The sequence below is a fragment of the Periplaneta americana genome, chromosome 13 (assembly GCF_040183065.1).
Source record: "Periplaneta americana isolate PAMFEO1 chromosome 13, P.americana_PAMFEO1_priV1, whole genome shotgun sequence".
Classification (NCBI taxonomy): Eukaryota; Metazoa; Arthropoda; class Insecta; order Blattodea; family Blattidae; genus Periplaneta; species Periplaneta americana.
This window is the reverse complement of record NC_091129.1, coordinates 54,435,387-54,576,322: the sequence shown is the minus strand read 5'-3', so window position 1 is coordinate 54,576,322 and position 140,936 is coordinate 54,435,387. Positions and strand designations below refer to the sequence as shown.

Sequence of the window (140,936 nt, the reverse complement as noted above, 5' to 3'; positions counted from 1 at the left end):
TTGGGAACCGCTGGTATAGAGTAACTGAAAAAGTTTCTATTTCTACTAGTATACTTCAACATGAGCACCATTTACAGCTTGACAGGTACCAAAACGATACTCAACCTCTCGCCAGGTGTTCACCAACATATCAGGTGTTATAAGCTCAACTGTTTGAATGATACGCTGTCTCAAATCAGTCAAAGTACGAACGTTTCTGCTGTACACAAAATTTTTAATAAATCCCCATGAAAATAAATCCAAAGGAGTTAAATCCGAGGATCTAGGAAGCCAGGAAGTTGGCCTACCCCTACCAATCCAATTTCTTGGTAAGGTTACATCCAAAAACGTTATACAATTTTGATGGAAGTGTGGTGGAGCACCATCCTACTGAAATGTTCAACCTGGCGGAAATTGCGGAATAGCAACGTTCTCCAGCATATCAAGGTACCTGACTCCCGTCACTGCAGGCTCCATAAAAAGAATGGGCAAATTACTCCATTTTTGTGCATTCCCAACCATACATTGCCTTTTGGCGAGTCCCTTTCATGTTCAATCACTTTGTATGGATTCTGAGAACCCCTTATGCGGCAATTATTACGATTACCCTTTCCGCTTCATCACTGAATAGCAACAAATCAACATATCTGTGATTTTCATCGATACGCTGAATCACCTCATCACAGAAATTAGCTCTCTTGCGACAATCATCTGGTTTGAGTTGATGAAGGAGCTGAAGTTTGTAACCACGCATACGGAGACGTTTTAGTAGAATCTTGTGAACTGTTGAACGAGGAATCTGCAGTTCCCTACTTGCCTGCCTAATTGATTTACGTGAGCTTCTAGCAAATGATTCACGCACCTGATCCACAGTCATTTTGGCCACATTCTTTTTAGAATGTTTCCGAGTTTGAAATCAAGCTTCCATTATCTATCCCACTCGTAAATGGATTTGCGTGTAGGAGGATCCACATTCCATTCCCTCCGTATGCGCCGCTGAACACGCGTAACTGAATTCAATTCTGCAAATCAGAGCACGCATTGAACTTTTTGCTGTACCGTTCACATCTCTATTGACAAGGAACTAGACTCATAAATGCAAATTTTCATTCATGCAACAATAAGCTTGAAACGAAATATTTCACACGACAATGGCCATGCAACAATAAGCTTGAAACAAAACATTGCACACAACAATGACCATAGAAAAGGTATGAAACGAAATCTTGGAGAGTTTTTCTCTTGATTAAGCTTTATCTTAAGGAATTATAATAATATATGGTTGTGAAATTATAAGCTATTATTTTTATATACACTTAGTGTGGACACAATGTATAATAGTATTAATTCTTGTAAATTAATCATTGTAGTCTTTGTTCTCCATTTTGTTGTTATTATCTCAATTATTTACTGTGTACAATAGTTGTTTCTTTTATTGTATTAATTGTATCACTGTGCTGTACTTATATTGGTCAATAACTGTTGTCCAGGACATAAATATCGATAAATCGATAAACAAATAAATAATATTAATTATTGTTATTACTACTATTATTATTATTATTATTATTATTATTATTATTATTATTATTATTATTATTATTATTGGCAATATCAATGTTGTTGGCATGGCATTTGCTTTGCGTGTCAGCCGACATGATTAAGCATATTTTGAATGTCAGTTTACCATTGAAGGAAAATAGAATTACGTCAATGTTATTGACTGTGCGGCTGTCACTGAGTAGACACGTGCTACAGAAAACAGCTTCTTACTGTTATTTGTTTTCCTAAGAAGAATATCAGCTAATCAGAAAGATAACGCTTTAAATTTATTACCGGGACTCTGTTATCAGTGCGAATCTCTAAACATGACTGTCAGAAAATATGCTGTGTGTGTATACATACATACATACATACATACAGTCCACACCTGTGGAGTAACGGTCAGGGCGTATGGCCGCGAAACCAGGTGACCCGGGTTCGAATCCCGGTCGGGACAAGTTACCTGGTTCAGGTTTTTTCCAGGGTTTTCCCTCAACCCAATACGAGCAAATTCTGGGTAACTTTCGGTGCTGGACCTCGGACTCATTTCACCGGCATTATCACCTTCATATCATTTAGACGCTAAATAACCTGAGATGTTGATACAGCGTCGTAAAATAACCCAATAAAATAAAAAAATAAATACATACATACACAGGGTGAATCTTCTCATCCTGCGGATTGGTAACTAGGCAAGCCTGCATTTTAGAGACGATGGGAAATGCAGGTGCTCACATCGCATTCACCAGAGCAGTGGCATTCACCAGCCCGTCCGATAAGGCTACGATGTTGACCTGTGTTAATGTGCTGTGATAGCGCAACGGTTAACACGCTGGATGGTCCGGTGCAGTTCCGGGTTCAAATCACGGCTCTAGATACATATTGTTTTTTTCATAATCTACCTGTGTTTCGAGAACGTTCTAGAAAAGCATGTTTTCTGTCCGAATACGTAGAACATTCTAGACATTAAATTTGCCTATAAATAAGTGGTTCCAGCCGCTCATGCTCAGTGCGGTACGTAGCAGTCAATTCCACCGAAAGTTATACAACGCAGGGGACTGTGTTTACGTTATAGTCTGTAAAACGCCGGCACTGCATAACTTCTCAATCCTCAGGAAGTGAAGATTCATTGGGTATATATATATATATATATATATATATATATATATATATATATATATATATATATATATATATAAACTCAGCAGTGTGTACTAATTTTCCTTTCTGTATTATGTCGTCGTCCAGTTTCGTTTGTCAGTGCAATTTAAGTTCGTAGTGAAATTTAATTTCTTATATAAGAATAGTGAATTGTTAGGAAATAATTTGAGGAGCATCGTTTGAAATCGCATTATGTCCACTGGTGGACAAAATTGAGTTTGATACATTTTCGTATAATTTCGGATATGGTCTTTCACGCTGTGACCCCTGTATCAAATCGTATTCGCTAACAGTGTAAATGACTGCTTAAAAGTAGCGCTTGTTTCAAATCGTATTCAGTCGTATTCATATTCAGTCTGTTTCATATCGTAATATGTCCAATATTCATGTTATAGATTTGGTATAAATGAAATTAATTAATTACTCTTTTATGTTAGTTATACTGACAATCTGGCGCACTTTTCTCGACAATGCTTCATATTCAAAACAGACAAGACAATCTTTTTCTTGCGAGCTGTGTGTGATGGAAGTTGTTTCCAGTATGGAACAAGAAACTATCATAGGTGACAGTTCAGGAGGACCCCGAAAGTAGCAAAACATGCACATAAACCAAAATCTGAGGCAACGTAAAAATAGATTTCAATGAAGAATGTAGGGATTGTGAGACTCTCTACAAACATTTATCACATCCCGCCAATATTTTAATTAATGTAGAAATTCTATAACTTTAATTTAATTTAATAAAATACTAAGTCAACATTAAAATATTCAGGTCTTTACCTCTTTCTTACGCATCAGGGTATTTAACAATTCGTGGGAGAGGGGGAAGTTGATGTCGGAGAATGGAAATGAACTGAAAATACCCTCGAATTTTTAAAATGTAAAATTACAGTTTCATTTTTTCTATGACCTATAGTAATTTATGGAAGAAAGAAATAGAAAAAACAGCTGCTTATTTCAATTGTGTGAAGCTTTATATTTCTATGCTAACATCATCGATGCAGTTACTGTGGTAACTGGCATTGAGGATGGTTGTAGAATGGCAAATTGTGTCTGTTTAGAAGAAGGAAGAGGATTCGAAAAAATGTGAAAAATATTCAAACACCATGAATCCAGCCGGATGGGTGTTATGAATACCCTGTAGGCCTACATCAAAATTTGTTTAATGTGAATATTTTTTATATTAACAAAATAATGTTTTATTTAATAATAACAATAATAATGATTTTTATGCAGTCATTTATCTCATTAAAGGCATTATGACAGCAGGAAGAACTTATGAACACTCTGTATATCAAAATGTTAAATGTGGAAATTGTAATTTTATATTGACAGATAATGTTTCTCTTTAATAAGAACAATAAATTATTGGTTATTTTATGTATTTGCCTCATTAAGAATTTTTATTAAAAACATCTGTACAATTATTGGATCAAAACGTATTATGTCCAACACATTTTCCTTCAATTTGAAGAACAGAATTGAGAATTAATTTCATTTTTTCAAGTTCCTTGAAGTACTCCTCAAGCATGATAACTTCACATTTTTCACTTGGTGAAGAATTATCCAGATAAGAGGCCTAATCAGTTTTTCGTTCTTCCTGTAAAATTTTGTTTTTTGGACATTATATGATTTGAAACGATGCTCCTCATTTTTAGTAAGGACCTTGACAAATTCCTGAGTTTCTTTTCCCGCAGTTTTCTATCAACTGCGTCCACACCTGTGGAGTAATTGTCAGCGCGTCTGGCCGCAAAACCAGGTGGCCCGGGTTCGAATCCCGGTCGCGGCAAGTTACCTGGTTGAGGTTTTTTCCGGGGTTTTCCCTCAACCCAATACGAGCAAATGCTGGGTAACTTTCGGTGCTGGACCCCGGACTCATTTCACTGGCATTATCACTTTCATTTCATTCAGACGCTAAATAGCCTAGATGTTGATACAGCGTCGTAAAATAACCCAATAAAATAAAAATGTATCAACTGCATCTTTGTCTTTCATGTGTTACTTCGTCGGCCTTCACTGGCCTTTCAATTATTCATTTTTATTCTGCTTGCCATCTGTTTTTTCGGGGAAGAAATTCTTTGTCTTGGCATTCTCTTTTGTTTCAAGAACAGTCTTCTTTCCAATTAAGGTTTTTATTGTAATGTCATATCAGACTTGGTCGTTTCTTTATTTCCTAACTTTTTCCCAAAAATTAATTTCTTTTGCTAAAACTTGTTTGAATGTTGGGTAAGTCTTCTACTTTATAATACAAAATACGAGTACTTTTCAAATACAATAAGCGATTGAAAGAATCTGAGTTTTGTTCTTGAAATATTGTGGCGTTTATATGTCACGTAACTTTTCCTGGTTTCTTATTTTTTCTTATCTTTTCATTTTCTACCTTTCTTTATTTTGTATTTAGGTCATATTCCATTATCAATTATTTCTTTTGTTAGTTTTACTTCCATTTATATATATATATATATATATATATATATATATATATATTAGTTAACCCAAATTCCGCACTTTTCCTCGTTGTTCGCTTAATTATAGATGGGATATATGTTTGCCCACATAGTAGTTTGTAATAGCTCCGTCGGGTATCACCTTATATACTTCTCCTTGAATGTCATTCATTATTTTCGTACCCTGGTTCGAGGCTAGGCCGTTTAATTGGTCAAATTCAAATGTATTGATTCTTCTTTTCAAATTCCTTCCGGGGAGTTGAAGCAGTTAGATAGTTCCGGGAGATCCCAATTGCGCGCAAACCCAAAATTTTACCTGCTCTGAAGTGGTCAACTGCGCGCGCTGTCACTATTCGAAATAGGTCAACTGCGCGCGGTGGTCAATTTCTGAGTCAAGTCAACTGCGCGTGGAGGAAAACACAAGTTAATTTGGAACTACAACATTTTTCTTCCCATTTTCAGAGACTTAGGACTCTCTATGACTGCTAAGCTACACCAGTTAAAAATGTTTTGTCATATTCTCATGCCCATAATAGGGCACTCGTCAAGGTATTCAGAAAGACACGGAAACTATTTTCATTCCTTATGATAATAATAAGAAACACTTTTTAAAAATTTCAAACGCGTCATAGTTCCATTTCTGTACTTTAAAATCAATTGCTGTATATAGCTATACTGCATATGTTTTCCACGTTTATTGTTAGATCGATGAGGCCTTTCTGTATCATTCATTTTAATGTAGGTGGTTGTCTGAGTCAACAAAATGATATTATATGTCGATGTCCACTGTGAAATTAAGGCCGAAAGCCCTGTGGAATGCCTCATAAGAAGTTATAGTATTGGAAGCCCAAATTTGGGGCATAAACTCATATTCTGAATCTATGAAGTTTGTTGTCAAATAATCAGCAAAACTTGTAACATTTTCACTGCCGAGTTTAATGCTCATTAAATCTTCAAACAAAAGCATCCCCAACTTCGTCGGGAGAGAGAAAAGCCAAACTAAACACAGTGTAACCATTTACCTGTACCAGTGTTATTTTCTTTATAATCGGAACGCCTGAATTTTCCTCCACCAGGCCTGCGTCAAATGAAATCTACAACCTACTATTGATGAAAATAGCCACACTTGACTAACTGCTTTGTGTGTAGCTACTTCGAAATCAGACACAATGATTGACTGTTGAAACTTAATATTCATATTAGCATCTCAAGGATTTACGATTTGAGTTACTACTTTTTCGTACGTAACTGCTGTTTTGTTTGGCAACAAAAACTTTGTTACACTTTCTAATGTTAGTAACATCTTGGCTGGAAATATCGAGTCCATTGGAGGCAACTTCTTTACGAATCAATTTTAAAGATCCCTCACATAATTCAGTAATAGCCTTCCGTTTTACACTATTGGAAGTTACTTGTCTGTTTAAGTTATCAATGGCTTCATGGTTATGACTGACTTCGTTAGTAAACAGAATGTGGGTTGAAGAATCGTTTAAGTAAATATGTGACTTACATGTTTTCACTGTACACCTCTACGCTACTCCCCGTTTTCTTTCTCTCTATCTTTCCGAAATTTATTTCTTCCTGCAAAGATCAACTTATGGCCTCTTTGACTTGTCATATGCACCACAGGAACGTTGCAATCCATTTCTAACTTACTAGTCACATACGAGGAGTAGGAACTGGCGCACACAGCACGCCATTTTATACACTCGAAAAAACTGACTAATGATAACATTGCTACCAACACGTTTGTGCAAACATTATCAAATCGCAAATAAAACACTCGCGCGCAGTCGACCTATTTACAGCATACCTCATCTCGCGTAGTCTACCTGTTTGCTGAGGTAATGCTGAACCTGCTCTCGCGCAGTTGGACAAACAGTAAACCTCTTCGCGCGCAGTCGGTACATACCCGAGAGTTCGAGTCTGGCCGCAGTGGATGATGGACAGTTTGGCTGAATAGCAGAATGGAGTTCGACACTGGCCGTCGTAGATGAGTGACAGTTTGGCTGAGCAGCATTGTGGAGTTCAAGTCTGGCCGCCGAAGAGGTAGATGAGTGACAGTTTGGCTCAGCAGCAGATAACACGGACTCGAGGGTGGAACCCTGGTCAGCAAGGACGCGAGTGCATTTCCGTCTATGGAGATTCACCAAGACAAATAGGAGCTTTGTCTCGGTTATGGAATTATTACTGCACGAGAAGGCTGAGAATTATTCCATGTCACGAGCCTCGAGGGAGTCGTCCTGATATACGCACGCTTGGTGCGTGGCAACATGTCGACGCTTACTACGTGCTATCGTCCGGTAGTACGAGTTTGAATTGCCCAACTTGATATATTTATATCATGTTACTAGTGTATAGAGAACCAAAGCAGAACTCTATTAGGAAGTATAAAGGACGATTGGAAACTGTATTGATCGTCGTCGTCTTCCTAATAAGTATTAGGCCGAGTGGCCTGTTACGGCCTGAAACTAGAATTTTCAGTCCATCTCTTCTTCGGACGACCTATAGATCTTTTGCCGTGCGGATGGTAATGAAACAGTGCTTTTGGAATTCTGCATCTATCCATTCTTTTGAGAGAAAACCCTTCCACTGAAGTTGATATTTGCTGATGAAATGCATAATGGGTTCTATTTGAAGTTCTTGCATTATGTCTTCATTTTTTTTATGATCCCAGCGAGTATATCCAGCTGTTGCTCTCATAAACCTCATCTCACTTGCTGTTATTCTACTGACATCTTTATTCTTCACAGTCCACGCTTCACTACCATAGCTTAATACTGGTTGTGCTAAGGTTTTATACAAGCCTATTCTTGTGTGTCTTTGTACTAGTGAAGGTTTCATGATTTTATTAATGATCCCCATTGTTTTATTATATTTACGTATTTTTTTCAGCAATATCTACTTCATCATAAGGTGATAGTACATAGCCAAGGCAGTGAAAGTATTTACTCTTTCTATTATTTTATTATTCAAGCAGATTTGCTTGGTACAGGGAATTTCCCACAAAAACTGTATTAATTTAGACGGAATTTGTAGTTAACATAAGTTCTCTGTTAACATGATGTGTGAGGCTTGGGATAGGGTACCATGTTACGAGGCAGAGTCAAAAAGTAACCTTAATAATTACTGTTTTATTAATTGAATATGTACAATAAGACTACAAACACTTATCACTTTTCAACATAGTCCTAAGTACGTTCAATGCAAGTGTTCCTGTTATACTATGTTCAAAGTGATGAAGTGTTTGTAGTCTTATTGTACAGTAGTGGAAAAAAAAACCGGACCGACCCTTGTAACTGATTTCAGAGCCTTGTTCACTTCAGAGCGTCCGTGCATATTCCTTGGACCCGAAACCACCTGCGCAGTTGAACAACAGCCACGCAGCTGGTTACTGTTTTCGTCTTCATTGAATGGCTCAGGTACTTAATTAACTTATTATTTCCAGAACATGAATTTTACCAGCTTATTTTCTAATGACTTTCGAAATGGGCTACGTCAGCAGTCGAAACTACAATAATTTCAATAGATTACTCGCTATCTTGTGAATGCGGGCGTGGCTGCGCAGTGGCTCATTTCGGGGACTTTGATTATTCCGTCGGTCCGGTTTTTTTTGCCACTACTGTACATATTCAATTAATAAAACAATTATTAAGGTTAATTTTGACTCTCCCTCGTATTACCACACCTTTTTATGTTAGAGAGTCTCATTTATGTGTATAACCAATTAGATTTTAATTGAGAAGTTATGTTTTTATTGATCATTCTCGTGCTTAAATTGTTTCCTTTTTTGTTGCTTAGTATTATTTTTAGGCTATTATTATTTTTTTTACATAAGTGAATAGTGAGTAATTTCCATTATATTATTTTGACGAGACAACCCACTCTTCCATTATCCAAGTTCCTCGGACCTAAGAATTACGGAACGGGACAGTGCGCCCGTCATAATATGCAGAAATTTGAACCGAACAAATGTAACTTTTTGTTCCGCAAAGAAACTTTACAATGTTACATTGGCTCAGATAAAAATTCTGTAAATTTAAATAACAAAACTGAAATTCTTTCAACCAGTTATTGTCATAATACACTGCTACCTTAAATTGACTGAGCATATTGGAAATTAAATCAATGGCTTTCACAAAACACATTATAAAATATTTCATATAAAACAGTTTTTATCTTGAAAAGGAAGCAAAAACGAGTAAAATTGTGTATAACTTTTTTGTTTGAAATATCTCAAAGAATAATAACCTCTTGAAATTAATGAAATTAATGACATTACTTCCGGTTCATCCTGTATATATATATATATATATATATATATATATATATATATATCAAAACTCTATTTTGATCCTCATTTGTAAGATTTTGTGTTGCTGAGAAAAATATGTAGACTATTTTGAGATTTTTCACAGAAATATAAGTAAGCGTTTTCATTATTATTGCTAGTAGAAAATTTTATTCGTATCATGCCTCTGTATACAGAAATTTGTACTGAACTATTGGACGAATTCTGTTATTGTTCGGTGGTTAATTCGATCGGGAACGATCTGCGCGAAGTATATCAGTATTAATAACTAGTGGGCTACATTTTAATTTCAGAAGAAATAAAATATCACGGTTTACGGTTTATGTATGTTTGTCTTACGGAAATTATTTTCTTAATTACGAAAAGGTGGAATAGAAATATTTATGACACAAGATATTAGAGGTTAAAGGTATCTACAAGAATTACGAATTTGATTTGAAAAAATAGTATAGAAATGTAACATAAAAAGCGACTCCATTTTTATTTATTGCCAGAAAAATATAATAAAGAAGAATTGTAAAAAAAATGCTAACACTCCCTTGAAAAAGAGTGACCTCAAGCTTCTAAAACTGTACTTTCCTGTACAAGTCGCAAAATTTATATTCCTCGCCAATTATTACTCAAATACTGACCAACAGAGATTACTTGAATGAGAGGTCTTCACGATCAGCTATATATAACCTACAATTTTCCTATTAGCAGGGATTCGTTCTTAAAATATTTTTTTCCTCCTGGTTTATTTGATTTGAGTGTCATTGCTTGCTTGAAAAGTAAGTAATATAGAATCTCATCATGGACCACGAATACTTTTTAATATTCATATTAAGTTCTGAATACAGAATTTCATAAATAGCAAATTTGGTATTAAGAGACATTATAAATGTTGAATAGTTGTGTTATGGGATTTTGTACAAAATTCATTCATAGGCCTATATATACCAACATTGTACAGTTCGTAATGGAAGCCAGATCTCTTATTTTTGAGGTCTTTTTAAAATAGTGTTTAGTGTGGAATGCAGGAAAACTAAATTTTGTCTACTTACGTACGTATACGCGGCCGGGTAGCTCGGTAGGTTGAGCAGCTGATTACAAACTGGAAGGTCCGGGGTTCGTTCCTGGGTGATGCTGTTTTCTCGTGACCAAACTTTCAGAACGACCCCGAGATTCACTCAGTCTCCTGTCAAATTGAGTACCGGCTCTTTGCAGGGGGTAAAAAGCGGTCGCAGCGTGGTGCTAACCACACCACCTTATTCTAATGTCGAGGTCAAAGAATGCATGGAGCTCTACCTCCATGTTACCATGTGACTCATGGCATATATGGGAGTACCTTTACTCTTTACTTTATTTTATTTTCCGTGTTGTTTTCATATTTATAAGTCAGGAATATAAACTTTAGATGGGATTTTTTTTTTTTTTTTTGCAACAAGGAATTGAATTTTTGTGAAATACGTGAGCATATGAAAACTACCTCTCCTAGTTCTGGTAAAGATATATTGTATTATTCCATATCATGTGGTAAGTATATCTGTATCCTCTGTAATTATCAGGAAACGTAAGTTCTGTAGATTTTGACTTTCGTTTATTTGAAGTCCCATATTATGTCATTTTGGAGATCAGTTATATTATACGCATGCAATATAAATTAAGGAGTTAACTAAACATGCAGATGTTATGTGACTTCATTGAAGATTATAAAGAAAACCATTACAGAAAATAACAAGTGGATTACAGGTTTTCAGAACAAAACCGACGGAATGACGATATGATGATTACAGAGCAATATTGGTTGAGAAAGGCAGAAGAAATTGAAGTATCCCGAGAAGAGGAGCCCTGTTTCTGATTTGACTGTCGAAAACTCACACTATCTACTATAGACTGAATTCTGGGTTTCTCTGCCAACAGAACTCTTTTGGTCTTCTCTTCTAGTGTGAGTTCTGCAGTTGATCACAGTCTAGTGAGAGGATGTGCTGAAAAGTAATGCCTCCTATTTTTTTGTCGCTGTGAATATAATTAGTTAAAAATATTAATGATAATACATTATATTCAGTGAACTTTCTGCTTTCAGTAATGCAAGATTCGTATCTCTGCGAGTTGAGAGCTCTGAGTTATAGTCTGAAACATGGCTGCGTGTAAAAGCAGTATGTCGGTGCTTCTGAAGTAGCGTGCTGTGATCGAGTTTTAATAGTGCTGTTGATCGATCAAAATATTTAATCGATTAACTATTTGAATTTAATCAATTAATCGATAGATTAATCGAGTTTTGATCGAATGAAAAAAATGATTTAATATACTGTAATACACAATTATTGTTAAATAACTTGTGTTCGGTGATAAGCATAAGTATTAAAATATGTTGTTTATCTGTATATATTGTATCGTTATATTACAAAACAACTATTTTAATTACTTACTAACATATTTATTATGAGGCTTATAATTTATTGTGTCAATTTCTCCGGGAATTTTTTGAGACAAACATAAATAACAAAAAGTATGAAGACTCACCTAGTTAATACTGCTTCATCCATGATTTTAAACATATGAGTGCATTCACATGCTCCGTATTAAGTGCCGCTCTACGTTTAGTAGGCCTAACAATGTTGTCTGCATCACTAAACACGAAAAAAGTTTTTTTTTTCTGTCAAGCACTACTCCACGATCGTTCAATTTAAATCCAAACGTTTCACCGAGTTTACCTCTCAAATTCTTATATGACATAATGGAGTTTACACGTTACACAAACCACAGAAAACTGATTTTTTTCTTTATTAAACTAAAAACACAACTTTCATATAGAAACTCAGTACAGAAACTGCAACTCCTGCAAAGTACAGCGGTCGAAACAGAAGACTGGCCCATATTGTAATCGGATTACCAGGTTTTAGGAAGAGAAGAAGGTAGTTACGCTCACACTTGCACACAGTGTATACATGGCTTTTTATAAGAGATGAGGGGAATGAATCTCTGAAAAGTATGTATTTCATATGCTAAGAAGATGAGCTGACAACAAGGTGAAGTTTTCTTGGAAAACCATAAAACTTAATAAGGTTTTCGCATTGTGTTTCAACTTTCAATAGAGGTAGACCAGGTCACTGTCCTCATATTTCCATCTCTTTCTGAACAATTTGTACAAAGATTTTCCCTACACTACATGCTTTGCAGTTGGAAAATAACAGTAGGCTACCATTGTACTTTTAAGTAAGTAATTTCGGAGAGAGGAATATTGTCGGAATTTTTAGTATGAGTTTGTATTAACAAAATAATAATTAATATCAACTACAACGGATTAATTTTAATCGACTCGATTATTCGATTAAATATTTTTGATCGATTATTCTTACAACAGAAATTGATCGATTAATCGATTAAATCCCACAACACTAGTTTTTAACTGCAGAAAAGTGCCCCCGATAGACATTCATCGCAGATTGAAGGACGTTTATCGTGATCAATGTGTCGACATCAGTACTGCGCGACGTTGGTCTGCTCGTGGTCGCAGTGAACCTGGTGCAACTCTCAACTTATGTGACAAAGGACGCAGTGGAAGACCACGTACTGCAACTGATGACGCTCATCGGAACCGTGTCAATGAACTCATTACAGCAAATCGTCGCTGATACTGATGCCGACACACATTGATCACTATAAACAGCTTTCAATCTCCGATGAATGTCTATGGGTCACATTTTCTGCTTTTAAAAACTCGATCATAGCACGCTGCTTCAGACGTATCGACATACCGCTGTTACACGCCGCCATGTTTCAGGCTATAACTCAGAGTTCTCTACTGGCAGAGATAAGAAACTTGCGTCACTGAAAGCGGAAAGTTCATTGAATACAATGTACTATCATTAATATTTTTAACTACTGTATGTTCACAGAGACAAAAAATAGGAGGCATTACTTTTCAGCATCCCATCATAGTTCGAACAATTTTATTTCTCTTGACTTTCTTTTTTGTCTTCCAGAAGAAGAACAGAATAATGTGTAAAAAAAACGGAGGTTTTGAAATAAGTGTGCAGGGTTCGTATAGATTATCTGTTCCATGAGATTAAAACATTTTCCACTTATTAACAATATTCACTGAACCCTGAACCTTAAGTTGTCTGCACTTCAAGAGTATGATGTTGAAAGTGTTTGAACCATAAAGAAGTTTGATAACGTAGAGATAAATCCATACTAGTAGGGCCTATCAACAAAACTTCAAGTTTACAGTTGAACATGTAAATATTTAATGATTTTTCATATCCGTGCCTACATAATAAGGTGTTTTTTTATTATTTCTCATATTCATTGTATACGTATCAAGAAATTGTTTTCAAACGTAAATAGGTTCCGTAGAATTATTTCAATACTGCGAAATTTGTTGGTATGCGCTTTTGGCATCATGCCCTCATATACATTGCTGTGTAAATATTTTCTTTATGAAAGTTCTGACAAAATAGTAAGTTTTATAAGAAAATTGTTTAATTGCCCACTGTGGCTCAAGCAGAACACCGTTCGAAAGTCCGAGTTTGATTCCTGGCAAAGAGTTGGGGTGTATCTCTCAGATCTTGGATGTGTATTGAACAAAAATGAAATATTGAATATCATTAAATCCTAATGATATTACCTTTTTTATTATTCTTTATTACTATTAATTCACTGTCGAACTTCTTTTATTTTCTTCGTTCTCTGTAGTGTTATGTATTAGTTCACAATTCTCGTAGAAGTGATGGTAGAGATGATGATGACGATTAAAGGTAAGAAGTTCGTACCGAAACATAGATTTGAGGTTTTGTGCAGCAACGCATATATCCTCTCGGCTCTATTGCACTAATTGTCTGCTATGTATACTATACTCTGTTCACATGAACAACTTACAGTAACTTATATCCGCAGCTGAGGATGGATGACTTTCATAACCACATTACAGAAATATGACAGTAGATAAGCAGTCATTCTGCAGCAGTGCAAAAATATCGAAATGATTGATGCCGCGAGATGTGGGAAAATAATAACATTTTATTATTATGAAAAGCACTATTAGATTCACAAAACTGTTGTTGACTTCGTGGTACAGTAAGGAATACAGTATCATATTTCAGATTTGCTGCAGTTACGTCTTGTGACGTAGAACGAACGAACGAACGAACAAACGAACGAATATTATTTTCTGAACACAGAAAAGTTTATTTTTGATAATCGGAAAATGTATATTATTAATATTGTAACATGGCTAGATACATGTTACATTCTATAATTACACAATATTAATTATTCATTTTGTTTACGATTCTAAGGTCATGGTTCATTGGCACAAAGATACGTTTGGTTACCACCCGACTGTACATGTTTGTTTTGCTGGTTTGTTGACGTTGAAAGCTGTGTCACTACAGTTCATTCGGTAAATTTATAGTTCAAGCTAGCACAACTTTACAGTTTTGGTACGAACTTCTTACTTCTGGTTGTGATGTATTCTTGACGGTATTATATGAACGGTAAAGATCACTTTATATGTTAAGTTCATGTGCCTTACGTTCTTTATAGACGTCTAAATCTAAAACTTATTTACGATTTCTCAGATTATTCATATCCAACTCATTCATTTAATAAAAATACTGATTGTAGGTCTTAATAGCGATACATTTTACTGGAGTTGAAGGTGCTATTTTACATTTGGTATCAGTAGTAAAGTACACATTACAATAATTATTTTTCATGCATATTTATACTTTGAAAAGTTAAAGTAATTTTATACAAGAGCTAATGACTCTCACTGGGTTCGACAGTTTTGAAGAACTATTTATGAGTTTTGCAGTTATCCTGAAGAGTAAGTACACTCAGTGATGATATTCTTGATGGTAAGTAAGGCTGGTTTTCAGGTAGTACCTTCTGGAAGATGATGTTGAGTAGAACATATTGATGAGTTAGTTTCGTATGACCATTTATGATTCTAGTGATAAGCACTTGCGCCCACCGACTTAGAAGACTACAGACTATAGCGCATCAGTTATTTTGGTATCCAGGACCGTTCCTTTATATTGATGCATTGTAGCTAATTCCGTTTATAATTACGAAGGTATTCAGTTATGGATGTTACTTAAATTTCTTTAAATATGTCATTTCGTTTATTTTGTAAAGGATTACATTCAGCATATACAGTATTCTCATAGATTTAATTTCAATTAATGTTATGCGCGTTTCATCTTGAACTCGGATGGTGCATGCTTAGTTGTCATAATAGTGGATTGACCAAAAATTTATACGTCTTTAGTCTTGTGTATTTTTGTACCTTGGTTGGTTGGGAAACTTGACTTATGATTCTAAACGCTGCGCTGTGTTGTAATAATTTTAAATTTTCACTACTAAATCCCAATCTTGTAGACATGTCAAAGTCTAGCCTAAATACTAATACTAGAATGAATTAACTTGTCCCAGTCTCAAATTATTAACATAAATTTTTTTCACTTTTTAACTTTTCAACTTATTTACTGTGTCAATTTTTAGGGAATTACTTGGCTGAGTCTAGTTTGTTGTTCTTCATTCTCCAAAGTCTAGTGAAGATCCCGCGCTATCTTCTGGTTTCTTGTCGTGGTGGAGTATGTTCATGATTGTATCGAAAAGGGTGTGTGTGTTTCGAAATTGAGTTGGGTGTTCAGGATGTGCTGGAGGTGTGTTTTTGTATGTTTGTAAATTTCATATTGCTCTAGAGTGTCAAGTGTTGGTTTTTGGCTGGATATGTAGTATATTCATATCTATGTCTATATTGCTATAGTCGTGATTGGAGTTTGTGATGTGTTCCGAGTAGGTTGAATTTTATTGTTTGTAGTTTGATTATGGCTGTGATATGTTTCTTGTAACGTGTTTGAAATGTTATTCCAGTCTGTCCAATGTAGAAGTCATTACAACTGTTTCATGATAGCGTGTATACTCCTGTTAAGTTGTATTTATTTGTGTGTTTTGTCTTTGTGTTAAAGATGTTTTTGTAGTAGGCCTATTTTTTGTGTTCTGTATGCAGTTTTGTATTTTAGTTTCTTGAATGGTATGCAATCTTGTATGTGTTCTTGTTCTCTTATATTAGTGTGATGTATTTGTTTTGTTCTTGTGTTCGTGTTGCGTTTTCTTGTTTGCGTTTAGTCTTTCTTATGATGTCTATTATGTTGGTGTTGTATCCATTTTCCTGTGTTATGTATTTGATGGTGTATATTTCTTCCTTGTAGTCTTGTTGGCTCTTAGGAATGTTGATGAGTCTGAGTATCCATGGATCGGAATGCTGAGTCTTTGTGTTGTGTGGGCTGCTTGGAGGTGTTGTGCATGTGTGTTATCATGAGTGGGATTCCTGTATATTTTGGACACAGCTTATGTTTGTTGTCTCTTTTTGTTATTGTAATCTGAACAATGAAGAACAACATTTCGAAACTAGTCAGAAAGGTAATTTTCTAAACATTAATACAGTAAAGAAGTTGAAAAGTTTTTCAGTGACATATAAGTGTTAAAAGTATATATAGAACAATGAACAAATTTTTTGCTTTTGATGCGTAGTTTTACTTGGAAGGCAATAATTTTAGTTTTTGCAGTGGAGATTTCTTTGTTAAACCATTCAGTAATAGTGTTGAGATGGTGAATTAAGCACAGTAAGTCTTCTTCTGTATTAGCAAAACGAACTAGGTCATCTGCACTGAAGAGCGTACTGGAAACGATTAATGTTACCATGAAAAGTTAGTCGCCAGTGTCTGATGAGGCATTAATATAAATCTTAAATGAAAGGAATAATGAAGGACATTCTGTCGCACACCTCAGTTTACTAACTTGAAACCAGAAATTCTTCTCTTTTTTTACTGATATTATATCAGATGTAATTTAAAAACGTATGTATTAACTGATTTAGTTTTTAATGTATTATCATTAAATTATGTGATAAAATAATCATATAACCTGAAATAAAGTATATATCAAGTTCATGTAGTGCAGTGGTCGTCAGCACTCACTAAAATGTGCAATGGGTACGCGGTGCCGTCCAGTGTGCACGGTCGTGAAACAGGGAGCGATAGAGAGCATACCCGCTAGCAGCAACGAGAGCACTATAGTGCACTACGTTTTCAGCGGGTAAGAGAGGCTAGCACCAGCGTGCTCTGTGCTGACGACCCCTGATGTAGTGTATTAACAACAAATACAGTACTAACGTAAGAGAGAAATCGAGGGTTCAGAATGACAAGGTTCTATCTAGTGTTAATAAATTTTACAGGAGAGCATTTTAAAAGTTTGGTTATTAGTAAAATCAATGTAGCTAACAACCTTTCCAAACTAACTTTATCACGCAAAATAATTGAGATATCAACATATAATTCATATGGTAGATAGCTGTGAAGTAGCAGAATTCAATGCAACAAAAATCTCAATTTTGCTAAAAATGTCAGATAGAACCTTGTCATTCTGAGCCCGCGAAATAGCTTTGCATTTTTACAGCGCGGGACGAAATTAGTTGCTACTGGAACGGGTATTAATAATGCGTCATCCTTATGAGAGTGTCGTGTATGACCACCTCTTACTTTTTTTTCTCATTTTATATATTTTATATAATAATATACTTCATAAAGAGGCACTCTTAAAGTTAGACACTACCATTACGGATCAAAGGGTATTTACGTTAACTTAGAAAGTAATTTCTATAGGTAGGTATTTTTAATGATTAAAATTCTTGCCTCAGTATGGAAGCATGGGATAGTGATTTTATCTAAAAATATGAAATTAATTTTAGCCCTATTCCCAAAACGACAGAAGATTCATGAGCTTCTTTGGTGGCCCAATTGTCAGAGCACTACGATGACTGCGGACTGGGATTAGAAGTCTTTCGATGGCGAAGTCGTATTTCTTGTCGACAAAGGCAAAGTTTCTGAGGGTTTTTCTGGATGTTCTTTCGTTTCCCTTCGACATTTCATTATTTCTCTCCATTTTAATATTTATTATCAAAATTTTGATGGCATCAGTCTGTTGAGTGTAGAGTCGTACAATTTCGGTATAAGGGTGAAAGAGAAATAGTGGGATTCCATCGGAATCATAAGGAATTCATCTACCCTTCATTTTTAATTTTCCTTCAAATATTTTATTTTTATCATCTGAAAGCCAGAACTTCCTAGTTTCTTAATATATCAGTTTTGTCTCTATGATGTTTGGTTAATTAACTAGCTGACTTTTTATTGACCGGAAGCATATTCTTTAAACCGGAAGTGCAGTTCTGCAAGTGTCAGTCCGTTACATTCTGTCAGTTTTATATATGTTTCGTGTAATAAGAATTCGAATTTGACGGTAGTTTTCATTGAATTATTTTTCATACAGTTAAGGAAGCTGTGTGTTTGATTACAATTTTTCATATCCTCAGGATGTAGATAATTTTTCTCCATGTTCAGTTTTACAGCATTTTACAACACTATAACACAAATTGAATTGAGATATTTTCATCATTCTTGTACCAAAATGAAACTGATTAGCGCAGCTAAGTGTCAAACTACAAACAGTGTCCTACTGCTTAAGAAAATTAATTAAAACTCCAAGATCTTAAATTTTTATTTTTATGTGTGAAATTTTCAAAAAGGAAAATTACATTTTTCGTTAATGAGATAAGATAGAGGAAAATTGTCTTCACAGCTTATCCTGCGTTCTTTTAGGAGTAAGACAGTGAAAGAAATTTCGTTTTGACATAAAACTGTAGGTCAAGGACTACAACAAATTTCAGTTTTCGCTTTAAAAAATTGCCCTCCTGCCTTCCCAAAAGTATGTCAGAGGTTTATTTTGTGTGGAAATCCTTAATTATGTGTCAAATAATCAGGAAAAAAAAAGAGTTTTTAAAATCTGGATAAAAACTGAAAATTTAAGTGCCTTAAGGTGTGGAGACTGAAATGAAAAGTGGCACTACATAAACTCAGTTATGATATCTACAAAAGCGCCATTGTTCATTACATAAAAATTATTCCTAGTATAGGAAAGGTAAGGCATAAAAGCTCACTAGAGGCTGCAGTGCAGGTTGGACCTATCTTCGGTATAAAAATGGATACCTTAGTCGTCATTTTGTGTTATTTTTTGGAATTCAGACCGATTAAATTGTTCTTAAAGTATTTTATTTCATGTGCATCATTCTGGTTGAGGTCTTGCACACTTGGGCGCCTGTCCGGTATAGGGAGGTACTGAGCAATAATAGTAGGCACCATCGTATTTGGGGCACGATGGCTCAAGCTCTGAAGGGTCATGACTACACTGTCTATGAGGAGGTTTCTGGTCCGGCCACAAAAAGCAGTACTCGGCGCATAGATATACTTGCGTTTAAACCAAACTCCAAATTCGAAGTAATCCTGGATCCTACAGTCCGGTTTGAGTCTCATAGTGTCCAGCCAGATGAGGGTCAATTTTGAGAAAAATACTAGGAAGACTTCACAATCGATTATTATAAACTCAAGTAGGCCTACAATTTAGACCAGACGTCTCCAAAAGCGTATTCGCGAGTAAGCCCCTGAACGGAACCGAAGCCAGTACGTAATGAGCGCGCTCCCCCTCATCCATCCCCACCTGTACTGTACTCAATGTTTATGCGCAAACGAAGAGCAGTGGTGGACTGCCATTATCATTGTGTTGATCGTCGTGTTCCACCGTTTCACATTGTCTTCTAATCATGGACGTAGTACATTCAAGAATGAAGAGGAAGAGAATTTTTTTGTGTTAGTGGGGAGAATAATAATAATAATAATAATAATAATAATAATGTTTTATTTTCACTGGCAATGTGAATGTGAAATGCTTAATTTGTTCGAAAATTCTTAAGGGTGTGTTAAAATTCAAAATGCGACGACAATACACGACTCTTCACAAATAATATCATAGTACAATTACAGGCATGTTGGACATGTGAAAATAATTTATTTTGGAGCTATCTGTGTAACTGTTGGTTATACATAATAATCAGTATATTACAATACATTTACACTCGGTTCCGCATGACATACTATAGTTTTTTGTTTAATTTTAGGTGAAATGCTTAGGCCTACAAATATTTTGATAAATATAAAACAAGAAAATACAAACACAAATCATACACGTGTTCTCAGTCTTAAACAAAAACAGCTTCTTGGTAGCTATGTTCTAGCTTGGAATATTGGAAAATCAATGAAGCCCTTTACATAAGTATCATTTGTAAAATCGTGCATACAGAACGCTACTAAAGTACCGTATCCAGAACAAAGTCAAAGTTTAAGAAAATTAAATTGTTTCCAGTTACAGTTCAGAGAAGGAATTTCAAGATTGTAAATGTAATTGAATCTGAAGTCGAAACCACAATTAACCAGTTTGTAGCTTACTCACTTGCATTGGACGAAAGCACAGATAGAAATGACGAAACTCACCTAGCCATTTTCATCCGAGGAGCTAATAAACATTTTACTGTGTCTGAATGTCTTCTAGATGTAATTACAAAATATAACTGGAGAAGTTCTTTTCCAGGCACTGAAAGGCACCATAGAACAGAAGAGGTTGAATTTGCAACGACTTGTGTCAATAGCAACAGAAGGGGCTCCAGCTTCATAGTATGTCAAAATAATATACAAAAGTATGATATTTCTTATTTTCTTGATGTTATTATTTGTAAACATAAGCAGACCGTTGCCGCGATCCCCCACTGACCGCTCTCATCTGCTGAGGTACGAGTCTCTTCCCCTTTTCTAACCTTGCAGCACACTGTGTTCGGCGGGCAGCATCGAGAGCACGAATGACGATACGCTTTTTGGATACCGCTGATTTAGACAATTTGACAGTAACGGAGTTGATGGTTCGAGCACGGGGAACCATTCCAATTTTTTTATGATTTATGGACATCAATAGGAATTTCCTGTCATGGACTATGTTCTGTAAGAGCCCCTTCTGTATTAATTTCTTTTTTAAGGAAAGCTCCCAAATGGTTTTTAATAATCATCTTTATGGATTTAATTATATCACTGGTCAACAATGATTTTGTTAAATGTACAATTTCTGCTGTTTCTTATGTAATATCATCTGCTTATTCCAAAAATGAAGTCAAAATGTTTCTACCACACACCATTTTTTTTATAATTTTAGAAAAATTCATTTATTTTTATTGCTATATACAGTCCTTAACATGCTAATGGAAAGAAAATATTTCAAATATTTCATTTTATTGCTTCAACTATTAACTTATAACTTCAGATCAGTGTTGCCTATGAAGTCAGAGTTCATAAAAATAAATTTTATTCCTCACAAGACTGGGAGAGATAGTATTAATTCTCAGTTGAGTTGGAACTTACAATCATGAAACAAATTTCATAACCCATGTTTTCTTTGCCCTAATTTTAAGTGTAGTAAAAATATCTTATAAAGTGAAAACATACCTCGAAATACTGTGTAAATCACAAACAATTTTTGTTACGTTTGTGGTTAATTAACTTTGAAAACACAGAGGTGAATTTTACTACACTATTAAAAGAGTTTACGAGTGTTATTTTGATTGAAAAATAGATGAGGACAGAAACTGGGCCCCTTAAATCGGTTATGCTCCATGTAATTGTATTAGCCTATCTGATTGGCTAAAAGGATCCCTTCATACATATTTTTCATTTCCAATGATATTCCTAGAACCTAAGGATCATTCAACAAACAGTTACTTTCTAGGAACCACAGATCAGAAGATTACAGAGAACTTGTCAGCGAGCTGATTCAAAATTATAACTTGATGGGGTGTCACGTATCTCTCAAAATAACTTCTCGGACACTCATCTATTTTTTCTTTCCTCAAAACCTTCGGGTAGTGAGCGACAAACATGGGGAGCGTTTTCATCAGGATTTTTCTGACGTGAAAAGATGCTACCAGGAAAAATGGAGCTCAAATATTCTGTGAGACTACTGTTGGACACTCAAAAGAAATGTTTTTCAAGCGAAGTGTAGCCTAAAATCTATTTCACACACATTTTAGGTAAGTAAATATGATTTTAAGTAAAATGTTACGAGGTATCAATACTAGAAAAGCCTGAAGTACATCTCAAAGACCCAGGGAGAATGAACAATTTTGAAAAAAGATTTGAAATCAGCATGAAAAATACTATAAGAATCGCCCATTCTTTAACTTTTAACAAAAAAAAAGTTTCATTTTGTTGACCAATGAATTATTAATGTGTTTTATTTAAGATTCTCTCGGCCCAATTTAATATCATTAATCAAGGTGAAAGTGTTGCATAAGATAATTTATTTTTATTCTCAAATCCGATATTTTAAAACCGTGATGTAATCATGGTTAATTTTAGAGAGGTATTCAAACAACGATATCGCTACGTTGCTCTAATAGTATTCTGTACCTGTTGAAGTATATGTAAAAGAAAATGAGGATTTAGGTATCAACGGAGACATGAATTGTGAATGGACTTTTTATTTGAAAGTCTCGACATTCTCCTTCAGACGACCAGCTTGTAGTCTTAACTTTAAAATGTTGGCCAAACAAAGGGCAACACAGTTCTTCTTTCCTGCACTATGTTGTGATGCGTTTGAATGTTAGGCATATTTCCTGTTTCGATTGAAGTAAGATATTGGCTTGATCAAATTCAATGGGAACGGGCGTGTCCTTGCAGGGCGAAACCTGGTAGCGAGACACGATGTGAATCAATCCTGTCTTCAGATTCATCAGCCCAAACCGCATCCCTGTTGAACAGACAAGATTTCCATTTAAAACATGTACTCCTGCTCTTTCAATTCCAGAACCTGACAACATAACAGTCTTCTAATTAGCGGACGATGTTGCTGTTCTAAACTGTGGTTCTTGCCAAACTTCTGCGGAGGAATTACAAAACTATGTGGACTTCATAAATGAATGGACCGAGAATGAAGGTTAATTCCATAAAATGGTAATTTTCACCTACAATACAGGGTGATTCAGACCACCCGTAACAGTCATTTATTTCGGAAACTAGTGCATGAATATTTTCGAGACAAAAATATTTATAACTAAACCACATGTGCACGTTCACTTGAACTTGATTTCATCAATCAGCCTTAACAGAAAGTAGGGTCAGTGGCGTATCACTTTAAAATTTCAAATGAGAGTTGGGGTCTAATAAGGTACTATTTGATAGAGCTCTTCAAAACAAACAACTTTCATAGGAAACGTTTTTATCAATTCCTACTCTTTGAATGAGAAAACGTACAAAAAAAGACAATGTCATCAATATTGAGAAATGTTACGAGACGAAAATGTAAACAAGACAATTAATGTTGACATGTTACTGAAAGGCTGGACAATTCCATTAATTTTTTTAAAATGTTTAAACTATCTGCCGTTCTGAGCAGCACACACCTGTACTCTTCTTCTAACACTGTCAGTGACTCCTAATACTTCGGCGTGGTCAAGTGACTGGCAGAGTAGGAATTAATAAAAACGTTTTTTTAAAAGCTCTATCAAATGGTATCCTATTTGACTAGACTCTCATTTGAAATTTTAAAGTGATACGCCACTGACCCTACTTCCTGTTAGAGCTGATTGATAAAATCAAATTCTAGTGAAAGTTCACATGTGGTTTAGTTACAAATATTTTTGTCTCGAAAATTTTCATACACTAGTTTCCGAAATAAATGACTTACGGTTGGTCCGAATCACCCATTGCCTTTTCGTACATTTTCTCACTGAAAGAATAGGAATTAATAAAAACGTTTCCTATGAAAGTTGTTTGTTTTGAAGAGCTCTATTAAATGGTACCGTATTTGACCCCGACTCTCATTTGAAATGTTAAAATGATACGCCACTGACCCTACTTCCTGTTAGAGCTGATTGATGAAATCAAACTCAAGTGAAAGTTCACGTGTGGTTTCGTTATAAATATTTTTGTCTCGAAAATTTTCTTGCTCTAGTTTCCGAAATAAATGACTGTTACGGGTGGTCTGAATCACCCTGTATAGCTATGTAATGACTATACTTAGTTCCATAATGTTTGACAGGCGACGTAAACATTGCCCGCAGAGAGAGAGAAGGGTAATTACCATTGTACCAATGGCAGAGGTCTCTTTCCACTCTTATCTTGAAGTTGGGCGGTGTGAAGCGTTCTAGGACATTAATGTTGTAGCTGAACAAGACCTATGTATGTATATATAAATGGTGGAAATTACAATAATATAATAAATCACAGGACCAATGTTTAATATTTATTTCATCTCGGACCACTGTGAGAGAGGAAAAAAGAAGAAAAAAAACGAAGTCAGTGACGGATCTTAAGAGAAACTTTACGTTAAAGAATTAATTTGTAGACCTGTGTTGGTTGAGACAGTTTGTTTATATTAGTGTGTAATAAAATGCTTAATCATTGTTTACCATCACTTCTGAAATACTCTGTTTACTGTCCTGTTGCACTTCATCATTCATTACGCCACGTCGCAGATTTCGACTCGTCCCTTTCCTTCTGCACTCACCAATGCAGATCCGAGGTCCTTCACCGAACGGGAAGAACGTGAAGTTCGGTTGACTTCTCTTGTTCTCTTCAGTGAAGCGCTCTGGATCGAATCTATCGGGCTCCGGATAATACTTCGGGTCGTGGTGCACACCCATCAGAGGCACATAGACGGCAGTTCCTTTCCGTAGTACCACGTTCTGGACTTCATTAACCGAGAGAATGTAGTCGCTGGTGGCAACTCTGTCCAGAAAGGGCACGATCGGGTACTTACGCAATGTTTCTGAAAAAAAAAAAAAAAAAAAAAAGAAAGCATCTTATGAGTAAAACGTAAATTTTTATGACGAGTAAAATTATTGCCAGTATGGTAACTTGCTGACAGACCTTGTTCGTTTCTCGTCTCAAAATCAAATAATGAAGTAAAATCATAGCAAATGACCAAAACAGCCCAATCCTAGAATGAGGAAGATTAAATCCTGCGGACAGGAGAGTGTGGAACGTAAAAACGAGCGGATTTTAGAACTGAACGAGGACTAAACACTCAGCTGGAGACATGAGATCGAGTACATTTTTTTTTTTTTTTGGAGAAATTCGTATGCAAGCCAGTGCATCTGGGTGCTTCTCTTAATGTAATCCGTTTTCAAAACCTTGTAGAGTGTCTCACTTAATTCAGGGATAAACTAGGGAAAAAAATTGTTTTGTCCACAATCTGAAATACAGAATTTCTCCTTTTTGTCTGTGAAACAATTTTCTAAATAACTGTATTAGTTTCCGAGTTATGAACAAAAATGTGCACCAGGAGCGCACTAGACAGCACCGCCTGTTGCTACGTTTGTCGCTCGTTTTCCGAAAGTTAAAATCTTGAAACCATTTCCCTCAAAACTCAAAAACTATTGAAGATAATTATAATTGCATGACATGTTGTATGGTTATTGTGTATGCTCATGATTAACAGACTGAATTGATATATTTGTCCTATTGTTAACAGAAAGCATAAACAAATATTTTTGAGTGGACATTTTTAGGAAAATAAAAAAATAATAATAAAAATTACTAGTTACACTAAAAAAATAATGATACTGATTCATTTTGTTGCCACAACCTTCTGGATCTGGCCGGACAAAGGACATTTAAAATTTGGTTATTGGTTGTAAAAAATTACCAAAATTTCGAAAATTTAAAATATGGCAATTTTTTTAATCCAAGTAGGTAGTTTCGTAAATGAATGTGTGAATAATATCATAAATTTTCAACTTAATTCAGATACTTGAGAAAATGACAAAATAAATTTATGTAGTTTTCATGTATTTCAGCTGGGTACACCCCCTTAAGATGGTGAAGAAGTTCAATGTGGAAAAAGAGGAAAAATCGAAGGAGAAATTAATGTGTATAATTGACAAATCAAATTTCGAAAATTTTTATTAAAATTATAGGAAAAAGAGATGCTGGATTATAATACCTGAGACTACCATATCAAGGTACGTCATCTCCTGTATCACGTCATATGTCACTTCATTGTTGTGGTTGGCTAGCACCTGGCTCATCTCTTCCCTGAGTCGTTCCTGAATCTCTGGGTGCAGCGCTACCTCGTGCAGGAAGAACGACATGGTCAACGACGACGTCTCGATGCCGGCCGTAAGGAAGGCGAAACACTGAGCAACGAAGTCGTCTCCGTCAATTTCTGAAAGAAGATACAATTAGTCCCATCACATTCACAGCACTGTGATTTTTCTTATATTTATGGATATTTCCAAAGCGCAAAATATTTTGCAGAGACTAATGATTCTTAAATAAGACAAAGGAGTGAAAGACTTTAAATTGTAGGGCACAATTGGGATAAACTGAGTATTGTAGGTCTAGATTTATCTTCTATTCTAATAGTAAGTGTTCAGACATACAATTGAAGAGTGTGATCCCAAATCTCTCTACTACTGCTAATACTTACTGGCTTTTAAGGAACCCGGAGGTTCATTGCCGCCCTCACATAAGCCCGCCGTAGGTCCCTGTTCTGAGCAAGACCAATCCAGTCTCTATCATCACATCCCACCTCCCTCAAATCCATTTTAATATTATCTTCTCATCTACGTCTCGGCCTCCCCAAAGGTCTTTTTCCCTCCGGCCTCCCAACTAACACTCTATATGCATTTATGGATTCGCCCATACGTGCTACATGCCCTGCCCATCTCAAACGTCACATATGTATACAATAAAAATTGTCAAATGGTCTGAGCGAGATTTGGGATCATACATATATATTATGTGTATTGTGAATGGGATGGGTGTGGGATAAAAGAGATAATAATAGAAGAAATGTATGGCGTAATGTGAAGATGCGATTAATTGATATCGAGAGGCAAGAGATTGAGCTCCAATGTTCGGAAAAGTCCTCACTACATTTACAATAAGATCTCATGCTTAACTACATAAATTCTTGTAACAAAGCAGTAGAGCAAGTTTAGCGTGGCTAAGATTGGCGGCATGGAAGGGTAATAAAATTGTCAACGAAGGAGGAGAGCGCATTTGTCCACTGTGCGGAGAAAAGGACTCCTATAGACATATTTTATTGCAGTGTGTCGAATTGGAACATATCCGGAGAAAATATCTACGGCCATCGATGCTAAGTCAGAATAGGAGTTCGCTTGCATGTCTTAACCTCATGGGAAATAGAGAATACGAACAAAAGACTGGATTATTCCTGTTGAAGACGAGACAGATAGAACTTCAGCTGTTGAAGTTTGTGATGCAAACTGACGAAGGGATAATGGTATCTACTAAGTTATACACTTTTATGCCTGTATAGGTTAGGATAGCCTATATTATATAATGTGTTTTGTTTGTGCCATTTTCATTTTAATCTGTGTGTTCTTTTAGAGAGTGGTGGTTGGATCTAATCATAGGTGAGGGGGTGAAATCTACAAAGTAGGACTTATTTTAGGTACAAAGTACGTACGGTCAGAAGACCCGTGTATTGGATTTAAGAGAAAATTATGATCATATAGTACATCTTTATGTATAATATTGCCCAATAAATCCATCTGTCTACTATATATATATTATATATAAATAATAAAAAAATTATTTTTTATTTACCGACACTCGCAACTGCCGAGGTTATATCAGCGTCGCCGGTATGCCGGAATTTTGTCCTGCAGGAGTTCTTTCACATGCCACTAAATCTAGTGACGTAAGCCTGTCACATTTAAGCACACTTAAATGCCATCGACCTGGCCCGAGATCGAACCCGCAACCTCGGGCACAGAAGACCAGCGCTATACCAACTGCGACACTCAGGGCGAGTATATAATAATAATAATAATAATAATAATAATAATAATAATAATAATAATAATAATAATAATTTCCAATGGACTGAGCGAGATTTGGAATCACACTCTTCAATTGTATGACTGAACGCTTTACATATAATTATGTTTGAGATCATTATCATTATATTTTAAGCTTGTTTGCTTTCAAAACAACGCCAGTCCTTGTCGAATACTTTTTGTTATTGTGCATGTCACTTAAAAACTGGCCCAGTCCGTAGAACGGTGAATATGATAAGATAATATATTTCTCAACATATTCGGTCCTGCTGACCCTTCACATTTCTGTAGGCTGTTTGGGGCATCAGTCCCTTACTTGTATTATTTACAACTTTAAACACAGACGTATCATGACTCTTGAAGCCTGTTCTTACTATGTCTTTCATGTCTCTTCACTTTCACTTAACCATTCTTCTAATTTATTCACGTCTTATCCTACATCCCTCCTCTTATTCTCAGTTACACTTAAAAACTATTCCTACATTCAACTTCATTCCCGTTTTCTCATAAGTAACTAAATACTGCCTTCTTGTAAATTATATAATACAGTTATGGTGTGTGGATAAGCTTCAGCGCTTCTACCGCGTTGTGTTGGTGTTATTGGCTGACGTTTCGACCGCTGTGTTGTGGCCATCTTCAGAGCAGTTGCTGGATAAGGAAATAGTCTGCCAGCTCTTGTATATATATTAGTCTCGATGGGGTGAGTACTTGCTCTGATAGGTCGTAGGTTCTCCTCCTGGCATCTGATTGGTCCTACGTTGTCCAATCCGGTTAGGACCAATCAGATGACAGGAGGAGAACCTACAACCTATCACAGCAAGTACTCCCCCCATCGAGACTACTATATATATAAGAGCTGGCAGACTATTTCCTTATCCAACAACTGCTCTGAAGATGGCCACAACACAGCGGTCGAAACGTCAGCCAATAACACCAAGACAACGCGGTAGAAGCCCTGAAGCTTATCCACACACCATGTTCACTAGCCGCGGAAGCCTACGCGAACACATAATACAGTTATACTTATTTAATATAGAAGACCTAATCGTTGTTGACTATTTCACTGAAAACTTAACCTATTATTAAATTCGCTGTCCAAACACTTCCTACTTCTTACACAGCGCATTCATGCTTGTATCCTAGAACATTGGTTTCACTTTATTTATAACACTGTTTAAACAAAACTATTATTCTATAACACTGAAAACTTGCAACAGTTCAATTCCATTTATCCATTACATAACTAAACATACTATTATTTTAACCCATTGATACACCACGTCCTCAGATTATAGATAGTTTTTTTCTTCCTTTTGCCCCCTCTTTTCGCACTCCTAGTATAATTTACATCTCAGTACTTCCCCTTCTATTCCCCGCACTTATTTCACTTTCTCGTTCACCACTCTCTTCTTTCGCTGGTTCAGCATTTTTTCTCCCCCTTTCTCTCTTTCAGTCTCCAATCCTGTTGCCATTTGATACTTTTCTTGTTTCTCTGACGTGGCCTTGGGGTGACGTCATTACTGATCGTCTACTACTTTGTGGTGTAGCCGCTGCCTCCATTAATTTTCAGTTTATCCTTAATTAATTTTGCATAATGTCCATTTTTCCTAGCTGCTCTCATAAACGGCACTAACACCTTCCTTTTACACCGCAACCTCGTATTCAAAAACTTCATCTGTACTAATGCTCGAGGCTTTCAATGCTTCCTTACTAACAATGATCTTCTCTTTAATCATCCGGTTTGCCAATCTGACCAAGATGGGCTTATTATTCCCGTTTCCCATTCTATACACCTCTTTCACTTGTCCATTTTCAATGTCAATACCTAGCCACTCCCAGCACACATTCACTATCACTTCATACGTGTCCGAAGATATTTTTTCACTTGTTCTTCAATATCAAAAAAAGATTAGGTTGGTCCTCCTTTTCTCATCTCCTAAATACTTCACCTTTTAATCGATTGTTTTCCTTACTTGTGGTATCCAGTCTCAACAAATTCTTCACCTTGTTTTTTTTTTTACTCACTATGAAACGCTTGCATATACTACTGCACTTTGCTAAGTTAGCAGGAAAGCGGTAAGTCACGTCTTACTCGGCTCTTTGCTCATTGAGAACTGATGAGAACGGTGAATAAAAAAAAACTAGCCCAGTTCTTTCATAAAAATGGCCTTAACATGTTTTGGGATCATTCTCTTCAGTTTCACCATATATATGTAATTTTATTAAGATCGCATGAATATATGGAATTATTTATTGTTATTACGTAATATTATATTATATGATAATAATAATAATATAATAATAATAATAATAATAATAATACGAGATCCCGTAGTACCGTTACGGTCTCTTGATCTCCCTGAGAAGAAAGAGTTACTTGATAAAATTTAATGTGTGAATTTTCACTCCCAGATATGCCACAAAGTTGAACTAAAAAGTTATATAACGGTCACCATATTTCATAGACAAACTCCGGATATAAGAATCCGGCCTCGCTGTAGACTTATCCGACTCGCAACATTCCATGCAATGTATACTTACGATATATACAAAATAATTAATTTATTATAAGTGAAATATAAACAAATAGGCTAATATAAAATAATTTATATAATCTTAATTGAAGATAATAATTTCCATAACTAGGAATTATAGACACCAAAACCGATAAACCTAAAGCATCTTCACAAACAGAAAATATTAAAAATTCTGTGGCTTCGAGCAAAATGTGATGTCATTTGTTGCAGTTTTTCAGAAGCGAGTGTTCAAAATTTGAACGACCTTATAAAATTAATCATATGGATCATGGCTCGTGATAACGGGTTAGAGGGAAAAGAATGCATGCCAACTTTTGCCACATTGAAGATACCATTATGATGCAAAACGTATCGCAAAATCTCATTTTCGTCAAAAATTGACATCACCCTTTGTCTTGGAACCACAGAATTTGTATAATATGTTTGACACTTCCATCTCGTAGGTCTATCACTTAAGCTCGAACTTCGTTTTCTGTAATTCTGTAAGGACGTATTTATATTTAAATGAATGGAGAAATTTAAGGGAAATAATTGTTGGTTACAGATTTTTACATTTAAGAAAACGGGAGTGTACCAAGAAATACCCTCATCTTATCCTACCTGCAGTACGTAATTACGATTGTAAGCAGCACCGGGGTCGAATTTGAATCAGTGCTCTAAAACCCTACCTAGTGTTACTAAACAGAAAATAACTAACTGGGGACTGTTTGGCAGTATGTTGAATGCAAATGTTCGTAGTGACCGTAGTAATATTAGTAGTGGCAGTGGGCCGTAGTAGTAGCAGCAGCAGTAGCGGCAGTGGGCAGTAGTAGTAGTAGTAGTAGTAGTAGTAGTAGTAGTAGTAGCGGAAGTGGCAGTAGTAGTAGTGGTGGTGGTGGTGGTATCTATTACTGGTACTGTGTAACCACCAGCTCAGCGTCCCTGGCTGGAATGCGGCGACTGCCTGCTAGTAAGACAAGGACAGAGCTGTGTTGAGGTGTAACATGCATGCTACTACCTAAATAGAAGATATTGCTCACATTGTATTCCTCATGGCGAAAGTAGTGTTGCTAGATCCGATAGGTCCGACATGCGCAGAAATGAAGAAGTCTGATCGTCACTGTCATCACTATCACTGTTATTCTCACTATCACTATCAGTGCTGAAACCGTCTCCAGAAATGATAATGCTGTCGATAACGTCAGGTAGTCTTCCATCTGTTTCCCAGTATGAGTCCTCCAGTTTCTTCACGTGGTTACAGCAGCGTTTCCAGTCGTCTTTCGTTATGGACGCAATTGCATATTTTGCAATATTATTCAGCGCCTGTAAGGACAGGTAGCCTGTAACATTATTTTCTCGCACTATGCGCTTCATTTGTTCCCAAATGAGTTCAATTGCACTAAGTTCACACATGTAAGGGAGTAGTCGCAATACGGTATGACCATGTGAAGCAAGCATGGTTAAGTCTCAGTGTACATTTTTTTCTGCAGCCATGTTATAATATCCTGTTTCACAGCACACCGTGATGGAACTTTGTCAATTTGCATACTGTGATATGGGGCGTTATCCATAATCACTACAGCATGGGAAGGGAGATTTGGAATTAGTTTTTCCGTAACCTACTTCTCGAAATTAACATGGTTCATTTGACCATGGTAGTCACCAGTAGACGTACCTGCCTTTATAGATCAACTCAGCATTTTGAATGAAACCGTTGCTACTGCCCGCATGAACAACGATCAATCTCTTTTTAGCATTTACGTCCATATGAATGCCTATATCACTATCATCTTGCCAACATCTCCTGAAAGTCAAGTTACTGTCGATCCAACTTTCGTCCAAGTAAACCAGCTCACGACCAACTTCCCAATAGCGCCGAATTTGAACTAAATATCCGTGTCGCCAGGTCTCTCTAATAACACTTTCCGTTGACTTCGATATTTTTTCCACTTAAATCCCATCCTCTTCATAAGAGTTTGGAGAGATGATTTACTCCATGGAAAGTGTATTTTCTGTCGAATATGGGTAACAGTTTCGGCACGGTTGGAACTTTCTTCTCTTTTAAGTAGATATCGTGTACAATCCTGCGAATGACACATTGATCGAAGCCATCTACTTATATTGTCGTATGAGGTGGTCTAGTTTTGTGTTTCTTTCCTGGAGTAGACAGAGGTTCATTAGGAGAATTTATTTCCTGTAATTTATTCTCTTTAGGTATATTTTTAAGTAGTTTCCGATTTATTGCAATATAATGCTGCTCTTTTTGCTGCCTGATTTATAGGAAAAAGCATTATTCCTAGCTTATCATCACACTGCTTAATAACGGAACTGATAATTTCGCGGCCTTCCGAATGGATCAATTTACTCTTCTTTTTTGGCGGCATTTTAACATTACACCCTTTCAATATAGCTTACTATTTATTTATAATCAGTTACAATCACAAATAAATACAAGAGAAAAGAGAAAATGAAAATACACACACTAAGAACCACACTATCGCTATATAGCACGTTGGCCTACTGGTTGAGACAAGTGTTTTTTGCACGAATACTACAGTCACCCCTACCTCAGTTAACGGGACTGATAATCTACCCCTCACTTCCCCAGCTCTCAGAGGTGTCGAGCTGCTGGCCAGACAGTATGTCTTCGTTTATTTATCAAGATGTGATTTATTTAGTTTATGGTCAACCTGGTTGGCGAGTTGGTATAGCGCTGGCCTTCTATGCCCAAGGTTGCGGGTTCGATCCCGGGCCAGGTCGATGGCATTTAAGTGTGCTTAAATGCGACAGGCTCATGTCAGTAGATTTACTGGCATGTAAAAGAACTCCTGCGGGACAAAATTCCGGCATATCCGGCGACGCTGATATAATCTCTGCAGTTGCGAGCGTCGTTAAATAAAACATAACATTTTTTAGTTGTATGTCAATTCATCTGGAGAAGTCCAAATATATTATATCTTAATGGGGGAATGTTGTACTTTTGACAATTAAATTTTGTGATGTTGCACAGTTGACTAACCTAATTCCATTGTAATTACTAGTTACGTGTAGGCTCTCTTTTCCAATATTCGGTTTAAAAATATCCTCCCGTTCTACTTTATCCTTGAAATCCCTCAATGAAATTTTCATGTGATATCTAGACAACTGATCAAAACTGTGTTCCAATTCCTCATAGAAGCTATCCTTTATATGGTCGTCTTTCTCTTCTGTAGAGACGTGAGCATTTTTAACTACGATATCGCACCATCTACCCATCTACCGTTAAGTACTAAAGTACTAAATATGATATTCCGTGACTGTTAAATTCTACCTTTTTCACTGGTAATTTTATTTTTTTATGAACAAAGAATTCTGTTCCTTTATTGGTGATTATTGTTTCCTTCTCCATAATACAACAAGTAATCTCCTATTTGTGATATGCCATTCCCATCTAACTTAACCTCTGTAAAATATGTAATATATGCTGAAATATTTATTATGCACTAAAATATTTAAAAATATGTACGATAACTTAAAACGTTGGAATAATGATCCGCTTGGTGTGATTTGCCGACATTTTAGCTTTTCTTACAGCTACATACGTATATAGGAGCACAACATGTAATTACACATAATCCGGGCTCTAATAGTTATTTATTGTTACATAATTATAAGCACACTTGTGTATACTACTTATATACACAAGCATACATGACAAAAACGTGATTGTTTGATTACACATAAAACTCACGTATTACATCAGACTTATTGACATTCTGGATATCAGCCAAATTACTGTGCACAAATTGCATGACTACGCTGTTTACCAAAAATGACCTGCTCTTCAGTTACAAATAAAAATAATAAATAACAACTGAAGTAATCAGCAAAGATATTAAATTTGACAGTTGCAGAGTTATGTAAAGCAATTTATTGTAGCATTCTCTCAACTAACATTATGAAAACCTTTGACGGAAGATGGAAATAATTTATAGTTGAATATTTTTATTTTTTTTCCTATGCAGAGCGGTCCCACTCCAACCTCTTCTTAACAAAATCTGTTGTCGGGCGGCAAGCGGTCGTACGTCGGCGTACGAACAGGTCTGTGCACGCTTCCCTATGCAGACCGGTCTCACTCCTCCATTACCGCTTAGCTTCGTAGGGATGGGCGCTCCGCACTTGACTATTTTTATAAAGAGAATATAAGACTACAGAAAATCTCTGCCTCCTGATATAAGAGAATGAATCACATTGTTTTTAATTATAATGCTGACTCTGCTTGAAATGAGAAGTGAGAAAATACACTACAGTGTGCGGCATATCGATGGCTAAGAAGTAAATCTCGTATCTACAGATTGGTCATTTAGTTTAACTACATTATTATTATTATTGTTATTATTATTATTATTATTATTATTATTATGCTCACAAAATTGGAATGTTAACTAATATTTTGTCCTTAAGTAGATTATCTTTCAAAGAAGAAGAATATGTAAAATGTAAGTCTATGTATTTTGAGAAAAATTAATTTTTAAAACTTTTTTTTATTCGCCTGAAAATTTACAGATACAACTTCCTTAACCCTCTATATACAACTTAACCGGCATTATGAACGGTCGTAGCATGCATGTTTAGTTGGGAAATCCGAACGCTTTTTGTACGGATCGGCGGTGAATGGCGGTGGTTTAGGCCTATAACTACGTACAAATAATGCGCCGTTAAGAAGTAATAAGGAAATGATGTCCATCTTCCTGGATACGAGAATCATATCAGTGTAGAAAATTCTTAAACAACTTCTGCACTTCTCTATCTGTAATTTCACTCAGCGCTCTCCTGATTTCATTTTCCAGCTCTTCAAGAGTGTGTGTATTGTGCACATAAGCTTTCTATTTAAAATTTCTACAAATAAAAATCGCAGACATTTATACAGTAAAATTATAGACAGAGGGTTTCAGGACGTATTTAGGAATTTTCTACACCGACATGATTCTTGCATCCAGGAAGGTGAACGCGATTTTCTTATTATTTCTTATTACCAGAGAGAGCATTTGAGTTAACTGCTACATGCACTATATCGTAATGTATTAGGAAGCTAGGAAGGGAGGGGGTGAATGTCATCGTGTCGCTACAATAACGACGACTGGAGTACAGTTCCTGCAGCAAATTATCTTTACTATTCAGTAATTTTACTTTATAATATTAAATAACCTATTGTTTATATTGTACAGTACATTTAATTACAACATACATAGTTCTGTGTTACATGATATTAATGTAGCTGCATTAGAACAAAATATTGTATATAAATACAACAACATAGAAACATAGTATTTTACTTTGTACTACTTTGCTCTTCTTCATGACTGCATTTGTTACAGTGCACGACAATATACTTCATTAAGCTTTTCTGCTTCCATTTCGTCAGATCACAATAATCACATTGATTTTTCAAACAGAGCTGCAATGGTAACAGGATTTACTTTCTCTAGCTCTTCGGATGTCAATAGAAACATTCTGCCCACACCTTCAGTTTGAAGTGCCCCAACAATAACATTAGCAACGGATCTGTTTGCAATGTTTCTCGTTTCGTCTATAGATACCCACAATTTTTCATCTTTTAAGATTTCTCTAATTTCACGTAAGACATCTTCATAACATTTTGCTAAATAACCCGTACGCAGAATAGATTGTCGCGGTATATTTTTGCAAAAATGATCCGACACATGGGTGTTCCAGTTTTTTAATTGGAATATTTGCCCTAACGAACATGTGGCACAAGTCTTGGTAAAAATTACATTCCATATTTGAGAATAGCTTCGACTTTCTTCGAATTCAACAACTTAAAACATTCCTTGTGTTGTAGTGTTTTTATACATGGTGTCTCTTGTTCCCCAGTAGATCGATTTTACATACCATGCATGTAATTAAGTTTTTCACTATCCGTGGAAAAGTGCTGCGATCCGAACTCTTCAACAAATCGCTGCAATTGTACATGCCGAGGCTTCTTTTCTTTCGGCATATCGTAAACTGTGTTGTAATGTAAAGGCAAATAAATGCTTTGCACTTATAGAACTAATTAGAAGGACTTCGATAGGAAAAAAGTAAATACAGGAAATAGTGTAGAAGGATCAATAAAGAAGAATATGAAGAAGACAGGAAATTTAAATACGCCAGGAAATGCACAGGTATTGAAAACTATCTAAGACAGCACGTGTAACATCAGAGAGCTCTGCGCGTACAATGACTGTACCTTGTAGGTAAGACCCCTTCCCCCACCACGTGACGTAATCAAAGCTCTCGGTATAGTAAACTTGTGTCCACTGATAACGTACCCCATCTGCTCTCTTTGCTTATTACCTCTTACGGGCGCATTATTTGAACGGAACTATAGTCTAGGCCTAAATCACATAAAATTCGGATCTCCACACTAAACACGCGCGATACGCCCGTAAAAATAATGCCCGTAAGTTGTATGTGCCGTGTACTGCATAAACAGTCGTCTACGAACAAATTATTTCGTTCATAAAGATTTATATTGTCTGTTTATTTCTGATATTTGAGATTTCTGATATTTGAAGATTTCTGGTATTTGTGAAAACTCTTCAACTCCCGATGTATGTATGTATGTATGTATGTATGTATGTATGTATGTATGTATGTATGTATGTATGTATGTATGTATGTATGTATTTATGTATGTATGTATGTATGTATGTATGTATGTATGTATGCGTGTGCGTGTGCGTGTGCGTGCGCGTGTGCGTGTGCGGTCCCCCTCCCCAAAAAAGAGACGACTGTTGGTGATGCGAATGTCTAAGTTCTATAGCGCGGTTCACACGATGTCGACTACTATTTTCGTATTACCGATGTTGTGACGTATGTAAATCTCTGGGAAAACATCGAAATGGATTTTTTGACGTATTAGAATATATTTCCGTTATGTTTCTTACACTGAGTAAGTGAGAAAATGAAGATCATATAATAATAATAATAATAATAATAATAATAATAATAATAATAATAATAATAATGAAAAAATTATATTACTGTAGTTATGACTACACTAATACATTCGAAAATTAATAGTAACACTTTAATTAAGATCGAAAACTTACTTATTCAAATTTTGACGTAATTAAATTTATTAAAGTAACCTCCTCCACTATCACGTACCCATAGTTACACTTCTGCAAGGCGACAGATGCTATCCACAGCGTCATTTTGTTCTAAGTTTCCGACTGACTATTCTACAGCTGTTATAGTGGCCTGTCTTCTTCTAAAGCGCATCACTGTCACTGGTTCTTTCATCTTAAAGGTCGTATTTGCAGGAATTAATATCCGGAAAATACGAACCATGCATTTCCGAGCTCCACCTGTTCAGTAAATTAACCACTTCGGGAATCACGTGACAATGAGCATCATGAACACCATCGTGGAGTACAATGGGATGGGTGCTGAAGAGGATTTCGGCGCTTTCGGTGCATTGATGGCCGTAAATGGTTTTCCAAAGCTGCTGCTGTAATATGCACCGTCCATACGCATTCCAATTGGAATAGAATGATTTACTATTACACCTTCATAATCATAAACAATATAATATATACTCTTAGGTACTTCTGAAAGGATCCTACTCTTGTCTACATAGAGCGTATTCCGAATCTCACCGGTGAGCAATCCGATGGCACCACGTGTTCCGAATTCCACCGATGGCGTCATAGATGCTCCACCGGTGTCGCACCGGTGCCATCAACTTGCAGAGGTGGTGGCAGTCTCCATCAGCCGCCATCAGTGAATCTGATTGGTTCTTGTATAGGGCGGGAATTAGCAGACGAATAACATCGTGCACTGTTGTGTCATGGCGGTGTGTTCTGCTTTAGTTCTGCTGTTTGTTTTTAATGAGCACAACGTAAAAACAATATGTTAATGGCTTATGAGCGAACATGTCAACGGACCCGTTATTACTACCGGTTCAAGAAATAAATTGTTTATGCTATCTTTTCTTTGAACGAGATGGGAGTACGAAAATTTCGCAACATTTTGCTAGCGTAGCACAGACAACAACTTGTACAGTCGCCATGACAGCCATCGATCCTTCCAGCAGTTTTGTTCCTTATTTCGCTGCAACGTGACGTCATTGATGCCACCGGACCGGTGAGATTCGGAATACGCTGATAGTTTTGGCATTAGGGCGTTGCAGGTAACAATCTATTATTACAGCCATTGCATATACTGGGTGTTCATTTCAAAGTGTGTCATGACGTCACTGTTGTTGGGTCACCGATTTGAAGCGAGTTTCAGTTTATATGTTAGAGAAGTTGCCTATTATTTAAGGCGTTCTTCAATCTGAACTTGAGAACGTGTACGGTATAACTTGAACGTCGTAGCAACAGATGACGGTCTGTACGGTCTGTGTGCTACCATAACCTCTTTCGAACTGTGTTTTGCGCCGGCAAGTCGTACGCAGGGTATTTGTTATCATCGGTTGCGTACGGTAACATTCCACAACACAAATCAAATGCTCCGTGTCCATGTTGACCGTCGAAGTTAATGTCAACAAATACGTAAGTAATCGTCTTAGCCCTCTCCCCATATCCCGACAGTACGTATTTCCAAACAGTTCACATTCCTGCCACTACCGGCGTTACCGTACGTATCGGCACGTACTCTTAAGAATGAACGCCGTACTTGCTAGCCAACTTCTCTGCCTCTTAGATTATACACCTGAGCTGCGGAAGTATAGGAAGATTGAATTCTCTAGGCTCATCAGCTAGCCACATGACGGCATACAGCGAGCCAAGACACATTTTGAACTGAACACCCAGTAGAGATAAATGAGATTATGATCTTGTAACTTATAGATAAGTGTTATCAGGCACCATTCCATCTCATACTGTCAGCTTACATTCGTCACCGTTGGGGGAGCTGAATACTACCAGTGTTGCCAGTAATTTTCGAACGTCATAAAGTAAACAATTTCAATTGACCGAAATGAGGAAGAAAGGATGGACGAGTTATTTAGAAGAGGTGTAGATTGGACTTTACTTTGTTCATATTAAAAAAGTCACAGTTGGAGATTGGCTTTAGATTAATCCTCAGGTCAACAAAAAATTAGATTTAGGAGGAGTTTCTACTCGCTGGAGTGGTTAGGTTAGGCTAGGTTAGCTAACGGTGGCTAGGGACAGGTTAGGGACGACCATTTGCACCCCAAATCTATGGGATGAATGTGGATGAAGTGTACCAGCCCACCGGCCGCATGTGACCAGTCACCCGCCCAAACAATGGGGGCCCACTACCCTCCTTCGCCACAAGTTCATACCGTAAACAGCTAGACCTGCTGGACTGATTCAGCTGTTTTGTGACTATCCAAACGAGCAGAAACCTTTTCTCACCCATATTTTTGTTCAGCTGGTGATGAAGAGTCAACGAATCTTCTAAACTTCGTGACTTTATTTTTCAACACCAGTAACGGAGAAAGTCCGATATGCGTCTCTTGTAAATAAATTCTATCAAATTAATTTGCATAAATAAATTATCTTAAAGATTCTTCTGCGAATACTGAATCGACATTTATATTGTAAGATGGAAGAACAGTTGGAGAAGAACAGTTTGGCTCCAGGAAGGGAAAAGGTACGAGAGATGCAATTCGACTGCTACGAACAATCGGTGAAAGATACCTAGAGAAGAATAAAGATGTGTGTATAGTATTATAGTATTTGTGAACTTAGAAAAGGCGTTTGACAGAGTGAATTGGAATAAACTGATGGGGTTCCTAAAGAAAATTGGTGCGGATTGGAAAGAGAGGAGACTGTTCAGTAACCTATATATATATATATATATATATATATATATATATATATATATATATATATATATGAAACAACGAGTCAAATACAGGATAGGAGAAGAAATGTCAGAAAGAACTAAATAGGAAGAGGAGTACGACACGGATGCCCTTTATCACCTACGCTGTTCAACATCTACTTGGAGGATTTAGTGAATAACTGTTTCCTGAACATGGGAGGAGTGATAGAAAGAGGAAGAAGATTTGTATAAGGTTTGCTGATGATATGGCGTTGTTAGCAGAAGAGGCGATGATACTAAGGGATATGCTACTGGAGCTAAATGACAGCTGTGAGCAGTATGGAATGAAGATCAATGCCAACAAGACGAAGACCATGGTCATAGGAAGAAAAGAAAAGAAGGTAAACTTGCGAATTCTAAATGAGGCAATAGAGCAAGTGGACAGCTTCAAATACTTGGGGTATACGATCAGCATTGACATGAGCTACTGCTAGGAAGTCAAAACGAGAATAGCAATGGTAAAGGAAGCTTTTAATAGAAAAAGGAGTATCTTCTGCGGACCTCTGGAAAAAGAAGTAAGGAAGAGAATAGTGAAGTACTTTGTGTGGAGTATAGCATTGTATGGGGCAGAAACATGGACATTACGGCGAAGAGAAGAGGAGCGACTAGAATCATTTGAAATGTGGGTAGGCCTATAGACAAGGATGGGGCGTGTGAAGTAGACAGTGTAAGAAACGAAGCTGTGTTGGAAAGAGTGGATGAAGAAAGAATGATGCTGAAACTGATCAGGAAGAGGAAAAGGAATTGACTAGGTCACTGGTTGAGAAGAAACTGCCTTCTGAAGGATGCACTGGAAGGAATGGTTAACGGGAGAATAGTTCGGGGAAAAGAAATCAGATGATAGATGACATTAAGATATATGGATCATATGCGGAGACAAAGAGGAAGACAGAAAATGGGAAAGACTGGAGAATGCTGGATTTGCAGTGAAAGACCTGCCCTTGGCAGAACACTATGAATGAATGTTTTAGTAAATATAGTATGGAATTTTTTAATAACAGGGGTAATAGTAATATCTTGGAGCAACAGTAACAAATGTAAATGACACTCGAGAGGAAATTAAACGCAGAATAAATATGAGAAATTGCCTGCTATTATTAGCTTGAGAAATTTTTGTCATCTAGTGTGCTTTAAAAAAAACTGAAAGTTAGAATTTATATAAAAAACTTATATTACACGTTTTTCTGTATTGCTGTGAAACTTGGACTCTCACTTTGAGAGAGAAACAGAGGTTAAGAGTGTTAGAGAATAAGGTGCTTAGTAAAATATTTGGGACTAAGAGGGATTAAGTTACAGGAGAATGGAGAAAGTTACACAACGTATAACTGCAGGCATTATATTCCTCATCAAATATAGGCCTAATTAGGAACATCAAATTCAGACGTTTGAGACGGACCACGTATGAGTGGATCCAGAAATGCATATAGAGTGATATTTGGAGACATGAGGGAAAATACCTTTGGGAGGCCGAGACGTAGATGGAAGGACAATATTAAAATGGATTTCAGGAAGTTGGGACTGGATTAATCTTGCTGAGGGTAGAGACCGATGGTGGGCTTATGTGAGGCCTCCGGATTCTTTAAAAGTTATTTGTAAGTAATTGAATATAGTAATAGTAAGAACAGGTCTGTCTGGAAACATGTCATGACATAACATAATTTCTGGATTCGTACAGACGCCTGAGTATTCGAGTGTGTCAGCAAATCAATACAAAGGGAAAGCAGAATAAGAGCAGACAATGAACTTACTGAACTTGATTTCCTTGCCGTCGCTCTCCGCTGCGATTGTTCTTTCTTTCCTCAGTTGCATTAGGTTGTCCAGGAAGTCTTGGCGCACCACCCCGTTCTTTTCTCTGTGAAGTGAGTAGTGATATAATGTTATTGTGTGAATAGACCTATTTGCAGTACACTTCAACGGAATACTTTCAATCTAATTTGCTTTATCCGGTTGTTATTTTTAAGTCACAATTTTTCCCGATCAATCAATTAATTAGAAGCTTTTGTTATACTGGTTGTAAACAGTTCCACATGTAAATAATTATTGAGACAAGTTATCTGGATGCGGTTTTCTGCATGTTAATCAGAAACTGTCAAAGTTTTCATGGGAGTTTTTTTGAATGTTGAAATGAGTTGTTTGGTTGCAGGTGTGAATTTCGGTAAAATATGAAATCTGACAATGAAGGGTTTAAATTCCACTGTACTCTGAATTTATAACTTAAGTTTGGCAAGTTCGTGGTCGAGGCAATTGGTGCTCAGGTGCCCCTGTGACATCCCAAAAATTATCCGTCGTCATACATTTCGAGTGTAATGTGAATTCATCGCCTGTGGTGCACTCTGAATAATCTCTAACGAACTAAGTGTCTACGCTTCTCGGCATTAGCGACATCTATGAGCCAAATAAAAAGTAATGATTCTCTTCAGCAAGACATCTCTCATAAACTTTCTTTCGCCGTTAGAGTTCATGATAGGCAGAATATGTGACTTTCTTTTAACACACACTCATAATACGAGATTGGCATAGGTGCTATTTCATTTTAATCTACCTCTTGGTTGTAGTTTGAACACTGCTTGTATTACAACAATAGGAAACAATGCGTCTAGAATCATCAGCAGTAAGCCGCCTCGTTAGCTCAGCTGGTAGAGCGCTGGCTTATGAAACCTGAGGACACGAATGCAAATCTCGGCGGTGTTGGAGTTGTACTTCTACTTATGGTGGACGGTTGTAAGAGTTTTCTTCGGGACTCTCCCGTTTTTCCCTCATCATCCAACACTCTATGCAATAGGAACATCTTTTTATCAATATGATAATAAATTATTGAAACAATTTTAGTTTTATCCTTTAAATGTAGAGAAATTTTATTCGAACTAATTTAACATAGTAAAGTTATTTTGCAGAACGAAACGTTACATTTGCTTGGACCAAATTGCTACACATTTAAAAGACGGAACTAACATTTTTTTCAATCATTTATTATCTTAATACTCTGCTTTCTTATTTGACTGAGCACATTGGGAATTACATCATTGGCTTTCCCAAGACATGCTGTAAAATGTTTCATGTAAAACTATGTTTATCTAGAAAAAGACAAAAAACGAGAAAAATTGTATTAAACTGTTTATTTGAAATATCTCTCAAAATAACCCCCCTGGAATTAATGATATTTACTGTTCACCCTGTGTACACAATGGCGTATGGAAAATTTCATGTAATTTTGGACTTAGGATAAATTGTAAAACATCTGTTACTACAGTCCTCTTTGCAGATGAGCAAATTAATGAAAATGAAGATAATTTGCAAATGACGCTACACTAAGTAAACTCTGTAAATAATATTTTTATATTTGTATAAATCTTTTTCATGCTCATTGTTCTTAGTTTTCGATAATGGTTCATATGTGTAACATTAATTTTCCTTTATAAAAGAAAACACAAATTGTTATGTATTCTTTGTTCTCGTGGAAATTCTGTGAGGAGAATTTCTAATAAAAAATAAAATATTTACAGAGAAAAACAAAATAATAGCACACCAAGGAAAACTCTCAGGCAGAAGTAAGAAATAAGACTTAGTTAGAAAACAAGTGTTTAGTTAGATGAAATCAAACATTTTTAGTACCAGTGTCTGCAATGCGATATTAACTACCATTACAGTGATGATATTACTACCAAACTACATCGATTTTGAAATATCTGTAGTGTGTCAAGCAGGAACTCAAACAGAAAAAAGACAAGAGACAAGACATTATATGAAACATTAGCTGTCACAGTTTTATTGTATCGTTGCTCGCCGTGGACAATTAAACGAAGATATGTATCTCAAATACAGCAATAAAAATGAAATTTCTCAGGAAAATAGAGAGATACATAATATTGGACAAGATTAGAAATGATCAAATGAAAACAGAAGTAGGTATATTTTCAATACAAGAAAAGGTCCAAGATTATACATCTCTTTGGACTGAACATTTCTGAAGAATGGAAAACTGAAGAATTCCAAAACAGGCATTCTATTATAGACCAACATGATCAAGAAAGAGATGGTCTTCCACACACAAATGGATAGCTGAAATCGGAACAGAAAATTTTCCTATTCCGTGAGATGATGATGATGATGATGATGATGATAGGGGCTTATTTTGGATTAAATAAACATTGATTTAGCTAAGAATTAATGATCATTAAATATTATATCTTAAACACCTTCTATGGTTGAGTAGCGGTTAGAGTAGATAGAGAAATCTAGTACTGGGAATATTGCGACTTTTTCAAGGGAATAAGATCTGGAATAATGTAATGGTGCTGAAGTAAATGCTAATATTCTTAGGTTGTTTAAAATACACTCTGCAAAAGTGGCTATAAAATAAGTGAGTCATTATTCGGATGATTTTTTAAATTGTTTTCCAGTCTCTACAATTTTCCCAAACGAATGTACCGTAATATGTTATATAGTGAGGATCACGTAAGTTCAGTTCCCAAACAGCAAATATTTCCGCCTTGTCAGTGTTGCCAACTGTTACCAGATATCACCACATGTAGTAAAATCACGATCCTATGTACTGAATGACTTATTTACTCACCGTACTTTATCTTAATGTTGGAAGGTTATTCTAAATAGTTTCAATAATAATGAGAAATGTATTGCTATGTTCTATTCTTTTATTCCTTTACATTATTATTAGCATTAGCATTAATAGGTTACTAGACGTAAATATACAACAAAGTATAGTATATAATATTCAAGAATCAAATCTGTTCCAAGACCAATTAAATTATTGTCACTTCACTTCAAAGATTCCAGCGTACATATACTGTACTTCCTAAAGGTAGATAAATCAATAACCAATTGACTTTTGGTTGGAATTCGAATGAACTTCTGATTATCTTTTGAAATTAGTAAGGAAATGGATAATACAACTAGGCTAAAACTGAAATAATAATAAATCAACTTACAAAAATAATTTTGGTCCTTAAAAGCCATAAGTAATTTCACTTCTAGATACCTTTTTAAAGATTTCATTTGTTTGTAAATTGCTTAATAATGTTACATTTACACTTATTATTTCTGCAACTCCACGTCTGTCATTGAAAAAATGTATGATACATAACTGTGAAGTCTCTTTTTGGCTCTTGTATCCTAAATTTTTAAAAGAAGAAACAAATGATTCAAGAAATGTGAGCTGGTGAAAATTAAATACTCAATTAATAAAATAATTACTACCAAAAGAGTATTTTATTAATTCTATACAAAAGATGGATTACACAGAACAGATGGCCAGAAATCATAGATTTATACACAACATACAGCATGAAACGATCATCAAAAAATGCTTTTTGTACACAATAACATCTTTCAAACGAAGTGAAATAGCCAATAAGTTCAATAAATATTATGCTAATAAGTAATAACTATAATTAATAATTATCTACAAACTGTAAAAGGGAATAAAATAGTATATTGTTGAAATTAGGGGGTTATGGTTTATTACGTGTATTTATAATTTTAATTACTTTTTCTACATTTAATTATATTTTAATTTCTATTAGATTAGTTGGTGGTGTGGTTGTTAGTTTTATCTGTGTACGTCAGACTATTAAGGAAAAACTGAAAGAAATATTAAATCTACAATCTACTTTATATAACAATATTTAATCAAGAACTGAATATTACTATTAATTTAATAACATAAGACCCAAAACATCTCCAAGTCCAGACAATACACATGCTGATTTTCTTAAACATGTTGGCAAACAAGCAAACTCACTACTTTTATCTTGTAATCTCATCTAAAATACAATATCTGTCTGGAGAAAATCTATCATAACATCAATTTTGAAAAGCAATTATTCAACTAATATCTTTTCAAGTTATCGACAGATACCACTTACTAGTATGATAGCCAAAATTATGGAAGAGATGATTTCATAGATTGAATTGGTTCCTGGAATCTAGTAACTAACTTTCATCTTATTGAGTTGACTTTAGAGAATTGCATTCAACAAATGGACAGATTTTAAATTTTAGTCAAGATATTAAAGATATTTTAAACAGAAAACAAAACACCTTAACAATTTTAATTTATTTTCAAGGATCATATGGCTCTGTAGATATAAATCACTTAAGAAATTGCAAACTTAGGGTGTCCATGATGAAGTGTTACACTGGGTCAGTGACTTGATTATTTGATTCATTGTCACAAACATGTAAATAGAGACAGATTCATCTGGGCTTCCCACATTGTTGTTTTCAGGAATACATTTTCCAATATTAATGTCGATGGTCTAACTAAAGAAATAGATCTTATGATAATCTCATCATTTGCAGATAATATGGTTGTCTAGAACAAAAAATCACAGTCCACAAATATTAATAAACTGAGCCAAAATCCCTACAGACTTTTTGACTCTACTTGGAGAACTCAAACTTGCTCAATTAAGGGAAACTTTACTAATAAAACACAATCCCAAGTTATTTCAAAATGAATAGTATATAAGTTAACTTTAACAGATGATGTTAAGAAATGTGATACTTCTCCAGACATTTTAAAAATCATTAGAAACGATAAATGATCTGGTCAGTGAGTGACTATATACAGTATTTTTTATAGATGGATCCTGTTTACCAAGCCATAGATGTAGTGGTGTTGTAGTACAATACCAGTATATTCCCTTTTACAGGGAATTATATTCAAACACTTGTTTGCCCCATTTTAACCGTGACAACGCTTTTTTTAATTTTTTTAAACATTCTGGTTATTGTATTGTGTTTGTGTTTAGTGAAAGATTTTAGATAAGGGCGCAAATAGCCATAGTAGCTGATGCGCCCTTTTTAAACGCCACTAACTAAGTAACAAACTTCAAACACTGACTAATTTTGATAGTGAAAATTTAGATACACTTTTAAGCTTACAAAATCTCCAGTATCAACTTCATAAATCTGAGAAGGCTGTCATACTATCAGATTCAAAATCAGATATTCTTGCTGCATCATTGGACGTAACAGCATGAAATCTCAATATTTTACAGTGTTTTAATATCTTAAGCAAAATGGTCGAATAACATCGACGACTGGTACTTCCGTGGATCCATGAACTTTATGGAGTGGGAGGTAATGAGGTAGCTGAAAGGTAGCAAAATTACTATAAGGTTATCTATACCTGCATCTTACCACACTGTTAAAAGAATAACAAGATCAGAACATGACAATGTGTTAGCAAAAATCGGAATGATTCTAAAGCAAATGAAAAAATTGCAATAGGCCATCCGGCATCCGCTCCATGATGGAGGAAAATCCTCAGAAGAAACCAACTAATCAGACCAAATGGGGGATCCAAACTACCCTCGAGTGCAGCTCTGAATTTGCAGGCCAACGGGTCTACCGACTAAGCTACATTGGTGGCTTCACTAAAAATATGAAGTACATGGCACTCAGATTATTAAATTGACAAACCTAAACAATTATTCATCAGTTAAGCTATAAAATATAATACATAGCAAGCAAGTTAATTCAATTTAAAAGTATAAACAATTCAATCAGTTGAAATATACAGAAATTGATAATAAATATCATGCAAATTACTTCACATTACAAGCATAAACAATTCATCACTTGTGGTATACAGCCTACTATTTAATTTATAGCACATACAATTCATCAGTTAAGCTATAGGCCTACAGTCTACTATTCAATTTACAGCATATATAATTCATCAATTAAACGAAACAAAAATAGTACAATACATAGTAAAAATAATACACCTAATTTAATAACCGAACTTCTATGAAAATCTACAGTGGCAGTACTCATATTATCACAGGCCATGATTGTCTCAAATATTTACAAAGAACTGATATTTCAGAATCTCCCCATGCCATTTCTAAAATCTCAATGAAGATATGGATCATTGTCTTGACTGTTTAACTTTACACAGCTTTCAATCATCTGGTTAAATATTGGAGTGCAAGATAACAAATGACATCAACTGCTGAACACTTGGTATCAATCAACCAACAACTTCATTACATTAAAGGGGGAAAAAAACTGAAAGAATTAATTGTATATAGACACAACACATAAGACAAGGCCGCTTCAGAACAGTAATTGGCAAGGCTCTGTTGTTTTAGGATTCTTATGTAGATTCAATTTCACCTGAAAGAAAAAAGTAGCATCTATAAGTATGCCTAATTATGAGAAATAAGAGAAACGGTTGCAGTAGTAGTAGTAGTAGTAGTAGTAGTAGTAGTAGTAGTAGTAGTAGTAGTAGTAATGATAATAATAATAATAATAATAATAATAATAATAATGACTGTAAAGTATGGAAATTAATATTGCAATGTAATATCAAAAGGTGATTTCACACCATCAACTCTTATCATTTAGTACAACAAATCTATTATATTCAGTTGCAATCACCAGTAGCTGTTCTTTCCTCCATTTTGTTGTTGGCTGATTTTTCACAAGTCTGCTATGATATGCAGCACTATCCATGACAATAACGCATTGCCCTAATGTTCTCAGGTCAACAACTGTGTTTGTACCCACTTCTCAACTACAGGGCTATTCATAGCACTATGGTAGTCCTGACTTTTCTTTCAATTGCATGAAAAAATTAAATCAGCACCTGCAATCAAAATTATACCTGGGCATATAATTACGTCACATGAATTCACAGCATTTAAATAAAGAAAATAAAACATAACATAACATGACATGAGATCCTCTTTGGTGAAAGGCTTTCCCACGTTTTTATTTAGACACCAATTTTTATATTTTTGTACCCTGATTAAAAAAATTACTCTTGCCAAATTTATGTAAAATATAAATCAATATAACTTACCGAGTATAAATCCACCTTTCGTTCTGGCATATAATCTTCCACCCTCATTTGTTGGTCTACGAATAACACCATTCATGTCACTGGAAACTTCACCTGGTTTATTTCATGAATAAGTGGGTGATCCTACTTAAAAAAACAGAGAGAGAAAAGCAATTCACATTGACACTCTAAGAGACACAAAAATTTTAAAGACAGGAAAACCATTCAAGAATTTTATAACTAACCTCTAGTTATAATATGAAACTATTAATTGCAAAACATGTTGTTCCCACCTGAATTCATTACTAGTAGCCTATATTAATTGCAATTTCATATTCCACATAAGTGTTAACCTATTTGTTAGTAAAAAATTCAATCACTCAATGTCTCACAATACATTGAAATTTACCATTCATAAAAATCCAAGTCTCATCCAAGAATACTACGGGTTTAGGGTTCTCACGCTCCACATTTCTTATATATTCTCTTAAAAACGAATAACATCACTTTCTCGTACATGTGTATAAGGATCCCCTTTGCTCCATAGAAATTTCATGTCTTTCAAAATTTTTTTCACCGATGATAAGGATACTCTAAATAAATATGTTTCATAATCATCATTCATATGTTCCAGAACTTTTGCTGCTGTTAGTACTTCCCCTGTAACAGTAAATGAAAATTATGCCATATTTTATACATATGACTAATATCAGAATTACATTGCATAAATCAACACAATAATTCCTGTAACTTCCCTACCTTTATGTAACTTGTCATAAATAAATCTCGCAATTGCATCTTTCGTAAAATCATCAGCATCAGTCACTGGATGTTTACGTAGTCTATGTTTTCCTGGTGTCACAAGTGGGGTCCCCTTCTGTGAATTTATCACTTTCGTGGCTGTAGTAAAGCCAAGCTGTAATAACAAACAATAACATAACACTTCTAAAAATTGTTATATCATAAAATTCATGCATGATACCAACATTTACAGCTATATGAATAGAAAATGATCAACATGTTAGGTTGGGTCTACGATAGGTTTAAGTAGGCTAATATTTAGGTAATTCTCCAGAAAAGCTACATCAAAGAAGGCATAATTTTATTTTGTTTAATTGATTTCTGTGATATTTACATAGTGATGAACACGTGGTTTTAGTGCACAGCCACAAATACTTTCAGCACAAAAATCCTTTGACACTTACCTGTATATTCTAATGCATTGTTGTAGTCCCTCCCTCAAACTTGTTACTAATTACCAATATAACATGCGAGAGGTCCAGGACGAAGAGAAATGGTTAGTTTCCCAGTAGTGCGTCCTCGTCCTCTCGAGTGTTATATCTTAACAAGTACTTTGGGTGGGGTAGCTTTTCTGAAGAAACACCATATTTTATATTACTTAGACCAGTCATGAATAAATTATTCAGCCAGAGTCAACGTTCCTATGCTTTATAGAGTATGTTATATAGTTATTATATAAAGATGAATTATTTTTAAGCACCATAACAGGCCAACATTCATGTAATATTTGCTGCAATATCAAGTTAATAATTACAATATGACTTGTATTTTCTTCGGCCGATGTGGTATGTAAATTGTGATCTGAACGGTTAATTTAATACCAAAAGAGAAAACTGGAAATTTACTTTCGTGCTGTTTGATTATTTGTTCGTCTAATTTGTAAATGTATTTAAGCTATCACCTACTGCAGTATTACAGTATCTTAAATGTATTTAGTTTGGCAATATGAAAATCACTGACTTGATTAAACATCTAGGCCTAACCTAAAAATTTGTTTTGTTTGACCACAATCATGAAATTATTAGTGCAAACTCCTAAAACTGAACACCACTTTGAAATGTATGCTTAAGAATACTTACTCCTAATAATTTTCCTATTCTGGTTGTAATTGCTGTCTCCGTTAACATAATTCCTTCTTCATTATCTTCTTTCTTCAACTCATTATACACGTGAACTACAGATTTCTGAAGCGTACTCTGAATGCCACACATTTTCTTCCTTGGAGGAGTCACTGCAACACTATTTCATTTTTGACACAGTAATAAAAATCTAAACACGAAAGAAATTCATTAAAATTTGAAATAATATTTCTATCCATTACCCACGTGCATTATCACGCCCAAGTATATTATATTTATTCGTACTTATCTGACTATTCTTGAATTATATCCACAACGCAACACATAAAATAGCTATTATGTATTAATATTAATACTAATATTAATTAATTATTAATAAGTTCGAATTTCACTATCTTGCAGTAACCGGCTGAGAAATCTAGTACAATTTTAATTTCATGGAACTCCAGTACCGGCAAATATTGTCGATATTTGCCTCAGCTGCCAACATACCAGTTACAAAATCACTACCATTTATAGTATTTGTCAGTATCGAAATTCGAAACGAAGTTGGCAAAAGAAAATTCAACCTTCAAACTAGAAAATCACCATAATCCACTAGCATTTGTAGTAATGGGGGAAAAATTGTTAGGTTTCACCCTTAGGGTATCAAGTTACCTGGTCTTCCCTATAGAATGGATGTAACTATAGGCACCGTGCAAGCTCCTCTGGTGGCGACTGTTGTTACTAACTGCAGGACAGCAGCGATAGAGTTGTGCTTGAAGCGTATGAATATACTTAACATCTCAGGTTAAATGATTAGAAATATGGATGATCCTAAAAAGCGGAAAGGTAATGCAAATTGCTGTGTTCTTGAGTGTAGTAATGCTTATAGGAACACACCAACCGATATTGGTTTTATTCATTCCCAAAACAGAAAACTGAAGCGTAACGACGCTAATTGTGGATCCATGCAGTACGCAGACGAAAGTAAATAAGGCTACACTGCTTGTAATCATAGTATTATTATATACTAGGCCTGATATAAAAATAGAATGTATATAGTATTATGTTTATAAATAACCATTAAGTTATCAACGACAGAAATTTATAATTTAAATTTCAAAAAGTACATAATTACTGAGTTCTTTACTTATATATTATGTATAATATTAGCAATAATACATAATAATATACTTATTTTTAAATGTATTCATATCCATATTTAATTCTTGATTTCAAGTGTTGATGGTTCACCTTGGAAACCAACACCCCCAACAAGAATTTGCGGTATTCATTTTATTGGGAACGAGATCAGGACACCCCCAAAACTAACATACCGTTCCCAGTATTTTTCTAAAAGATTACAAGAAAAAGACTGCCTCATCTCAACTAGCTCCGCAAAGATACGAAAGAGACGCAAAAAGAGGAAGAAAAGATGAAAATTTAAGTTTTATGGAAGGCGAATGCTCAACAAGTGTTATTTATAAAAATTAAGTAGCCATACAGACAGAAGTGAATGAAACCATTCTTAGTGATTTTGTTTTTTCTTTTACAATTGAATTGTATGAATTGTCTACTCAAGTGTCTATTCCATTATATGCCGAATTGAAGTCACATAAGAAATGTTATGACAAGAGCTCAGAAACAGATGATATGTTTAATGAAATGCAAGATTTCCGATATTATTCTACAATAAAATATGAGAGAGAACTACCAGACTTAATGGGAGTGACATTTGTCGTTTTGAATATATTGTTAAAATTGCTGCCTATTGAAACACAATCATACCCGTAGAATCATAATAAAATATATTTCCAATTCTATCATTTAACCCAAAAATAGCTATCATAGATAGTCGAAACGCCCAAGATGTAGACCATACATATTCTTTTTTTTCCATTTTTATTAGTGGAGTTCACATCGAAAGCTTTCGAAAAATTCTGTCCAAGATAAGATTAGTAAAGAAAATCGTCTACTCATATTTTCAAATTAAAATGAAAAGTGGATTGTCGTATTGTGCTATGAGGGTGATGTTCGGAGTTAATCGTACAATTATAATTATGACGTATTTTACCGCCGCTTTAATGTTGTTGACATCCACAATGGTTACTGTAATTTTGGGTTTTGGCCTAGCAGAGAAATTATTCAGGAAACAATGCCTGCAATATTGAAAAATGTAGAGTGGCAATTGTTCAAAAGTGGAACAGCCACCCAACGTGGATCAGATGGTGGTCTTCAAATCTAAATGCTACGGTGTCAAATCGAGTGACACATTCATAACAACTGATTGCGTATTATTGACTTTATTAGAAGGTGGTGATGAAGTCATGATTTCCGGAATAATAACAAACCTCTCCGATAAAGGGATCATTGTTGTTACTCCACCGCATCTGCATGATGGTAAATTAACAGCTGAAGACGTCGAAACTACCTACAGCGTTGCCAGTTTCGAATTCATGTTGAAAGGTGCATTCAGCGAATTAAACTATCAATTGAACTGCTTCCGCATGTTGATCTTGTTGTTTATTCAACTGTCCAAAGAGAAGTCTGAACCTCACAAGTGATACCAACAAGGCACCACTTATGAGGCAACTAGGCCCGAATATCATGGGGTAGGGTGGCCAGTTCCTTTTCCCTTCCACTGCATATATCGCCGACTAGCTACAAATTACTCTAGTCAGATTTCATATGCATACAAACAATATTGTTCTTCCTCTGACACATATTGCCAAGTGAGATGTACAGCCTGATAACAGATGTACGTATCAGCCAGAACCTCAATCAGAGGTAGTATGTTGATGATATTGTTCATTATGTGTTGTGTTTTAGAGAATTTGCAGTCGCCCATTATTCAGGAAGTGTAATTAAGACTACTTTTAGAATTAAATCACATTAAAATACGTAATTTATAGAGACATATACACAAATATTACACACGTCATGACATCAAATATAAGTATATCAATGTTTTCGTAATATGACTGTTTACCCTCATTCATTGGTCTGAAATCTGATTTAAATGCCAAACAACTACAATGATATTTCAGGAACTTTGTAGTTAACATTTTACACTCCTCTAGCAGTACTGAACTTTCCACTGAGTCTATTAAGCAATTAGAGACTGGAGATTGCTGGGTTTGCAGTGAAAGACCTGCCCTTGGGCAGAACACTATGAATCAATGAACCCATTCTTACTAATATTTCAACTTTTTATCGGCAGAAAGCCACATGTAATTTCTATATCACACATGACTAGTGAATGACTGCGCGCCTGTAGTTAATTAGGAACTGAGACACTGCGCGGCGCCACCAGTACGATTTTGAGACCCATGCACGGTGACTATAGTCAGCAGTCTCTTATTTTTAGGCTTGTAATTTGAGAAAGACATATTGAAACATGCTTTACTTAGGTTTTTTTTAATAATATACTGTATGACAATGTTCTTTTCAGTTCATAGTATTGTCAAAAATAATACCGAACAGTTTGCAGAATTTTAGTTGTCAGTGTCAAAATACTGTTTCAATGTTAGCCTATATTACTGTCAGGTCTTAACTGGATTATATTTCATCCGTATTTAATTTGAGTCGACTTTTTGTGAACCATTTATTTAGTATGTTTTCTTCGATACAATTTAACAGTTCTTATTAAGGAATTAATTAAATTTATTATTATTATTATTATTATTATTATTATTATTATTATTATTATTATTATTATTATTATTATAAATAGTAGGGAATCTAGGACCAAACCTTATTGGGTTCCAGTTTTTATTTCGTTCCATTGTAAGTGATATGCCATGCTAACAGAATTTAAAATCACTTATTCTTTCCTTTTACATACGAGTAAATAAGATTCAAATCAGTTTAAGCGTTCAGTGATTATGCTGTAGAATTGTAATTTCAGAAGTATTCCATGATCGATACAATCGAATGCCTGTAATGACATAGTTGATTTATTAATTTACTAGTACGTTCAATAGAAAAAGTTATACAAAATGGAAGAGCAAGAAACAGATAAACCTTGAGAAAGCTTTACTGCAGCTTACATTATAGATATGATGAGTAAACCGCGATAATCCCTCATCTCGTTATCTTATCAAATGGGAGGGGGACACATGCGTCTGGGAGTGTGTTCCTGTTTTACTCTACTTTTATACGTTGTCAGATTTTAGTGTAAATAGAAAAAATACTTTATCAATATTTCCATACCAATAAGTTAAATTGTATTTTCTCAGGCATTCTTAATAAAAAAATCTATCGGATATTTTTGTTTGAATATAATTAAATATGTAATATGTTCTTACCATTTAACGTACATAATTTTAATCAATGATACTAAAAGAATTGTACTTTCTATGCAATGGTTCTAAACCTTTTGTGCTCTTACTTCCATTTTTAATCATATGACAAATTTTACGGTTCTGTTTGCTACTTACCATAGATAAAATTTAGTAATACTAAATGGCGGATATATTATAAGCATAGAGTTTTAGTTATGATTCAGGAAGGACTACGTCCGTATTTACATGTAGGCTCTGTCGATTAATGAAGACCCCGTAATCACCACGTGTTCAATAAAACCATTATCCAAATTGTCGGAAACGTTCCATTGTAATAAATTATGTTTAATCTAATACCACTCTTTTCCTAAAAGACCAGTGGTCAATTCCTCCATTTTAACAGTTATGTAAGAATCAGGATTGCCAGACATCCCAAATTTTAGGGGACAGACCTGTATTTAAGAGAAATGTCCAACGTCTTTTCTAATTCGTTAACTGGACACCGTTTGACCCCGTTTTGATAACTTAGTAATCTTCAATGAATATACACTAAGAAGTGATAAGTTTTTCGAAATTAGCAACTTTTTAAGTGGTCTCTGTCAATTTCAAATGCAAGACATGTCTCCTCATAATAGTATTTTGAAGTAGACGTCTGATTTAATAATTACAGTAGAGTTGTTGATTTCAATTATGTATCTAATATGTTTCGGAAAAATTAATTTCAAACATGTTAGATATATAAGATTGTTGTAGGGCGACAAATAAAAGTATCATTTTCTCCTGATAAATGTTTAAAATTAATATTAACTTATTAGAAAGTTACTACAATTTATTCACTTATCTAAACGATAACAGCTCCCTGTATTAACAGGCTGCCACAAAGACAGAGCATATTGTGCAATAGGCAGTTGGAAGTATAAATAACAAACATATGTTTAAGTTTAATGGAGTCTTACAACAATGACAAGAAATGACTGATTAAATAATTAGGTACTAATTAATTATTTGAAGATCACTGTTGACCGTAGAGATGGTTTCGGAGTATAAATATTGATCCTCTCAGAGCTGCAAGAACGATTCATCAATTGCCTTCATCTGTAGGCCGAAACGTTGCCAGGTCTGGAAGAAGAAACCGGGAATAGTTCTGCGCGCTCCAACCATAAGGCCTATTACTTCAATTTGTTGTACACCGTACTTGTCCATGAAATATAGAACGGTACGTACATAGATGTCGTCTTTTTTCCCTATTTACATCTTCAGATTGGCTCTTTTGTTTTTCAAATCTAACGGTAGGATCGATGATGTAGCCATTGTTGTTATTGGATGGGATGGCAATCATATCTATTCTTCTTGTACTGCCATTGTCTTCCAGTTCGTGAACTTCTTCGAACACTTGAAAATTTATTGATCTAAACTGTTCGGCGATCATCGAACGAATTCTATGGTGTCGTGCGTTACGGAGTACTTCACCGTGCGGACAAGCGGCCACGACATGTACAAGTGTTTTTGGCTCTCTGTGGCATCGCCGACAGAGGATGTTGTCCCGAGTAGTTTTGCTTTTCACTGACTTAGTCAGGTTACTTACACATCGATAGGTGTTATATGTTTTTGTCCGTTATTTTGGGCTGACTTATCTGGCAACTCTTGTAACAATAACAACATATTATTTCAAATGCAGCTATTTGAGAGAAATTTCTGGGTATACGTGCAGTAAGCAAAATAATGACTCATAATTTATTTAAATTAAAACTTGTACTCAAGAATTCTATTTCCAAATTTGCATTTAGTTTCCCACGACTTTTAACGCTTCCAGAATATTTCTCACGTCCATTTGCGGGAGGAGGGATTTGCTTTGAGAATGAAAGTTAGTACAAAACAATTATTATTTTTCTTATCTAGATTCATACGTTCTTACTAACAGTGGTTTCTTTAACACCGGAAGGAATCTATATAACTACTACTACTACTATTACTACTACTACTACTACTGCTGCTGCTGCTGCTGTTGCTGGGCCATTCCATCGTTACGTATGTTACCTTCGACAGTACTTAGATCCTTGTAATTACAAAAAATATTATAATAACTGAAACTTCATATGGAACAGATGATCAAACAAAAAATGCAATATCTGAATATACAGTATATTAGTTTGTTAAATAAGTAGAAGAGATTAAATAATAATAATAATAATAATAATAATAATAATAATAATAATAATAATAATATTTTATTGCCAGAACAAAGATACATATTGATTTTTTGTATATAAAAACACTCTAGCACCCCCAGAAAGAGTAAAATCTCGTAGTATTTTGATTGAAGTGACTGTTACGTATGTTACAATAAAATGGACATAGCATTTGAGGTGGTCCATCTTTAATTACAATACGTGTGAATTATCTGATATAAGAACGCTATCATATTTTTTTCTTAGTCGCTAAGATTATACTTGAACTTAGTACCATAGATTTAGGAGTTTAGGTTCAATTTTAAGATCTTCAATTTTTTTCTTCTGTTATCTATGTTACAGGCTTTGTTACGTGTGTTACACAGTACAAAATCATGGATATAAAATAATGTTGCACATTAAATTTAATTGTTTTTACTCAATAATTTGGATGTTTTAAGCACAGATAAATCTATATTTTACTTATTCATAGCTTGAACAGAACTTATTTGTGTTTATTGTCTCTTAAAAACATCAAATTTCTCTGTCCCAACACTCCGTTAATTTTGGTTGGGGAAAATTTACTACTACTATTGCTACTGCTACTGCTGCTGCAATATAGCTACCCTACTTCATTATATCCTCATTGGTGTCACGAAGTTCAAACTAGTCTTCGGACTTTTGACTAAACATACATTGTTATTATTATTATTATTATTATTATTATTATTATTATTATTATTATTATTATTATTATTATTATTATTACATAGGCTACAATATACAGAATTATAAAAGTGCTTATCAGTGTATGAATATTTTTATTAAATTGGTATATTTCTGGTAGGGGACCGTTAGCCGGAAAGGGATCGGCTTTCCATTCTGTTAACCATTGTTCGAATGCCGGCAGTTCCAAGGAGAATTTGGAGAGGATAGTGACAGAAACAGTGTTTAGTGAGATTGATGAAGTTCGCGCGGTAGTACGGTTACTCTTGTCAGCATTCTACCATTGCTTCACTTAATCATCATGCTGTGCTATATAGTAAAAAAAACTACGCTTCGACGTGTCACTTCTGGATGCTATAGATTAGAGAACGACGCACCCTTTATTGAAAGAAACAAATATAATATATAATTATTAAGTACACTAATGGCCGGTTTTTCCAAGTATTGTTAGAAAATTTAACGACTGTTAAACTCTAAACAGTTTGTTAATTAATATAATTGTATTTTTCAACACCAGTTTCGTTTAACATATTGTTAACAGTTTGTTAATTTTAAATGTAGGATTTCGGGCAGTTAACTCGTTTAACAGTTAGTTAAATATGGCCGCTGTTCGAACAGAAGTTGCGAAATTAATATTTTGTGTCTCTCTGTAGGGAATGTTTAGCATATGACTGGTAATCTAACATTTAAAAATACTTTGGACTGTTTAAATACATCAGTGTTATTTTATTTCTTTCGTAGTTCGTATCCATAATAGCAATGAGGAAATATAACCTTACTTTGTAATTATTATTCTGCACGTCACGTACAACTTTCATTTGTCAACTGTTTGTTTATTGAGCGTGGCCTACTATAACAGGTTGTCATTTTATGCAAGTTCATGACTCACTCTATAATATAGAATTAAAAGATTTATTTTGGCCAATCAAAAATTCTCTTACATGTGTAGAATCATTACCAACTGCTGTTGAGTAGTTAAAATAGTGCTAACAGACGTTATAGTTAAGTGTTGGTTATCTTAAACAAAATTGTTTAACAAATGGAAAATACATTAACAAAGCGTTAGAAATAAACATACTGTTAATTTAACATTCGTTAAGCCAAATTAAACATTACTTGGACAAACTGGCCATAAGACTAATTCTTGAAACGAGTGACCAAAGTACATAAAACTGAGTAGGAAGGCTAGGCGGAGAACAAACGCTGTAACGGTGGCAAATAATATGAAAATAATATTGAATAACTCTTCTCGGGTTCTCAGCCAGGTGAGTTGGAGATTAGCTTCCAAGCTTTCGACGGCTAGCTCTGCCATCTTCTTCATCCCTGAAGAGTTGCCAGGTGAGTTGGAGATTAGCTTCCAAGCTTTCGACGGCTAGCTCCGCCATCTTCTTCAGGGATTATTTTCGATTTGAGGCTTTCCCGGCGTTTGATATAGAATAACTCTTCTCGGGTTCTCAGCCAGGTGAGCTGGAGATTAGCTTCCAAGCTTTCGACGGCTAGCTCCGCCATCTTCTTCAGGGATTATTTTCGATTTGAGGCTTTCCCGGCGTTTGATATAGAATATAACTCTTCTCGGGTTCTCAGCCAGGTGAGCTGGAGATTAGCTTCCAAGCCTTCGACGGCTAGCTCCGCCATCTTCTTCAGGGATTATTTTCGATTTGAGGCTTTCCCGGCGTTTGATATAGAATAACTCTTCTCGGGTTCTCAGCCAGGTGAGCTGGAGATTAGCTTCCAAGCTTTCGACGGCTAGCTCCGCCATCTTCTTCAGGGATGAAGAACCTGGCTGAGAACCCGAGAAGAGTTATTCTATATCAAACGCCGGGAAAGCCTCAAATCGAAAATAATATTGTTTTTAATAGGTGTAAGTAAGTGTTACTTAAAAAATTTACAATATAGATTATTATTAAAATCTTAAACCAATATCAAAGTATCAGTATTTAATTTATTTAATACGAATATTCCATGTTATCGTTGAGAGCAGTTCAAAATTTGTCTACATTTACGATAAGACATAAATTACTGTATATCCACAAACCTTAAAAAGTGGGTGCCGTGGACTTTTAGTTGAAAATTAAAATTCACAAAGAATTTTTAAATGGCGCAAAGTTCAACCTGAGTTAAAAAAATATTTCATTAAAACAATAGCCTTTACTGTACTTTTGCTATTGTTCAAAATGAGTCGTATTCCAGGTAACTGTAACTGGTACATGAAATGAAAAAGGTATTGTGTTCTCTGTTTTCACTTTTATATACTGCTGATTAAATTAACAAGTACGTTAGTTTGTTAGTTTGTATATTCTGAAACGTAGAAATTTTGGATTTATTTTCTATATTCAATGCATCTGAATCTGTATAAAAAACAAAATTACGTTTGATAAGAGATAGCTTTCAATAAAAGTAAAATATTTACAATGATGTCTTCCTTTTTCAGCGGTCTTAATGCCATTTGCAGGGATTAATCTAAGGCAGCGGTGACCAAAACTAGAACTGCAGTGATTAGATTACATGCAACAGACAGCCTATGAAATAAGGAGACGGAGGAAAGGTACTAGGCATGAAAACTACAACCAGTGGTGGTTCCTGTACTAACATCTTGATGAATCCCGCGGATAAAAATCTCGAGCTTTGCTGTATCAGTAATGTCACTGCTGTTATCAAGAGCTGTGAATAATATACGATTTTTCTTGCTTCTTTTTTTCACCTTCCTTTTAAATATAACCAGGAATTTTGTAAATTATTCTGTCGATACTTGGTCGAGAAATTCGTAGTTTTTCAAAATTAAAAACTTCTTATGGACAAGTTAGTTAAGCTATTACTCTTTTTAGAAATTCTGTTCTATTAAAAGGCTTTAGAGAACGAGATATTTCAAACCCCATTAGGTAGCTGACTTTATCTCATCTTTCTCTTCCTGGCTATGATTTAAGACATGTCAATTCCTGGCGTTTAACAGTTCGTTAGCACATAATATTGAATCAGTTTTTCTACAATGTTATTATTAAATGAATAACTAATAAATAATAAATAGTTTCCTTCATCTAAAGATTAAGAAGATTAAAACTGAGATAAAACCTAACAATTTCTCCCTTCTAGGGAAAAGTTCTAAAAATATCAATATTCATGCACGTACAGATAATAATAATAATAATAATAATAATAATAATAATAATAATAATAATAATAATAATAATAATACATTATTCAGTGTGGCAATTAATGTTTCTATATACTCCTAATTGAACCGTTGAGCAAAGTAAACATATTACTTTGTCATTGTTTACGAAACCACCTCTTACTGCTTGTAAGAGTTTGTAGAGTGACATGATATCGCCACTGCTTGCCTTCAGTAGTGAATGAAACACACAGCAATGTACAGGAAACTACTCGTACCCGTTTGAATGTCTGTGATTACACGATGTAATCACGACACTCGCTTTGGTCACCGCTGATCTAAGGCTCTAAGCTCACACTTGTGTCATCGACAGTCTAGTAAAGTTGATGCCGTGTTAACCAATGGATTCGAGGTTCGCGAGATCATGTCCGCCGAGGACAATAAAATCTTTAACACATATTCCTTCTGGAAAGAAGTGAAGTAAGGAAAATCGTGTCTTAGATTCCAATATCTGATGGAGCGCTTCAGGCAAAATTTGTCAGTTATTTCTCGCTCACTTTGAATTTCGAAACTTAATAACTGTACATAGTCGTGACCAGAATATTGTACGAAATGGAAATATAAAAATTGGAGATTTATCCTTCGAAGAGGTGGAAAAATTCAAATATCTTGGAGCAACAGTAACAAATATAAATGACACTCGGGAGGAAATTAAACGCAGAATAAATATGGGAAATGCGTGTTATTATTCGGTTGAGAAGCTCTTATCATCCAGTCTGCTGTCCAAAAATCTGAAAGTTAGAATTTATAAAACAGTTATATTACCGGTTCTTCTGTATGGTTGTGAAACTTGGACTCTCACTCTGAGAGAGGAACATAGATTAAGGGTGTTTAAGAATAAGGTTCTTAGGAAAATATTTGGGGCTAAGCGGGATGAAGTTACAGGAGAATGGAGAAAGTTACACAACGCAGAACTGCACGCATTGTATTCTTCACCTGACATAATTAGGAACATAAAATCCAGACGTTTGAGATGGGCAGGGCATGTAGCACGTATGGGCGAATCCAGAAATGCATATAGAGTGTTAATTGGGAGACCGGAGGGAAAAAGACCTTTAGACCTTTAGGGAGGCCGAGACGTAGATGGGAGGATAATATTAAAATGGATTTGAGGGAGGTGGGATATGATGATAGAGACTGGATTAATCTTGCACAGGATAGGGACCGATGGCGGGCTTATGTAAGGGCGGCAATGAACCTTCGGGTTCCTTAAAAGCCATTTGTAAGTAAGTAATTACTGTACATAGGTCTACAGTTGAAAGCGACGTTAAATAAAATACTTCTCGTACTCATATCCATATTATTTGTCATTTTTGCCAATCTGGCGGAAAGGAACAGTAGGACTCTTCTAATGTCGGGTATAAATAATTATTTCTAATACTGTAAATAGATTTTCTTTATCTCGATAAAATTTAAATGCATTCAAAATTATCTTTCAACAATTTTCTTTGTGATACTGTAGATTGTACCACCGCGCTCGTAAAATTACTTTCCACGTTTCTGACGATACATTCTTATTTCGCAGAAGGATTATTGATATAGAAGAAGTATTTGCCCGCACCGAGTATGGGCACACATTACGAGATCAGTGTTGATACAAAATATGACAGAATTTCAAATGCTTACTGTAACAAGACTATAAGCCACAGCCGAATGCTAATGTTGTCAGTAGTTAGGCCATGAAATAAATTAACTTGTATGACCAAGACTAATGTCGCAACTTCTTCTAGCTACGTACTTGCATAAGAGCTCCGACTTTGCGTATAAAATCAGCCGTGCCGCGCGGTCTCTCTCAGTACTAATACTTCGCCATTGAGAGCATGTACAGACCTGTGCAACCATTCGTTCGATGTGTAATTGAGAGTTCTACAGTAGTGCAGTGATAATAGACGCGTACAAAACACAAATACTGATAAATTTGTTGTGATCTGGGACTAATATTGTAATATCGCTTCATATACAGTGCCTTTCGCTGTCGAGTCGCCCGTTACAGTCGGCCGCAGTGCCGGGAGCTCCGTTATCACGGTTGCTATCGCCGGCGATAACCGAGCTCCCGGCACTGAGGCCGACTGAACGGGCGTCTCTACAGCCAAAGGCACACCCACCCAACCATCCACTCACCCATCCATCTACTCACCCACCCACCCATCCATCCAACCATCCATCTAGCCATCCATCCATCCATTTATCCACTCACTCACTCACTCACTCACTCACTCACTCACTCACTCACTCACTCACTCACTCACTCACTCACTCACTCACTCACTCACTCACTCACTCACTCACTCATTCACTCATCCACCCACCCACCCACCCATCCATCCATCCATCCATCCATCCATCCATCCACACACTCACCCATTCATTCATCCATTCACCCACTCACCCAGTCATCCATTCACCAACACCCATCCACGTATATACTCTCCACTTGTTAACCGAAACAAAAATGAAACATTCAAACCAAGAAAACTGTAGTTTTCATTCCCGACGTTCTGGGTGACATTCTACATTCTGGTTTATTCCTGATACAGCACAGATTTTGTTTTTATTCAATGGCGGAAAATTCATTTCTCAACTAATCATCTTTAGTTTTATCACGTCGTATGTAATCATTTAGTCATCATAGAGATTGCCCATGGTACACCAAGGATGGTGGACTTAAGTTACTGTACATAATGATGCTAAGACTGATGTAATGAAGGTTTGACAGAACTTTGAAAGGGAAAAGGAGGTACTCCTCGAATCCCCCGAACAGTGCATTTTTCCAACATAAATTGCACTTGGTTTCACTGGGATTTGAAACCAGATATTCGAAAGTTAAAACTTCGGTAACAGAAGATTTCAGCATTATACTTGCTTACCTCTGTCCTTACCTGTAATTCACAGTTTTCCACACAAGATTTCTTACAAATTCTGTAACGCTGCCATCGACAATTTGTATGCGGACTATCTTCATCAAGTGGGGTGCGAAGAAAGCCAAGATGGCGCCTACGAACTTGAGCCCTGTCATCTTGAAGAGGTTTGTGAGATAGTGCATGAATTCAGTGTTGGGATCCTTGAGACAGTTTCCATACGACGCCAAATGCGCAAGATGCTATCACGTCCGCTGTGAATCTGTGCATAGAATTTTCCACTGATACCGGAGATCCTGTTGGAAGAAAGAACAGAACTATTGTTTTTGATAATGTAATAGAAATATTAAGGGATTTCGTAAAACACTAAGACACTCATAATAAAACATATTGTATTCTCACCAATAACATTAGCACTTCTAATGCCAATTTCACTATTGCTATTGTTGTCGCGACCGCTGCTCTGATACTACTGCTGCTTCTCATATTTATTTTGCCACTGTTGCTAATATAGCAGCTACTTATGATACTGCTTTCATTGCTGCTGATATTACTGCTACTCATATATTTCTCCTTCTGCTACTTTTGACTAGTTGATACAATAACTACTACTGTTATTGGTACCGGTACTGCTGTTGATACTAGACGTGCTTATGATATTGCTCCTGCTACTTCTACTGGTACTATTTCTACTCATAATATTGCTCTCACTGCTGCTAATGCTATCAAGATATTGATTCTGCGACTACTTTTACTCATACTGCTTCTACTACCCATGATACCGCTCCTGATAGGTACTGCTGTTAATATTGTTACTGTTTCCGATACTGATGACCAGGCCACGGATGTTCGGTACGTCTGTGTTCCCCGCGCGACTACGGCTTCAGATAGGACGGGGGGTTTGTGCTGGTAGTTTGCGTTGCGAGTGCACAGTGACAGTCACAACTAATAACAAAGCGGGCACATACAAGTACAGCATACGGACGAGGTAACCGAGTCATGGCGAAGCAATTACATTCAAAGAAGTGCAGGTAAGCGGACGTTTTGAGAACTCACAGCATACGTGTTATTAGAAGTGGTGTTATAAAAGTTTAACAATACTGCTTTGAATTGTAGGTGAATTGTTTCGTGGAGGAATTTGGAGGAGATGAAATATTTTCTTCGAATGGAGAATTTATAATTTGTAGATTGTGCCGCACACAAACTAGAGGCTGGAAACGAGCATTCATTGAAAGACATTGCAACACAAAAAAACATAAGGCAAGTGTAGCTTTATTGGAGCAGGAAGTAAGCAAAGTTCCATCTACTTCTCTCTCAAGTCGGAAGTCTACATTTTTTCGGGACGTCTGTGAGATGATGGTGGGGGCCAACATTCCATTCCATAAAGTAGAGAATTTTTTTTAAGAACTTCATAGAAAAATATACAGAAAAACAACTTCCTTCCGAATCAACTCTTCGCAAAAACTATCTGCCAGATTGTTATGCAGATGCTTTAAATCAAATAAGGAAAGCGGTAGGAAATAATAAGATTTGGGTTTCTGTGGACGAAACGACTGATGAAACAGGGCGATTTGTAGCACATGTCGTTGTCGGAACATTGAGTCCTGATGGACCTGGTGAAAAGTTTTTGTTAACCGCAGAGGTACTTGATAAAGTGAATCATGCATCCATTGTAACACTATTTCAAAACTCAATGTCTCTTTTATGGCCAGACGGAGTTAAACGTGAAAATATCCTCCTGCTAGTCACCGATGGCGCTGCTTACATGATGAAAGCACGCAGACAAATAAAATTAAGCTACCCTAACATCTGTCACATGACTTGTCTTGCTCATTGACTTCACAGAGTAGCCAAGACTGTGAGGAGTTCCTATCCAGATGTGGACCGGTTCATATCAAATATGAAAAAAAATATTTTTAAAGGCACCTACTAGGTTACAAGTATTTAAAAATATAGCGCCAGAAATTCCCTTACCTCCAAAGCAATCATAACACGTTGGGGTACTTGGTTGGATGCTGCAAGCTACTATGGAAAATACTACGAAAAAATAGTAGACGTGTTAGCAGTGCTCAATAGTGAGGATTGTTCTTCAGTTGCCATAGCTAAAGAGTTAGTGTCGGAACAGCTAAGAGACCACATTATGTATATTGAACAGAAGTTCAAGGATTTCTCAAAATATATTAAGCTGTTGGAAACAAGTGCCATGGAAATATCTAAGTCTCTTAAAGTAGTACAAGACTTGTACACAGCCCTAGATCAAGTCAGAGAGGGGCCCGCCCAAGCAGTGACACAAAAACTGAAAGCAACTATAGACAAAAATGTTGGATATTCTGATCTTTGCCAAATACGTGATCAGCTAGCAAGTACTGAAAATCAAACACATAACAGTGACAGTGAATACATTCAGTATTTTAAGTTTGCACCCGTCACGTCTTGTGACGTGGAAAGAAGTTTTTCGCGCTTAAAATCGGTTCTGACAATCGAAAAAGTTTTGAATTCGAAGACCTTCGAATGTACATAGTTATACACTGTAATAAAATGTACAGAGCACACCATTAAATTCAATGTATTTCCCAAGGTTATTAATAAAATATATGTTGTTCTGGACTGAAGTCACTTTTCAAGCGGATCTGACAGTACCTCCTTTACGGAAGCGGGATTGGAATGAGTGTATGTTGACATTGAAGTCGGTTACTTACGTACGTGCAGCAACACAAGTCTCCAAGGTCCGGGCCTTGCTCATTATATTGCTACTGTTACTGTTTCAAATACTACTGATATTCATAACAGCTTCTGATTACCACTGTTACTCATGATATTGCTACTGCTATTCGTTTCTGATACTATTGCTACTCATAATACTGCTTCTGCTACTACCGCTACTCATAGAACATTGCTACTGCTACTGTTATTCATGATACTACTATAGCTATTTCTGATACCACTACTCATGATATTCCTCCTGATACTTATGATACTCATGATATTGATCCTGCTACTGTTTCTCATATTGCTACTGCTGTCGTTTCTGATAATACTGCTACCTGTAATATTTCTCCTGCTGCTGCTCTTAATATTACTGCCAATCTTGACATTGCTATCGATACTATATTTGCTCATGTCATTGTCATTGTTTTGGGTATTATTGTTACTCATGATATTGCTCCCAACACTATTGTTACTCATCATATTGTTACTGCTACTATTTTTCATACTATTGCTACTCATGACAAGTTCCTGCTGCTGTTTCTGATATTACTGCTATTCATAATACTCCTGTTATCGCTGCTATTAGTTCTCCCGGCATTGATCCTGTTACTACTGTTCCTCATGATAACTACTGCTACTGTATCTTATACTGCTACCACTCATACTGTTCCTGCTACGGATACTGCTGGTACATTTTTCTGCCACTACCGCTGATGTGTTATTCATGATGTTGATGCTAATACTAGGCCTACTACTACTACCACCACTACTATTACTACGATTGTTATTCTCACACCTTTACTATTATCGGGTAAGAACTTTATCTTCCTATCTGAAAGCTGCAACTTTGCTTTCCGGCATGAATGATCGGAAGTATGAGTGAAAGCAAAAACAAAAAGGGAGGCAGCTTCAGAATCTCCTTTCTTAATTATGGTGATTAAATTAATGACGTTTTAACTAATTACGTTAAACAGTGTTTTACGTAAACAGTGATTTGTCGAATCGACTATACTGCACTGCCTTAATGACAAGCGTGGGATTGACCGACGATAGCCAAAGTTATTGCATTTTTGGGCAGTAAGTAAATTATTTATTTATCCTGTATTGCTGCTACCGCTAATATTGCTATTTCTACTGCATCAAATGAACAAAGAACAAAGTGCTGAGACTAAGTAAAGTTTAACAGGGTTAGTAACCATGTCACGACAGTAGGCTATACACGACAAGCTCACCAAGCGAGTACACTTGAGCCATCCCTGTCGAGGGGGTTCTAACCCCATCACAGTAGGACTGTGCCCAACATGAAACATCGTTCGTTCGTTCGTTCGTTCATTCATTCATTCATTCATTCATTCATTCATTCATTCATTCATTCATTCATTCATTCATTCATTCATTCATTCATTCATTCATTCACTGCCATAAATCGCTTCGTCAGAATGGAAGGGTTCTGTTTACAACTTTTTTCAATTTTCATTTTCTTATATTTCCAGGTTCTACATAGGTAATTCTATATGAACATTAAATAAGAACATTTTTTAAACCTTAAATGGTTGAAATCGTTTCTAGAAAAAGTTGTAACTGCTACCACCTTGTTGCAGTGAGAATAAGAAGGTTATACCTGAAAAAAAAAATCAGGTTAGACAACATGCCAGTTGTATCATCTACTTGATACTTCATATTTTTTCCTGCAAAAAGTTTCATACTGCGCTATTTTACCTTTTATATAATTATTCTTGTTCATTATAACCTAAAATTTTGCAGTGAATCATTCAGAAAAATTATAAAATTGCACTATTTTCTTTTCTGAGTTGGATATCGGCAGATTTCCTACTTTTCCTGCATTAAAGTGATGTTGTTACTATTGTGGCTTGTTTTAATTAAATATATTAGAGGAACAGCCATACATATCGTAAAAAGAAGCCAGAATACATTGGATATGCGTAAATAATAGGAGGGATCTCCTCTCAAAGTTACTTAGTTACTTTGGTAAGTTGAAAGTTTATAGGTTTTTATGCATTTCATAAGTATAAAAACTGAAGCAAGCAAAATCTATGTCTGTACCTGAAGACAAAGAATAATTGAGTTTATGATAAAATGGATGCCAAAAGTGGACAAAGCCTATTATTCGTCTGTGTTTAGATTTAGCTGAGGACAAAAGCTAAGGGCTGGGTGCTGTGATATCTTATTTTGTGCCATTGTGATATTTTACTTATGAAAGGTAAAGTTTTTAAATTAATTATGTTACTATTTATTCTTAGTTTCAGTTTATTTACTCATTAAATATAGTCTAAGTTAAAATTAGCAGTGAAACTATCTTCTAGTAATGTAAGTTGAATTTTTATTAGTATTATATTTTGTGTCGGTCTCATTCCATTCTGATAAAGTGATTCAGAGATAAATCATAAATGTCTAATTGTAAGTTGAGATTAACAGTTTATTCTATATGCAATTTAAAAGATATCACAAATATTTTGTATCATTATTTACGTTAATGAACTTTTAGATATGAAATTAAGAAAAGATTCTAATTGCATATCTGATCTCGTTTGAGATATTTAGAAATAAAAAAAAACCTATCTGCAAAGTGACATTTAAATATCGTCAAATTGCAGTGTGATGAGAAATGAGAAATAATGGTAAAACTAGAACATTCCCATACATTAATTTAGAACAAGAAATTTATTCTCCGAATATATTTAATGTTTCATTCTAAAACAATAACTTCAGAGTTTTCTCCTGTAGAGTAAGCCTGAATGCAGATAGAAACCTTTTAATCTTATCCATCGTCTGCTAGTACAATTACTACTATACTACTATTATTTTAGTACTGTCAGTGGAATTATAACACCCCGAATCAACTTACCAGCAGCTGTATGGTCGTCGAGAAAGCATTCGAGGTCCTTAGCACATTTTTCCACCAAGTAGAACATCTTCTTTATCTTCCCCGATGTGAAGAGAGGTGACAGATTATTCCTCATGTGTTTCCATGTCCTTCCCTTCATATTGATGACATTCTTGTAGGAGAGAGGATCCTTTTCTTCATCCACTGTTAGGATATGATTCGGAAACAACTGAAAATCCTTCACCAAGATATTGTTGATTATATCCAAATCGAAGACGACCAAAGCCGGTTGATCGAAAGCGAATATTCCCAAATAGGGCTTGTCCGTGTTCTTCATGTAAAGCTGGGTCAAGTACATGCTCATACCATGCTTTTGGAGTACAACATCCTTCAGGTTCCCGAAAAAAGGCGAGGGTTTCAGAAAGGGTATACCATTCTTCAACCAGAAATTGAAGTTACGCGTGAAATACACATAAAGGGCTGTAGCCAGGAAGCCCAGTACAAACAAGAGGTCCATTACCAAAAGTATCGCCATAGTTATACCTGATAGAAGTCACGTCAAACACTGGTGGGATAGTCTTCGTTATCAGTTTATCTCCGCTCTTATCACTGTTTCTCCTTCCTTGTTCGATGTTTGTTCATCTTGTTTCGTTAGTGGCCCCTTAATCGTGATTATATCTAATTTTGGGTGTCCTGCACGTAAGAAGAACTTATGCTCGGTTTCTTACTTTCTCAATTTTTTATGATATTCAGTACAACATTAGTAATTCTGTGTGAAATCATGCAACAACTAGGCTAAAACTTCGTTAAAAACGAGCAACTTTTGTGCACATAAGTTTCGTATAAAATATCATGCAATTATATAATTTTGCTTGATTACGGATAGAAAATTCATAGCAAATGCTTAACGAATTTTTGATTGAGGTAATATTAACCAAAATTTCATATGATATTTGAACTTTATACTATTACCACAGTCTAGTATATACAGTCACGAAGCTCAATACTTACTAAATGTGCAAACATAGACAGTTGAAATACGCGTCCATAGATAGTTGCTAACCACCAGGATCGCTACTATCGCCTCATCACAGACCCTTTCCCCAGCAGACGATAAAATGTATTGTACTTTCGATATCGTATTCTTTTGAAAAAATTAACACTTTCCTCCACTATTGAAATATGAAATACATAAGGTTTATATATTATTTTCATAAAGTATATATTATATTTTATAAACTCACCTTCCTGGAGCTTTCGGAAGAAGGATAAATCTGACCTCTTGTTCTTACAATATTTATAGTACCACAAATGTCTCCTTGACCCATATTATTATTCAGATTATTGTATTTTAGCCATTTATTACAACCGATAACGAACATTTCACAGTTTACACAACTTTTCACAACAAAGCGAAATACGGCACAGTCAATGCCTTTTCGATCTAGACCAGGCCGTAATGTATGTTCGAGTTTTCTATTTCAGTGTATGGAGCCGAGTGAAATATTATATTATAACTTTATTGCGTATCATTGCTAAGTTTTATTTAGTGTAATGTATCCATAAGTTCAGTTTACTTCTTGTTGCGTAATATGTTGCAGAAATAATTATGAAACTGTGTTATTTTAATGTGAAGAGAATTTTTTACTATGTTCGTATCAACATAGTTGAGAATGGAAGCTATTTTGAGGTTCATAAAAACGAATTTATATTGTGATTTTAATTTAGAACATCTACCTTCCTTAATTGTAGACAGAAAATTTACCATACCACTCCTATGAAATTAGTTACGATTGTGTTACTTCGTCTCTTAGGTAGTAGATAAATACAATAATTCAGTACTCAATTATAGTATTAAAATACAGACAAATAGAATGTGACGGGTGTCATACATGACATTATGTTTAATTATAATTTATAATTGCTAATATAGGAATATAAGTTAAATATAGTAAACATAACCTGTAATTTCCATGTGACATTACATACATATGTAGTGGCATGGCATTGGAGACCACTAAAATTAGATAGAAATGGGCAACTGGTATAGTAAACATAACCTATAATTTCAACATATCTAAATATTCGTGCGGTGCAACTGAAAATTATTGAATCGTGCATAAATGAATGTACAATAATTTCGCAATATTTAATCGAAATAAAGACAGGTAGGTCTATTACACATACGAACAACGTAATTTTCACACCAAAAATAATATTACACCTTAACTCGCAAGGAATTATGTCTGAAGTATCTCCTAATCATTGTTTTAAATTTTATTAATGCAATTACACTACATTTTAGAGAAATATATGTTACTCTTTATGCATTTCAATTAATTTATATGGTTGAAACGCCGCCCTTCGTGATCGGGTTAAGCGAGTCACATGGTCGGCCTTACGGCCTGTATTAGATCACGATGGCAGTGACACAGTCTATTGTTCCTAGTACTCACAGCACTCCAAGCGGCTAGCAACTATCGCGAGAAATGCAAAAAATCACCCCAAGCTTCGTGACTGTATATAGTAGACTGTGCTATTACCAAGCTATGCAAATTATTGAACTTTATGTATACTATGTTTCGAAAGCAAAATGTCGGAAAACGTCAACCAATAGTAGGAAAATGTGTTAAACAAATTAATAGATAAAAAAACAATAAGAATTTAAGAAAGCTCGAGTCTACAGAGATTAGGTTCTTACGTTGTACATTCTTAATTATAAAGAAATAAATTCAGCAGATGTGCCAATAGAACTGATTACTGAATTTACTAGAGGGCAGTGCTGTAATGGTGGCCATACGGCGCGTATGGAAACTCACAAATTTTTAATGAATCGTATGAGGAAGAGAAAATTTTGCCCATACGGCGTATGGGTGGCTAAGTTTTGTTCATTGAGCTTTATATTTTTACACGGATATTTGTAATGTCATCTCTAACTGTTCCTAATAAATATACTTTGATGGTCGTAAACATAAACTGTTCACCCCTATAGTGCTGAACTCCAGAATATTACATAAACCAATGGTTGAAAAACTCTTAGTGCTGCAGATACACTGTCCACGATTATTCATAAAGACAAATATGCATCTACTGTGACAAGCTTCCTGGGAACTTCTAAAAGGTAAAGGGAAACGAAATTCTTTTCATTAACATGAAAAGATCTATTAAATGACGGTCGGAGGGGTAGAAAAAGTAAAATATATTTCAAGGGAGAAAAATATGGGGCGGGGCGTACGGTGAAGAAAAAAAAATACCATGACAGCACTGTTAAAGGGAATGAAAATAGAAAAAAGACTCGTTACGCACACTTCAAGAAAAAGTTAACAGATTCCACAAGATAATAGTAAATTACAAGCCTAGGGTATAGAATGTCAGACGTTATCTGACATATGCGTTATTTTAAGTTAGCAGAGCATTGAACCTACAAAGAACGACATTGTCAGGAAAAACGATCTTACCTTCATTACTGAGGAATACTTTCAATTCAACTAGTACATTCCACAATATAATTGAAGATGAATAAAATGATTACACGAGAATACTGCCAGCTTTTACATGGTAAAAACTTTTCGCACAAATGGTTAATCATTCGTACGTTATGGTAGATATTAGATACTACGTAGCCTACTTTAGAATGTGCATTGTTTGCACCGCATGTACGAGTAACCGAAATTTTCACATTTTAGTGCTGATCACAACTCGTTCAAAATAAATGAACAGATTGAATAATGTTCGTGACGATGTAACACTTCACTAGTTGCTGAAGTGACGAGGTTGTCTCCTGTGTTGGTACTGCCGTCCATTCCTACCTTTCACAGATTAGCAATCCAAGGTCGTAGACACAGCTGTTCTAAAGTACAAACAAACCAAAAGGCTGCAATTATACCTCTGCGAGTAAAAACGAAGATTGAATTGTGGCCATGCGTGCGCAAAGAAAGCAGGTTACATGCGCGAGCGCAGGCAGGCAGGCAGTCCATCGCGTTTTCGGACAGGACACAAAGAATGTGCTTTTCTTTTTTAATCATATTAGTAATAGTAGTAGTAGTATATTATTATTATTATTATTATTATTATTATTATTATTAGTAGTAGTAGTAGTAGTAGTAGTAGTAGCGGCAGTAGGCCCTAGTTGTAGTAGTATTTTATTATTATTATTGTTATTATTATTATTATTATTATTATTATTAGTAGTAGTAGTAGTAGTAGTAGTAGGCCTAGTAGTAGTAGTATTTTATTGTTATTATTATTAATATTATTATTATTATTATTATTATTATTATTAGTAGTAGTAGTAGTAGTAGTAGTAGTAGTAGTAGTAGTAGCGGCAGTAGGCCCTAGTTGTAGTAGTATTTTATTATTATTATTGTTATTATTATTATTATTAGTAGTAGTAGTAGTAGTAGTAGTAGTAGTAGTAGTAGTAGGCCTAGTAGTAGTATTTTATTGTTATTATTATTAATATTATTATTATTATTATTATTAGTAGTAGTAGTAGTAGTAGTAGTAGTAGCGGTAGTGGGCCGTAGTAGTAGTGAGCAGTAATGGTGGTGGTAAAAGCAGTTCGGTCCCTTATTTGGTATCCCCTTCGCTTGTTATGAAAGATTTTTGCGGGGTTTGTATATAAAGTGCAAGCGAAATAATCCTGCAGATTGAGAGCAACGATAGGTATACCTATATTAATAGAAAACATATATATTACGTTTTGTGATTTTAGAAAATTAAGTTGAAAATTTCAACAGACTGGCAACATCGCCCCTAACACACTCTTCTCTCTTCTCGTAATACAGATGTAAGAGGTCAAGAACTCAGGTCTTTCTCCCTAAATGAGCTACATTCTACCTACCTCTCTGGCTACGACATTACAATCTGCTCGCATCGTTCAGTGGCTTAAAATTAGTAGATTTTAAATTAAATTAAATATTCATTATTTTTCTATCGATATGGACAAAAATCACGATTTTTCTCGCAATAGTTACCAAATGATTGGGTGTTAAACACTTGGGGAAAACATTTTTTCTGGAAAAATTATGAATTTCCCACTAATATAGTTTTGCACTTTTTTGTTACATACAACATGAGCTATTCGCACTGAAAACCTGCAAATTATTTCACTTTCACTCTTTATATAGCCTACAGGTTGTAACGAAGAAATAGTCCAAACTTGAAGAATGGATTCCTCATATGTATAGAAGGAAAGATAGTCCGAAAATGTTTTGTTTCTGATTAGGGCTTGCAAGTATGATCATAGTACACTCCAGTACTAGTACATTTCTTTAATGGAATGATTATAATGCATTCTGCCTAAAAGCAACACTCCAGATTTTCTTATTTAGGCTAATTTTCCCGTATGATGGTCACATCACTCATTTTATGCATGTGCATAATGTATTCGTACAATTTATAGATCATTAAAATTGTATATATTTTTTAAATTTTATTGTAGTATATTTCTCTATAATAAAAGAGAAAAATGCTCCTACTGCAGTAAAATGAAACCCCATCAGCTTTCTTGCGTGCCATACATCGACTATTTTACATGGGTTATCCTCAGCCTTTACTACAGGTTTCAATTGACTGCAGTAGCTGGATTCTGAACATGCTATATTAGGCTAGTTAATGGTCACTTATAACTGACATATCTTATTTTTAAAAAATCTGAAAGTTAGAATTTATAAAACAGTTATATTACCGGTTGTTCTGTATGGTTGTGAAACTTGGACTCTCACTTTGAGAGAGGAACAGAGATTAAGGATGTTTGAAAATAGAGTTCTTAAGAAAATATTTGGGGCTAAGAGGGATGAAGTTACAGGAGAATGGAGGAAGTCACACAATGCAGAACTGCACGCATTGCATTCTTCACTTGACATAATTAGGAATATTAAATCCAGACGTTTGAGATGGGCAGGGCATGAAGCACGTATGGGCGAATCCAGAAATGTATACAGAGTGTCAGTTGGGAGATCGAGGGAAAAAGACCTTTGGGGAGGCCGAGATGTAGGTGGGAGGATAATATTAAAATGGATTTGAGGGAGGTGGGATATGATGTTAGAGACTGGATTAATGTTGCTCAGGATAGGAACCGATGGCGGGCTTATGTGAGGGCGGCAATGAACCTCCGGGTTCCTTAAAAACCAATAAATAAGCATCTTAGCTGTTTACTATATTATGTCAAGTACCATAGTCGTTCATTATAATTCATGAAATGTATAGAAAGAACCATATGCCACTCAGAAAATATTCATCCAGATTTTTCATAAAGTAAATATGTTTATCGTACAATTATTTAAAATGTCTCTTTGTTATAATGATTATGCGTTTAAATTAATCTTAATTAAAATATATGTCCAAAGAAATTCCAAAATAACATTTCCTCAACGTTATTAAAATGCTAATGAAGAAGAAAGTTGGGTTCACTTTGGTTGTAGCCTATACACGGTCCAGTTCGACAGATGCACTAGATCACTTGCCAGCAAGAGAACCGTGCAGCAAACACGCCATAGCTTATAAACTGCGGAAATCTCCTAAAGCATAAACGATGCAGGTGAATTTCCAGTGTCCAATGGGAATGGATCATGGCATTGTCCTCTTTCCTACTTAAAATATTTACACATATTTTATATGATTTTAGCTGACTCTGCATGTTTGGGCTTACACACTCAAATAGTGGCGCAATGTACAGTACAACATATTCATTGTCACTGCCAAAATATTTACAGACCTAGACTCCAAGGACGCCATATGCAAACAACTAGTTTACATTTTAATTTATCTCAACAGACAACTTGGTTTCAGCTAGTGAAGTCGTAAACGAAGAATAATAGATCTAATTACGGTAGCCTCCTCTTCAAATAGCTTGTTTCAATCGCGCTTGCTTCCTTTTGTCGTGTACCGATACCCTTCACTGGCTACAACCTTGGCAGGTAGACTACCACTTCCCAATGTCTAGACCAGCTATCGGCAAATTTGTACTCACGATAACATCACTGGACGTAAGTCGCAATACGTATGACGTATTATCAATCGAGCACTCCATTCGGATCTCAGTGGCGGACTCTCAACACAAGCATCTGACGTAGACTACACATTAATGATGTACAGATTGACAAATTAAATTTTATTTCACCTTAATTTTTATTATGCCACAACAAGGTGAGAAAATACGTTACAATTTGCCACTCTTAATATAACTCGTAAATTTTGTCTGTTAGTCACGATATTTGTTTAGATTTTACAAGTTTTCGTTCAGAAAGCAATGAGCTGTTTGGAAATATACTGAATGTAGAGCCAACATAGCAGCTATGTAGGATAGCGGCAGGCGACCTAAGATAGGACTATAGATATTTTTTTCTATGGAGAGTATTTTAAGTAATTAAAAGCCAATCTGGTGTGTTACACTACAGTGGAAACATTTTTTGCCCGGAATTATTTATAGGTCTTCTAAATAACACGTTAGTCCACCTAGTAGACCTTTCTAAGTCATATTTCGAGCCCCATCTGTTATTACAGATACTGTACAAGGTGCTTTATACTCAGATTCTTTACTTCTATAAATTTTCTTCATGCTTGGAATAGCTCTTCTGCTTGTATTTCTTTTAAGTGGAATGGCATCGAGCAAATATTCATAGCTATATGGAGAAATCCTTCGTAACTCTGCGGATGAAAACTACCAATTTCACTGTATCAATCAATATCATAAAGTGAGAGAATAGGCCTCAGATTGATGCATCTTTGATTTTACTTCTCGTTCAGCTAGTGTTTCATTATCCATTATCCTCTTTACTATTGTCAGTGTGGATGTCATACTATTAAAAACATCAGATTGTTCGGGATAAATAATGTTAGAAACTTACTCAAACAGTTTTAATCAGCTATCCTTCATTAGAACACTTCAATGATTTTGCGGTTTCCAAAGCAATAACATAACTGACATGGAGTTTTCTTTCATTCATATTTTGTTTTTATCATATTTTATTACTAGAATTATTATTTGAATTTCGTTTTTTAAAAATTGTAATTGCTTCGCGCCGTCCAGCCATAAAAAATTATCCCTATTTTCTCCTATAGGCCTACATTTCTGTTCACAATTAGATTGGTTATGTTCATGGTTAGCCCACCGATTATTTCGTGATAATCATTGTGGCATGAGTCATAATGTTGTCCGATGTTTGATTAATAAATGACTATTAGATTTTCAGAACACACGAAGCAATCTAAGTCTAACAAGCAAACATTCTGATGGGAGCAGATAAAAGTTTTTTTTTTCTTCCACCATGTTAATAATATAAAAAGAAGTGCCTATACAAATTTTGGCCATTCGACCGCAATTACGAGGCCGTACAGAAAGTGATTTTCCCTTGAATCGTTTACAGAAAAAAGCACATTTTCATGGAAAGATTTATTGAAACAGATACAGCAATTGTTGCGCTATTTGTCAACATATCCCCCACTGGAATTAAGACATTATTTTGTCATACTATGGGATCAACTTTTGTATCCTTGTGTCGTAGAAGTCAGCCGCCTAGGATCGGAATTAGCGTTTGACAGCCGTCTGCACCTCTCTGTCGATTCCATGATATGACAAATGTCTCAATTTCGATGGGGAATATGTTGAAAAATAGCTCAACAATTGTTGTGTCTGTCCCAATAAATTTTTCCAGTGAAATTATGTTTTCTTTTTGTTAACGACCCCTGGCGAACTTATTTTTTTTACGGCCTTCGTAATTGCGGTCGAGTGGCCAAAATTCAGATAAGCACTTCTTTTGACATTATCAACATGGTGAAATAAAAAAAAAATATTATTTTGTCGGCTCCCATCAGAATGTTTGCTTGTGAGCAGGTAACCCACCACTGATAGATGCTTGTGTATTAAAGTTGTAGGGGGGGGGTTGGTTGGAAGGGAGGGAATGAAGCAAATACTGTTTAATGCATTGCCCCTGCGACGTCACTATTGCTAGCGATCACAATTATTAAATTTTTGCCGATGCCTAGTCTAGACTCTAGAATCTCAGTGAACGCAGAGTGATGCTGCACATTTCGTAAAAAAATAGTTTGCTATTATGCCTGAGTAAACATTTGATTCATATTAACACAAGTTTATTACTTCTGTACTTGGGGAGCTACGATAGGTAGCGAAATCCGGTTGCGAATACCAGGTATAACGGCTGGGGGGATCATCGTGCTAACCACACGATACCTCCATTCTGGTTGGATGATCGTCCACCTCTGCTTCGGCATGTGGGCGTGAGGCCAGCAGCCGGCTGGTTGGTCCAGGCCCTTCACAGGCTGTAGCGCCACGGATTATTATTATTATTATTATTATTATTATTATTATTATTATTATTATTATTATTATATTACTTCTGTAGCACGAACTCTATTTTGGACACAGATGCACTGAATTCCATTAATGCCGTCTCGTTCTTTAGTCATACTGACAACGAAACTACGAATTCTATCCCCACCCCTGTCGCACACGTGCGACTTGACTCGCCTGTATTGTGTATTTTGGTTCTTCATTAGTGTTTATACTAAAGTAGTAAGTACACAATTAGAACTCGTTTGCGATGTATGCCAACAATTCAGATGGCAGCGGCTCGACACTGCTCGTAGGAATGACTATCTATCAGGGGCGGTTTTAGAGGTGAAGTACCATTTCACCTATTTGCGTGTAAAACACAATTTTATCTCGTATTAATAATTAATTCTAGTTATTACTGGTTCCGTATTTCTAAAATAAAAAAAGTTTTATTTTCAGTCGTTATTAACAGTGTTTAGTTATATAAATAGTACCTGTAACCGTACACTGAATATAATAATGTCAACTGTTACGAGCGCCGAGCGGTGTCTATTGAAATCTATGATACTGTAGAGGTGAAAATATTTGGGCTCCCATTCTCATACAGCATTTGGTTTCCATGGTAACGTGACGTCACGCACTAAAGAAATATTGTATGAGTGGAGTGCGTTTCTGAGTCTTTCAATTACGGAGAACTGTCAGACTTGTTGTAGGTGGAGTAACCAGTTTGCAGATCTAACGGTAGAGAAGGGTTGGTCTCCACGGGCCGGGGGCTATTGTTGAAGGGCTGTGAAATTTTACAGTATGTAGGCCTACTACCTGACTCGAGAAAAGTATCCTCATTCCTTGTGTCTAAGCAGCCAGCCATGCGACGGTAAATTAGCTGGCTATATGTTATTTTATCAGGAATGCACGCCACATACATTTTTAAAGTTTAAAAGTTGTTTTCCGCCGCGTGTATTATTTCCTCTCATGAGTTTGACAGGTTTGTTCCAGCTCTTGTACTTGAACGTTTAACGCGCGCGTAAATGTACACATGTAGTTTAGTACTTATTAGCTTATTATTTAATGTATTTATAGTATATTAGTGATAAGTGTATAAAGTCTATTAAAACAACAAAACTGTCGATGATATCTTAATAAAATGTCTGAGTTTAACTGAGGGTGGACAGTATATCTCTATGCAAAGCTATGGGGCTATTGATGAAAGTCTCTCCTGTTATGTGGCATTCCAAATGAAATTTTCAATCTTATCAAAGAGAAAAGCTTCTTTCATCGGAAAAATTTGTTATTTCATACAACTTCTCTATTTTTAGCACTTTTTAGAACAAAGAACAAACGGAATTGTAGAACGTCCAGAATTTAAAACATCTTTTCCATCCTCATATTTATGTCTGCAAAACGGCATTTCCAATATATTACAAACCGTGCCATTTTCGGGATACATATTTCGCACTCATTTATTAATATTTTCTACGTACTGGTACCTAAGTATTTGCATAATTGCACTATAGCGATTAAACATACAATATACACTACGATGTAGGATTAAAAGATAGGAGGATTGACTTTGTATGCAAGAAATTGGGTGAGTCCTGAAATAAATTAATTTTCCTGTTTGCATGTGTTCTAGAACTAGTAAAATTGTACGTAGTTTACGAATAGTAGGCCTTCTCATTATATTAGCAAAGCTGTTCATGCATTTGTGTATGTGAACAGCACCTATTTTCTTTACGACGAGCCGCTACTGCTGTCTATGTATACATACTAGCATAGTAGTGAGGGGGGGGGGAGATAAAATACTGACTGTAAACACAACTTCAAACCTTGATGGCATTTGTGGAATTGACTGAGTGGGTAGTAGCAATCATAAATCACTTGGTAACCCTAAGAGAGGTGAGGGTTAAGTTACCTTTCAAACATTTTTGTTAAATTTTCATTGCTTGTATACTTTGGGACCTTATGGCCTTACTCTGCCTTACTGTGCGTTTGTTTATAAGGCGGTATAAGCGGAAAGGACATGGACGGAGATCTCCGTCCCGTTCACTTCTCCTCTTATACTCTGGGCTGCACCTTGAAGTCCGTGTGGTGACTAGGTGGTCTAGATCCAGTCGTGCTCACAGAGGGCAACCTGCACTCAGTGCATATACGTGGAGCAAAGGCAGGGCGAGGTACATTACGCATGATGACGTAACAGCGTGCTAGCTCGAGCTTTTATTTTTCAAATCTAAGCAAATTTGTGTTGTGTTGATATATCCACAGTTCCCTTCAGGCTTCAAATGGAATTAATAGATCTCAAATGCGACAGCTTTCTTGAGGTGAAGTTCAAAATAACTGAAGATATAACTACATGCTATCATTATATCTCATCTGATCGTTTTCCACGTCTAAACAGGCATGCAGCAAAAATAATAAGTATGTTTGGTACGATGTACTTACGTGAGCTGGTCTTCTCTGTTCTAAAAATGTTTGAAACCAGCCACAGATCACAGCGATAAGCATTTGGCATCTATGATTCGGCTGCATTCGAGTACATCGATTGTTCCAAATATTACTCGTCTGGTGACACAAACATACATGTAATTTAAGTTTACGTCTGTTCCTAAAACACTGCTTCTATTTAGAATTTGTTTTGTCAATATACTGTAAATGCAATACATTTATTTATATTGTTTATATTTTGTTCGAAAAACGATCCTACATCCTCATCTTCCTGTCCTGCTGGCTCCGCAGACTTCCATAGCAGCGAGTATAGGTCAGGGGTGTTCACGAGAGCGCCCTGAAGCCCCGTCCCGGGCGAGAGGGTGCAGACGTATACTAGCCTATATAACGTCTTTGGTGCAGACTGGCCAGGTATAAGTGGACCAGACAACGAGTAGAACTCGCTGCTATGGAACTCGGCGGAGCCAGCGGGGCAAGAAGATGAGGATGTAGGATCGTCTTTCAAACAAAATATAATAATAATAATAATAATAATAATAATAATAATAATAATAATAATAATAATAAACCGTGGCGCTATAGCCCGTGAAGGGCCTAGACCGACCAGCCGGCTGCTGGCCTCACGCCCACATGTCGAAGCAGAAGTGGACGATCATCTAACCCAGAATGGAGGTATCGTGTGGTTAGCACGATGATCCCCCCAGCCGTTATAGCTGGCATTCGCAACCGGATTTCGCTAGCTATCGTAGCTCCCCATATGGGCACCGGTCCCATACACTGGCCGAAATTTCATGAAAAAATTTCTTCCCCCATGGGAACTCGAACCAGCGCGCATTCCGTAACGCGAGTCCTAGGCAGGATGCCTTAGACCGCGAGGCCACGGCGCGGGACTCAAAATATAAACAGTACAAATCAATTTATTGCATTTACATTGATAAACAGAAACACTGTTTTAGGAACAGACGTAAACTTAAATTACATGTGTGTTTGTGTCACCAGACGAGTAATATTTGGAACAATCGATGTACTCGAATGCAGCCGAATCGATGCCAAATGCTTATCGCTGTGATTTGTGGCTAGTTTCACACATTTTTAGAACAGAGAAAGCCTGCTCACATAAGTGTGTCGTACCAAGCATATTCATTACCAGGCAGAGCATTTTCGTTCCCAAACGTACAGCGGATAGAGTAGTTTCTTCTGGTAGCTACATCTATTACGTCATGTGGATGCGTAAGCAAGGTCGAATATTGCAAGCAGGTGCGCATGGGGTCATTAAATAATAATGATGTAATGTATTATAAATATCCCCCTGTAACATATGATGTAGAAACAACATTCTCTTAGTTTAAACAAATTTTATGTGATGTTCGTAAAAGATTTGCATTTTCTAATCTCAGAATATATGTTTCCTTTCACTGCAACGCGATAGGTTTCGATAAAGGAATTATTTGTATATATTGTGTAAAATATAAATATTGATCCTTTGTATATTGATTTTTGTTATTATTATTTTGTCCCTGTAACGTCATGTGACGCAGGAAGAACATTTTCTTAACTCACTACAAATATCTTATAAATGAGATTATTGTCTTCAAACTCACAGATAACACATATCAGATACACTTCTTTCTCATTGTATCAGCTTGTATCATTTATAGCTGATAGCGCCACATACAAACATTGTTGCCAGTAATTATTATTTAATGATTCATGTATAATTGTTATCATTATTATTAGAGGAAAAGTCTGAAGAAATTGATCATAGTCAATTTTAAAGTACATTAATTAATGCGTTGGGCATTAAACTCTCAGGGCCGTATTCATAGACATTCTTAGCGCGGGCTTCCGGTTGATGATCAGGGAATTAACGTTTTCGTATTCATAAACCAGTGTTAGTGATATGATATCATATGAATCCTTTAGAAGTAACCAGTCACTAGCAATAATCCCAATTGCTGAAAACAATGTTCCCTTAAAAAGCTGGCTAGTAAAGTGTAATAATTATGAATAAAATACCGTGGTTGATTCCATTAGCTATTAACCATTTTAAATTATTAGAGCAATAGTTTTACAAACCACACATACGAGTATGCTCTTTGCGTGTAAAATATGGTCTTTCTGTGTGTATTTTTGTGGTTTTCATTTCGTAGATTATAACTTAATTCCAGAGATGCATGTTATGTAATATGTGTGTGAGGAGACACTACTGCACAGCGTTACTATCTAGTATATCTATTACTTTTACCCTACAGTTGGTTGCATTCTCAATCCAGATCGGCTGACAACACTAATGTTCGCTGAGTATTCACGTTTCTTGCAGAAACTTCACTCGCATTAGAATCAACCTCGCAAACCTACGTTCGGGGGATGCTTTGGAATGAGAATGCAATGGAGATCGGATGAAATTATGTGGTGACCAAGCTTCGGTCCTGGGCATAGAAACGCATGCAGTTCAGAAAGCACGGACGATAGTGTTGTGTTGGTCGAGTGGAGTGGGAGATGGAGCGCGCCGTTACTTCTTGTCTCAATATGTAAACAGTCCGTCACAGTACGGCACAAAAATATTTCACCCTGTACAGATGAAGTATATACAGTACATTCCTAGTGTAGACAATAAATGTCTACCATTAAAGTATTAACGTGAGTTGTAACCTTCAATCAGGTGTCCCTACGCCGAAGCCTGTTACACGTACCGCAGCCAAGCAGCAATACACACAGCGGTAATGCACATTACGAACCCACCTGTGCTGCTGCAGTCACCCCTCCACACGGGTCATGACGTCATTTATACTCCGTGTAGTCTAAACCTCATACTGGTTACTCTGTGTCCCTAGGCCGAAGCCTGTTGATGACTTATGTGCGAAAACGCCGAGAAAAACAGCCACTGTGACCTTATCCTCCAAAGTGCCATTAACTTACCGATTTTCCAAATGAGAAATTTTAGGCCCCACCGGGATTCTACTGCCTGCGTGATAGGCTGAAGGTCTGACTATTCTGACGCCGCAGGAGTTATAAACATAGCCTACATAAAATTAGTATTACTCGACCGAGACCAGTGGAGTCCTGCAGCCCGGGACTTCTGCGTTCGAATAGCGTCATCGCGAAAGTTCACATTATCCCCACGTTTCCATTCGGCTCGGTCGAGTTATACTAATCTTCGTACTACATGACTATCAAATTAAGTTTCATATGCTTCTTTTTTGGCGCACAACTTTCCAAAAATATATACAGATAGCAAACCATGCCGAAAGAAAATTTCCTCTACGCTTCAAAGTTAAACTTATAGGGAACAAATATGGAAATGAATGCGGTGAGTGTATTTATTTCCTTTCAAGAACGGACCAATTACAGTTCCGTTTTAAAGCTAATCCAGTGTTCCCATGTTATAGTGCTGAAGTTGCATTTTCCAACAGGATAGCATGAATATACTTAGGCCTATAAAAATCATTTATTATATGTATAGTGTTTATTCTGTTATTTTCTTCGTCACTTCGGTTCCAATGTAAATCTGTCTCAGGTTTGTATATATTTTTATCCTGCTTCATTCATTCATTTATTCATTCATTCATTCATTCATTCATTCATTCATTCATTCATAGTGTTCTGTCCAAGTACAGGTCTTTCACTGCAAGACCTGCATTCTCCAATCTTTCCTATTTCCTGCCTTCCTCTTAGTCTCCGCATATGATATCTTAATATCGCCTATCATCTTATATCTTCTTCTGCCCCGAACTCTTCTCCCTTTCACCATACCTCCCAGTGCATTTTTCAGTAGGTAGTTTCTTCTCAGCCAATGACCCAGCGAATTATTTTTCTCTTCCTGATCAATTTCAGCATCATTGTTTCTTCACTGACTCTTTCTAGCACAGCTTCATTTGTCGTAATGTCTGTCCATTTCACACGCTTCATTTCTCTTCATATCTACATTTGAAATGCTTATAATCATTTGTCTTCACTTCGTAGTAATGTTCATGTTTCCGCCTCATACAATGTCACACTCCACATAAAGCAATTCACTAGTCTCTTCCTTAGTTCTTTTTCCAGAGGCCCGCAAAAGATGCTTCTTTTTCTATTAAAAGCTTTCTTTGCCATTACTATCCAACTTGTGACTTCCTGGCAGCAACTTATGTTACTGCTTATAGTACACCGCAAGTATTTGAAGCTGTCCACTTACTCTACTGTCTCTAGAATTCACAAGTGTACCTTCTTTATTTTTCTTCATATGACCATGGTTTTGTTTTGTTTGCATTTATACTCATCCCATACTGCTCACAGCTGTCATTTAGCTCCAGTAGCATATCCCTTAGTATTGTCTTCTGTTCTTCTAACAACGCCATATCACTAGCAAATCTGATGCACTTTATTCTTCCTCCTCCCATGTCCTGAAAACTAGGATGGCAGATCTCCTGCAATCCGCGAAGAGGCTCAATAATCCTACAAATACGTTTTTAATTATCCTGCGAAAAGTCCTGATTTTTTTAATTTTGTGAAATGTATAATAATAATAATAATAATAATAATAATAATAATAATAATAATAATAATAATAATAACAATACTTGTCACTCCTCCCATGTCCTGAAAACTAGGATGGGAGATGTCCTGCTTTTCGCAGGATACTCCTTTTTTTAAGACCCTATCCTGCAATCCGCGAAGAGGCTCATTCGTACAAATATCCTGCTTTTTTAATTATTCTGCGAAAAGTCCTATTTTTTTAAATTTTGTGAAATGTATAATAATTTTACCATTTCTGTTACAGTTCATGACATTTAATAGTTTTTCAAAGCAGAGAGCATATACTATATTGTTTAAAGAGGTTATCAAATGTACAAAAAAATAATAATAACAGATTGTGTTAATACTAGATGGGTCCAGTCCAGACAACTTCTCGGATTGGTCCTCCTTTTTGTGTCTGAAAATCTGGCCAGCCTACCTGAAAACAGTTCTTCACTAAATCCCTGAAGTAGATATTGAACAGGCATCCTTGACGTACTCCTCTCCCTATTTCACTTCCTTCTGACATTTCTTCTCCTATTCTGACTTTGACTCGTTTCACAGGCTTTTCTCTCTCCAATCCACACCATTTTTCTTTAGGATTTCCATCAGTTTATTCCAATCCACTCTGTCAAACGCCTTTTCTAGGTCCACAAAAACTACACACACTTCTTTATTCACCTCGAGGTATCTTTCACCGATTGTTCATATCAGTCCAATTGTATTTCTCGTGTCTTTGCTCTTCCTGAAGCGAAACTGCTCTTCTGTCAACTGTTCTTCCATCTTAGAATATAAACTTCGATTCAATATTCGCAAGAGAATCTTGGAAAGACTTATTATGCCTTGTTCGCAGTTTTCTTTGGGAAAGGCATCCCATTGCTTTCCGCATACCACTCTATCTTTCTCATTTTAAGACAATGCATCGGTGAAAATTCTAAAATTTGTATTTCTTAACCTATGAACTTCAAATTTTTACGAGATTGTGAAAATGCAATGTTAATACAACAAAACAAATTTCAGTGCTGTATAATGTACCATTCCTGAGATATTGATGTTTAATTATATTTTTAATCGCTAAATTTATATTTCATCAATATACACATGCGATGAACGGTTTCAAATTTCTATCTATAAATTTAATATTTGCCTCACAAGACCCTATAAATAAACTGATTTGAGGATTGTAGGAAACTGTTGTTACATTTCTATTAAACAATTTTTAAATATTGATATGATTTTTCCTTTTGCATTTTAAGTTATATCATCTTGATAATCCATTTTGAATCTTGCGTACACTACTTTTAACACTTGAATATAATTAATTGATTAACAGCAGACTTACTCGTGTTAATTATGTAAGATTTGTGCGGCTTACAGCTGTTTCAGTGCTTCACGCACCATCCTCAGAGCCTACTAGATCTCGGCGTCATCTCGAACTTCTCTGCCTGTTATGTGGGTGTGTTTGATTGTTGAAAGGTGTTGAAGAGTGGAGTCAAATAGTGTGTGTGTACTGAAATTGATCTGTGTATTGAGAATTTGATCGGGGTGTGTTTTAGTGTGTTTGTATATTTCATACAAACTCACATGTAATAGTTGCGATAAGTTCTACATAGGACAGACAGGCAGATCATTCCAAACACGCTACAAAGAACACATTAAAGCAATAACCAGAGGACACAATACATACGCCGATCACATAACCAATGCTAACCATACATACAATAACATAAATGCGGACATGGAAATCCTACACATAGGCTACAACCCAAGAACCAAAAACTTTACACACTAGAACAATACGAAATATACAAACACACTAAAACACACCCCGATCAAATTCTCAACACACAGATCAATTTCAGCACACACACACTATTTGACTCCACTCTTCAACACCTTTCAACAATCAAACACACCCACGTAATAGGCAGAGAAGTTCGAGATGACGCCGAGATCTGGTAGGCTCTGAGGATGGTGCGTGAAGCGCTGAAACAGCTGTAAGCCGCACAAATCTTACATAATTAACACGAGTAAGTCCGCTAGTTAATCAATTAAATATATCATCTGCAAAAGATTTTTAAAATGATATGATCGTTATTAGTATTATGAAAAAAGCCCAAATCAAAATTTTAGTTCAGTATCGCGTAGTGGATTTTGAATGCAACAAAATGACGGGGGAAAAATTAAAGAAAAATTATTTTAAAAATTAAATGTGAAAACTGTTCATTACCATCATCGTGTTGCCCTAGAACTTCCCAGAGTAGAGCGTCAGATTAGAATAGAAAGTTTATTCCTAATAAAATACTGAAAAACTAAAAAACGTATTTTTTTCTTTTTTTTTTTTCACCAAAATTTCACCAACGCATTGCCTTAAAAGATCCCAGAGAGTCCAGCGTTGAGGTGAGGAGAGTAGATATGAGTAGATTAGGCTCTGCGGACTGCACCGAAATGCACCGCAAGGGTAATATCAGATCTATTGTGCCTCTTAATTTTCCCACACTACTCTTTTATTTTATAATAATTATTGATAATATTCCAAACAGAAAGACGAATTTCTGGACGGACTCTAACAAAAACACATTGATAATTTACAAAGTGACTAAAAAATTCTCGCAGGTCACTATAAGAGAATTGGTTGAAACTGCATTGAAAAGTCAACAACGGAGAGCTTTCATGGCTTATAAAGTTTAGAGCAGTGGTGACCAATTCATGATCTTTGTGCAAGAGGACTCTGTGCACACAGTGCTTCGTAAGAACAGTTGAGTTGGTCAGCACTGTTCTAGAGTGATATAATTGTACATACCTCTAAATTTATCCGTAATAATTTTCTTTTCTATATATTATGTATTCCCATATTCTGAAAATAGAGTTAATAGCTTAATAGGAAGTCACGGTTTCGTAACTTCTTTTAATTACTTTTAGTGTAAAATTTAATAAAGTCACGACATGTTTTTATGAATTACACAGTACATAAAAATTATTTTTCTTTACTTGTCACTAGCTTAGTGACTGATAATGGCACTAGTAATTTTAAAATGTTGATGAACTGTATATCTTGTCTCATCTCCAAAGCTGTGGGCCAGAATCGAAACTTTTGTTAAATTTATTACTCATCACAATTAGAAGTCTGTGTTAAAATAAAATATAAATTATTTCACGAAAACTATAAAATCCAAAGGTCCAGTTCTCATTTGTCACATTAGTCTGGTTTTATATGCGATAACAAGAATTTTGTTCTTTGACTTATTGAAGATATTGAGTAGATGGAATTTCTCATGTGTCTATTTTAGTGAAAGTAAGGTTCATTTCACCCTCAGACGTAAGTAGGAGTGATTTAGAGTCGAACACCAAGGTTACTGGAGTATCCTTGCAGGGGGACACTTCGTAGTTGGCCAAGATGTGGATGAGCCCCGTCTTGGTCTGCATCAGACCAAACCGCATCTCTGTAAGAAGATTATAGTTATTTGACAATCTGGTAATAGGCTCTGTAGTATCTTAATTAGTAATCAGAGAATCATGTTTATACGATGTGAATCCATATACATTCCCATTAAAGATTAGACATTGCTCCAAATATAATATTATATAGTTTTTATCATACATGATTCCGGAAGTAACTCTTGTGTAGTTTGTTTTATTTTTTTATCTGAGTGTTCCGGTATGTTTCTTAGACTTTGAGATATCTAAGGATTGATCTTCCTATCTAGAGATAGTGGGTCCCTAATTTGGTATCCCCTTAACTTGTAGTTAAGAATATTTGCGTGGATTGTAACTACAGGTTTTATATTTAGACTTTATGAGAGCTATAAGTATTGATCGTGCTATCTAGAGGTAGATCTGTCCCTAATTCGGTATCCCTTTGCCTTGTAATTAGGAATATTAGCGGGGATTGTAACTTCAGGTTTTACACTAGGGCATTCGATAAGTAATAGTGAGAATGTTGTAAATCAGTGCTACTAGCGATGACCAATGAAATCTTGTACTACGTAATAGAGCAGCGATTGTTTCATGCAACGTTGAAAGTCTCGAAATAGCTATATTTTGTAAATACAGTGCCTGTTTCTGATTTGTAGTAAACAATAAAGCCATAATGGTACGAACAAAGGTGCTTCATAATTTCAGGTTGCAAGAGAAAACATACAACTCGGTGCTTTAGGGTTAAAAAAGCTTATGGGAGAGAAGTCCTACTACAAGTTCACAATTAACTATTGCAAGTTGGGTGGAAGCGAAGCATTCACTTTCAATCAAGAGCTGACAATCAAAGACCTTTAGATCAAGGAGTGAGAGTTTCTCCAGAAATGATGTTGCAGATGGAGTCCGCCATCTCCCAAATATTTGGCAACGTATTATTGACATGGTAGGGGACTATTTGAAGTATAGAAAGCCAAAAGTTACCTAAATAAATTTAGTGTGAAACAGTAACTATGTTGCCATTATTTTTCGAATGCCCTGGTATTTAGACTTACGAGATATCTAAGAATTGATCTTGTTACCTAGAGATACATCTGTCCCTAATTCGGCATTCCCTTGGCTTATAATTAATAATATTTGCGAAGGTTGTAACTTCGGGCTTTATATCCAGACTTTTTGAGATTTTTAAGGATTGATCTTGCTATCTCTAGATAGATCAGCCTCTAATTCTGTATTCCCTTGACTTTTAATGAAAAATATAGGGCACTATCTTCATGGTCCCGGAAATGCTTGGTTTCTGAGTAGGGCTTGGAAACATGATCATAGCGCTTTGCTGGAATTATTTTGATACGGTACATTCTGTTTACATTTCCGTAGATGAACTGTTCGAAATCTCGATCTTCTGCCTGAATTCAGGCCGCAGCTCGTCGTCATATAGAGATTCGAACATGCTCCCAAATTCCTGGCATAGTTCTTGTTCTTATTGCCTGACAGGCTTGAAGAATCTTCTGACGGAGAGTCCTTTCATTATTCACAAAAGTCGAAATAAACAATGACTTTAAGCACCACCACAGAAAGAAGTGCAGTGCATTGGGATTTGGTGAGCGTGGTGGCCAAGCATGTTCGGGTCTCGATGAGACGACGAGCTGTAGCTATGTTCAGGTAGGAGGTCGACATTTTGAACAGTTCATCTAAGGAAATATAAGCAGAACGTATCATCATTCCAGCAAACAGTATACTGGTATTGGAGTATACTATGATCATATTTCCAAGCCCTATTCAGAAAGATTTTATATTCATATCAAGTTTTTTTTTTCACGTTCTACATAGTATGTTATATTAAAAATGATTCTTTCTATATTCGAATATTTCTATTTGAGCCATTATTCAGCTTAGATCTTAAAAATTGCAACTCTGTGTTTGTATCGGGTCATCATTTTGTTTTTACTAACATTTCTAGTATTAACCTGGCTATATCTTTGGATCAACGATTGAGAACATTAAGCACTATGTTACCCCGTTCCAAGACCGGAGTTTGATGATACTAGATTAAAATACAAACAAGTCACGTTACTAGGTATAGGAGGGAAGAAAAATAATGCAACTATTTACGTAAACTACGAACTATTGCAATTTTCAGTTTGATATTTTCGTTAGGTTTCTTTTATTCAAAATACAGTACAGTATTAACAATGTGTTTTTACTCAGTAACAGAACTATCTAGGCGGACGCCGGATGTATTCATTATGCAATGTATAACATATTGTCTACGCACATTAGCATACAATATGGAGAGTGCATTTAAATTGAAAAATAATAAAAATCTGGATATTTAAACAAATTGTTGAAAATGATAGCCGTTCATTTCTTTTGTGAGCATATCGAAAACGTTTTTAAGTATATCTTCTGAAATTGAATGTATTGTTTATGGAATGTAATTCCTTAATTCTTCTATTGTTGAGGATGTTTAACAAGCACAATTGTTTTACAGTCACTCCAAAAGAAATCATGCAAACCATCATTCGACATGGAGAGCCATAATCCTGTGCCTCTTGAAATTATAATTCTGTACCTACTCTATAACAGAGTACCTTACTTATGTATTGTAATCACTTCACTTCTTCCCGATTCACACAGATAAATTTACTCAGATTGCTGTCTACTGTTCGTCCAAGTAGTTATGTCGCAGGGTCGTAGAAAAGGGAAAACATGGAGCTAAGACAGCCCAGCCACTAGCCCTTACAGAGACGAGACGATAAAAGTCACCCTTGGCTCCCTTTATTGCGCATGCGCTATCGGTGAAGAAATTCCGCTTCCGGTGTGACGCTGAGCCCCGTTGTAAGCATAAAAATGTTTTATTTACCGCAGTAATTGTGAACTGGATTTCTTTTACTTTCATTCGAGATTGATGGATTAGTTTTCAAACTTCTGTAATAATGCCTGTGGTATGCAAACATTGCAGTACCATATTTAGTAAACAGTCGAATTTAAACAGAAATTTAAGACATGTACATAAAATAGAGCACGTGAACATGATATCGTATCAGTAATATTATATCTTTCTCTTGTAAAATTTCCAGTTTTGGAATTACAAGGTTTTGATCGCCACCCGACGATGAGCCATTAGTTTCACTGTCATTAATATAACCCAATTTATCATTGTATTCCCGTTCACTGCACTTTCAGTGGGGACAATTTTCTTTATTAAGCATTTATCCATTATCAGTAGTTATATAGCCGTTGCTAATCAATTAACGAGCACACACCTACGACGACGATCATAACAAAAAAAAAAAATCAACCTAAAAACGAGTGTTGATAATGGTTAGTTTTAAATTTTGGGTAATTAAGTAGTAATCATCAGCCAGGCCATCTTCCCGTAATAGAGATCCAGGATAGATACATTACCAAGTAGGCTATATACATATATTTTAATAATTGTGTAGAAACAAACCATCGACAGGTCGTATCGGCCAGGCCATCATCTTACTACAACAGAGATCCAGGGTGTAAAGTGGATACTGGATGACAAGTTAATCATACATATACAAACGAAATTTAATAAAAGAAAATACATATGATAACGAAGGTGCCCTGGACCTCTATTGCGAGAATATGGAGGCCTGGCCGATTAGTACTACATAATTACCATACACTGTTAATTAACTGTTAGCTCTGTGTTATTTCCGCTTGGTAAGACTTAGGACCATTACTATTCGATCCCAATAGTTCATAGATTTGAACTGAACTACAAAAATGTGGATCATGGATAGAGAAATGGAGTCACTCTGTTGCATGTGTGAAGATTCACCGATCTCAAATTCAGGAAAGATAGCGGCATTGTGAATTGCTTTACTAACATGTTCGACAGCTGACCTCCTCTATCAGTGTTTTAGATGGATAAAAACATTTAGGGCCTATAGGAACTCATAAAGTTAGTGGTATGTTTCCTAATTTACCATGATATTTAGAATGCTATTGTTCTAAGGGTGTCCCGATTTGTTCTTTTGGATGGTTCCTTGTCCATTTTGTCACTCAACTGTGGAATAATAAATAATAATGAATATAGGTCTATACCGGTAATAATAAAAAAAATATATATATCTTCTTTTTTCCGAGATGTTCCAGTCGAACCAAACCACTACTCTCTATAGAGTTCAAATAATAATCTTTGGTCTATAACCTACTTCATCTTTCAAACAAATTAATTCAATTTTTGGCTAAACTAGTGCTGAAGTAGTTCCCCGCTTATATACATGTTGCATATACGAATCTGTGACAGGTTAGATTTGGTTAGTTTAGGGTTTTGTTACGCCATGCATATATTTGTCTATGGTGCATATACGATCAACTGTATCTACATAAAAAGAAACCCTTATAAATTCAACAATTTTCACTTCCGAAATCACCAGAACTACTTCAGCGCTAGTTTCGCCGCTTTATTTACATAGGAATATCTCTTCGAATTGTTAACAAGGTTGAGATCACTCTTAATTTTACTGGATGTGATGCCCCTGGTTTTATAAATTTGGACACAAAGTGTCTTGTAGCCCCTCTGAAGTTGGCACTTACGTTTGGTGATATTTATTTGCATATCACGAGATTCGTAAGTTGGTTTACAGTTGAAATATCCAGAACTACCTCAGCGCTAGTTCTTGCCGCCCCTCTGAAGTTGTAGATGGAATATTGTGTTAGCCAAGTTTAATATCAATACTACCACCAGAAATTAACTCTTAATACATATAGCCTATCAAGACTTATGAGGAAATATTCTGGAATACAATTGTACGAAAATAACGTTTGACTTGGATAACAGGAGCTGGAGTAATAATTGTGAAATCTATCAATGCACTATTATTATAATTACGTAACTTGTATCACCGAAATGTAAATAATATATGATCGTGACGAAGGTGACTCTAGAATGCGGTGAATAAAACAATTTTTATGTTTACAACGAGGCCCGGCATCACACCGGAAGCGGAAATACTACACCGATGGCGCATGCGCAAAAAGAGAGCCGAGGGTGACTTTTATCGTCTCGTCTTACAGAGGGGCCAGTAGAAACGGATGTTGGAAACAGGGAAGTGACGTAACCAAACGGATACAATACTTGTGCGAAAATATGATTCAATAAAGAATGCATTTTATTCACTGGAAAATAGGACCATATTTCTGGAACGTACTATACTCACTCAATACTGTATACTGTGACCGTAAGACGACTTTGACTTCATATGCGGCCTTGGGTGGAAGTTTACTACTAGAAGGGGTAGGAGTGAAGTACATTAAAATACTCGGGTACAATAAAAATTGAAGTAAAAATAAAATGATGTCCCTGTACTTTTTAAATCTATCTTTCTCATTTCGGTTCAATTACTTATAATTGTCTTTTGTTCCAATGGTGCCTTCATTTTCTGAAACTAAAGTATCGTGTAATGTATTATTTAGTGATTAATTGGCTGGTTGATTACTATGGACCACACACATACTGTAGTTTCTGCAACTGATACGTAGAGCAATAAATTATTTCTGCTTTCGCCTTTATTAAATTTATTCTCGAAATATTTCCTCTTAAATCTTAGGCACTTGTCCATTCGATGGAACTAGTCATCCAAGCGCTGCAACCACATTTGTAGAAGCACTTCAGATATCAGCATGTTGAAGGCCTCAATCGAAGTGTCGGCGGTGTTAAAGGATAATCCGCGCAATTTATTCCTGGTGGTTTCAAAATCAGGACTGTAAGGTGGCTGAGTCATTAATTTCACGCCAGAAATGGCTAAGAATTCCACGGTCTGTTTAGCAGTTTGAGACCATGCATTGTCATGGTGGAGGACAATATGGCTTCGTGGTCATTCTGTACGCACTTTTCCAAGACGGTCGGTAAACAAATGCTGGTATACCACTCGGCATTAACCGTACGACGACCCTCCAGTGGAATAGAGATGACAGGACGAGAGTGACAAAAGAACGAGACAGGCATCTTCTTGCTAATGCCTTTTTTTTTTAACGTTTGTTGGCTTATTTTAGTCTGCGAAGATCCATTGTGCGGAGTGCTGTTTATTTACTGAATCATCATAGTGAATCCATGTTTCGTAACCTGTTATGATGTCAGAAACAGAATTTCGCCAGCCACGATTTAATATTTTTAAGCATTTTGCACCGATTAACATGTGTTTGTTTCTCAGCTTCTGTCAAATTATGTGGAATCCACGGAGCACACAGCTTCCTCACAGCAAGATGATTATGGAGGGTCTTTTGTTTTGCACTCATACCGATTTCCAAAGATGCTCGAATCTCGGCATAAGTGATTCAGTTTTCTTCTTTAATCATTTTATGCACAGCGTCGGTATTACTAACACTGGTTCTTGTAGCAGGTTGACCCTCGCTGAAATCATTGCTGATGTAATAGTAAGTACGTTCACATTTGAATTCATCAAGTCAATTATACACAGTCCTTGCTGACGATACTTCATCTCCGAAAGCATTTTTTAGTCTTTGAATGCATTCTTTTGGCGTCAAAGACGATTTAAAAGCATAAAAAATCATATCCCCAAAGTCTTGTCGATTTAAATGCATAAATTTGATCTGTTAACTTAAAAAATATGTAGCAGCCAAAGTAGGAAATTTATTTTGCTTTGTAAACAGAAGTTGTCTTGGAAACAGAATTGAAGAGGTGGATTCCAAACTGGCGTAAGTCCAAATGACAAGTTACGAGAAAATGACAAAAGCTGATAAAATAAATTTGATGCCCTTAGTATCTGCATATGTTTTTTTTTTCAAACGGATCTAAGTCAAGACTTAGGAGAGTCGGTTAAATGAACTTAGACAGTTACATATAGGCTTCAAAAGTATAAATTAAAACTTGAATAAACCAAGTTGAAATGTTAAAAATAGAACTTAGGATACTTTGGAGTCCACCTCTCCAATTGCATTTGTTATCGAAGAAAAGATGATCTTGTTTATTGCTGTACATATAAGTTTGCAGAAACATTAAGAGTGATGTCCGAATATAGTGAACTACATAATGTAACGGTGATACAAGCAATTCTATATACCGTAGGGTTTTATCGATATGCATCACTCACGTAGCAGATGTGTTCAACATATTTTCTCCACGATGTAGGCCAATCTAGGACAAAGGAAGACGGTCTGCTCTAGCCAGTCAGAATAGAAAACGGTTGACATTTTGTGTACATTGAAAACTGTTCCGAACTTTCTGAAGCGACTTATCTTCCTCCGAAAGGAACTGAACTTGTCTTGTGTTCATTCTGCTGTATATTGTCACACCATCCTGCTTCATGAGCAGGCAGTCCTATTACTATGATTATTAGAAGAGAAAATTCGCTCCAGCGCCGGAGATCGAACCCGGGTCCTTGCTTCTATGTACGAGTGCTCTAATCACTGATCATTGTTACCATGACAGATATATTCTATAGGACCAAAAATTAATTTATATGTAAATTCTTCGCTTAACAGTGCATATTACTGTGGAATCTCGTCCACCAAGTCACTCAATTGAGTGCGTTCCTTGTATAATGGGAGTTGACTTAATATATTATATCATCATATAATATGTCGAACTTGGAGTCAAGCCACAAAACACTAGAGGAGAGGATTCGATCCGGTGTTGTGGATTGAACTTCGGCGTAGCTCAGTGGTTAGAGCCGAGCACTTTGTACATAGAACCAAGGACCCGGGTTCGATCCCCGGCGCCGGAGCGAACTTTTCTTCTCTAATAATCATTGTTACCGTAACAGTTATATTCTGTAAGACCAAAAATTAATCTTTATTTAGTCCTATTACTGATAAATATCTGGTAACTTATTTGTTTAAAATTCTGATGGGAGTGAGGATGGAGAGAGCTAGACGGCCGAATACTTAAAGTGGTTAATAATATAAATGATTTTGATGATGTAGTGTCAATATATAGTCTATCTAATATAGATCTATCGCTCTGTGTTATTATTTTTGTTATATACTTTAATAGTATTTCTAACTTGAATCGTATATTCTCAGAACTTCTACTGAGCTTTCTTGCGCTTTAGCATTAGATCTGACTCACCAATGCATATCCGTGGTCCCTCGCCAAACGGAAAATAAGCAAAATTGGGTCGGCTCCTCTTGTTCTCCTCAGAAAAACGTTCCGGGTTGAATCTTTCAGGTTGTGGATAGTATTCTGGGTCGTGTTGAATAGCCATGACTGGAATATAAACCGCAGTTCCTGCCGGAAGTGTGACCGTGTCGCTTCCTTTCTTACTGGGGGCCGGAAGCTTGTAGTCCATAAGTGAATCCCTGTCCAGGAAAGGTAACGTGGGGTACTTCCTCAGAACCTCTGTAACAGAAGTAATGCAATGTAACTTAGTAGTGTATTGTGATTTGAAGGCCTGTGATTCTGTCGCTGTGACAGGTTTGTCGTTGGTTCCGACTGTGGCTATTGTTCGAAAACCACAGCTCTGAAAAAGCGCCATCTCTGACCTAGCGATGGCGACTGATGCACGTATACATGACAGCTCCAGACAACTGGGTGTCAGAATATTCATACTAACTTGAAGGATAACATACATCTGGGATTTAATTAATGATTGTCCCATTCAAAAGGTTAACGCTAGCAACTCTTTGATACTCAAGTCACGTCCACACGACACCGAATGCACTCGCTACAGGTTAGGTACTAAACATGGGGAAAATACTTATTTTATGTGCTAAAAATGGGAAAAAATAGACTATTTAATTGTGTTTCAATTATTTTATGTGAATGTAAACAATGTGCAATACTCACCAGTATACATTTTATGCTGTCTCGCCATCTGCTAATGAATTGCAGAACACAATGAGATTCATCCTCAAGTGTCCATCACAAATGACTAATATGGGTGTGGCTGAACACTGCCTTGTACTGGGGAAAAAGAGCGTCCAGGCCAATGAGAAACAACATGCACTCCTTAAAGACATATTTGATTGCAAAAGAAAGGAGGCGTTATGATAACTTACAAGGCACTCCTAAATAACACATGAATGTGTGTTAGTTACAGTACAGTTTTTTAGTAGTGACAGCTCTTGTCGCTTGAGGTGAGAGAGCAGACTACAGTTCCACAGATAAGCAATTTCGAGAAACAGTTGCCAGCTGTCACGTCTAATCAACTGCACTGAACATTCGGGTAATGATTAATCTGAAATGGGGCTTCTGTCGAAAATTATTTGACTAAAACTTAATTTTTATGTGTTATAGGTCTATGTGAATATTTGAAAATATATATTTACATTTAAAGAATTCAAAATGTGTGTTTTTATGTGAAATAAAATTTAAAATAATTATGAGTTTTTATTTTATTACTTTCTCAAAATTTGAGTTTGCTCGTAGACAAAGTATACCAAATAATAAATTTGTATAATGCTTTAAATATAATGTTCAGTTATTAAAGAAAATTCTAGTTTACAATAGTGAAAAATCCTGAAAAGTTCAGTAATTAAGGTATATAATAGCAATGGTTTCTAAAAATTTGTAAGGAACCTCTGATAGTGGCAATATTTCTTTTAAAATGGATGTTGGCAGGAAAGAAGATTTCCTGAATTTTGCTAGTCGGTACGGATGAAATCGCAACCGCTTGCGAAGAATCTTGCCTAAAATTACTGTACTATTTACGGATTGTAGGCCCACTGGGTGGACCTGCACCAGACTTTGTTCGGTAATGCCGTTGCACATTAATAACCGACCGGTTCACATGAAAATCGAGCACACAAAAACTTTTCTCCTCTTTCGCCTCAACAATGAACAAATTTATTTATATGCGCTATTATGAGGCAGTGTTACCAGCGAATAGGGATTATACGCTGGTGTTACGAACTAGGAAAACAGTGTTGCCACAACTAAATTTTGAGTTTCTGTTTCCATTACTTGGTTCTATTTTCATGCACCTCAGATTCATAGAACGATTGCATGTGTTCGAAACCGGAAAGGTCTTTTGTGGGACATGTATAAGAATGAATTGTTTTATAATTTCAGAAAACAACTTATCAATTAGAACAGAAAACATTTTTCTGTTCTTAAGTTTCATATCACAAGTTTATATATCCACAAATATTTTCGATTTTTTTTAAATATCTTCAGGTGGAGAGACATAAATTGACCAATTGAACATAGGTAAAATGCAAGAAAAATGTATATACACATATTAATAAAAATGAAACCTGCTTTACAGGGAGCTACTACCTGAAAGCCAGATTTGTATAATACATTCGTTACTGGAGGTACGTTAACAGAAAGCCACAATTTAAAGTCACACAGTATTTGTGTGCACTCACAGTTGAGGCCTGGCGTCTTGTCAGCTCATGTGAGTTGTGTGGATATAAAAGGAAAAATTATGACGGTGTCGTGTATAGTTCCTGGGGTAGCTCAGTCGGTAGAGCATTCGCGCGCTAAGCGAAGGGCCCCGGGATCGATACCCGGCCCCGGAACAATTTTTTCCTTGAAATTATTAAAAAATGAAACTGTTTAAAAACATGACATAAAATTTGGTTCTAAGTCATTTCAATATGATAAAACATTTTGTAAAATTTCAAACTAACAGTTATACAAAGTGATGAACACAAAATTTGAATCTCTTGATGTTAAAAAACAAGTTTCAATGAAATCTTAACCTCAATATGACTTTCAAATATTTTGTGGGAGCTCTGTATAATAATAGATTATTGGATTATAAGCAGTGTTATGATGGAAGCATAATTATAGAAGGAATTAACTGACCGGAGACCACCATGTCGAGGTATGTCATCTCCTGCACGCCGTCGTATGTGACAAGATGATCATGTCGCACCAGGGTGTCCACGATCTCGCCACGCAGACGCTGCTGCACTTCTGGGTGGAGTGCCAGCTCAAAAAAGGGCGAAGGCCATGGTGGTGGAGGAAGTATCGAATCCAGCTGTGAGGAAGTTGAAGGCCTGTGCCACAAAGTCGTCATCTACGAGTGTAGGCGTGCTGACGCCCTTTGACGCATCCTCCTGTTGCACCTTTTTCCTCAGCTCCATTATGTTGTCTAGAAAATCTTTGCGAATGACGCCGTGTTTCTCCCTGAAATTGAGCAATGATAATTTCGATTATTTCGCTGACCAAGACAAGTTTCGTTGTTCTAATTTCAACTGTCAGTAGAAAAATGACAAGCTTGATTTACATCTTTTTCATAACATTGTATGCTGAAGTATATTAATTCTCTTTACGGCCTTTGTTCCTCACAATTATCTAATCCTCTTCAGTGGGACGGCGAACTCCAGACTGAGGCAAATGGTCCAAGGACTAAAAACTCATGTCAACAGTCCCGATGCTCCTTGCAATACAGTGAGATCACACACACCATTCGAATTTTTTCCCCTCCCAAGTTTCTCTTTTTTGTCTGTGCTTTTGTCGTTCGTGTAGAAGTTCAATCATTCAAATAAAACTTATTTAACTCTCTATTGGCCTGAGAGTTACATCCAGTAATTCTATTTTGTTTAACATGAGAGGGAATGTTCTTTCCATTGTTAACTAATGTGACTTCAAACTTACAATACGGCTGCTGTTTCCTACATTTTTTAATGCTCTCCGAGGTTCAGATATTTTACACTCTAGATGTCAATATTTATTTTACCATTATGTCATTGTCGACGAATGTTATCGGGAAGACACAACCATGTTATGTAAAATAAAAATTAATCAACATTTTAATTTTACTGATGTGTTATTTACATCACTATCAACTGTAGGCCACGCCACCGTTTTTGGCATGTGAAATAAGTAATGGGAACCTTAAGTGCGAGTATCTTACCTTTGTAACTGTCTATGGGTGATAAAGCTGACAATTGTGATTGGCAGATTGTTGATGTGACGCGTATTTAGGAAGAGGTACCGTTCTCAGCTGCAGTGGCAACATGAACTCACTGACTGGACATTGTACTCAAAGACACAACGCAGGAACGCTAGCGTAGGGAAAGTTAAGTGCGAGTATCTTACTTTTGCCGTAGGCTGGATAGCAGACTGCTGACATAACGTGTATAGGAGGTGGTACCATTCTCAGCTACACTATCAACAAATGCTCGCAGCCTGTGCATTGTACTTAAGGTTACGCGCCAGAAACGCTGACGTCAGCAATAATATAGAGGCTTCAAAACATTTTCTGACTTCAGAAAACAATTTGGGGTATAGAGAGAGGGTTAATTTAAATTAGGGAATTCTAGATGAATGAAAAGGCTTCTGGAATATGAAGGTCACTTTGCTTCAGTATTCTCTATTTCTCCATTATTCCTATGCTGTACCATATCTTTTATTTCAGAAACCTTTTAAATCTCGAAAATCCTATAGAGGAAGTACCTCGGGTCAGTTGCTATTGTTCGCGTCAATATCTGGGATTTCAGTACTTGAAAATGCAACGTAAAATAATGAGAAATACCAATGGATAAGTAAATCAACAAAAGTAAACAAACAAATATAAATTAATACATAAATAAATATAAATAAAGTAAATGAATGAAAAAATAAAGGAATAAGTGAATAAATAAATAAATAAATAAACAAATAAATAAATAAATAAATAAATAAATAAATAAATATATATATATATATATATATACACACACTGAATACTAGTAGACCTACTAATATTCCAACACATTAAAAACCTTTTATTTTGTTTTCTTAATTATAATTATTACAAACATTAATTTTCTTAGAGGAGGGAGGTCATTTTGTAGAGATAACAAATAGTCTATTTGTAAAAGTAGTCATAAGAAAATAATTGTTTCATATTTGAAAGGACTGTATACGCTGCAAAACCTTCATCTTAGACTAATTTAATTTAATTTGTTACCATTTTTAAATATGTACATTCATTAACGCTTTATCTCACATTTTATATTTTATATTTTAATACAATATGGTTAATGTAACCCATTGCACATCAGTATAACAGTTCAATAGAGGTAACAGTGATCTGAAGTTTGTTTACAAAACCGAAAACGTTCATCAAGTAGAATGAAATAAAAATATCACATTATTATATAAGATAAGTTTATGACGGACTTAAAGAAAATATTGTTAAATGTAAGTGGTTGATTTTATGTATTAATCTATCCGCTGTGGAGATCTTACGAGTCTGAGGAGAGGTTTCGACATATTCTCATCAACATTTCCTTTGTTAGTAATGAGTAGAGACCGGAATCTTAGCCACTACTCTTTGAAGTTAAGTCGTTCGGTGTTTGTGCACTGTGTCAAATGACGACGAATAGTAGTGGCGCGCGGCGCTGTGCGATGTAAACAGACTACTTCCGTATCATTGACAACCACAGAATGCAATAAAAGAATGATTTCAATAGTAGGGCTGTATTGTGTAATGTACAAAAGAATAAACATAGTCTTTGCTGTGAGCTTTCAAATTAAAATGTTACTGTTTCACAGGCATTACACTCAATGAAATGTTTAAGCCTATATTACAATAATTTTTATCTAAAATTTTACCTTAAAATGCTACTATTTCACAGGTACTTATCAGAGTAATATGAACACTCTTATTCAAATATAAGATTCAGGTTTTTATATGTAACACGTGTTAATACGTGTTAACGTTCCAAGGTATAGACTATATAGACTCTTAAGATAAAAATCCACATTTATTTTTTAATGTTTTTCAAATTTTGGTGACATGAGTCTTGGGAGTAAACTAAACAATTTATATAATTCAAACTTGAAAATCGAATTTGGAGGGCCAAAGAAATTAAAAAAAAAGAAGAAAAATCAATAAAATTTTGGACCGACATAGCATCATTATAAATATTGACCTAGGGTAAAACTTATTTCGCCAAAATGATCCTATGTCTATGGAGAATGTTACATATTAAAATTTTATTATTTATTTATCTTGAACCATTCAAAAGATATGCTACATTATATAAGCTCTTTAGAAAAATAATGTATATTTGTATATTTTTGGAAAAAAATAATTATAATCAATTGCAAATAATAATATTAGTTTACAACATAGCCACATATTTAAGCTTTAATTTGGTACCTCAATTAAGTATTTTGCCAATTGGATGTCTATTTGTTGTCCGTCGAAAGGATAACAAATGTCGGAAAATGTGAAATAGGAGAAAACAAACACTGAAGATGGTGTAAGGTATAGAAAATATAGTGCGCTTGTATTATAAATGCCCAAATTTTATGAAATTATTGAGACAATGGGTACAAGTTACATCATTTTGAAAAGTAGAAGAAATGAATTTTCAGATGAGGCAAACATATTATTTACCAAAATTTTGAAGATATCTGACATTTCTGGTGTCGATGTGCACCTTAATACGTCACGCCTTGATTGCAGTCGGCTTCCATTTTCGGAAACGGAAATCATTTTAATCGTAAGTTAGTATTGCCACATTGTACGATAGTTGGGCGGACACGATAATTTGGACCTCGGTTATAGGTCATTCATTATCTCGTGAAATCAAATCAATTCAGAGTAATAACCTTATGGTGGACGTAAGTGAGCTAGCTAGCTGGAAGTGGAAGCGTAGATAGGAAGAGAAACTTCTCAGTCCACTTTATTTTTTTCCCTTACGCGCAAGTGGGTTTCACGAGATAACGATTGGCCTGTTGTATGTTCTCGTGTACGATTCCCACATTTTCCATGAGTCGGTGTCTATGATGATAATAATTGTATGTAAAATGTCTTGACTTGCGGCCATGAGATTAGTTAAAATCCTTTATTAATATCTTTTGAAAAAAAAAAGGCAAAATGACCCAAGACTGACCTGTATTCCACAATGCTCCACACAGAGTCCCGCATGAAGCTATTAACTTTGTCGTCGATGATCTTCGGTCGGAACACCTTGACCAGTGAGGGCGAGAAAAAGACCAGAAGAGTGCCGAAGGCCCGCGACAGTGTTGGCTTGAACACATTGTTCAGAATCTGCCTGAATTCGGAATCCGGGCACTGCAGCGAGTTGATCTCGATGCCGAGGGCGCAAGACGCTATCACGTCGGTAGTGAACCGCGCCATAGTATCTTTCATTTGGACCGGAGATCCTGGAGAACACAAGTATATTATGTATCTTCATGCATCAGTTCAAGAATTAATAATATAAAGAATTTTTTCTCAATATACCACTTCATTAAACTGATACGACGTAGCGCGCGGTAACAGGAGATTTTGGTTTTCTATTTCAAAAGCACTTGCGACGGTGACGGTGAAATGAGTCCGGGGTCCAGCACCGAAAGTTACCCAGCATTTGCTCATATTGGGTTGAGGGAAAACTTCGGAAAACCTCAACCAGGTAACTTGCCCCGACCGGAAAACGAACCCGGGCCACCTGGTTTAGCGGCCAGACGCGCTAGCCGTAAGTCCACAGGTGTGGACGGAAAGTGTAAATGGTCGTTTGAACAGCGTGTGTTTGCGATAAAATAATTTAAAAAGACAATGATTGTGTAGAAGCTGCAAGACGAGACTTCCGACGTTATAATTCTGTTCATCAGCTCTCGCTATACAGATCTGAGTTAAGAACTATGAAACAACAGGTTCAGCAGTCATCAAGAAGCATCTTTAACCAAGGAAAACTGTCCGAACACCAGAGAATGTCGAAGTTGTGAGAACCTCTTTCTTGCGAAGTCCCTAGTGTTTTGCATGCGAGATGTTGTTTCGTTGGGTTCGCCATATTACACTTTCGGCAGGATATTGTTCAAAATGTAAATTTCCATTTTTATGAGATTCAGTTAATCCCAGAACTAAAAGTTTTTTAATAATAATCACAAAAATATCTATAGCATTAATATACTGTATAATCATTGGCCTATAGGCATCATCTGTAAAGTTACAAATATGTAAGGCAACATTTACAGTATCTACGTATAAAATTATTAACGTCTGTGACATCATCAGCAGTAGAGTAATAATATTAACATTACATATCTTAAGCGACAATGTCAACAACAGAAAACCTCTATGTGAACATTTTGGCCAAGTGTAAAATATTTCCATAACTACAACATTATTTTCAACAATGCGGATCTAAAAATCTCTCGGTAGGCGAGGTAGTTTCGCTGTTAAATTTTCGCGATATGACAGTAATAAGCGTAGAAAACTCACCTTTTGAGTTGTCTAAATATTGCACCAACTGCTTAGCGCAACTGTCCATCAAGTGAAACATTTGTTTCATCTTTCCTGAAGCAAATGTAGGCGACAAGCTCAACCTCATGTTCTTCCAGCTTTGTCCTTTCAGCGAGAAGAGAGTTCTGTGCAGAATAGGATTCTTCTCCGCGTCCACGGTTGCTTTGTGGTTGATGAACACCTGCGCGTCCTTCACCAGAACGCTCTTGATGATGTCCAGATCGTTAATCACCAGGGCCGGCTGATGGAATGCGAAGATTCCTATGTAAGACTTATCTTTGTGTTCGTCATACACAGTTTTCAAGTAGTGACCTATTCCATATTTCTGAAGCACTACATCCTTGAAGTTACCCACGAAGGGCAAGGGCTTAATATAAGGGATTCCTAGATTCTTCCAAAAGTTGAAGGTATGTGTCAAATATACATAAAAGACTAGAAACAACGCACACAGAAACGCTAAAACATCAAGGACTAGCGAGTTGAATATAAAAGCCATTGTAAGACTAAGTTTTTCGTTGAATGGGATGTAGTTCTGTTAAGGTTTAGTCATTTAGATCTTAATTCTGTGTGTTACACATTACAACATTTAAACGCGATGTTTAATGACATATGGATACTATAAGAATCGCTAAGAATGTTCGTGCCTGCGGCTTATAAGCCGGCAGAAACTTGACGCGTCACAATCACTTCTTGGTACTGACGCGTGTTTATCGTTGTTTGCCTTTCGCAGACACCTCCACACCATTGCTGCCAATATCAGAGACGAAATTTACGCTAGCCATAGGGAATATCTAATTACATATTGTTTTTCATGTCTATTTAAATACCCCATACAATTTTCCATTTTGAAAGTGATGTACTACCATCAGTGCGCGCGATAGCGCTCCGATTAAGACTGTATTGTAAGTTGTAGGATCGCGAGTTCGATTGCCGACCATACTATATCCATGGTGTGTCCACCGCTGTGAAGTAACTGTTAGCATGTCTGACCGTGATACGAACGGTCCAGGGTTCAAATCCTGATTACAAGTTACCTGTAAAGCGAAAGTCAATCAGATGGAAAATCTTCGACCTCATATCGCCAAATACCACTTCGCTATTACCACGAAGCTAAATAACAGACATTTGATTAAATAACCCACTAAAAAGGTGACAGCGCTGAATTCTACCTACATACAATCTCATATCTTCAGAAAATCTCCTATCACTCTCATATTAGACCAGTTGTATTTTAAAATTTAATTATAAAACTATTGCATGGCTTGAAACTTCAAAATTATTGCAGTTGTAGTAGTACTAATAAAATCAGTAATATTTTAATCAACAAAATGATAACTATGGAAATGTGAAAAAGGAAGAGCTCTTTCACGACCTCTGAAGGGGATACCGGTATGTTTATCTTTGGAATAAACTGGCAAGTGAGACCGTAATGTCAGTATCGACGAAAACATATTTTCATAAAAAAAATTGCTATATCGTTGGCTTACAAGCAAAACACATTAAGTAAAAACTATTACCTCTGAGAAAATGGCGTTTTGAAAGATCTTAACAAAACTGAATCCTCAAAATACAATTTTTGTAAGTTGTTTTTCTTTATGTGTATTTAATTTTCCAATTCTAAGTTCATACACAGATATTAGCCTATTTACATTATACAGACCTTTTGCTCAGAAGTAATACTTTTGACTTAATTTGTTTTTCTTGTAAACATGGGATATATGAAGGGTTCACAACCAGAGTGGACCAAGTCCATCTGGAATAGTTCTGAGATATTGAGTCTTAAAGTTCCTGGCTCACGCTTAGCAACCTTCACCTTCCATAGGAAATGCTGCCCTCTGTGGAGTAACAAATGAGTTATGGACTTTGTTATGGCAATGAATAAATCTAAGTTTTCTTCATCCGAGATTGTATTAATCCACAAACTGATCACTGGTGGACTTGGTCCGCTCTGGTTGTGAGCCCCTCATATAATAGATTCGTCGTCTCGTTCCGAAATTCTCAAAGACTACGACTTCAGTTTGACCGAGTGTCATGTTGTTTGTCTCTCCCTGATACAAACTCATTCGTTACTCTTGAGTGAACAACCGAAACAAGATCTGTTAGAATGAATACCTTGCATCACGATTTCATAATCTATCCACACAACATAAACTGTATACCCGATCAGTACACGACATTATTGTCTGTCCATCTCTACGGAACAACCGCCTTTACTTCATCTTTTACAATAGACAATATCCGTTCTTGGAATTCACTGCCTACAGATGTTAGGGGCTGCCTGACCTAAGGGGGTACATCCAGCTTAACTGCTCCACAATATACATATTTTTTTGTCCCAAATGTGACGTATAGTATTTCCCCTTTTTGTCTGTGAGGCAACTTACTAAATATCTCTCTTATTTTCCGAGTTACGGCTAAAAATATCCACGAAGAGAGTATTAGACAGCACGGTCTGTTGGTAAGCTTCTCGCTCGTTCTCCAAAACTTAAAATTTTGAAAGAGTTTTCTCATACTTTAAAAACTATTAAAGATAATTGCATGCAATTTTACATGGTTATTGTATATGTAATGAACTACAATGTGAATTAATATCTTTGTTCTATTATTAATAGAGAAATGTGAAAAGAAACATTTTTAAGTAAGAAATTTTAGAAAAAAAAAATACTACTTACACTGAAAATGATTTAATGATACTGATTCACGTTGTTGCCACAACATTCTGGAATAGGACGAACGAAAACATGAAAAATATTTAAAAAAAATTGTGGGACCTAGGAGAGAAATAGTGATTGATTGTACAAAAGATTGCCAAAATTTCGCAAATTTAAAGTATTGCAATTTTTTAAAATCGAAGATCGGTTCTTGTGAATGAAGATGTGTAGGCTATATTAACTTCGTAAATTTTGAACTTAATTCATTAAGAGAGACTTGAGAAAATGGAAAAAATAAATTTACGTAGTTTTAATGTATTTAGGCTGGATGTTTCCGTTTATGCTTTCAAGGTCTAGGTGGGAAATCTTGATTTAAATCGCAAAATCTCACTGTGCATTATAATTCATAAATCATGCCTAACTATACTGCGTTCCATAATGTCTGATAGGCAACGTAAACATTGCCGGCAGAGGAAGGTAGAAAGATAATTGCTACTCAATCAATGACAGAGGTCATATCGTACTCTCATCTTCAAGTTGGGTGGTCTAAAACCTTCTATCCACCCAACATCAAAATAAGTCTGGAATGTGACCTCTGCCATTGGTTGAGTAGCAATTATCTTCCTCGCTTCCTTTATCTCTTTTCCTTCCAGCACAGATATTACGAAGTAACGCGTTACTCTGATCGGACTGTACCTGTACTTTTATAAAACCCTGAGGTGGCTTGTTGGCCCTGATCACATATAAGAGATTGATCAGCCTAATATACTTTCAAGACAACTTTTATAAATTTGAATGTGCTGCCATCTAGCGACTTGGGAAAAAAATCACGTTACAACCCCGATTCGAATTACATGGAGTAAGAGCTTAGCAGTACATCCATCCAGTGGTCGTTAGTAAAAAAATCATTTTCGACAGTGGAAATCCTAGTAGTTGGTCTCTTTGAAATATTATTTCATAATATTAGTATAATCAATCTGATATATATATATATATATATATATATATATATATATATATATATATATATATATATATATGTGATCAGGGCTGGGTGGTGAAGTGTGGGAATTTTCATATGAAGAATCCATAATGACAAGTAGTGGCGGACAAAGCACAATTTGGGCTTTTCTCGCAGTTCTTCCGTTTTCCCACGGTAGACTATCATAATTTAACATAATTCCGGCCCATCGCCTCTAGCGTAATGACCAGCATGTCTGGCCGTGAAACGAACGAGTCCGGTTCAAACCTTAGTATGGGATAATTAACCTGGTTGAGGTATTTTCCAGTTGATAAAATATCGTAACACACTATATATTTTTGAGGGCGTAAGGCATCTCAGTGACTCGATCTGGATTGTTGCCAGATACACGTATTTTGTTTATTAATGTAGCTATTTACACGGATATTAGCCACTGGCTTAGTTCAGGTGGTAGACGCATTTGCCTGCTGATCCGGAGTTGCCCTGAGGTGCACTGATTACCTGATTTTTGTTTCAGAGGTTTGTCTCAAATGTAAAGCGAATGTCAAGTAATTCCTTGGCGAATTCCCGGCTTCATATTATCAAATACCATCTCGTTATCAACAGTTGTATCGACGGTGAATTTTAATAATCTAGCTGTTGCCAGAGTGTCGTAAAATAGACAAAAATGAATTGAAATAAATTTTGAATTTAGCCTCCTCAGAGAACCAAATGCGCTAGGTTGTTGCAAGTTTCTTCTTAAAAAAATTGACCAAATGGTTAAAAAAAAAAAACATTTTTTATTGCCACCTCCAGTTAGTGGCCGTGTCAAGTGAACTTCATATGGAAATATTTGTAACTCTTGCCGGATTATTTTTAAAGTGTATGATTGTCAAACTTCTATCAGAATAACTCGGTTTTAAACAGATTTCTCAGGGCTATGTATAGGCCTACTCGCTGATTCCCGATTGCTTTTCCCAATCCGTTTTGCCCAAAGAAATATTTCCAAAAGCAGTTTTTCCCCATGATATTGTGCCCAATGTATTTGTTTCCAACTGTAAGTTTTACCAATTCACATCTTCCAATGACAGATTTTCCCTTTCTCACAAATAATAAACAACAGAAACCTTAAGAAATTACAATCTATAACTTTTTTAATGTGGGCTACATAATTGCTGGGTAAAAGTATAACCCAGTTTTCCAAATTCCTGTTTGTGCCAAACACTAAGTCGATCGAATTGCTCTTATCCCTCTTCTCGTCGGTCGTAACTATAATACAGTAGAAATTAATAATTACTTGATGTTCTTTTATAACGTTCTAGGAAATCTTGAAGCTCTTCAATAGACCTGGGATCTGTTAATTGGTTTTCATCCGTTCACGCCTAATACTTCTTTTTAAATTCTCTCTCTCTCTCTCTCTCTCTCTCTCTCTCTCTCTCTCTCTCTCTCTCTCCTCTGGGCAGCTCATTACGCAACAACAGAGAAGGAGTAATTTCAGGATGTTCACCTACCGTCCTTTTCATTCTATTTAGGACTATAAGAATCCCTTCTTGTACTTTTTCTAATTTCGTTGCATGTGCGTGTTAACCTTCTTTCAATACTTCGATTACATTTCTAATGCTTCTACTAATTGAAGTTGCAGTACACTCTGGTTTGCTTTGTCTCCTTTGGTATATTTTCGATTATAAAACTTCCGTTTAATGCAAGATTCTTACCACATTTGCAGAGATTATAATTACTGCTTCATTAGAAATTTCACAGCAATTTTTTTATATGGTCATTATAAATTTAACTTGAAAATTTCTATATATTACACGTTAATTGATTGAATTGCTGTTGCAAACAATTAAATTAGATTTTAATTGCATTGTTGTTGCATTTCATGTCAAAAATGAAATTCGATTTTTGGGTAGATAAATTGGGTAAGATTTTTTTTGTAGTAGGTTATTTTACGACGTTTTATCACCAGCTTAGGTTATTTAGCGTCTGAATGAGATGAAGGTGATAATGCCGGTGAAATGAGTCCGGGGTCCAGCACCGATAGTTACCCAGCATTTGCTCGTGATGGGTTGAGGGAAAACCCCGGAAAAAACCTCAACCAGGTAACTTGCCCCGACCAAGAATGGAACCCGGGCCACCTGGTTTCGCGGCTAGACGTGCTAATCGTTACTCCACAGGTGTGGACGGTAAGAAAATAATTGGGAATTATGGCTGCGGGGAAAAAATGTTTTGGACAAAATTTAATTTGTAACCAAATTATTGGAAACTGTTGTTTTGGGAAAAGTGACTGGGAACGATACGCGCTTGTACGCATACATTTTCAGTTGTTAAAGAATATTGCCCAAGATGGAGTCTTGTCTTCGAATTTCTCCGCCAATTTCAATGTTCATCGTCTACAGTTTCCAAGTATTGAAATTTCACTCCAAACAATTCACCATGATAGCGCTGTCAAACTCATAAAAATATTTCACACAAATTACCCTTTGTTCGACAGTGTGACGGTTTCTTTACTAGCAGTCGTTGAATGCATTTTGAACCGTAAGTAATGTCATTAATTTCACGGAGTTATTTTTTAGATTTTTCTCAAAAAATGTTTTAATATAATTTGCTCGCTTTACTTCCTTTCTGAGATAAAAATGGTTTTAAATGAAACGTTTCATAGCGTGTTTTGGGAAAGCTATTGAATTAAATCCCGATATGCTTAATCAATTTAAGAGAGCAGTGTATTATGATGGTAAATAATTGAAAGAATGTTAGTTTTGTCCTTTAATTGTGCAGAAATTCGGTCCGAACATGCGTAACTTTTCGTTCTGCAAAGGAATTTTTAAACTTTATGCACTCTGACAACCTTGTAAAGGTTATTACCTGAAGTAGAGTTACAGCTCGCGTAATGCGTATATTTATGAGACAATGAGAAATGTAAAGATAAGAATCACAATTGCTTGTAAGGGAAATTTGATTTTCTGTATGTAAGTTTACTGGTTACTACTTCAAAAATAAAAGTGGGAGGGAACTATTTCTAACTGGCTGAAGGAAGTGCGTATGAAAAACTGAGAATTTTTAAATCATTAATTAGAATTGTATAACGCAAAATAAACTTTTCTTGTTGTCTGTGCTCACCGAATATTTAATTAAAATTAAATCGAAGAGTTTAAAAGTAATGTTTTTAATTTAGTTGGTTTAACGTAAAATAAGCATATCATATATTTATTTTTTCCTTTAGAGTTTTAAATGTTTTAAAATTTTGTTTTTTTTTTTAACGTACATCAGCATCATTATTATTTACGTTCTCTAGAGTATTCAATTGAAATGGTACAGTATAAATATATGTTAATCTTTTCAATTTAGTATGAAATAAGCGTATCTTATTGTCTGCGTTTTCTGAACATTTAATTAAAATTAGATTCTAGAGCTTATTTTAAATTTTCCAAAATGTTATTTAATGTGAAATGAGCAATGTTCATTTTCCGATATGTAACATAGATTAAACACAAACATTAAACGGCATACCTGTATTTTTTCTTACGAGTTTAAAAACAATGTGCATGGTAATGATCTTCAACTTCCCTCTTCATAACAAGCCAGGTGAAGGAGTTGTTCAGAGCAACAGAGCCTTATGTGCACTCCCTGCTGATTACACAGCGTTGCACAATCTCGTAATTCATGTGTTTAAAATGTAAATTTTTTCATCCGTTCACGCCTAATACTTCTTTTTATATTCTCTCTCACTCTGGGCAGCTCATTACGCAACAATAAAGGAGGAGTAATTTCAGGATGTTCGCCTGCCCTTTTTTCATTCAAAATACAGCAAAATGATATTTGACATTTCTTGCGGTTTATCCTGTATGTGTGTACAAAGTGTACGAAGTTAAGTATTTGCATTTTGAAATACTGCGTGTTCTTGTGACATCTGACTGCTTAATCATTTCATTAATGGTTACTTTTTATCCAAAAATGTAGGCTACACTTTTATCGACTTATTTCGTTTAATTATTTTACTGCGAAAATATTGGCGTAATAAAATTCGTACTTTTTACGCACTTTTATGTTCATCAGCGCATTGCGAACTGGTGGATCAAGATCACGTACAAACGTACAAATCAAGCAGGAGACACTGAACTGAAAACTGTGAACTTAAGGACTGGTAATTCTGGCTGTCCCAGCTCACTTTAGTTGAGGAAAATGGTCCAGGAATGGAGTAAGCACGCGTAGAAAATGCAGTCCGTTGCTTGACCTTGATCCGCCAGTTTGAAATGCGCTGACAATAATTTACTTGGTTTAAATAGAACTTATAAAATCTGTGAAGTTCCTCATACTATTTATACCCGAGTGGCAGTGCCATTCTCAAGTCATTTCTCATAATTTTTTGTGTACATTAATCAAAATATTGGGAGGACGGAAGATACTAGATTGAGGTTTGAGGTTTCTCTTTCTTATTAATTCTGTTAAGACTTGAAAAGACATTACATACTTTCGTAAAAATGCTCTTGTCTAGTCCATCTGTCACTCAGTTGACGGTTTCCAAAACACAGAGGACGAAGTTGGAACTCGGACAAGTGGTGTAATTGTGATTAAAGGTTTTCATGGAGTCCAACGTGGTGCGAGATTTTTTTTTTCTATACGTGAAGAAACATCCATCGTTTCACAGCTACGTAGAAGAGCCAAGAAAATAGCTCTATTTGATCCTCGATCCATTATTAGGAACGATTACTTTAAGAAAAGACAAAATTAACTCAGAAAATACGGAGTAGTGTCAAATACAGCAGTCAAGTTCCTCTTGTGTAAAACATTAAAATAGCTTAAATCTAAGTACATGTAGAATACCCTTTATCACTTACTCTGTTCAACATTTACTTTGAGGATTTAGTGAAGATCTGTTTTCAAAACATGGATGAGATGATAGTAGGAGGAAGAAGAATACGGAGTAAAGTGCATAAGATTTGCTACTGATATGGCGTTGTTTGCAGAAGAGGAGATGATACTAAGGGATATGTTGCTGGAGCTAAATGACAGCTGTGAGGAGTGTGGAATGGAAATAAATACAAAGAAGACGAAGACTATGGTAAAAGTACGAATTCAAAACGAGGCAGTAGAACGAATGGACAGCTTCAGATATTTAGGGTTTGCTAGAAGTAGTAACATGAGATGCTGCCAGGAAGTCCAAAGGCAAACGAAGCTTTAATAGAGAAGGAGATCTTCTGCAGACCTCTGTAAAAATAACCAAGGGAGAGACTAGTGAAGTACTTTGTGTGGAGTGTGGCATTGTATGGTGTCAGAAGTATGATATTACGACGGAGTGAATAGAAGCAACTAGAAGCATTTTAAATGTGGATATGCAGAAGATTGGAGCGTGTGAAACGGACAGAAAAATTAAGGAAAAAGAGGAAGAGTGGCTAAAGAAAGAATGATGCTCAAACTGCTCAGGAAGAGGCAGAAACTTTTGGCTGGGTCACTGGCTAAGAATGGAAGGAATAGTGAATGGAAGAAAGGTTCGGGACAGAAGAAGATATCAGATGATAAAAGACAATAAAATAAATTAATCATATTCGGAGACGAAGAGGAATGTGGAAAAGAGAGAAGATTGGATTAATTAATTAATTGTATCTGAAAGTATTATTTTCTAAAACAACATTTGTCAAAGATTCGGTACTTTTTGATGTTACAGATTTTTTTTCAGTTATAAATTAGTACGCTGCCATAAAAGTTTTTTGTCTAATGACATGGTTATCAACTTGCCGTTATTCGACATGTCTCCAGAAGCGTGTTCATAGGTCTTTGTTGCACTCGTAATTAATGAATGTTGATGAGAATTGTTGGAATGTTACAGGAGAATCAGAATATCCGGACAAAACCCCTTTATTACCTGGATCGCGGGCTTGCCCAACACAAATTATAGTAAATTAAGATGAAGCGAGATTTGAACCTTGCCTCAATGGCTTATAAGTAGACATCGGATTTTTAGGCACTAAAAATTGCAGTTTTAGGCGCCTAAAATAAGCTCAAAATTTGTAAAATTAGGCTCTATTTTAATGAAAATAGGCATTTTAGGCACATCAAGGTATCATATTTATTTCTTTCACTGAAATTTTTAGTTATACACTAAAATACGCACAAAAAAGTATGTTTAAACATTAAAAAAGAATACTATATTATATTTATAAACAGAGCTGCACAAATTTAATATATTGAAACTAATGAAATAATGATCATTGATATCAAGATTACTCATTTTAAGTTATTGAAATTCAGTTCCATGCTCAGACTTTATTATAATTATCTGCACAGTGCACCACCAGAATTTTTTCTAAATTCTCCACAGTTAACCTTTGCTCTTTTGTCACTGAGAATCATTTTGAAAGCAGAAAACTTCTTTCAACCGAAACTGATGTGAGAGGCGCAAATTTTAAATTAGGTACAATAGAAACATCAATACTTACTGGAACATTTACACTTTCCCCCGATATCACTCTTGATACTTTTTCCAACAATGAAAATCCTACATTCTTATTTAATACGTTGTCCCACTTATTTTTAACTTTTTTCCCAGTTTCGCCCAAAGCAGAATGTATGTTCACTTGAGCTTCCTTTACTATTGCTATTTGGCTACAAAGAGATTGTTTTTCACGTTCTAATTGTTCAATGCTTGCAGGTATGAAAGAAAAGTTTGATGTTATGTAGGCAATATCGTTTTTCACTCGTGAGTCATTCAGACAATCTTTCACTGCTTTCACACACGCTGCACTATCAGTTTCAGGTAATTTATCAATAACTGTGACCACTTCTTTAAAATACTTAGAATAATACACCACTGACTAAATCCAGGTTCCCCATCGTGTAACAACCGGCTGAGGTGGGAGTGGGATATCTGGAAAGTTCTCTCTGAATATTGAAATCCTGGATGGGGCTTTACAAAAACATTTTTTTGTGTTAGAAATAAACGAATTGACAAGAGGAAATTCATTCCGGATTGTTTCAGAAACCCTGTGAAGGCCATGTGCTAGACAGGTTACATGCGTGAGGTTAGCATAAAATGTTTTAAGAAGTGGAGCTGCAGCAACCATGTATGAGGCAGCATCAGTACAAAACAACAGAACTTTAGAATCGTCTATATTACCTGAGTATAAAGACTGTAGGCCTTTATTTACAAAATAAGCAATGGCTTGGCTATTCACTTTCGAAAGTTCCTTAACACATACGAGGTGTGGAATCGAAGGTCCATCAGGACTAAGTTTTCCTACTACTATATTTGCTATATACCTATTCATAGGATCTGAGGTTTCATCCACAGAGACCCATATGTAAGAATCACCTATATCCTCCCGAATGGAAGCTAAAGTTTCATTGTATATTCTGTCTAAGTAATTTTTTCTTAGGGTCGACTCAGATGGGATATTTTGTTTGCAGTATTTTTGTAAAAACTGTCTTAAAACCGGATTTTCAATTGCATTCCAGGGAATGTTAGCAGCAACAAACGCTCTGGTTAAATCAGCATAGAAATTGCTGCTGAGATTGGATGAAGTAGGCTGTGTTAGTAAAGTTTGTTGCAGTTGATTTTTCTGCTGAGCTTTAGCCTTATGAGCCGCTCCTTGCACATGTTGCTTTAGGTGGCACTTCTTTTCTTGCGAAATCTAAAAATGTAAAGTAAACTGAATTAAAATAAAATCCTAATTGTTGTATTGCCGTATTTCTATCACAAAGTTAGTGGGTTCGAACAATCAAAATTTTAATGACCTGCAAATACTTTAACTATCGGAATTTAAAAGGTTAAAGTGTAGTGGTCTTAAAAAGAATTATACCTCAGGATAGCTCAGTCAATGTATAAATATTATAGGCCTACTCATTAAAATTAATAGAATTTATATATTTCAACTATTGTTACATACCTGTTTGCTACAAATCTTGCAGAATATTATTTTTCCATCATAAGTGAATTCTGAATATTCTGTTAGCCATTGCCGGATCAATGTAGATTTTGCACTTATATTTTTCGGCATTATCGCGTTAAACTTAACAGGAAAACTTCTCAACACAAATAAGGTGAGGGAAAGAGCAACTGTTAACGAGCATTCGAATGAACCGTTGTTATTGAGATTCAATTGGACAAAAATACAAAGTTCCACTTATTGTTGCATTTCCTGGTAGTGTTAACACTAGGAGGGCCATTCTTTTAAATATTTTGTAATGGTTTACCCTACTAATTCGCAGTTTTACGACTTTTCATAAATATTTCAAAAACACTCTTTCTCCAAAAATTGTGATTTTATGACACTCTGAAGGGCAGTACAGCTAATCGGTTTCCGACCGAAAACAGTCATTTTTATAGTATAGTATATCTCTGAATCAGCACATGTTGTGATTGTTGCCTGCTTCAAAACTAAGGTTGGTTCTTTGTCGGCATTTATGCCTCCAAACATGTTAAATTCGGTGAAATCTATTGCGAGTGTCGTGAGATTCAAAACATTTTGTTTCCTTTATCAATGGTTTCATGGCCGGTGTGAAGCAAACTTTCCACTTTTTAAATGCCTTAAATTTCGCAGTGAATGCATGTATAAATTATAAAAAGTAAGAGTAAAATGCGAAACTTTACAGTGAGTTAGGCATTTTTAGGCGAATATTAACAAATTAGGCTCTAATAACCGTTTTAGGGCATTTTAGGGCACTATAAAACTCTTTGAATACCTTTCAATTTCCATGAAACAGAAATATTAATAATTATTTTTACTTTTCTCCTAAAGAAACAAAATAGGCATTTGCCCTAGAATCCGATGTCTGCTTATAAGTAGACAGTGGATGCGGGATGACTTATCGTAGAATGTAGGTGCACATTTACTATATGTTACATTTTTTTCATTCAGACCATTGCATTGGCTCAACAGGTTTTAAACGTAAACAGACGACGTCAACATGCTACTGGTTCTCCGTACAGTCAGAAGGAAAAGAAAACTCGTCATCATTGATGCAATTACGAGCGTTGCGACGATACATTCTCGAAAGTTGTCGAAGGTGAATCGTCTTCGCCTATCGCTTAAACAGTTCTTGTATCGAGAGAATTTCTGAAGAAAACCTCTAAAATGGGGATCACTCAATTTCTTTAGAGGAATATTTGTACTGAGCATCATATTGCAACGTGTCCTCAGACCCGCACAACTAGATGATGATGATGATGATGATGATGATGATGATGATGTAGATGGTTCCTCAGATTTCATTTCAACGCATTTCCTGTGCGATGTACTGTTGCATTGTTTCTCTATAGCCTGACTTCTGGTTTTTATTTCAATTTTACATACATTACACAAGGTATTGTCTTCGTTAATACATAAAATGTCACTTTCATAATTCTTAATAATTTGCATTTCGTATCTCTGAGCGAATTTAACGTTTTGCCATTATGAATGGATCAGCAGAACACTATTAATAATAATAATAATAATAATAATAATAATAATAATAATAATAATAATAATAATAATAATAGTTTATTTAACCTGGCAGAGCTAAGGCCATACGGCCTTCTCTAACACTCAACGAGGAGTAAAACTGCGTTACAAAAAACACTACAAATTTACAAAGTACACTACAATTTTACACACAAATCTGAATAAAGTAATAATAATGTAATGTAAACAACAAGTAGAAATCAGACATAATATATAACATACAGAAAGAAAGGAAAAAGCATAATAAAATGTGAAAAGCAGGTCAAAATAAATGAGACAAACAAAGAATAAAAAATAAGACTTTTATTGATAATAATAATGATGATAATAATAATAATAATAATAATAATTGTTATTATTATATTATATTATTACTATTCAATGCGTACTAAATACTTGAGCAGGATAACACACATAGCGTTGCAATGTTACTATGAACGCTGCTGTACTCGCCAGGTACACAAAGACGGACGGCGCGGCACCTGCCATATACTCTGATACGAAAGAACTTCCCTTTTCCTTAAGTCATCCCTGATACCCTGTGTACTTATACAGTAAGTAGATTCCTGCGTTTCGTTACCTAATGCTAGGTTTACACGGCGACAGTTTAGAGCGAGAGAAGATCTAAAGTATCAGGAGAGCTCTCTAAAGGGTGTTTACACGGTGACAGAATATAGCTTCTCTAAACCCATTAGCGAGCTCTCATGAGATTTATATAACTCTAAACTCTAATGTTACTCTCCGGACCGTTTACATGGTGCAGACAGTTTAGAGTGAGAGAAAGTGTTGCGAGCATATAGAAAAGAACAGGCTGGTCAGTGCGTTTACAACTATGGCAGAAACACAACGTTTTTCGGCCGCTGTAGTGTGCAATTCTTCTGAATTGAAGAAGGCAGAGGAAAAATAGATCTACGTGGGAAAAACCCTGGATATCTCGTCGGAACACGCATGGAACTTACACATCGGACCTGTAATTGGCAAAAAAGACACAACTATGAGGATTGTCATTAGTATAAAGGAAAGGCTGTTGGTCACATTACGCTTCCTAGCAACAGGTTTATACCCTAAACACATTATTTTATTGTTCTTAACAGAATAAATTATGAATAATAATAATAATAATAATAATAATAATAATAATAAATATACATATGAAAATGGTAGACTACATTGCTCATGTAAAATGTATTAAGTTTCTTTCATTATGTTCGAAAAGGTATGGTATATGAATTGAACAACAGGAAGGTAGTGCCTGAGTTTATAATATGTAATATATTTTCATATCAAAAATGACAACCATTTATTTTAATATAATTGATACGTAGGAGTTTTGAACTTACGTCTATGACCATAAAATATTGTACGAAGCATTTAATACGCAACGACGAGTCCTTTAAATGCCCCAAATGTCAATGTCAATAAGTGTTCTGCTACAAATATCTAGAACCGAACAGCGCTCTGAGCGGCGGAATTGCGTCTCTACATTTACACGGCGAGAGTTTAGAGAAGAGAGGGCTAGAGATTATAGCTGAGTATAGCTCGTGCGGAACCTGGTGAAACTTGGAGGGAGAGAACAGTATTGTGGTGTGGGATCGACTACCGACCGATGTTATGTGACGAGATGCAAGCGAGACTGAACAAGCGTTACCTCCTCCACTCTTAACCGCCCGTAGAACTAGTTTCTCCATCAAGGTCAAGCTTCACCAGGTTCCATTCGAGCTATATCACCGTGTAAACGGTTTTGAGAGTAGGTATCTCGTTGACTCTAATTAGATATTAGAGAGACTAAATAGAGCGGCCTTGAAAACTGCTCTCGCCGTGTAAACACCCTGGACAGAGAACTCGCATATGCTCTCAACTCTCATTATAGCTACTCTAAATTATTTAACTCAGTTGAACTTTTTCATAAACTCTCGCGACAGAAGCAGTATAAATGACTGCCAAAAACAATGGAGTGTCGAAGACACGAAGATTAATTGAAGCATATGAATTGGAAAGTTGTTTGTGGAATGTGTTTAACAAGAATTACAAGAATAAGGACCTTGAGAAATCAGGCATTGTCAAAATTAGCTGAGACTGTTGAGGCATCTGAATTTGGCTTTTAGTTTTGTTAATTTATTGTAATTTGGCCATAATTTTAGCAAGATCTATTGTTTTAGTTTTTTAATTTGTGGGTTTTATTCTTGCTTATTTATTTGTTGGAGGAAGTACAGCGAAAGGTCCATAACCTCCAGTAAGTGCGAACTGTAATAATAATAATAATAATAATAATAATAATAATAATAATAATAATAATAATAATAATAATAGTATTATTATCACTATTTTATTATTATTATTATTATCACTATTTTATTATATTATTATTATTATTATTATTATTATTATTATTATTATTATTATTATTATTATTATTATTACTATGCAATTATCACCATTCACTTGATGTGGAATATTTTCTATATTCCTTCAATACTATTGATAATGCATCATATTAATAATAATAATAACGCTCACCTAGTACATTACAAACAAATCACATAACTGGTACAATGGGTTTTGTACCGGTATCTGTTAACAAGAATATAGTTATAATTTAACAAAACGAAATAGGCACAAATATTACACTGTAGTAGTAGAACCATTATAAACACAATATAATGAAAGAAGATGAACAATGTTATGTGAAAAATTATTGTTTTTTTTTTTTCTTTGAACACTCGGTCTCGTTTGAGGAGCTGAAACGCAATCAGTCATTTTCATCGCAAATTCTGCACACTTTTTTTTAACATTGGAGATAAATTGGACTTTGGCCCTTGTAGCAAGATTATTTTTTATCTCTTTAATTTTGGGGGGGGGGGCACAAAGCACATCTTCTTCTTCTTCTTCTTTTTCTTCTTCTTCTCAAGAACCACTTCTTCAGCTGCATCCGTTGCCTTTCTTTCGTCAGGAAGCCTGAAAATTGTCTTTATACAGGATTCCTACAAAATACCTTTCCGATTTCGAACACATGTAATTTACGTGCTATGAATCTGAGGTGCATGAAAATAGTACCAATGGAAAGAGAAACTCCAAACGTTTAGTTTCTTGGCTTAAAGATGTTCAATGTGTCCCCCCTCCTTAGTAACACGGCACACATCAAGCCTATAGTCAAGTTCCACGTAGGTACGCGGATTTTCCGATCTTCAGATTCTGAGGTTATGTCTGTTCACCTCACCAGAAAGTTGAAAAGTGACGTCGTCAGAAAACACCACGGAACGAATAAATTCATCATCGTTTTCAATTAAAGTCTACATACTTGTGCAAAAATTTATTCGTAGTACCAGGACGAATAGAAGGAATAGTGTACGCACTCAGCGAGTTTACACGGGTCCGCCGCAACGCGGCGCTTCTATCGCTAGGATCGTGACTTGGAGGAAGTTTACAGTTCTTGTTACGCTAAACGTAGTTCTTTTTAAAAGCAAATTTCTACCATTTAACCCGTCTATTCGTAACTTTAAGAATACCTGCATAGTCCCTTATTCATAATTAATAGCCTTCTCTCAGTTAATACTATTATGAACGTTCGTAACAGAAAATACAATGGGATCTGAAACGCTATGAAAGCGATAAGTTCAGTATTTAACAAGTTGCGAATTCAGGGACAGAAAACTCTACAAAATGTTAAATAAAACCAGAGTTGAAAGATATTTTACGTGCTTATAAATTAATTAAATTACTCACCATATGAATGATTAGTTGCCTGCTATCTTCGAGAGTTTGCGAGATGACTTGGCGGATTTACGAGCTTGTAATTCTCTTCGGATTTCCTGTGTCCTGAAGAAGAATCGGCACTTTAAGTAGTGGTAAACCAATTTAGGAATAATATCCATGATGTGTTCTCTGCAACAACCTGCTCCCGAAGACTGGATCGTAAGAGCGTCAATAGTGTCAAGACAGTCATAGAAGATATCACCCCACATTACACTCGCTGAGCTAATCTTTTCTTTAATTTTCATTTCTGTTTGAAGAAGTACGTCGTACACAGCTTGGGAGGGATGGGTTAAAAAACTGACATTCCTACATTCCTACCGGATCCGTAGTCCTTGATTTGGGTGAGAGCTGCACAATGTTTAGACACATTACTTTACTGTCGAAGGGAATGGGCACAGAGGGTACACGCAATAAACTTAGAGGAATGATTTACGACATAATCTGATACATGATGCACTAAAAATCTGTCAATCAGCACGGCAGGAGTGGTATTTACCAACTCGGGCACAGCACTTTCCCAGCCTTGACCATGCATTTCTTCACAAAGAACAATTTTTTCTTTTATACAAGTTTCTACAGACTTCTTAACTGCCTTGTTACGTAATAATGTCTTTTGTCACTATTTCTACCGTATCCCGAGCTACAACTCGGAGCAAAACAGTACGGCATTTTTGCAATTATTTTGTAAACCACCACACAATATTCTTTTGTCACTGATTAATTCAAAGTACAACAAATTGAAGACATCTACATAAACCCAAACAACAATGCATACTAACAACCCCTAACAACTTTCACCATTAAACGCGCGAGAAATTGTATTTTCGAGGTGTCCGACCTCAGACAAACGATGGACTTTATCGATCGAAGCGCCACTAGTTCTCAGGTCCGCCACCGACAATGAGAGAACATAGGAGTGCGTACACTAGTCCTTCTTTTCGTCCTGGTAGTACTTTGTCCTCTGGTATTAGGGCTTGCAGCAACTGTAGTAGGTATGGATGGAGTCGCAACCGCTTGCGAAGAATAGTGCCTTTAAATCTGTGTACCATTTACGGATTTTAGGTCCACTGGGTGGATCTGCACCAAATTTTGTTCGGTAATGCCTTTGTACATTAATAACCCACTAGTTCATATGAAAATTAACCTCTTCTGTCGTCTATAGCAGCCATTTCGCCTCAACAATGAACAAATTTGTTTGTATACTATTATGAGGCGTGTTATCAAGTAGGGAAACAATGTTAACACAACTAAACTTTTTGAGTTTCTCTTACCATTGGTACTATTTTCATGCATCTCTGATTCATAGAATGTAAATTACATGACGTGTGCCGACTTGAGCTATAATTTTCACATTTTTGATAAAGACTATCAACTCCGTCCTTCGTGCAATTATAGTATTCTATACGAATAAATAAATAATGACTCACCCAACAATATTAGTAACGCAAGTGATATGCGCGGTCAGGTTACACAACTGCTGACACACTGCTCAGAACTTAGATGGGTGATGATGTCATAAAAACGCACTGACCAGCCTATTCTTCTATAAATGCTCTCTCTCAACACTTTCTCTCACTCTAAACTGTCTGCACCATGTAAACGGCCCGGAGAGTAACTTAGAGTTTAGAATTATATAAATCTCATGAGAGCTTGCTAATGGGTTTAGAGAAGCTATATTCTGTCACCGTGTAAACACTCCTTTAGAGAGCTGTCATGATTCTTCAGAACTTCGCTCTGAACTGTCGCCGTGCAAACGTAGCATGATTATTACTTTAGACCTGTATTTCAAGAGTTATGCGCAAGCTTATATAATCTCGTACGCAACAATCGCGAGAGTTAATGAAAAAGTTCAACTTAGCTGACTAATTTAGAGTAGCTATAATGAGAGCTGACACTATATGCGAGTTCTCTGTTCAGGGTGTTTACACGGCGAGAGCAGTTTTCAAGGCCGCTCTATTTAGACTCTCTATTTAGATATTAGAGTCAATGAGATACCTGCTCTCACAACCGTTTACACGGTGATACTCAGCTATAATCTCTAGCTCTCTTCTCTAAACTGTCGCCGTGTAAACGTAGCATAAAGCCGCCAAGCGACTCGTAGATAGGTAATTGTGGAGTATAGATCGATGACATCCCACCCTACTACACACTTCAGGCACAGTCTAGTATATACAGTCACGAAGCTCAATACGTAGGGAATATGCATCCATAGATAGTTGCTAACCACTAGGATCGCTACTACCGCCTCATCACAGACAATGCGAAATATTACCGGCACAGTCTATTGTTTCTAGTACCCACACCAACTCAAGCTTCGTGACTGTATGTACTAGACTGTGGTTCAGGTCTGCTGTTCCATAAACATGCGAAAACAAAACAAAGCTAGGCGCTTGGAGATCAGTGCTCTAGTAGATGAACTTGGTAGCGACCACTTCATTAGGAAAGAAGAAGGTGTATTTTATCAGGCAGAAGTAATTTTTCATGCGAAATACTTAAAATGTTTGCAGTCATTCATCGTAATGTGTAGAGACTCGTAAATCACGCACATATAATTTGTTTTATTTTAATTTTGTGCTGACATTTATGTTTTTTATTTGTTCATTCCAATCTTCAATTAAATCTAAAGTACCTTAATGCGTTTTAATTATTGTATAAATCAGAGGTAGACCATTTGCGGGCAGCATGTAGCCATGCAACTAAATAAAAATATTTTTTTATGATTCATGACTTCAGCTGTTTTCTTGCTATGATAACATTAATTGTATTTGATTAAAACAATTGTTATAAAATGCTTCATAACACGTTCTAGTAAAATAAAATAGCAACACGCTTTCTATTTTACTTAACAATAAAGGCAAACTTTTGCAGTGCAGAAGTGTCATTTGCAACGAAAACAGTTAAAATTCTTCACTGATATAACAGATTTAATACGCCTAAATGGATTTATAAATTTATTTTCTTCTAATTTTCGGCAGACAACGAACAACGTAGATAAGTATTGTATGCAACTCGTACAAAAGTAGCTTTATTAACTCCTGGGTCTTATATCACTCCTTCCGGTCGTGATCTAACTTCACCCACTCGGTAGTAAAGCTCCACTTTTGTACATCGGTATATAATTAATTACTATTAGGCCTATGTGGTGCCTGAATTTTTATTGAGTTCAATTTTTTTTAAGACTTAAATTTCTTTTATGTCACTACGACTAATACGTAATGTTAACGAAAGCATTGTATGAAGATTAATAGTCTATTGTTAAAAATTTTGTTGCTCATCTCAAGATACAACTTCAGTGGAGAGCACAGAGCGTCAATGAGAGAGTGTGTTTGCACTGCGTAGATATTTAATATTGCTTAACATGTTTTCGTAAATATATCATCTAAGCTCGAATAATTTTCTCATTGCGTGTGTGGGCAAAATGTAGTGGCTCCCGAAAATGAAGAGGATGGCTCCTGAAAATGTTTAGTTCTGTCTAAAAATAAAAATTATTGTATTTTATTGTATAAGCTGCCTTCTAATAATTCTTTGGGGTATTCACTTTCTCTGAGAGATCAGATTTCAAATGTATTACTTCAGAAACTCACGGTATTGATAAAATTGCATTCGAAAAGCTTACAAGTAGTTAGGTAGTTCTGGTTACAAAACAATCTGCCAAATTAGCAAAACGCTGTCTGGTGATCGTGAAAAAACTTCAACAGAAGAGGAATTCACTGAAGAAGAGTTGTGGTGTTTTTCACATGGATCTGTTACATCATGCGATGTGGAAAGGACATTTTCATTCTCAAGGAAACCTCAGGACAAATTTCCTTATCTACTGTGACAGCCACGAATAAGGCAAGATTACTCAAAACAAATAGTTTATTTGATTTTTCTTTATTTGTTTTTGCATATTATGGTGCATATTTTCTACATTTTTCTTGTATATTTGCACGCATATTTTACTATTTGATTGTGCATATAAATCCGAACTCTATAAATGTAAAATTTTCCCGACACAACGTACTGTTGACTAACACGACTATGGCAGATAACTTCCGATTTCAAAAACAGGACGTTATTATTATGTTATTTTTGTCTGAGTATAGTATATATATTCAAGCATACATGTACAGCCACCTCTGACGGTAGCTATAGTCGTACCAACGCGTTGTTTAAACTTTAACTTACCAACAGCACAAAATTGTGTTCATCGACTAGTTTAAGCGAGCGGCAGTTGCTAATATAGCAGAGGACAGTAATATTTTAACGTAAGTACGTAGATATACGGTATTTAGTGAGTTTGGTGTATTATTAGACTTCAGATTTTTAGGTTCTAAAATTTGATTATAGGTACTTAAAATAGACTTTAAAGAATAGAAAATAGACTCTAAACCATACCTGCACAAACAGCGCTCAACGAGCGCGCGCGCTCCTTCTGAGCGGGAGAGCTGTGTTTACCGCTCGCCGAATCGGAGAGGAAGATACGTCAGAATGACATAGACTTGCTACAGGTAGAGGAGAGGGAAACGACCACTCAGTTATCTAGTGGAGTGCAGTGTGTAGGTCTATTCTCAGTAACTGTTTCACGTTTCTTACCTACTGCTACAGTACAGAATGAAGGAATCTAAAAGACGGAAAAGTGGTGATCAGGCAAATTCTTTCAATGTTGCATGGGAAAATGCTTATTTTTTTCATAACTGCTGGAGTAAATACTCAGTGCTTTATCTGCCACAACATTTTGAAAGGTAGAAAGAAACGTAACATAATGCGTCATTACGAATATAGACTTAAAGATACTAAATATATTAATCCTCAACAATTTAAATATCTCTCTTCAGGGAAAAGGCCAGCTCAGTGTTGATATGTTGAATAAATTACGGGATTTCAATCGTAAACTTACAGTAAGTCAGTTTCGGGAAGGTAATATGGCTTACTTTCGAAAGATAGAAACTGCTCGTGATGAAGCCATGTTAAACGATTATGTGCAAATATTAACTGAAATTCATAATGAATTTAATTCTAGGTTCCAAGATCTTGTCTTAAGGTCCACACCTGTGGAGTAACGCTTAGCACGTTTAGCCGCGAAACCAGGTGGCCAGGGTTCGATTCCCGGTCAGGAAAAGTTACCTCATTGAGGTTTTTCCGGTGTTTTCCCTCAACCCAGTATGAGTGAACGTTGAGTAACTTTCGGTGTTGGACCCTGGGGGTGGGTGGTTATTGTGGCCCCACGTTGGGCGCCATTTGAGGGTGGGTGCGTCTCGGTGTTGCGTGAGATTCACTCAGGGTAGCCGAGGTACTGTTGTGGTGTAGGATGATGTCGGGAATAGTACCAAGCCGGCTACTTATATAAAAGGCAGTGTAAACTCCAAAACTATACGTTTATTGTCGTATTCACTTGGTAAACCCTAGAGTATGTATCTCCGGCTGACTTATAATTCAATCGTTGGTCGCACTTCTGTATCGACTCTATGGCGGCTCTGAATAAGCTCTATCCGATACTATAACTTCTATACTCTGTCCAGTACACTATAATCGAAGCTCCTAAACGTTGACGAGTAGTCTCGCCGATGACAAAGTTCTATCTATCGAGTCTTCGCCGGAAGAAAGACTATTAGGTTGGGCCGCCGACACCCAAAAAAACTCAGTGTGTCGTGCGTCGACACGAAAAGAAGTCGTAGTCCTGTCGACACAAAACGAAGTAGTTATTGTGCCCTGTATGTAGAGCCATCGACACGATAAGAAGTTGTGTTCTTCTCCTCTCCGCGCCCCGTCACCCTTATTTATAAAAACCTATCCTATGCTAAAACTAACTATCCTATTGGTTAAAAACTACGTCACTCAACCGGCCTAAAATCTATTCTCTGTTGGTCCAAAGTGACCTCATAAGCTGAACCACGATCTCTTCTTATTGGGCGCGAAATACGTCATGTCTAAATTTAAACTTTGGACTTCCCACAACATCAAATTAGTTCGAAGATCTTTCGAGAACCCCGTTCTTTGGAAAATCCCAAGCTTGCAGAAGCTTTCCCACGGGTCTAGTCCAACTTTGGCTTTTACGCTTGAAAGAGTGTCTATGCAAAACCCTGCTCAAGGTGGCCATAAATCTGTCCGATGCTGACAGCTGACGAGAGGATGTGAACCATCTGCGTGGGAAACTAATTCTAACCAAGTCGCCAGAACATCCCCGCGGTTACATGTCACAAAAATATGGAGATATCACTTCGCTATTAAATCAGTCTCTCCCTCTCCTAATTACTGCTTCAAATGCCCATCTACATAAACATTGGAAATTCCTGAAAGAGTTTCCAATGTTATGAGATGTCCCCGCTTTCTGCCTATAACTAGCCTCATAGTTCCCCTTCGCGGTCAGCCGGTGATACATTATTTACAATACAATCAGATTACAATGCCACTACAAACAATTACAATAAATATTACATATATCTTCACAAGCCTTTCTATGTACACAACTCTCACACAATAAGCACAACAATGTACAATTTATATTCATATTTACAAATGTACAATACCATTCATTCACATATTTACATTTATTTATTCGTTGATCAATTACACACTCTGCGTGCTTGGTTGTACCAGCCGCGCTGTATAGGTTCACCTGGCTGTACGCGTGAGACTAACTATCCTTACTCTTTCTCATTCCTGCCTCCTTGCCTCTCCTGTTTGAAAGGTCTCAAGAGTTGCTTGTGGTACCTTCCAACAGGTTTACTTTTTCCCCTTTCTACCAATTCGAAAGTATGGTCTCCGTATTTACTTTTAATTTCGTAGGGCCCCTTGTACAGTAACTCCATGCGTGAGTAACGTCCTCTAAGGGCGGAAGATTACTTCACGTCCCTGAGCAATACCAAATCGCCGGTTGTGGGCTCCCATTTGTGGCGATATCTTTTGACTTTACCGAGTCTATACTCAGCCTTTTTCCTGATTCGGGCGAAAGCTAGTTTACACAGTAGTTCCGCACTAGGAGGCTCACCCTCCTGTATTGCCTGCGGCAAACTCTTTATCATGGGATCGGGATCGATCCCTAACATAAGTTTGATCGGAGCTATTCCGGTCGTTGGATTGATAGAGTGGTTCATGACTCTCTCAATCACCTCACATTGCCTAAACCAGTCCTTATGGTTTCGGCGACACAGAATACGGACATACAATGATCTATCCCTAAGCGCTCTTTCGCAGGGATTACCGCTGGGGAAGTATGCGGAGCAATTGTATAGCTTCACGCCCGTATCTTCCAGCCTTTTGCAAAACACTTTCGATTTATGTACCGACACATTGTCACTGAGCACCGGTGTTACCGGGCCGTAAGTCGGTATGTAGTCTCTAACCAGCTTATCAGCACACAACTTACTGGAGATATTTCTTAAAGGGTAAATCTTTACAAATTTTGTAAATACATCGTACGTAACAAATATGTACCTGTGTCCGAAGGACGATGTGGGCATTGGACCGTGTTCGTCCACTGCTACAAGTTCATTCTTTTTACCCCTGATAATGACCTGTGGTACATTGTCATACCTTAGATTTAGAGGTTTCGCCCTCTGGCAGACCTCGCAGCGAGATATTGCCCTTCTAACCTTCTTTGACAGTTGCTTAACATAAAATGATTCTGACATAGTTAAAATAATCCTATCACACCCAGAGTGACACATAGATAGGTGAAAGTTACTTCTAAATTCATTCTCCATACTCGCAGGTACGTATATCTTCCACTTCTGGACATCCCTACCATGCAATTTATACAAGATACCACAGTGCAATCCATACACTTCACCTTTCACCTGTGAGAGTTCTCTAGCTTTGTCCATTAAGGCCCTTATCGTGGAATCCTCCTGCTGCAAATCTGCAATTCTCCGAAATTTTTCCGTCAGAGCTCCATTCCTCGTGGAATCAATTTTCATCACGGCAATTTCGTACGCGGGGGCGGTGATAGTTTCCGGTAGCCCCGATTTGGAATTCAAACGAGAGAGACAATCACCAAAGATATTGTCTGCCCCCGGAATATGTCTAATCGTCACATCATGAGCCAAAATCTCGTGCACATATCTAGATATTCTAGAGTTCGTCAATTTGCATCTACTCAGAAACGCTAGGCTTACATGGTCAGTAAATATGATGATCTGCCTATTAAAGATATACTGACGGAACTTCTGTAGTGCGAAGTACACAGCAGAAATCTCTAGTTCCGTGATTGATGCGTTGCTTTCGGTACGCGACAGTCCCCTAGAAGCTGTGGTAATCACATGTCGCTTATTATCTTCATCTGTCTGACATAGAATTGCTCCATATCCATATGGAGACGCATCAGTATAAATCTGAAAAGGTAGGCTGTCGTTAGGCCTTTCCAACAGAATTGAGTCGGCGAAAAGCAGTTTCGTTCGATCGAATGGTTCCTGCTCTGCCGACCCCCACCTGAAGGGTGTATCCTTATTCAACAATGCTCTGAGTGGGGCTACATGCTTAGCAAATTGACGAGAAACCGATTCTGGTATTGTAGGATACCTAGATATCTACGAACCTGTTTCCGGTTCCGCGGCGGTGAGATCCTCGAAATGCTCTGAATTCTCTCTTGGTCCGGTCTAATTCCGTCAGACGAAAATACGTAACCCAGGAAAACTGTCTCGACTTTAAAAAATGTTGTTTTCCCCAGCTTGACTGTCATACCAGCCTCTCTCAATTTAGTGAGTACAAAATCAATATCTCTAATATGCCTATCAACATTACTGCCATATATAAGAAAATCGTCAATGTACTGTACCAGAAAACCTTTCGTCGAATCACCAAAATTTATGTCAAGTGCCCTGAGTAGCGCAGATCCAGAACTCGCGATGCCGAATGGGCATCGGGTATACTGATAAACTTTCCCGTTATGTAAGAACGCGGTGAATTTTCTCGAGTCCTCGTCCAGCAGAATCTGCCAATACGAACTGGTCAAGTCCAAACTAGTGAATATAGAACAGTCACTGATACGGCCTAACAAAGTGTCCACTGACTCCGTCCTGAAATTATCTTTAACAGGAAACGAGTTAACGTGTCGGGCATCTATCGTTACTCTTAAGCTTCCATTGGGCTTCCTAAGCCAGCACGATGCATTTACGTAAGGCGAGTCTGATACTTCTATAACGCCATCTTTTCACATATCATTTATGACTTCGTCTGCCTGATCCCTCAAAGATAGGGGGATGGGTCTATATTTATGCCGAAATTCCTCCATTCCTACCACCTTAATTTTGTGTGTATACACTCTACACAGACCCTGCGCGTCTGAGAAGACATTTAAATGGCTACCTACAACATCCATTAAGTGTTTTCTTTCACTCTCACTCAGGCCGTGTGCCTGGTTAACTTTATCTCTCAATATTTCGAAAGTATCTGTCCTCCTATTGTTAGACGCGTCTACCTGCCTAAGATCGCCCACCGAATCCCCATTACAATATCTGGCCCTACCGCTAATGAGATTACGTTCTATTTGTCTCGCCTGGACTAATTCGCCGATACACAACTCGCATTCTCCGCAGCCTACTTGACACACTCCCCTAGTTACCTCGTTACCTTCCCACGGATTAACCTCTATAATTACATTCTTACAAATTTTGAGATGCTCTGCGAAAAATAACTCTTCCTGTAATCCTATCTCTTCCGCGGTTCTCTCGTCTATCTCTGGTCTAGAGCTATTCCTACTGAATGGGACATGGCCTACACTGCCGTTACCTGCCGTAACCCCTAGTCTGTTTTCCCTGAAATCTAATAGCGCGTGCCATTCATAGAAGCTTTCTACTACAATAATAATGTCGGTAGTCAACCTTTGTATCACAAGAAAAATAGCATTTAATTTCACGTCTCCGCACTCTAACTCGAACCACACTTGATATTTTACCTTTTCCTTCTTCTTGCTTAGGGCGCCCGCACAGTACAGTGAACATATGGGTAACGTTTGCAGTTTTATTCCTGAATCCCTAACCTTTTGAAAAAATTCCAAGCTGCATACATTATTTGTGGAGCCCGAGTCCAACAACACATAACACTTTATCCCAAATATTTTAGCATCTATATAAGGCAATACATAAGTCCCATTATTTTCTAACTCTGGGTTAGTAATCTCGCTGTGTCTCTTTACGCTAACCGCGTTGGTGGATTCTTTTGATAGTGACTTACTGCACTTAGCAACAGAAATCTTCGAACCCTTAAGACCTCTGTCTAGCAGTTTCCCGAGTGTGATGCATTCGGTTCCACTGCTATCTCGTCTCTATTTCTACTATTTATAGGCTCCCGGCCCATATTCATTCTGACCGGACTTTGCTGACGTCCGTTCATGTCTCTATTCCTACTTTGTCCCACATTACACTGTGTTGGGGGTCTATTGCACCCTTGTGAGGCCATTTCTTGTAGGACGTCTCGCCTACCTCTCTCCTGCTCTTGTCTCCTCCAATCACCTCGATTTTGCGGTCCCCTGCTAAAATTAGGCTGCCAGAATCCCTGTCTGTAATTTCTGTTTCGAAGCCAATGTGGTTGGGTTCTAAGCCTACTATTTCCGTTCTCTTGTCTTCCCGTGTACCATCGTATGTGGTTAACCCTACGCACGGGATCAACACCTCCTCTATCGTTTCTCATCCTGTTATAACTGCTCTGGTTATTCCTAATATTATTGTAAGGGCCCCAAAGGGCGGGTCACTCCTCCTCTCCCTGTTGGGACTATTCCCTCCGTTCTGACCATTATGGTTTCGACTATATGCATTGTTGGGGCTCCTGTCACAACCCCAGCTACTCTGATTTTAGGCTCCTGTCCTTGGGGATGAAAAGGCCGTACTTGCCCCCTTCCCCGCTTTCTGGTCGGTGGGGCTTGAACCCTTTCCTTTACCATGTTCATAATCTGCCTGTCCACTACATTCATAGTGCGTGGTGTCCGAATCGTCCAGCGCAGTCAATAGATCTATTGTTTCCCCGAAGTCTCGGGGCCCTGCTACGATCAGATTATATCTGATGTTCTCTGGATACTGCGAAATCACAGTTTGGATCAGCTCTGAATCCGGTATTGGCGGATTTAGGCTTTTCCCTTTCTTAACAAGTTCGAGAAAATAATCTATCATAGAGACGCCTCTTCCCGCGTCAAACCTGCTCTGATTAATTTCCTTCCTAATTCTTTGTTGTTGTCTTTGTCCCCAGTATCTCTCCGAAAATTTTTCTCTGAATTCCTCATAGGTAACATTATCCCCTAGGGCCACTAGCGCCCAGTTGAGTGGTCGGCTCTTTAGGCTCTTTCGTACGACAGTCATTTTTAGGTCATCCGGCACCCCTCTTACTCTAAAGTACGTTTCTAGCTCACTTATGTAATTATGTGAGTTTGAAAATTCAACCTCATCAAAAATAGGGTAACCAATCTCATTCATAATGTGAGTGGGGTACTGGGCACGGCCTAAATATGCCTTGTCGTTTACATTCATCAACTCACTACGCACATCATCCCGTGAGGTCTGACATTCCTCACCAACACTATTGTTAACATGTCTTACATTTATGTTACTACCTGATGCCGGGCTCTCACTTGTGCCCTCTTGTCTAGAAACTGCACGGTCCGAGCTGCTATGTCCGCTTAAATTTGCGGGACTACCCCCATTTAGTACGTCGTTTATTGAGTTTAATTTATTTCTTCATTCTTCCAAACATTCGTTATCCGCCATTTCTTTATTCTTTATGGCTCGCTTGAGACCGTCCACTTCCTGATCCATCTCACCTATTTTCTCTTCCACCGAATTCTGAATTTCTCGAACCTTCTCCACTATCGCTTCCTCAACAGCTGATTTTAGATCGCTATTCTCTTTCATAGCGCTATCTTTAACTCTGACTTCTAAATCCTTCATACTTTCTGACATCCTATCCATAGCTATATTCAGTTGGTTCTCCATTCCGATCCCGTTCTCGGCTAATTTTCCCTCTAGCTTCTCTATTTTGTCTTCCATCTTGTTTCCTCTTTCCGCTAATTTTGCAATATGATCTCTAATCTCCCTCGAACTTTCCCCCAATCTATTTTCCATTTGTTTTATTTGTTCTCTACTTTCCCTTGAATTATTTTCTAATTTAGTTTCCATTTGTTTTATTTGTTCTCTACTTTCCCTTGAATTGTTGTCTAATTTATTTTCCATGAATTGTCTCATCTGCTCCCATAACTGTTCTAGCGTCATTTCCCCTTTGCCACTGTCTCTACTCTGTTGCTTTTCCACCGTTCGCTCTCCCTCTATTTCCTGTCCTGCGTTATTCTCGACCTCCTCCCTAATTTCCGTAATTTCCCCGTTCTTCCTTTGCTCCATGGTTCCCTTGTTTCTATTTCCTCGTCTTTCTCGTATTTTCCTAACTACCTTACTCCTATGGCTACGTAGTATCATCTATATGCTACTCTGTCATCTATCCGACGCTTGCTTTCCCAATAATAGTGTAACTAGGCCTGTATTTGCACTCTACTCACTTCCAACAAATCACGCAATACACTTGTTTCACTCTTTCCCCCAAAATCACAAACAAAAAAAGTACATATATATACACCCAAAATATCACACCAGAAATTGAAACATATACACTTTATAATTATTCCCCAAAATATCATATATATACATATATACATATTTATACGTCCTCCCTTCATACTTGCCACCGCCTCTCCGAGTTTCCTTCTCTGGTGGTCTCCGTGTTGCCTTCTCTGGTGTTGTCGTGATGTCGCGATGGCCTGGTTCTATTCCCGCCTTCCAGCGTCGTTCCTCGGCTATGCAGGGCTGAACCGCTCCGTCCGGTCCTCCGCGTTGTTTGGTGCTGTGTTCGCACCCGGGGCCGGTCACTGGAACAGCTGACGTTGGAAAGCGCCATTTGGGGGTGGGTGGTTATTGTGGCCCCACGTTGGGCGCCATTTGAGGGTGGGTGGTTATTGTGGCCCCACGTTGGGCGCCATTTGAGGGTGGGTGCGTCTCGGTGTTGCGTGAGATTCACTCAGGGTAGCCGAGGTACTGTTGTGGTATAGGGTGATGTCGGGAATAATACCAAGCCGGCTACTTACATAAAAGGCAGTGTAAACTCCAAAACTATAAGTTTATTGTCGTATTCACTTGGTAAACACTAGAGTATGTATTTCCGGCTGACTTATAATTCAATCGTTGGTCGCACTTCTGTATCGACTCTATGGCGGCTCTGAATAAGCTCTATCCGATACTATAACTTCTATACTCTGTCCAGTACACTATAATCGAAGCTCCTAAACGTTGACGAGTAGTCTCGCCGATGACAAAGTTCTATCTATCGAGTCTTCGCCGGAAGAAAGACTATTAGGTTGGGCCGCCGACACCCAAAAAAACTCAGTGTGTCGTGCCGTCGACACGAAAAGAAGTCGTAGTCCTGTCGACACAAAACGAAGTAGTTATTGTGCCCTGTATGTAGGGCCACCGACACGATAAGAAGTTGTGTTCTTCTCCTCTCCGCGCCCCGTCACCCTTATTTATAAAAACCTATCCTATGCTAAAACTAACTATCCTATTGGTTAAAAACTACGTCACTCAACCGGCCTAAAATCTATTCTCTGTTGGTCCAAAGTGACCTCATAAGCTGAACCACGATCTCTTCTTATTGGGCGCGAAATACGTCATGTCTAAATTTAAACTTTGGACTTCCCACAACATCAAATTAGTTCGAAGATCTTTCGAGAACCCCGTTCTTTGGAAAATCCCAAGCTTGCAGAAGCTTTCCCACGGGTCTAGTCCAACTTTGGCTTTTACGCTTGAAAGAGTGTCTATGCAAAACCCTGCTCAAGGTGGCCATAAATCTGTCCGATGCTGACAGCTGACGAGAGGATGTGAACCATCTGCGTGGGAAACTAATTCTAACCAAGTCGCCAGAACATCCCCGCGGTTACATGTCACAAAAATATGGAGATATCACTTCGCTATTAAATCAGTCTCTCCCTCTCCTAATTACTGCTTCAACCCCGGACTCATTTCACCGGCATTATCACCTTCTTCTCATTCAAACGCTAAATAACATAAGCTGTTGATAAAGCGTCGTAAAATAACCTACCAAAAGTCTTGTCTTAATTGGAAAGAAGTTTAAAGTTATCATAATAAATTCTTCAACACCAGTTCAAACAATGTCATATAAGTTACAGGTGGGCCTGGTTGGTGCAGTTGGTATAGCGCTGGCCTTCTATGCCCAAGGTTGCGGGTTCGATTCCGGGTCAGGTCGATTGCATTTAAGTGTGCTCATATAACCTCGGCAGTTGCGAGCGTCGTTAAATAAAACATAACATTTAACGATTTACAGCTCGAACTTATTGATCTTCAATGTGGCCTAAGGGCTAAAGATCGTTTGAATAATACTACTAGCCTGGTTGAGTTTTACAAGACTAAACATTAGCAATAATATCCACGACTACACAGGCTGGCTGTGAAAATGTTTGCTATGTTTGGCTCAACGTTTATATTTGTGAGAAACTGTTTTGTATAATCAATTTTAATAAAGGCAGACATCGAACATCTGAAACTGATGTTTCATTACGATCAGTAGGCTATTGTTCCTTACACCTGCCCACAGCATAAAACCTCGTTTTCATGTACTGATAAATAAAAAATATAAAAAAATGATATTGTACATTTAAGTAGGTATAAAATTTATATTATTTCTGTAATATAAATATTTCTGTATTAATTAATAAGTCCAAGATAGTTTTGCAAACACTAAACGGGAATTCATTTCATTAACCTCGCAATAGTACTTTCTTTTGTGTACATTTTGTACGAGATCACCATTTCTTCCAGTCTACCCTATACAGAGCGCATCTAATATCAGCATTCCGCTCATGAGCTGTGAGCCGGCTCTGAGAGCGCAAGCCTTGTGCAGGCCTGCTCTAAATCTTAGTGGACTAGTTTTTTTCTTGATTAAGTTACAAATTTGCTGAAATGGCACTTATAAAATTGTGAAATTTAAGTGCTTGTAATATTATTAAACTATGAAATGATAATAGATTATATGTAGAACATTACTTCTACCGCTACAACCACCACCACCACCACCACCACCATTAGTGATAGGCCTACTACTACTACTACTACTACTACTACTACTACTACTACTACTACTACTGCTGCTATTGCTTGGTTCTAGTCAATTATCTGCTACAAATCAAATACGCTTTTAAAGAGGTATCAGAACTCAACTTTCCAACAATTAAATAGGCTATCTAGCACCCCATGCTAATCGCAGTTTCATCTACTAAGAGCCAGATATGTGAACTGCCAACTTCCAGACGAATTCTGCACTATGAACATAATGTAATTTTTACACAAGGATCTGAATATGCCGATTTTCTCATTGTCAGTGATAATATTTGGTGCAATAAAATTTATTTTCTTGCCGATATAGCCTATTTCAAATATTAAATGCACTTAACACAGGCGTCCAGAAAAAAAAAGAAAATATCCTCATTACAACTAACAAAATTAGATTTTTTAGGAGTCACTTTCACTTTGGAGAGATGGAATTCAAAATAAAAATAAAACTGTTATTTTTGAGCTAATAAAAAACTGTAAGATTGACACAAATCTACTTGCTTCAGTTTCAAACAATTTGTTTTTATTGAGTAAAAACATTGATATAATATCTTCCAACGCTTGACCTGACATCATTCGACTGACAGTCAAACATTCTGATGGGACAGAAAAAAAAGTTAATTTTTTTTCCCCACCATGTTAATAATGACAAAACAAGTTCTTATATAAATTTTGACCACTCGACCGCAATTACGAGGCCGTCCGGAAAGTGATTATCCCTGAGGTCGTTTACAGGAAAAAGCACAATTCCATGGAAAGATTTTAATAATAGAAAAGAGCAAAATATGCTTGAGTATAATTGTTAACACTAGTGTTCGTCGCTCAGTTCCGTAATCGATAAGTGTCTTTGTTCACATCACATGACGTGGTATCTGTCACACCTTTTTGCCGCGCCACAAGCACTCGCATTCGGAAACCGGTTGGTGGTAGCTTCTGTTCTTGCACACTTTAAAGTGGAAACCATGGACTGCAAATCTGGTCATGGTATGTCGTAACTCGTATAGCTCTTTCTTCCAGTCTCTACATATCATCGCGTCCGTGCTTTAGAAGTCGCTGCACATTTCGTTTCGCTTCGTTTCCATGTCTTGTATTAGTTTCTCGTAGCTGGGGGTTGATGGTAGAAGTAGTGTGATTCTCAGGTCGTGTAAAAGCGGCATTTCCCCGTTAAGCCGAGAGGGTGTGAACTTTGAGAGACATAAGACACGTTTCAAATAGGCGCTCTTGACCTTCTCTAGTTCCGCCAGGTGCTTTATTTCAGATGTGTCCATATGTTTGTCGTACGCCGGTCCCCTTGTCGTCTCTCTCCGACGTGTTGTCGAGGTGGGGAGGAGAAACGGGAGTGACGTGACAAGATGGCTGTGGTTTGAGGGTTGGGGTGATGATACGAAAATATGGCGAAGTTTAAGGAAAGATTGTTTTAAATTAACATTTCTTTATTACAGAAATAACAAGGAAAGTATAACTGTGGTTCCCTCCTAGTCCTGTGGTGGGGTAATGGGGGAGTCGTGATAGAAATTGATAATTTAGAAAGTTGTCCTGAGGCTTCGATGCGGGAAGAGTTATGATGGGTGAAAGTAAAGTACGATTTGCGTGAGAGGGAGGTGGGGGTAACGGGAGTGCCTGGGGAAAATTGGCTTGCTATCATGTGTGTTGTGGGGGGCAGGATAACGAGAAAGGGAATCAGGTAGAAGGTTAGTTCTCTAATCAACACAGCGTACTGTGCGACTTACCGACTTCAGGAGCGGGGAAGGGTGACCTCTATCATTGACGGATCAAACAGAACGAACTCGCGACTTACCGACTCTAGAGGGGGTGTTGAGGAGGGGGCTTGGTTACACAAGCCGAGGCATGAACTGTTAAGGGCAGGGAAAATAAGAAAGCAGAGGTCTGTAGTGAGATAAGAGGAAAGGAATAACTATAGAGTATGAAAAAGGTGAGAGAGATTCAGTGATGTAGGAAGAGCACAAGAGACAGGGGCGCAGATGGGCTCCCTGTTCCCGAGTGGTGGCCGTGTATGGACAGGTTCGAAAAAAAGACAACCATAGCGTAGGCCGGTTGGATGACTGCTGCAAGTGACGGAGGACGGGTTAGAGCTACCTCTTTGCCACTTAGCGAACGAGGGAGTTTGGATTTTTTTTTTAAATTGGGGAATTTAATTGAAGTGAATTTATTATGGCAAGCAGAGTAACTATCTCATGCCCCCATGTTATATTTGCTACCTACGCACTTCATTTAAAACCAGGTACCCAGCTTCGAAGCCGTTAGCCCTGAGAACTTAAAGTATATTTTCCCCTATTTTCATATTATAGGATTATCTAAGAAAATAGCAATTTCTTTGTGATAGTAGAAGTGGTCCGTGGCCCATGAGTGAGTTTGGACTCGGGCTCCGATGTATTTATACCCCTCTGGAACCATTGTGGTTGGGGACGCCGTTGACGTCACAGTGCCTGGGGGCATTTCTACTGCCAACGTGACTCGTCGCCGCGCGATCCTTGCTTTCTCCCTCACAAGAGGGAGAAAAGCGAGCCAACCTGCTTTCTGACAGAGAGAAAACAGCAACTGTCGTTTGCGCGGGTAAGTTTGAATCGTATAAAGTAGGACGCACGGGTATCGAAAATTGATATACACAACATGTTCTCTAGTCCATACGTTGCCACCGGTACTATTTTTGCCCGGAATAATTTCATTGCTGTCTTTAGTGATATGTCCCTGAGGTGCTTTATGTCATTCATGGTTCTCAGCACAACTTTTGCTTTCTCCCTTGATGTGGGTTGTGAATACTACTCCTGCCGTCTGTAATGTCACTCCTAGATATTTGAAGTTTGTTACTGAATTCAGCGGTTTGCCTTTATAGACTAGGGTTGCAGCCTTCCCTCTTTTCCTGAATGTCATCATTACCGTCTTTAAGGAAAGATTTATTTAAACAGATATAGCAATTGTTGCGCTATTTGTCAACGTATCCCTGCCGGAATTGAAACATTTGTCATACCATGGAATCAATTTTTGTATACTTGAGTCGTAGACGTTAGCCGCCTGGGATCGGAACCAGCGTTTGACAGCCGTCTGCACCTCTCTGTCGATCCCATGATGACAGATGGCTTAGTTCCGGTGAGGAATATGTTGAAAAATAACTCAACATTTGCTGTGTCTGTTCCAATAAATTTTTCCGATGAAATTGTGTTTTCTTTCTGTTACCGACCCCTGGTGAACTTATATTTATGACTCTCGTAATTGTAGTTGAGTGGCCAAAATTTGTATAAGTACCTCTTTTGACATTATTAACATGGTGAAAGAAAAAAATTAACTCTTTTATCTGCCCCTATCAGAGT

The 140,936-nt window shown here is 36.4% G+C and overlaps 1 non-coding gene and 1 pseudogene across 1 annotated transcript; one reads left to right on the top strand and one right to left on the bottom strand.

The window, feature by feature from the left end:
* Positions 1-20,161: 20,161 nt before the first annotated feature.
* Positions 20,162-106,361, bottom strand: LOC138711629 (uncharacterized; annotated as a pseudogene).
* Positions 99,983-100,056, top strand: TRNAS-GCU (transfer RNA serine (anticodon GCU)). Its single transcript has one exon. It is a non-coding gene; the product is annotated as a tRNA-Ser (tRNA).
* Positions 106,362-140,936: the final 34,575 nt, after the last annotated feature.